Source organism: Eulemur rufifrons, chromosome 28 (assembly GCF_041146395.1).
Source record: "Eulemur rufifrons isolate Redbay chromosome 28, OSU_ERuf_1, whole genome shotgun sequence".
Lineage (NCBI taxonomy): Eukaryota > Metazoa > Chordata > Mammalia > Primates > Lemuridae > Eulemur > Eulemur rufifrons.
In genome coordinates this window covers 28,637,281-28,781,459 of record NC_091010.1, presented here as the reverse complement: position 1 = coordinate 28,781,459, position 144,179 = coordinate 28,637,281, and the positions used below count along the sequence as shown (strand labels likewise).

General features: G+C 35.6%; 1 protein-coding gene across 2 annotated transcripts; it reads left to right on the top strand.

The window, feature by feature from the left end:
• The first annotated feature begins 40,120 nt into the window (after positions 1 to 40,120).
• On the top strand, positions 40,121 to 137,906 carry CABCOCO1 (ciliary associated calcium binding coiled-coil 1). Of its 2 annotated transcripts, XM_069460752.1 has the most exons (8): positions 40,164 to 40,223; positions 47,918 to 48,009; positions 62,647 to 62,816; positions 66,941 to 67,085; positions 71,310 to 71,382; positions 131,416 to 131,538; positions 131,965 to 132,105; positions 137,082 to 137,156. In XM_069460752.1, exons 1-8 carry the CDS (start codon positions 40,164 to 40,166, stop codon positions 137,154 to 137,156), a joined length of 879 nt encoding a protein of 292 aa, XP_069316853.1. The 2 variants fall into 2 exon arrangements, with proteins under 2 accessions (XP_069316854.1, XP_069316853.1); XM_069460753.1 differs by lacking the exon at positions 47,918 to 48,009 and having other exon boundaries at positions 40,121 to 40,223; positions 137,082 to 137,906.
• The last annotated feature ends 6,273 nt before the right edge of the window (positions 137,907 to 144,179 follow it).

Below are 144,179 nucleotides of genomic sequence, written 5' to 3'. Positions count from 1 at the left end.
TCTGATTTTCATGCTATAATGGCAGAGATTTTATCGCTTACAAAACCGAAAATATTTACTATCTGGCCTTTTATAGAAAGAGTTTGCTGACTCCTGCTATATAATGGAATCCCAGAGTTTGAGGCAGAAGAGCATCCTGGCTTAAGGCATGGGCTCTGAAGTCAGTGTTCTGTGTTTAAAACCTGGCTTTGCTGCTGAGTGACTGAAACTTTGAAAAAGTATTCAACATCTCTGGGCCTTAGTGCCCTCCTCTGTAAAAGAGGACTAACAGCATCTCCCTCAGGAGAGTAGTGTGAAGATTAATTGAGATAATACATCTAAAGGGTTCAGAATATTGCCTGGCATAAAGCATCATTACTAGTATCACATTGGCAACAGCTGTATAAACTAAACTCAAAGAGAAAAGATTCAGCTGAGTTTCAAATAGCACTTAAACATTCTTGTAAGAATTTCCAAGATTCATTGCTGTGTTATACAAAGGGGATTCTCAGCTTATTTCCAGTGACAAGCAATGGGCTGACATAAATGACAGCTTAAGAACACAGCCATTTTATATCCTTCTCTCACTCTATCCCCAAACCATTGCTTTCGATTTCAATAGCTTATGTCTACATATGTCATACATTAGTCTACACACAGACATTCAGACTTCACATTATTTGATCTTCAAACTTGTCATTCTTCATGTTTTTCTTCCTCATCTCAACTCCCTTGGCTTTATTTTTTTTTCCACTCCCAGCGCTCATTCGTTAAGACTGATTTTACAGCACTCACAAATTCTAGAGGTTGTGGACAGTGCTGGAGAAGAAAACCCTTATGCTTCTCCTTAAGCCAATGATACACAAAAGCATCAATGCAATAAAATCCCTAGTGAGCATATTTAAAAACTCAGGTGCAACCCACACAGAATCTGATTTCACAGGGCTGGGATGAGCCTAGAAAACTGCTTCAGTAGGAAGCAGTACAGCTGATTCTGGTAGAGGTCAAATATGGATCACACCACCCTACTCCTCTTCTTTCCGTACTATAGAGACAGCAGCTTTCTGAAGTCAATACATGCATCTCCATGTTCCCCTACTCTGTGGAAAACTGGTTTTTATATACTGGGGTTTGGAGAGGGTGGGGGTGGGGTTAATAATTTTATGGGCTTACACTTGTCCCAACTATATAGCATGAATGGACTTACTGAAAAGAAAACAGAATTTATAGCTGCATGTAGGAAAAGCATAGATTTTCTGAGATGTGTGATGATTCATACCATGTACCAGGAGGTAAAGTTAAGCTCATAAGACTTTTCAGCTGTGTTTGAGACTTTGGGACATGAGGGTCCTTACAGATCTAGTTAAACTACCTGGTTGAACATGTTCTCACTTATAAGTGGGAGCTAAATGAGGGGTCTATATGCTCATAAAGTGGTGTATTGGACATTGAATACTAAAAAGTGGGGAAGGTGGGGGGTTGAGGTATAAAAATCTACCTATAGGGTACAATGTACACTATTCTGGCGATGGGTACACTAAAAGCCCTGACTTCAGCATTTTACAATCCATCCATGTAACAAAAAACACTTGTACCCTCTAAATCTATGGAAAAAAGAAACCTATCTGGTTGAACTATCCACTTTAGTAATTACAGGATTTTTTCCCCTACTTTGCCAGTTTTGATTTATAACTCCAAGTTTGGGAAAACCTTCTCAAGTTAAAGGCTGGTTTTGAAAATCATTCTGTTCACCACCCCCTTCTCAGCAATGTAATGAATTATTAGTAATCTGCTGAAGACATACAGCTCTGCCAAGATTTACTTCCTGTTTCTACTTGGGCTGGTTTAGTATTATTTTCCAATGTTCCAAAATTGCATGTCAGAATTTATTTGAAAACATAATAATTTGGAAATGGATATCTTGCTAATTGGAGCATCTGTCTCTAGCTATAGCTCTTTTCTTCTCTTTGTAACATCCTGATTTACAACCATCATCTCACCTTTGCAGACACTGCACAGTATTTAGGGATCATACTGAACCCCATTCTGCCTCTGGAATAACATAGAGTCATCTTAGGATACGCTATTATTCTACTATCTAAGAATTATCTCTATAGTTTAATGCCTATCAGTTTGGTTTGTTGCCAAAGTTGTGATTTATAGTTGCTTGCTTCTAGACTCTATTACTGCAATGTTTTCATATACAGACTAGCTGATTAGACTGTGCACAGAAAGAAATGAACACAGTTCACTTAATCAAGTGTGTTTCACACAGTTCCCTGTTTCCTTAGGCTTCCTCATGATGTCCCTTTCTGAGGTAGGATATGCAATTCATACCATATTCTGACAATTCCCATTGATGACTTTGAAGCTTGTAAATTCTACATTTCTAGAATTAAAAATACCCCTTACATCTGGCATAGCAAAAGAGCTGCTAATATTTTGATAACTGGAAGTTTTATCCAAACCGCCATATTAATCAGAATTGATTTTGTTTCTGCTCATAGTTTGTGTGCAGCTGTCATTTAGGTTTCACCATGATGTATACACACAAACTTATTCTTAAGGAGTTGGGCCCTTTGGACTGCCTGGCATGAAGGAAATCTGGTGGTCCTGGAGAAGGAGGAGGTTTCTCACATAGTCTAAAGTTTTTCCCCAGGCAGCAAACCCTCTTGCAGCAATCCTGACTGACAGCTACTCAGCACCTTCCAGTCACCTTCAATGAGTAGGCGGTCAGTACTTTAACACACAGACTGCCACAGTAGAAAAAAATTTTTTTTCCTTAGCGCCATGGTGTTTTATTAAGAAAATAGAATAAAAACTTCGAAAACATAATGATCCTTTCCAATTTAATGAAAAATGTGTTATTTTTTATTGTTTTCTGTGCATGAGTTATATGCAACTTGAAAAATAGTTCACATGGCTCCCAAGGTGAAGAGACATATGAGTTACATAGGCTTCATGACGCCCTGGGCTCAAAACTAGCGTGAGTTAAACACAACTCACATGGCAGTTAATGTGTTAAATGCAGCTGATACCACTGTTGAATATTTCTAATTGCTGATCCCTTCTTCCTTTTCAATAGGATCTCAAGTTGCTTCTGTGGTAATTTCTATCCTGTAGTCTACTTTCATGTTTCTTTTCTCTAGAATATTTTCTATCGACTGAAAATTTATGCCCCTCCCCGCTCCAAAATTCATATGTTGAAACTCTAATCTCCAACAGTGATGGTATTTGCTCAACCATGCTGGCACCCTAATCTGGAATTTCCAGCCTCCTGTGACCTTTATAATAGCAGTCAGAACTGACTAAGATAGCACTCATAAAGAACACCACATGGCAACTATTCAAATAAAAATACAGGTACCAAATTTCTCTTAAGCTCCTTCTCTAGACTAAACATACTTCATTTCTTTGTCTGCCCCTCACATCCATGGTTATCAAATATTTCACTTTTATGCTCAAGTTTTTAGGAATCACTTCTCTAGTCAGTTTCTCTTCCTTCTACTAGGGAGCCCATATGATTCTGGAAATATCACTTAAACATTTCCTAATTTATAACAGACGTGCATAGGCTGAACCTTCCTACTCAAAAACTCTAGATTCTAAGAAATCCACAGAAGAAACTCAATGTACAGAAAAAGACTTACCAGGCAAATCACTATGTTTGGCTCCACAGAAGAAAAAAATTAAATTTTATAAATACACACACACACACACACACCCCTCCACAATGATTAATGACTCAAGGTTCCTATTTATTTCCTAAAAGAATGGGCATGATATTATTTTTTAAAGTTTGAAAGGATAAGACTCAAGTGATAATATTAATAACTATTCTGGGGTGAAAGTATTACAGATACTTTTTGCTGTATTTGCTTATTTGAAAATTCTAATTTTTCTACATTAAGCTAGCATTATTTATGTAAATCTTTTTAAGTCAGTCATAAGCAAAATCCAATATTCTTAAATCAATTTGTCAATTAATTATTATGGGATACACAACTTCCAAACTCTAGGCATTAAAAAGCTTGGAAGTTATATTTTAAAATCTTTTAGTATAAAACAATTATAGTTTTATAATTGAGGAGGAATCATGAGAAATTATCTATGACCCCACAGTAAAGGCAAGGATTGTGAACAAAGAATTCATTTGAAACATTTAGGCAAAAGCATTACCTCTGGCTACATTGGTTTAAATTCATTTCTTCTGGAACCTTAATGCGGAAGATACACATACAATGATGTTAGCCTACGGTAATACACAACAGAAAATGTATTATTATATTAAACTTGGAATACTTATAAGCATCCTTAGACAAAAATGCCCAAAGTAGCTGTCTGAATTGAGACATCTGGAAAATGAAGGCATTATGTGTTGACCTGGGATAATTTGCTATGATGCGGGTGATTTTCTATTCATTTTCTTCTGTACTTTTCAAAAGACTATTGTATTTAAAAACCAAATTGCTGGCACCATGCAATTTGGAAAAAAAAAAATACATCAAGTATACAAATTACTGGAGAAAAATGCTGCCTGTAGTTTCCAACCAAGTTGGATCCACAGAAAATGTCATGTCAAAATCCTGCAGGGTCATCCTTTTATACATTTGTGGATGAATTTATTACCTTAGTACCCAGACCACCCCCATTATAGAGCAAAAGCTGCCTGTGTAATGGAAGCTTATGCAAACATTGATTTCTTGTGGTTAACTTCCAGACGTCTTCAGATTATTCTTGTGCACTCTTGGAGCTTATCTCTTCACCCAGTAGCAGACAAGCGAGTTATTATAATATACAGCACGTGTGTGTCCATTTCCGTTGACACAATGCACGGGCTATCAGTCGCTATTAATTCCAGGAGGGTGAGGGCAGGGCAGAGGGCAGGCAAAGAGGAATCTCAACGAAACAGTAAAAAGAATATGCGCTGTCGGATCTCCTTTTGTCAAACAGTTCAGTTGTGCACCACTGATCTTTTAAAGTCTGTGTTTGCACTACCTTCAATTACTTGCTGAAAGCAGCCCAGATTGGCTCGTACATGTCATTGTTTGTATAGCACAGAAACATGAATTAAATCTGTCAGTCTTTTGATCTGCATGCCAAGTCAACAGTGTACTCATTGTAAGGATTTATCAAAAAAATAAAAAAATAAAAACCCTCTCTGTGTTCTGCCATGAAGAAAAGACGGAAAAATTTTTGCCCTTTCACCTATTTTTTTTTATCATTCTTCCTGTAATATTCTTTTTAAAAGTGACATTTATTTGTCAGTAGGGAAAAAAACCTTGTCAGATGCAGTTCTTAATTATAGATTTTGAGGTCTGTGGAGGCTGTGTTACCTCTTTCCATTCAATGCACAACCACACGAGTAATAGAGAAAGGTAAATAGTAACACAAGGAAAAAATACTGTTTTGCATTGGTCCTGGTACGGTGCACAATTCCTTCCCTTAGAACTTTTTTGTATGATGGAATATTCTGGAAGCAGACAGAATATGAAACAATCTTTTGGGAAGAAAATGGAGGAGACACTGAGCTCCATTCAAACTGAGGTTCAACATTTAAAAAAAAATTCTATTGGACACATTAAGTTGGCACTCTCCATTTTGTTTAGTCACCAAAAATAAACATCTTTTTCATATAAAATATTTCAAGAAAGAGTAAGATTCTTTCCAAATCATGTCTTTAAAATCAAAAAATTTGAAGATCAGTACTAAAATTCCGTGATTTTTTTATTTAGCTTATACCATGGTTAATAGGAATGGAAAGAAAAAATGTGCAAAAATTTTACATTTAATAGCCACAAATAATCAGAAAAAGATGGATGGCATTGATAGTCGAATAATCCCTAAACTTCAGTTTATTGACTGTTCTTTAGGTACCTAAAAGTAAAAGATTGATCCAATTTAGCCATTTGATGTGAAAAAGGATGGGGAATGGTTCAGAAGGAAGACAGCAAAACAGAGAAAGAATCTCAATAATTTATATCATCAAACCCCGAATAACAGAGTAGGAGGTAAACCAATCAGGTTCCAGCATGGAAAGGTAAGGAATTTATCTCTGGAGCTTTTGGCTTAACATTGTTAATGAAAGCTACATTTATTTTATTTTAGGAGCCTCAAAGAACTCCCCCATATGACCAGCAATTAATCCAAACCAATGATGTGCTGAAAAATCACTGTGACCATAATTGGGAGTCACTACAGGAAGTTACTTCTTTTAGACTGATATGGGAACAAAAATGCTACTGAATGTGTTGTCTTGGGTCTTTTTGTCTGGCTGACCTTACTGTAGATGAAAAATCGGTGACAGCTGTAGCTGTGAACAGCACAAAGCTCTCTCTCAGTATTCTGTATAACACACACACTCCAGCTCGCTTTGCTTTGTTTCCAGAGGCGTTTTATTCTCGAGTTTCAAAGCTGAGAGGCAAGAAAAAGTGCCAATTGGAAGTCAAAAACAAAACAGTGAGGAGATATACTTTAATAGATTCATCTGCATCGTTTTGTTAGCAATATGTGATTCAGACTTCCATTTTTCCATCACTTGAATGAAGTACATCTGAGTCACATAAAGACATGGTCTCTGAATAGTAAATTGTTATAGGAGGGTGAATAGTTCTGGGTTCCCAATTCCAGCAAATAAAGTTTGCAAGTAGCAATGGAAGAGTTGCAGGGTTTCTTGGAGCTGGTTCTAGTGCCAGCTTCCAATGTTTGATTATGTACATAAACCAAAGACTTCATTCCTCTAAAGTGGGGCAGAAATCCCGTGAGATCAGGCTTTGAAATATATTTCCAGTATTATTTCCTGCTCTCAAACAGGCCAGAAATACCATGTGAATGCATTCTATCCATCTTTGTATGTGTGTGTGTGTTTGTCTCTCTCTCTGTCTCTCTCATGCACATGCGTGTGTGTGTGTGTTTCCATTCACCAGTTCTGGCCAGAACTTAAAGCACCATAAATCTGAAAAATAGTCTTTGTGCTTTTGTCAGTCATCAAGGCCTCCTTTTGAACTTACTTGATAAACATCACATGTCTGAATTCCCTCATATAGGGACAGGAAGTATTGTAAGTATTGAGTCTGACTGAGATTTGGGGCATGTAATATTTTATGGTTAATAATGTATTGATGATTGTATTAATGGACAGTTTTTAGTGACTAAATACCAATGGGCAAAAGGTGCACTTTTTAAAAATATACCGGTCAACATACAATCAGGGAAGTTTGAGTCCAAAAATGAAGGTGATGCTATTTTCCATGTCTTGATGAAAGGCCCAAAACATGACAGATACTTTCATATAAGTAATGAAAAACCTGGCTTTTCATTAAGGCAGCAGCCACCATGTTTGTGGTGCTATTCTTTAAGCTTCATGGTCAGCATCGCAGTAGTTGATTTAGTAAATATCCAAGAAACTAATCAGCCAAGATTCTGGGGCATCTTACCGTAGCATCCCATACTGAAAGGCTTGTATGGATTGAGGCCCTATAGCTAAGTAGTTATAAACTTGGAATCTGGAGCCAGACAGACTGGAATTGAAGTCTCCATTCTGTCACTTACTGGCTGTGTGGCCTTGGGCAAATTGCTTTACTCTCTGAGCCTATGGACTCAACTGTTAGAAGTGGAAAATAAAAGGGCTTTACAAGTTTGTACAAGAGAGCTTTTGAGTTTGCTGGAAGGATTAAGAGAGAAAATGCCTATAAAGCACTGGCAGGTAGTGTGTGTCCAAATGTGGGCAACGACTGTTTATTATTGGTTTAAAGGTTTTATTAGATGTCAGTTGTCCACTGGGGAATGTGGTTCAAGGCTTTATCGCAGAGCAGTCCTTCACATCGAGTAAAACTTCCAGTGGTTTTTCAAGAGGGGACCCAAGCAGAGGGAGGCAGGAAGAGTAACCAGTGAGGAAGGAAGCAGAGGTGTGAGGGAAAGTTCTACTCATCAACCTCTATGACATTGACTTTGAACTTCTCTACCAAAGCATCAGAATTAAGCTTCAGCCATTGAATTCTACGTTATGAAAGGAAACATAGGAGTCTCCTAGACATTTTCCCAGCTGCCACTCCAGAGATACTGGGGATGACTGGTGGAATTCTTGTTGCTTAAGAAATATACAATGAGAGAAATATATAATGAGAGAACCACAGCTGGGCAAAGTTTCAGCTCCATAAAGATTATGCAGAGTGTATGTAGGATTGTACAAACGAAGTGAGCAGGGGGCAACTTCAAGACCCCTATTGGTAAGAATTCTAGGCTCTCCCTTTGAATGTCACAATAACACATCACACACACATGCACACACATTCACATTTGCACATGCACACACACCCCCAAACAAGCACAAATGTCCTTCAATTTCAGAAATGGTTCAAGCACAACCATTTAATTACTTAATAGAGAGCTTAAGACCTAAAGCTAAGGTTTGACCCCAAACTAATATTAGCACACAACCACTCTATCAGTAGTTAGCCCAGAAACACTTTATGATATAATATTTAATAGCTCACTAAATAGCTTTTAAGTGAAAATTATTATAATATCATCAGTGAATGTCAAGCCAGTAAATAGCAACAATTTTACACCTACTTGTTCAAGCCAAAAAAACAACAAAAAACTGATTTCCCCATCCCTTACCTCATCTATACTGTTGACAATCCTATTTTCTCTACTCCAAAATACATCCCAAATCTGACCACATGTCACCATCTCTATTCCTACCACCCTAGTCTGAGCATCTACTCCAACTTGGGTTCCCTGTTGCTTCTGTCAACCCTTTAGAGTCCATACTTTACACAACAGTCGAAGAAATTTGTTTAAATGTAAATCAGATCACATGATTCCCTGCTTAATTTTCTCTATGGTCTTCCCATTGCCCTGCTGCTGGGCTTTCCAAACTCACCTCTTACTCCTCTCCCCCCAGGACTTTGGACCTTTGAACAGGGCATTGCTTCCACCTTGGGTCCTTTGCACATTCTGTTCCCTCTGCCTGGAACACTTGCCTGCAGATTTTCCCATGGTGTCTTTTTGATATTATCTGAGTCTCATTTGAAATGACATTTCCTACACAGTTACCTCTCAAGAATTATCTCATCCCTATGTTACTGGCTTCACAATCCTCACTGCTGTTCGATAGGATCTTGGTCAATTCTTTGTCTACCCGCTTATTGTCTGCCTCCCTCAGTAAAGGGCAGGAACTTTGTCTTACCTGCTACTGAGAACACTGATGCATTGTTGCTGAATAAACATGGTGAGTGCTTACTACGGACAAACATGACCATAAGCTCTTTATATGCATTATCTTGTTTAGTACTTCTTCAAAGTTTTGAGGTGGGTACAATTAGCATCCCCATGTACACAGAAGGAATATGAGACTTAGGTTAAGTAACTTGCCCAATTAGACAGCAAGTGGATTTTAAAAAATCAAGTCATTGAGGCATAATTTATCTACAGTAAAATGCTCTCATTTTGTGGGTGAAGATTAATGACAAATGTATGCACCTGTGTCATCACCACCAAAATTAAGACACAGAATGTTTCCATCACCCCAAAGTGTTCTCTTGTGCCTTTTCCAAAGTAACCCTGAACTAACTCTGGCCCCTGGCAACCAATGATCTGCTGCCTATCACTAGAGATTAGATACAGTATGTACTCCCTTGTAGCAGCTGGATTTAAACCATACCATACCAAACCATTCCATAAATCTGTACTAGAAACCATACTCAGCTACTTTGTCACTAAAGCCATTCTAAAGTAACTATTGTCTTTACTGTATAGACAGGTGACATTCATAAGTTGAGATGAAATTGCTATACATTCCAAAATTTTTATAATAAAGGCTAATTATGCAAACATCTGTAAATTAGTAAAAATACACCAACCATCACTTACAGTGGTAAAAAAAATACACTCAAAAATGAGACAAACTAGATCTAAATTCTGGTTTTTCCCCTTACTAGGTTTTTCAAACACCAAGTCTGCTCAACTACATAAAAAAATACACATTTATTATAAACACATTGCAGAGACAGTAAAAAGATCATGTGATTAACGTAAAGCACAGATGTCTGCACGTACAGACCATTGATAACTATAGTGCACTACTATTCTTGGAATCCGAAGCTAAGGCCACACTGCCTTAAATTCTTTTCTAAGTATCACAATTATCTATTGAGACTCAGGCATCTCTGTGAAATAGATAAAGAAATTGCTACTCAAATTGTTCAGTTGGAGAAACCAAAGTAAAGAATAGTCAAAGTGCCTTGCACAGGCTGCAAACAGAGCTGTTGGCACAGCGAGGTCAAGAACTCAAGATTTTTCCAAAGAATCTCAAAATAATTCATGTACATTATTCATTGTCACTATAGCCCCGCTAAGCTGGTAGGAGGCAACTGCTGTCATTGCATTTGGAAAGTGAGGAATTTAAGACATGGGTGTGTTAAATGACCTATAAGAATTATTCATGTTAAACAATGACACAGTAAGGACTAAAACTTTAGCCTGTGGATTTGCCATTTTCTTAACACTGAGCTTGCCTAGCCCACAAACTTCAAAACTGGAGCTTTACAAAAATGAATTACTGATCAACGCACTCAAGAAAAATGAAGGGAATAAAGAGACAGAAGGGAAATGGAAAGAACTCTTAGGAAATTTGACTGAATAAAGATAAACACTGAAAATGGTAGAAGTTGTGAATATGGCCCATATGTTCTTCTGGAGCCTGAAATTACCAAGACAAATAGGTGGGAATATATGGCTGCTAGACAGACAATGTACCAGAAATACCCATTTAGGGATACAGTAATCAAAGTGTTATCAAGAAATGTGTCTTCAGGATCATGGAAAGAATATGTTATTCCGATGATGACTCAGAAATTTCAAAATTCTCGGTTTGTGTCTGCATAAAATGAGTTATTGGCTTGAACCAGAACAGAGAAGACAGACTTGCAATGCAGAAAAAAACTTTACTCCTTTTTAGCCAGCTCCTTGCAAAGGAATGTTATGATAATTGGTGAAGAAGCATTTTCTAAAATAAGAATATCTGTTTTGGGTACAGAATAATTTTTAATATTTCAGTGTTTTAAAAGCAGTAGTTTCCAGCACTGTTTAAAATTTAATAGAGTATGATGTTCCAGAATTCTATGCCCCTTTTCTGAAGACAGAGTGGAGAGGAGGGTTTGGCTGATATTAAGTCATGAGCTATATAAGGCATACCCCTTGAATACTTGCTGGCACTGACTTAATTCTACTCCCTACATGCTAACCTACTTTTTTTTTTTTTTTGCCCTTTAAGATATAGCAGAGTGGAGGCTATACCTTCATCTTTTTGATGGAAATAGAGAATTTCAGTTATGAGAGAGAGATACTTTCTGAGTATTTCTAAGGAGAGCTTATTCCCAGGAGGGCTTAATGAATACCACAGGTGCTCATATGTCAAGGACAATTTAAGAACAGTCCTGCCTAGAGGCAGAATGACAAATCTTAGTGGGAGGCATTTGAATTATGGAATTCAGAACATGCGATGACGCACTGTAGTTTACTTCAGTTCATTCCTACCCCTGACTCGTAAGTAATTAAAAGAGCAAAACAACATTCCATGTTTCTACACGCCTGGGATGTGTGGGCTGTATGTGTGTAAGTCCGTTGGAGAGAGAATGACTTCACTCCTTACTGAAGCAACCCTCTCAGTGTTTGAGCTCCAGAGTTCAATTTTCACAATTGGTATAAGACAGGGCATAAAGCTGGGAAAGACAGACACTCAGCAAAGCTGAAGCAGCAGCAAAAGTAATCACCAATGTCTCCTTGTGGGACCACAGCTCCCCTTCTTCCCCAGTGTGTGACTTTGTGATGTCCTTCACATATGCTCAGGTTTCCCAATCCTGACTACCATACCCACTGACCTCGTCTACACAATATGGCACCCTACCCAAGAGCCGTACACCATACACCAGAACTTTCCTAAGCTCTTGTCAAAATACTCAACTGGACCCTTTCTCACTCAAGACACAATGCCATGTGGTTGCAAATGGATCCAGTTTGGCCTGCATAGCATCTTTTCAGATGTGATTTAATGTCAATTATTAATAACAAAGAATGCTCACATATAAATCTGAATTTCTAGAACCAGAAGATCTGAAAATCCTGGGCTCACCCTCATGAACGATGACAATCTCCAGGGGTGCAGCCAGGCCTGCCCTCTGTGGACAGGTGGCGGCGTGCACATTGGGGTTTGCCAAGTTCCCAGAGGGCTCCCTCCATGTTTTTTCCTGTTCTCTGTGAGGAGGGGTATGCAGTTAGGGACTGTCAGTCACTGCCAGCATGTGGCCCATGAGAACAGAGTGGGTAGTTTTTCATTTGGAAGCACAGACGGGAGCTGGGCATGGGGGTGCGCGCCTGTAGTCCCAGCTACTTGGGAGGCTAATGTGAGAGGATCACTAGAGCCCAGGAGTTCGAAGTCAGCCTGCCGACACAGTGAGACCCCATCTCAAAAAAAGTTATCTAGAAGCACAGAAGGGAGTTGAGAGGCCTGAGTGAGGTGCCTGTGTGGCTACAAGGTTTGTCACTGTTGGTTGAACACTACAGGTACAACTAAGTGCCCACAGACTTGAATTCTCTTTTATTTGTTTTGTTACTTTATGTTAGAGAAAAAAACTAAATTCAAGCAGCAAAAGGCATACAAGGCCAAAACTGCTCAGAGCCCCGTCACCTAAACAAATCACAGTTGTCTTTTAACCGTGTTACCTTGAGACCTTGCCGACAGGAACATTTGGTGATTACCCATTTGCCGCAGCCGTGCTCCGGCATAGGTTCTGCTTCCATCACACCAGGAAACTACTGTTTTGCCCCTACCACTTTTTTTTTTTTCTTTTCTCCCTTCAGTACTCAAGGTAACCATAAAAACATATGAGGACATCTATAAACATGAATATAGGAGCATTTTGTTAGGAGAAAACGGGGTCGAGCTACAACATTTCTCTGCAGCCACGTGCTTTTCTCACATAACAATACAACATAGATAAGAGGAGGTTTATGTCACTTAAAAACCCTGTGACAAAGTTTCACAGAGTCCCAGGAAGCCACGTGCCTCTTCTTAAATTGTTCTTTCTCCTCCCATGTGACTGTGCCTAAGGGATGGACAGGCCCCTGAGGTGAGCAGACACACAGGACTTGGCTCTCCCCGGGTATGGCTCCCTGGGAAAGCCGTGCTACTAAAAGCCACACTATTAAAAATTCAGATGGACCTAAGTTTGAGTCCTTCCTCTGCCACTCACTGGCCTTGTCACCCTAGGGTGCAGTGTCATTTTATTCAGAAAGCTAGCTAAGAGCACACAATCACGACACAGCAGAGCAAGGGCTGCTCAAACTATGCATCCACCTTCAATTAATTTTCCCAGCATTTAGTCATGAGACACTCTGAAAATAAGCTAATATTTTAATTCTAGTGTGCACGTGAATGCATTGCATTATGTATTATTTTTATTTTGAATTATATATGGGGCGGGTACCATAACCTTTTTGGTGTTTCGCTGTTCTAAGGATCTTATGCCTTTTTTTTTTTTTCTCTAATGAAACAAAGTTGGGTTTTTTTTTGTTTTTTGGTTTTTTCGGGTTTTGTTTTGTTGTGTTTTTTCTTTAATCTAAAAGAAGCTAACAGCACTTGGGCTCACAGAGCTATTGTGAAGACTGCAGGAGACAAATACTTGAAAAGTGTTCTGCTCTGTCCAGGCGTAGTGAGCGTTCCGTGATAGTTCCCTTTAATGCAGTCTCTGCTTCTGCCCATTCTCCCAGTCACAGCCCTCAAGGTTTGGCCCCTGAAAGCACCTTCCTCAGTAAAGCTTTCCAAATCCCTCTCTTTCTTTCCTCCTCTTTAACTCCTTACCAGTTTTTAGGATTTTAGGATTTTTCCCACTTTCTGATAGCCTTATCTTCACTGCAAGTTTGAAAGCTCCTTGAAGGCAGGAATCAGATGGCTCTATCCCACAAAGTGCTGTCCCCCGAGGGTTCCTTGAATTGGAGACCCCTAACTTCTACTTGCTAAGCAAAGGGCACGGGACAAAAGAAAGAGAGGCCTCCAAGTCTAAATGTGGAACGCAGTTACTATCCTAAACGGTTGACTGTGCTGGCTCTCTTGCACTCCCCTTTTTCCCTTGGCTACCTCTTGTTCTTTTCCCTGCTGGAGGCAGCCTCTTTTTTTAGCCCAATGAAGTACAAGTGGTAAATACCTCATTAGCACCCTTTTTCTAGTGACTCAGAAGAGTAGGTGCCCTCAAGTGGCTCTTAAGAGGACAGGTACATCCAGCTATGGCCATGAGGCAGGAACCTGCACTCACTGATTCTGGTCTCTCCAGAATGTGCTAAAGCATCAGTCCCCAACCTTTTTGGCCCCAGGGACTGGTTTCATGGAAAATAATTTTTCCCCCAGACCCGGAGGGTTGGGGGTTTTGGGGCGAGGGATGGTTTCTGGATGATTCAAGCTCATTACATTTATTGTGAAGTCAAACCTCTCTGTTAATGACAGTCTGTATTTGCAGCTGCTCCCCAGCACTAGCATCACCGCCTCAGCTCCACCTCAGATCATCAGGCATTAGATTCTCATAAGGAGCGTGCAACCTAGATCCCTTGCATGTGCAGTTCACAGTAGGGTTCGGGCTCCTATGAGAATCTAATGCTGCCGTTGGTCTAACAGGAGGCAGAGCTTATGTGGTGATGAGAGTGATGGGGAGCACCTATAAATACAGTTGAAGCTTTGCTCACCCACCACTCAGCGGTCTAGGGCTTGGGGACTGCAGTGCTAAAGCCAAGAATATTGCCACTTTGCTCCTGTTCTGGCTCTTCCAAGAGCCTTCATTTGAGGTTTTACCTTGCTTTCAAGTTGTATAATCTAGCTTGCTTTTATTTTTCAAGGAGGCCAAAATATATTCTTTATGCACCGTTTAAAATAAAATACAGCCTTAAACATTCAACAGAGTATTTTTATAGCATTCTAGTTGCTCAAAATAAAATTAGATAGACATGCAATGATAAAAGATATTTTAAGGAAAAAAATTACTCATTGCCATAATCTGTCACCTAAATACTGACAATAAATGAGCTATAGCATCTTTTATCTAAAATTTCGGCTGTCTTTGTTTACTCGGTGACACAGGGCCCAAGACCTACATTATTACATTAAGTTTGCAAAGCTATCGAGATGCCCTTGAGTAAGATTCATCATCTTGTCCTAAATTCTCCACACGCTCCACTAAAAGCCTAGTGGCAGGCTGAAGGGATTGTCAGAAAGCATAAAAGACAAAATAAAAATTTTATGCTCTTTTAGGCAAGTGAAGATTTACCCTGTAGCAATTTCTGATATTAACTCATTAATCCTCACAACCTATCTAGACGATAGATTTCGGGAAGGAGCAGCCCTTGTCATCCTACTCGCCTTCAAAACCTGTACCAAAGAGAGAGCTGGCTCTCCCCATGGGCTTGCTCTGAGCATTGCCTCAGAGCCGAGAGGAGTGGGAGACAGGGACAGATTCAGAAGAATCTCTACAACTCTCCTCTCCACTTGTCATCAGGATGGGCAGTCATGCGGGGCCCGGCACTGGGTCTAACACTCCATGGTCGCCATCTTGAAATTCTTTATGAATGTTGTCCAAGGGGTCCTGCATTTTTATTTTTCACTGGGCCCCACAAAGTACAATGGCCAGTCTTGCTGTCATGCGTCCCAGGAGAAAAGACATTGGTGGTATAGCACATGGGCCAATGCATATTCTCTTGATGTCCACACTGATGCTAATAAAATAATAGTGAAGTCTATATGGTCTATCACCTCATTAGTACTCTAGTTTTTCTCTACTTGTACAAAATTGAATTGGTCTATATGCTTAGAATTTTATCTAAAACATAAGACTAGATATCAATTTTCCTTCTTGAATCTATGTGTGCCACATTTTCTTCATGTTTCCTAGATTTGAAGTACTGTTTAATTTATCTTATAGTGTGTTTAATTGTTGCCATATAATCCCATACCTTCTTTACATGTGGCATCTCAACAATGTGCAATTTCTAATAGCCAGCATGAAATCATAACTTAGAAAAACATTTCTGAGCTAATTACAGGGACAATCACAATAAATCCAAATATTTTCTGGGCCACAGTCCATATCTGAATCATAGTAAGTGTGAAAATGTTTACAAATCATTACAAATTTTCCACATAGTTTTACTCAGTGTCAGGACCAATCGTTCTTTTTTAGTCATTTGAGCCGATGTTTTAGAATTCTCCAGTGAGAACACCGATTTTAGAAAACACTCAGCTTATTAGCAATTATAAAAATCAAAAGACAGAAGTGAAAAAGCCCTTAAAATACAGAATGTAAGAAATATTCTTCAAGGAACTCTTTGAATACTCCCACAAACATAATATATTATTTATTTAAAAAAACATTTCACTGAAGTTATAAAGGTAAAACATTGAAGGGAACTGGCCAGGCACTTTAACTATTTTGCATATTCTAATGAATTCACATATTAAGAAAACCCTATTTAGAAGCCTAAAAATTATATAATAATGAAGTAACTTGTTTACGACAAAATAAAGGGGGAATTATTTTAATGAGAATTTGCTCATTGTTAATTTTTGTACCATTGGAATTGAGCTGCTACCTCTGCATAATTCTAAAACTTATTTTTCATTACTTTATAAAAGACTCATTATATCTACTATGCATAAGGCATTGGAATAATCCATTAATACTCCACGTTTCTTACTCTTTCATAGGTTCTTACTCCTATTAGATTAAACTACTAGAAATATACTTCAGGAAACACTGAACTCAGTTCTTTCAAATCCCTATATATATACCAGTAAGAAACCAGGTATTAAATTTTAAAATTCAAAGAAGGAGGACTTAGTTTTGCATTCTGATAAAAATGGTTTATATATGGTTGGGTCTAAAAATGAGCTGTAGGGAGTCTATGAACTCCCAAAATTGTATGTGAAATTTGGGGTGGAGGAACAGTTTTTTTGGGGGGGAGGGCGGGGAGTGAGCATTTGTATCTTTCATCTGACTCTCAAAAAGTCCATGATTCCAAGTACTAACAGACTGTCCAAAATACTGCATTCTTCTAGGGATGCAAACTATTTTTGATCAATAATTACTTTTCACCCACTGTAGTTTATATATGTGGCACGCTCCAATGACGAGTTTTGCTGTCTGACAGGCATGGATTCAAATCATTATCATGAGACCCTTTGGTGTACCCAAAAACTGTGAGGTCCAAAACAAGTCAAACTCCTTATTCTGAAAGTTCTCTGAGATTCTATGACTGCATCATTTTGCTGTGCTTGGTATCATTTGGTTCTGTGATTATTTGTTGTCCTGTGAGTGAGGTATATATTCTTCAAGGGGATTCAAATTACTCCGGAGCCATAATTATTTTTAGTCTACTGCAGCTTAGATAAATACTGTATCCTCAGACATTCATGAAATGGGAGCCATAAATGCTTAGAGGATGTTATAATTGAGAGCATGCATTTCCTTGATGGCAACAGAAAAGAATTTCCAACTTGACTAATATTTTGTTAAATAATATGTGGGAAAATAAGCAGGATTACATGTTGATAACACTGTAATTTGCTAAAAGTAGAAACTGTGTTTTTGGCCAAAATGATTCAAGTGAATTCATGCCAATCTCATTTATATCTTGCTTAATAAGACTTTTTTCTAAAGAAGAAAATTCAGTTACATGATAATAAAAAATAATGCCAGTAATTTATCTTTGGGTTCAAATACCACCCTCCTCATTCAGAATTCTGAAATGTGTTATATTTATTATAATTAATCTAGACCTCCTATAATAGAATACTCTTATATGTCCAATAATAGTAAACTCTTCCATGGTTTACTGCTTTGGGAAGAGATTGAGAAAATTTAGCAGAAAAAGATGTAATTCTTTAAATATCTCCATGCTGATATGCTTCTGTTCATAGTGATTATTTTAATATGTGCAAAACCAAAGAATTTGATGTTATACAAAATAAAGAGCTGTAGTGACATCTAACATTTGACCTCAAATTTGGGGCATACCTGTACCTTTGGGGAGAGGTAGTGGACATTTGACTTACCCATTATCCATTGTCTTTCTCTCTTAGCAAGCATACTCTAATTTCCTTTTGAGCATCCTCCCATCTTCAACACAGTATATTTAGCTCAGGAGAAGCTGACTCTGTACCCAACACTAGAAATGGATCCTGATGGGCCAATCAGCACATTCAATCTCTGCCATGATAACCAGAGCCTAGTGAGGGTCAATGAAACACAAGAAGATCTTTGCTGAAAGCTTCTGAAGAAATAAGTTTCTATACTCTTCTTTGAGAGCTACCAGAAGAGATTTTCTTTTTCCCTGCTTAATGTGAACTGGGAAGCATTTAGTTCCCAGAAACTGAGCCTTTCTTGGAGGAAGCAGACACTTTGACAAAGAGTAGAGTTAGAAAGAAAACAAGGTCTTTGGTAACACAGTTTAATTTCTGGATCAAATCTCCCTTAAACTCTGACCTACCTCTGACTCACCAGTAAGTCAATAAATTACCTTTTGGGTTGTTTTTCTTCTGCGTCATTCAAACAAGTTCACCACACGTAGGTCATGAAGTCTATAAATCTAGAAATACTACCAATACAGAACATGGTTGAACACATTCACAAAGTTTTTTTCTAAATACTGTCACTATCACTTTTTTAATAAGAAAACAATAAGAAATATTTTTAAAGATAGTAAGAAAGCTCTGGAATTTTTTCTCCAGACTCAATTGACCAATAAGTGTTTAGTGAATAAGGACAGAAATATTTACCAACTACTCACTGTGCTCACAATTATAAATAATATTTTACTAATGAAGAAATTGAGGCTTAGGTTCAGTAACTTGTCAGATGTCACCAAGTAAGTGCCAGGATCAGGACTTGAATCCATGCCTGTCAGACAGCAAAGCTCGTCCTTGGAGCCTACCACATATATAAACTACAGTGGGTGAAAAATAATTATTGATCAAAAATAGTTTGCATCCCTTTCAAAATAGATGCCTCACTCACAAGAAGAATAATCAAAGAACCAAATGAGACCAAAGCACAACAAAATGATGAAACACAGAATCTCAAGAGAACTTTCAGAATCTCATGCTCTCATGGAAGTGGCAGACTGGTACAAAGAACAGATGTGGCCTAGTTGCAAGAAGTTGGGTAATTCAGTTACCTTCTGGGCCTCAGACTCCTCCCCTGGCAAAAGCCCTGGTGAACCAAATAATTCTTTCATTTACTAATTTATTTTTTAACTGATAAATAAAAATTGTATATATTTATGGTATACAATGTGATGTTTTGAAATATATATATATGTTGTGGAATGGCTAAATCTAATTAATACATGCATTACCTCACATACTTATTTATTTGTGGTAAAAACATTGAAAAGCTACTCTCATTGCAATTTTCAAGTATAGAACACATTGTTATTAACTACAGATGCCATATTGTACAATAAATCTCTTGAATTTATTTCTCTTATCTAACTGAAATTTTGTATCTTTGACCTAATCCCTCACCTACCCCCCAACCACCATTCTACTCTCTATTTCTATGAGTTCAACTTTTTTAGATTCCACATATAAGTGAGATCATGTGGTATTTATCTTTCCATGCCTGGCTTATTTCATTTAACATAATGTCCTCCAGGCTCATCCATGTTGTCACAAATTACCTTCTTTTTTTAGATTTCCTTCTTTTTTAATGTTGAATAGTATCTCATTGCGGACATATACACCACATTTTCTTTATCCATTCATCCACTGGTGGACACTTAGGTTGATCACATGTCTTCATATCTTGGCGATTGTGAACAAAGCTGCAATGAACGTGGGAGTGCAGATACCTCTTTGCGATACTGATTTCATTTTCTTTGGATATGTATCCAGTAGTGGGATTGCTGGATCATATGGTAGTCCTATTTTTAATTTTTTGAGGAACCTCCATACTGTTTTCCATAATATCTGTACTAGGTTTACATTCCCACCAACAGTGTGCAAGGGGTCCCTCCACCACATCCTTATTTCTCATCTTTTCGATCATAGCCATTCCAACAGGTGTGAGGTAATATCTCATTGTTGTTTTAATTGGACTAAAACATGATGGTTGGTAATGGTGAGCATTAGAACTGAACAATTCTTAACTTCCCTTCCAGCTCTTAAAGTCTGGTAAGCCTCGTTAGAGGAAGATTTCACAGGAACCCCATGTGAAGTTACATTTATAGTCTTTGAATATGAAACTAAAATCATCATTTTGAGTAATAAGTAGATATCCCTTTTGTAACTTTATTTAAAAAGATTCTGAACCATGGTTAGACAATTTGCAACCCCAAATAAGTTTGTCCATGAAATAATACACTGGGAAAAATAAGATCCTGTTCCAAGAAATGTGGCTGATGTTTCTCCACGCATGTAACACTGTTTGGTCTAGCTCTGACTTTTCTGATCAATTACTGGCTGATTCTGCTATATTACATTATGTATATCTTGAAAATATGTTATTTCTAACACTGGGAATTTGCTTGCCAATAACTTCATGATTTTGAATTTCCAGTAGGAAAATCAGGAAAATGATGATTATTCATTGTTGAATCTTAATATTCTAGTCTTAACACAACTGTTCTCCAAATAGACTAAGCAACTCTAGGTCAAATTCAGATATGAAAGACAAATGTTACCCTGATTGATTGCTGCCAAAGGATCAGTGTTGGACAAATGTGTCACACAGTTCCTCTGACAATGATATTTTAGATGAACGGCTAATATCAAGTCACTGAATTAAGATTGATTTAATGTTTTCAATCATAATAATATTCCATCTTCTTTAGACACCCCCCAGCTTGCATATAAACCAGTAAATGCATTCTGTCTACACCTTCCACCACCACTCCCCCCAAACTCTAGCACCCGCCCCTATGGCCCCTCAAAATTACTAATGGAGAATTATTCCACAAAATCTTTTTAGAGGAACATGGACTTTTAGAAGGAGGAAAAAAAAATCACAAAATATTTTGCAACATTACACAGAATGATCCAATATGACAAATCACCATATAACTATTAATGTCAATAAAATTTTGCCACAGAACAATAAGTACACTAAGTCTGCAGATGACTAGAAGCCATATGAACAATTTCAGGTCTCTTGGGTCATTTCTAGTGAACAGAAAAAGTCTTTGATTAAACGGACCTCTGGCCATGTAAAATCTGATATGTGACTTTATAAGTTACATTCTGGGAACGTTGGGATAATTGAGACTTTTAGCCCTATTCTTATCAATTTAATGAACTGTGTAATTTGAAAATGACCAAGGACCTCTAAGATCTCTGGTAATTAATAAATATGATATAATTCCTCCCTAAATTTGTCCCACAGAGTACCATATAACACAGGATTTCTTGAGATAGTTAATAATAAAAAATGGGCTAACATGAGTAGCATTCAAATATTTATTAAAATAATATCCAGAAAGCCAAGTACGCTGTATTGTATGTAGCTTCCACCATTAATATATTAAATGACAGGTGCCAGCTAATTATTTACACAGCAAATGATAGATCCCCCAAAGGCCTGGAAGAGTTAATGCAATCACCTAATTTACACTAAGGTAAGACTGACCATAATGAGAGCCCAGTTATTTAGCATTCACTCATTGATGAGAGAGTCACTTGTTATTAGTTCTAAAACAACTAAATATATTAGTCCTTATTTCCTTGCACTTTCTGGGAATATACTTATTGAATAAAATACCCATTGGGCAATACTCTTGTGTTGACTTGCACCACTATCCCATAAAAATTTTCTTTTCTACCCAGATTGTTCCTCTCTACCAAACACATTTTACCTTTTTCCATCATTCACTATATTTACATACTATCCCCTCACCTGGAACTGTATCTTCCCAACCTCGTCCCATGGGACTCAACCTTTAAACCCACCTCCGATATTTTCACCATCATTTTCCCAACCAAAGGATGTCTGTCTTTTAACCTCAGGGATCAACACCTTCATGATCCTCCCCAGCCACAGACAGTTTTGAATGTGCCTCCACATGCACTGTGGAGCCTGTTTGATTTGGTTCCGTAACATGCATTGCCTGGACACCTCACCTGACACTCTCTTTCATTCTCACTGATCTATGTATGGGGTCCTCCCCACAACTAGTTCATAAGCAGCTTGGAGACAGAAACCATGCTGTGCTTCTCTTGGCATCCCCCACAGTAGTTAAAACAATTTCTAACAATCTAGGCCCACGGTCTAAATACTAGTAGGCTGACTTAGAGAGGCAGTGCCTTCTTTTTTCTAATTAATGCTGAATTTCCAATTGATTCACTAGATGCTGTACATACCACTACATCTTTGCATTCATTCTGCCATATCACACATTGTTTTCAAGTTATTTAGGGAGTCAGGAGGTGACACTGAGTAGACAGCTCTTTTAAGTTTGGCTAGGAAGGAAAGAATAAACCTAAGTCTACTGTTTAAAGAGAACGCTGGATCAAGAAAGCATTATATTTTATGGATGGGGGTTGGAAGGAAACTTGAGAACGTTTATAGGTTGCACAGAAGAGGGTAGTGGAGCAGGAGAGACAGATACAACACTAGTTGAGATTCTAATGCGTAAAGTCTAGGGAGCAGTGAGAGAGAATGGGACCAGGGGGACGAGTTTTATAAACTTAAAAAAAAATACACATTTGTGTGCTGGGGAAAAAATGGAGCACATCCAAATTTTCAACCAAAGCAGTTTAGGTGAATGCCCATTTGGAACTGAATATATGATGTGAACATGGTTGACAGCCAGCATCACTGCTGGGTATGTAGTGTGTGTTGAGTGCTCACCATCTCCCAGGCACTGTACCAAAGTGCTCTTACATACATTATCTCATTCAATTACCACCTTAGCAATTTAGCATGCTAACACCATGAAGTTATTAAAAGCAGCCTTAAAAAAAACTTCCACTACAAGAGCTTATCAAAAGGGTTATTTTGCTTTTTAACTCAGTTGTAGCAGAATGTCCTGGTGCCATTTACAAGAATTGAAGAGATGTATTTACATAGTGACTGCCTACAGAATAACTCCCTCCACGGAAGTTCCCATGAGGCAGTTACAGTGCTCTTCTGGAGTTGTAATAAAGCAAATGATTCAGTAAGTTCAATCCTTCTATTGTGTGATTAACAAAGACACACAACATTACACAGATCACCAAACTGCAGTGTGCTCAGAGCAAAGCACCACTCAACCTCAGCCTGAGCACGAGGGACTGCATATATGTACCACTGGCGGGAGCAAAACCAGCCTTTCAGGTGAAAATGCCTAATTGGAGCAGAGTCCAGAAACAGCGTTTTGTAGTTGCTGCTCTTTTGTTTTGTTTGTTTACTACTTTTTCCTTTACTGCACAGGTACACCAAGTGCCATTTTCAGTCTTTTTTTTTTTTCTTAAACAAGGTGTACATTTCCCAGGTGTCTCTTTTATATTTTTCCGCAATATCATTGAGAAATACTCTCCACAAATATAAGAACTACCTGGATACCTTTCATTGATGAGTCTTCATCATCATAAGTATTTGTATTCTGAAATCATACATCAAAAAATATTTAACAATCATTGGGATCATTAGGATGAGTTCATATGTGGAAATTCAGAAAAGCAGAAAAAGTTAAAAAAAATCTATGGAATATTTCATAGTGTACAGAAAGGACTAGAAACAAATTAAATTAAATTGTATAAGACAGCCTAAAACCAAGAAACCTGGCCAGAGAAACACAGTTGCTTCATCAAAATCACTTTCCTCATCTACATCAATGTCCAGGAAAATACTCTGTACTCTCCCAGATTTATAAATAACAAACCCTAAACCCAGGAGGCAGTCTCACCTCACATCTCAGACCCCAGTTCACTAATCCAAGCCCCAGCATTCTTGAAACAGAGAGACTCAGCAAGACAGAGAATAAAATATTAGTCTCAACAATACCTATAGCATTCCAAAATCCAAAAGAAAAAAAATTACATTGTGATGGGCCTGACAGGAAAAGAATATATGCATATTTATTTATTGCTTTAACTCATACAGTAGAAAGATTATATTACATCCAGATTTTATTATCCTATTCAACACACATAGATTATTGAGGTACTATATCTACCTCGTATCAATAAATAACATTAAATGAAGTAGGACTGATTCATGAGCGGCATAAATTTTTTCTGTATTAGTACTTTCCATGGACATTGCTGCTTTAGTGTTCTCTCTCTGATACCAACACACACACCACAATCATAACCATAAACTAAATGACTACATACTCAGAATAGATGGCTGTTAGAAAATACTCACACTAATTGATAATGACATCATGCTGGTAGGCACATTACAATGTAAATGAGGCTTCCAGACTCATTTATGGCTCTTTTATTCAAAGTTTAGTACTTATTGCTTCTTTTTCATGGTTTAGAAGGTTCTTCTTAAGGCTGTGGGATTACTTATTTCTGCTGATTTTGCCCCTTGGAATTGGACCAAGAGTACCAATTTCTAACTGTATTTTAAAACAGATGCTTACCAGCAATGAAGTAGAATTGAAATGTATAATGGAAACACATAAGTGAAAGAAAACAAGAGAAAACTGATTAACAGTTAATCCACGTAGCCATTTGCTTTATGAAAAATTGAATTATTCTTTGCATCAAAATATAATATCACTTTTCCATGCTTTTGTCTGAGTGTGTATGAAGAGAAAGCATCTAAATGAACATATTTTGAAATTACTGAAATATTTTGAAAAGTGGCTTAAAATCCATCTGACACATCTATAAGCTTAAGTGACTTCTCACTTAAAGATCTGTAACCAGCTCCATTAACCCCTATATGTTTTTTTATAATCCTCTCCCTTAACTAACTACTTGACCCTTTGAGTTGTTTCCCAGAAGTGACGGACTCAAACTCCTGGCCTCAAGTGATCCTCCTGCTTGGGCCTCCCAAAGTGCTAGGATTACAGGTGTGAAATGATGGATTTCCTATAAGGCAAAGAAGTTGAGATTCTGAAGGCCCCAGGGCAGACTTTCTGACCCCAGAACTCACCAATCCCCCTGCACCTCCCCCAAGGCACGTGACCAGCCTCTCCTTAAAAAGTCCATGATCTCCATTAGTTGGGGAGGCAGATTTGAGGCAGCTTCTCACATTCTCCCGGCAAGACATCTGTTGTATTAAAAATTCCTTTCTTCCTTGGCAATCCTTATTGTCTCAAGAATTGGATCTTTGTGCGATGAGTAGCTCAACCTAGATGGAAACCCCCTTGTGGTTTCAACAACAGATCTAAGAATACAATGTAGAACTCTGAACTTCTCCTGAAGTGTTTGTAAAACTAAGCCAGATTTAGCAAAAACCCAGAAAGAAAACAATGCTCGATGCCATGCCCAAGTTTTCTTTGGTTCATATTTGTGATGATTCACAGCAAGACCACATGGTTTCCCCATGTCTCAACTCCTTCTTTTTCTAAGAACTCCTGTTTCTAGAAGCCTCCATAATTCTCTTCAACATTAGAGAGCATAGAGGAAAATTAGAGAAATGCAGAGTTGGGATCTTGATGGGGATGTGGGAAATATTTTTTTCTTTTTATTTATAAGTAAAGTTGCAGAAAGCTAATCAATCACTCATTTGGTAGTATTAATAAATTCTTAAGTGCAAAAGGGCTTACTTTTGCTGAGTTTAACCCACTTACAAGATTTCTCTATGTTAAAATAGTTATGCATTTCACATATACATCATCGTATGTAACACATTGCCTGGGCATTGTTCATCTATAACACTACTTATGATGAAGGAGGGAGGGAACTGCACGTGTTCTCAATCTCTAAGAGCTGAATAAGTTTTCTTAAAAATTTAATATAAGCTCTACCAAAGTGAAGGAGGAAAAAAACAATTCATTACCAAAAATAAATTACTGAGATGTAAAATTGGGATTGGAAATGATGGAAACATTAAGAGAAGTAGACTGTGATGATCTCACCAAATGATATCACTGTAGTCATTTTTCAGTGCAGTAGTAATTTGGCAGAGGAATGGTCTGACAGTAGCTTTACATTTTGCTTAGCTGAGAGCTTCCCTTGTAGCATAATACATCATGGAATTGAAAGCATTCAGCTTTGTTTTGCAATTCACAATTCAGCCCAGGTGGGCCACTATTACACAATAACTATGCAGCTGTTAGTATCATTGCCTAAATTGCCCTTCCTTTTTAAAATTTACAGTATAATCTGCTCAACCAATAGATACTAATGTCCAAAAACTCAGCTCTTATTTACCATTTACTCCTTGTAAAGGTCTAAAATAACTAACAAATCATTCTCAAAGGAATTCCAATTATGCTGCTTGTTCCCTTAAAGAGTATAAAGGAGTAAAATGTCAGCATTGTGTGTAAGAAATAAAGTACTCACAACACCTGCTAACAATACATACTGTATAAAGCACTTAGCCTATAATGCATTTCTGGAAATCATTTCAGAAATTTACCAACATAATTTTTGGCCTATCTTCCCACCATTGTAAAGACCCTACCATATGCTACAATTTTTATCTGAATTGCCTGATTCTCTATTCTTGATGTTAACGGGATGGGGAGGGGGAGAAGCTTACAGATACATAGATTTTTGTCAGAGTTAATGCTCATAAAAATTAATAGCTTCTGCTAAAACTTTCTGATCCCATTGAAATCATTCATTTATTTAACTGATAGTGTTTGTCTTCATCCAAGAGCTGTTGAGCACATTCAAAGAGCTTTGTTCAGTCTGACAAATGATAAGTAGAACATGTGTTTACTTATTTGTTTTCAAGGCTTTGAAAACATTTTTTTTTATGTTCTAAGCGCTTTCAAAGAGAATAATAAATCAAACAAATTAGTGGACTGAGAACAGAAAGATCAAACCCAGGTGCAATCTACACTTTGTTAATAGTTAGTAGTTAAAATAACAAAGAATTATATTCTATATATTTTACAGATGAGACTAACTATAGATTAAAAAGGTCCTTACCCAATATATTTTCTTATAATCAGGCCCTTTGGCAACTTATGGGGTTTTTCAGCAGGGAAACATTTTTTTCATCAAATTTCCACAATAACATGTTTAAAATTAGTTCAGAAATATGCAAACTTACTTATCCTATCACCCCCCCATACAAGCATCTTCATTGTTCACACTGTGTGCATTTAACACCTACTTTCTGACTACAGTGATGTTTCCCTGTGCCATGGGTATTTCTACATGACAAAATTTTACTAACAAGCATGTGAATATACCTGACACAGCTTTACGACTCTAATGTCTATGAGTAATTTCTCAGTATGTGTTATTAAAAAGTTATCTGATTTCTGATTCTGTTGTTTTCTGCTTCTCTGAAATAGCTTTTATTCATTAATTATTTATTTGATTTATATGAAATGTGTTCACTGCCCAAGGACTTCTGGGCTTTGCATAAAATTTAAACTAAATCCAGCAGCTAAAATCCCTCTTAAATTATAATGAAATTACCAAGTTAATGGAGTGGTGTAATCAAATCAAAGTTAATAAATATGGTGTGGCCTTAATAGATGCCATAAGAACAAATGTCAATAGATATTGACAATTTGCCATGTGAAAGCATGACATTTGTTATGTTTATACTCAAGTTGTCTTGTGTTTATTATTTTAATGGTCTAGTACTGAGTACATTGGAACCACAGTACTGGGTCTTATGGAAATAAAAGAAATAAACAATCTTCTGCTTTCCAAAAGTAAGTTATCCAGAATTTTAAAAAAAGAATAGCACACATTAAAGTTCACCAGAGGGATTAGTCCATCAAAACGCACACACTCCCACTAACACACAGTGTGAAAAATGTGCCTTTAAAGGTTGGTAGAAAAACAGGAATCTAGAGGAGAGGTTTTTAAGTTATAAATATACTGGATGGTGGTTCTTACACCTCTTTGTGTCTTTTATTCTTCAGTGGGGAAAATAAACTCACAGGAGTCTGTTTTTTGCAGGTAAGCACATAATCCTTTGAAGCACACATGGCTCTTAACTTCTTCTAGAAGCTCCTTATAAACATCTGCTTGCACAGCACAGACTGTATTTCAAATTCTGTATTCAAGAATGAAAGTGCTCCCAAAACTGACTGTAGAGCATACTGAACCCTTTTACTAAAACATGCTTTATTTACCCTGTTCTGCCCTGATCCCTAAACTACTTCCCAAATAGATGAAGGGACGTGACAAGTGCACACACAACTGGTGACATCATCTTTTGGATCTTACTGTTCATAAGCTTCTTGTTTATGTATTCAAAGAAACAATGATAAACTGCCTGAAAACAGAGATGCATTTTTTTTTACTTTGATTAGAAAAATTAAAAATCACATTATTGATTAACTATTTTCATTAAGAACACTGAAATGCTTTTAGTGACTAAAGCATTAGTCACTAAAGTTTTTGGTGACTAAGCCAATGCTTTGAAAACAGGATTTGAGCAATGGAAACAAAATGTTTTTCAAGGGAAGATATAACAAATTTTTCATAAAAAATCACAGTTAATAAGTTGCTCTAGGAGGTTTGAGCATAATTGGTTTCTGGACAATTGAACTTTTTTAAATGTTTTCTTTTTGTTTTTTTTGTAAAGGACTATAGTGGATAGTGGTTGAAATGGAGTGCTAAATAAATTATACTATTCTCTCTATTTTTGTGTAAGTTTGAAAATATCTATTAAAAAGTAAAAAATTATATTTCATATTTATTACAGAAAATTTTCAAAGTACAAATAAGCAAAAAAAATTGCCCAAAGACACTTAATATTTTAGTCAACATTCCTTTAGTTCTTTCGTTAAATAAATATATATTACTATAATTTATACAGATAGATACATAAATGAGTATTATGCTGTGTATATCTTACTTTGTACTGTCCTCTCAATTTATCATGAACAATTTCTCTAACGTGATACCACAACTACATTCCACCTAGATAAGAAAGTGAACTTTAGTTGTAGGTCTGCAAGTGAGTTGAGAGGAGAGAGGTAAAATTATGGAGGGTCTGCGGACCCAGCAGTGGCAGCCTTAAACTCAAGTGAATTTTCCTTCATCCTCACCACCCCAGAAAGAACTCTCATTCAAGTTCAGCCACCTGAAGTCTATGACTGAGTAATGAAATTGTGATGGCTTTCATACCATTCAACTTCCATTAATGGTACCATTATATAGATTAAAATAAGTGAAAGAAAACATAAATTATTTTGGTCATTGAGCTATTTATGTTCACTAAAGGAACAATATTCCCCAGTGTCATTTAAAGCAACTATGGGCACAATCTATGCTATGTTCTATTTCCTTATGTGCAATAGACCCTCCTTATTCATGGTTGATATGTTCCAAGACCCCAGTGCATGCCTGAAACCAAGAGTAGTACTGACCCCTACATATACTGCTTTTTCGTACACATACATACCTATGATGAAGTTTAATTTATAAATTAGGCACAGTATGGGAGTAACAATAATGAATAATAAAATAAAACAATCATAAAAATATACTGTAATACAAGTTATGTGAATGTGCGCATGTGCTCTCCTGCTCTCTCTCTTTCTCTCTCCCCCTAAATATCATATCGTACTTTCTTGTGGGTATAAAAAGCGAAACCGTGTATGATGGGGGACTTCTGTAGTTGCCATTTTAGAAATTCATGTTCATGTTTTTATCACTGGATTTCAACCTATGATCCTCCCTTGCTAATTGTTTTAAAATTAAGGTCCAATAAATAAAAGCATTATATTACTTATATAAATGTATTTTCCATGTTCTATTTAACATGTATTTATTATAACTATAAACATATTTACTTATTATAACATATATTTGTTTATAACTACAAAAATTAGCATAATGAGACTCCTCCAGCCACGTCAGTCTCAACGTCAAACTAATTTCAATATTCGGACTTGGTTTCATAGTATTAAAACAAACAAACAAAAAAAAACCACTTGATCTACGTAAGTAAATGCAAATGGTAGTTAAGAAAAAGAAAAACACAACTTTATCTGGTAGTCTCACGATACTCTTCAATTAGGTAATTCAGAGCTTAAAATAAAATCAAGGCTTAGTCACTAAGTACACCCCAGCTTTTTTCAAATGTAAGTCAGGCAAAAAGCACCTAAACCTAACAAACAGTACTAGAACCACCTTTAATATGGCCTTGTATAAACATGTTATGGGTTCTCTTGTTAATGAGTTGTTGGTTCCACTCTGATGCAAAAATGTAACCAGCAGACATACCTAATTCTACTCTGTACTTGAACTGTTCAATTTTATGTGAACAGGTATGCTAAGGCCTGAATTTTTTTTACATTATGAAAAATTAAAACATTCCTAGCCAATGAAACATTTATATACTGTTCAAATGCACAAAGATGGAAAAAAAGTTTCACATCTGCACAAAGTACCTAACACACAGTTTAACAGATTAAGGATCTCTAATATATTAATATTTGGATTATAGTATATTTGAGTACTTGCTTTTGAGTATTCTATTATATGAATAATAACAGATGCTTTAAAAAACTAAAAGCCCAGACTTCACTATACAATTCATCCATGTAAATAAAAACCACCTATACCCTTAAATCTATTGAAATTTAAAAAAAAAAACTTGAATCAAATCAAATTTCCATGGATCTGTAATACAGTTTGTATTTGCAAATACAAATACAGTTCGTAAACTACTGCTTTGAGACACAGTACAATATGGTGTAACTTGGGCTCTCAATCAGATAGACCTAAGTTTAAATTCTATCATTTCCACTAAATAGCTCTGTAATACTGAGTAGATAATTAACTCCTTTAAGCCTCAGTGACCACATCTGTTGTAAGGTTTAAGGAATAAATGCACCAAAAGCATTTACCCAGAATGCTGGTTATGATAATGGTGACGTTATGCTTTGCTCAATTGCCATCTTTTCTCCAAGGCCTACCCTGAATATCCTATTTAAAGCTGTAACATGCCCAGATCCCCCCAACCCCACGTTTCTGATCCTCTTCAATGTGCTTTACTTTTTTCCATAGCACTTAACACTTTCTAAACAAACTATTAACTGTTAGCCAGTAGAATATGATTTCCAGTTTTAAAAAAAGTCACATACACCATCAGGCTCTTTGTAGATCTTAACTTCTCAGACTGACATAGACATAAAGTCTTCCAAAACAATAATTAGTGAGTTCTCATACCTTAAAATAGAATCTAGGTTTATTAACTCACTAGAATGGAATTTCTGAGAAGACAGAGAGAGTTTTTGTCTCTTTTGTTGACCAAATGATTAGAACAGTGCCTGACACACAGTAGCCCTAGTACACATATTCAGTGATTTTAGACAGCCTTAAATGGTGGAGAAAATTTCTTTTAGTCCATTTTCTGTTCCTAATACTCAGTGCAATGGTATGATTAAGCACTTATCACTAGCAGTGGAGTTAGAAGCAAGGCCTTAATATGGAGTCTGTCTCTTCATATATGGATACAACCCAAGACAGATTCACTGGTACCCCTCCATGGTTTAGAGTTCCAATAGGGAAGAAAGGGACAGCTACTTAGGCAAAGGGAGAAGTCAACGTTTACTGCATCTCATCTAGCACACACTGCTGCCAGAGAATAGGTAGACTTGTTCCAACAGTTTCTGTGTCCACAAGAAAAATAAGCCATTCCTTGTCCAGTGAAGATGGGAACAGCAATTCTCCCAATGGGTTCCAGAGGATTCAACAGCAATATGAAATCAGAAGCATATCCTGCCCTGTTGTCTTAAGGTCTCCTTGGCCCCTGGATCTGTGACCACTGGGATCTACCACTTATGGAGTCCAGCTAGTAGTCCAACTCTTCTTGAGCATGGCTAAAATTTGATGAGAAGGCTGCCACATCAAGAATGGTCAGGCATTCAGGAGTGGGATGTCCAGGCAAGAGTAACCCACAGATCCTTTAATAATCTACAGTTTAAATATATCTCCACTACCTAATACAGCCGCTGAATGGCAATCAGGTGGCATCAGTCAACTTCATATCTATGGCCATGGCATCGATTATTTTAAGAGACTCTAATGATCAAAAGAAAAAAATAGTCTCATTTCAGAGTGTCATTTGTTTCAAGGATGCAGGTCCCAAAGATGGCGTTGTCCTGGTGACTCTCCTACTAATTACAAGGGTCATTCCAGAGCAAAGCAGGACCTACAGGAACACTGTGGCCTAATCTCATATGACCTCACTCCTAATGACAGGAGGGTGATCTAATGTTACAGTGGTTTCAACTTGGTTTTTCTAGTTGACTTTATTTTGTCTCTCCAAAGTCCAAATGTCACTTCATTTCTACCATTCACTTCTTCTCCCCTTCTTTTTTCCCCCCAATTTTCTACTTTTGTTTCTCTGTGCAAACATTCCAAGTTTATATGCCTTTTAGCACAAGGAACTGTTTAAAAATTTTCTCAGAAGAATCATCAATGTTACATAAAAATAAAGTCACTTTTCCCAGAGTTTCTTAGCTGGTCAAAAATCTCACTTGCCAAGGTTCACTATGCTGCCTAGCACCAAAGTTATGTCTACCTGGACACTGGTGGCCATGAGGTGGCTCCATAATGAGCATGATGGGACTCCTGTCAAAACAACAGGCTGGAAACCAACCATTAAACACTGATAGGCTATGACATCAAGTCTGAGATATATCACATATAATATTCTCATGCTCTTTACAGACCTAGCCTCCCAGCTCACATAGAAAATCAGCCTGTGCCCCTCAAAAATTAATGACTTCTATTATTATAAAATAAAATAGAAAATGACATAGTAAATCCTGAGATAGTTTGTTGCACTCTTCTGATTGCTTCATGACGACATCATGAATTTCTGCAGTGTAGATGTTTCACTCAGCTCTGAGGCACACAAAAATGCATTTCATATGAAAAGGAGGCACCTGGGCCTTTTGGTGATGTAGCAAAATAATATTTAAATTTTGCCATCTAGTGTACTAGAACCAAAAATAACCAGAGCTGCAAGAGTATTTTCTATTGATGAATTTACATCCTGCTCTACCTATTTACTGGAGGCTTTCCAAAGCACTGTAACAGATGCCATGGAGGCTAGAAGAAATCATAGCAGTAGCTTCTGACACTAGTAAGTGGAATACAGCTCTCTCTAAGGTGAGGTCTTAGAAGACACCTAAAAAGACCTGCTGTTTCGAAAATATAAGCCCTACAATTTAGCAATCCTCTATTAAAGTCTCCTTCATTTGAACTGCAAAAGAATTTTCCATCTTCTAGAGTCTAAAATACAAATACCTCCTGGTAGGTGCTAAGCCATATCATCTCATGTTCTAGTCATTACTATATACCTTGGTTGATAACCGGCCACGAGTAAAGTACTCAACCAGGTAGCAATTATTGAGAAGGGAGGGGACGAGAGGAGAGGCATTTAGTGGGGAGATAGAGAGACTCCAGAGATAGATTTCATCTACCCAGCCAGGCTCTGGAGTGCACCACACAGCTGAGGGGGTGTGACATAGCTGGGTAGCGTGAGCGTGGGCTGTGGAATCATAGGAACTAGTTCACACCTGCTCTTGCCTGCTAGATTCTTAGCCACAAGACATTATTAGGTCAGTTACCTTGGCCCTCTGAACCTCACTGTTCCTAGAAAACAAAAATAATACTTCTTGGTGTAATTCTGATGATTAAATGAAATAATGTATGTTATTTCACTTTCCTGAAATCGTAAACATGCGTATACATGAGAAATGTTTAATAACAGTAATACTGTGTATTTACCGAGAGGATGTCTCAGCAATGAATGCTTTGGGAAATTATATTGTAATAGAACTTTCAGAGATGAAGCTTCCTTAGAGATTGTCTAGTGGCTTTCAAACTTTTTAAAACTCAAATCCTTCCTTCTAACAAAATGTACAAGAAACATATGTAAAACAGATAAAATTAGAATTGTTGTATTTCAAGGTGGGGGAGGTGGTGCTGAGAGATAGAGGAGAGAAAAGGGTGATAGTTGCTCAGTCGAGGTACTTTCCAGAATCTCCCCACAGAGGATTCTTAAAAAAATGTCTTTAAAGAGGAATGGAATTGCCTTCCATTAATTAAGTGGCACCCAGTGACTTTTAGGCAGTTTTAGAAGAAAAAAAAAATCAATGAAACTATTTTATCATCCATGTTTCACAAATTTAAAGTGTAGAATGAATTTTTATTTTTTTGAAAAATTCTTTATGACTAGCTTAATTTCTCTGTTTAAAGATTCTGCTCTGTGCTTTAGGAATTTGGATCAGTCTGCCTGGGCTACCATTCTGGAAATAGGGTGTAGTGTTTTCTCAGGTGAAGTATTTTCACATAATATATATGACATTGCTTAGGTTTGTTAGCTTGTTTTTTTGCATTAAATTACCAGTTCACAAATATGGATCAATGACTTAAAAGTGGTTTGCTGAAGCATGAAAAGAATGATGAAAGTACTCACGTAAATACTACAATGAAGAACGATTTGTAGATGGAAATAATTAACAAGACTTGAGTGCAAATATAGATTATAAATCTAAATGTGCTGGGACAAGTGAATCTGTGAACAACATGCATTCTCACCAGCAGCTGCCCCTGCCAGATGTGTTCCTTGTAGTTGCCAGACAAATTCACAACATCCCATAATATGGCATGGAGTTTGATTAGGAAAGGTCAAAGCTCCAAAGCCATGATCAGCAAGAAGAGGAAGGCACTGTTCCTTTCCCCACACTCCCGATCATCCGTGGAGAGGCATGCCAGGGCCCAGGATCTGCTCTTTTGCCTTTTTATAAGGAGAGTTCTAAAGAAGTCAACAGGGGAACTTGGCATTGGAAAGTTAGGATTTGGGGAACCAGCAATCTACACAAGTTGTCTGGGACAGCCAGCTGCCCAGGACATGGATAGCACAGGTCCCATGGGTAGTTACGGTACCCCCCTCTGCCACCAGTCCTCAGGGTAGTTGAGCTTGGGTGCAGCCCCCCAGCTAGAGAACAGGGTGGGCTGGTGTGCAGCCCTACCTATATAATTATTCAGGAAATCCACAATGAGTACCCAGGGTCACTTACAGACAACACTGCTCATTGCGCAACAATTAAGTGGTGAGCAATAACAACAGTGTTGAACAAGCCAGGCATAGTCTTTCTTGTTTTGGAATTTGGCTGGGTATGCATGGCTCACACCTATAATCCCAGCCCTTTGGGAGGCCAAGGTGGAGTATCATCTGAGCCCAGGAGTTCAAGACCAGCCTGGGCAACATAGAGAGAGCCCCCTCATCTCTAAAAAAAATTAAAAAAATAAAAAATTAGCTGGACATGGTGTCATGCACTTGTAGTCCCAGCTACTCAGGAGGCTGAGCCAGGATGATCACTTGAACTCAGGAGTTCAATGTTGCAGTGAGCTATGATCAGGCTCCTGCACTCCAGCCTGGATGACAAAGCAAGACTTTGTCTCTAAAAGATAAAAATGAGAAGAAGTTTTGGAGTTCATTTTTGCAGGTATCAGTCAAAGTTCTAGCAGGAAACAGATGGCACAAATGTGGTATCTGTGGAAAACTTAGTAAAGGAGCTATTTACAAATATGTGGGCAGCCATAAGGGAAATCAACAAGGGGTGTGATGCACCCCAGGGCTAGCAACAAGAGGGAGCCAGTCCCACCCTGAGGCCTGAAGTCACAAGGGGAGAGAGAGTTACTAAAGCCCAGAGAGAGCTGTATCTGTGCAGGGGCCTTGGGACAGGCTATGGCCTTCAAGGCCTTTGGTTTTTGTATCCAGCTACTCCTATCCTGTAATCCTGCAGGGAGGGACCTGGGAGAATAAATACCCTGACCTCACTCTTCCATCCTCCAACTTCCTGCAGATGCTCCCATTGATGTGTCGGAGGCAAGGAACGTGACAAACCCAGCTATTGGAGACCATAAAGGTTAGCCTTCCAGGGTATGAGACCAAGTGGGGAAGGGTAGAGAGTAGAGATGAGAGGCAAATGGACAATGTCCAGGCACCAAGAAAGACAGGAACCAGTGGCAGCCCTTGAGAGGACAGCTTTAGCAGAGCAAAGGAGGTAAGAGACTGATTGCAGGGCATGGAGTGGGTGAGCAGAGATGATAAGTGAGAGACTACTTTTTCAATAAGCTGATCAGGAAGGAAAGGAACCAGTTACAAAACAATCTTAAAGAGGTCTCTGGAGTAGCAAATGATAGTATTTTCTGCTTTGGAAAAAAGACTTAGACTTTTTATCTGAAGAGTAGACAGTGGCCTCCACTGTCATGGGAGTGACTGGAGAAAGAGTGACTAACAGATGGACTCAAGATGGGAGAGGATATAATTTTGAAGACAGGCAGTAGTAGCACATAAATCATGTCAAAATCGTACCAACTGTTTATTGGAAATTGTAAACTGAAATAAAATCTTAACCCCCCACCACTAGCTGACTGAATGGACCTCCTCTTGGCCAAGGGAACCCAGAAATACCCTAAAGCTGAGTTGCTGGCCATGAGAAGGGAGGTCAGACGTGCCTCGTCATGTCCCCCTCCCTTCTTGGAGATATCCTTTGTAAATCATCAACAGGCCTAAGGCTATACAAGACAAAGCTTAAACCACACCTGCAGATCATTCATTTACTTAATAGATCACTTGCATCTGAATGCATGTCCAGTATATGTCCAATATCTTGTCTCTGATTAACAGACTTCCTTATCTTAAGATACTCCAAGCCTTGAGACAAACCTTCATTGCTTTAATCAATTACAAATCAAAGAATCTTTAAGCCCACCTATAACCTGTAATGCCCCACTTCAAGATGTCCTTCCTTTTCGGGCCAAACCAATGTATGCTTCCATATATTGATTTGTGAATTTATGTGTAATTCCTTTCTCCCTGAAATGTATAAAACCAAACTGTAACCCAACCACGGTAAGACCACCTGTGCAAGGCTTCTTGGGCGTGGCTCTCCAGACCATGGACACACATTTCCAGCTCAGAATAAACCTCTTTAAATTATTTACAGAGTTTGGGTTCTTTTCCATTGACAAAATCATTACCCCGCCCCACCCTATAATAATTAGTCACTCTTAGAATGTATACAACTACCGTAGGTTTACTATATCATCTCCTAAGTATGTTTTATTAAGGAAAGACTTTACAATGTTCTCACATATGACTTCAGCAGATTTCTGACTTGACATAAGACGAACAGATTTGAGTATTAGGTAAAGGTTAAGAAAACTTTAAATACCTTTCAAAATTGATTAACTATTGGAGTACTTTCTTTGCTAGAAATTAAATAGGTAACAAAGAGTGAAGGCAATTACTTACAAATTAAATTGCTTCTTATATTTTTTCATTCTACATCTAACAGTTTTAATATATTTCAAGGCTAAGACAATGTGCTGTCTAAATTCCATTTGTAAAATTATGAGGTCTCTCACTACCACTTAAAGGGCATATTGGAATTTTTCCAGACTGCCTGATAGTCTTAAGATTATCACAGGTGTCACTTCATAGATTGAAGACCTCAGCAATCACAGCGTTTGAACTCCTAACATGTCATTAATCTTATTAGTGACATTATTTCATTTATTGTTGAAGAAACTCATTCATAATTAAAATGAACCAGTGACATAGGAACCATCAAGAGAGGAGTAATATTTGGAGTAGAAATATTTACTCACCCTAAGAAGACAGCAAAACTCTCACTGTCGGTATTCATTGCCAAAAATTGCCACACCAGACCATTAATATCTATCATAAAATTATCTGGCCCTTTCCTACCTGTTTCTCTGGTATTTAAAAGTATGCTTTATTTTAAGCATCTAATACTTGAATTATGAAAATGCTCCTCTTCAAGAAAATTTGATTCCATTCATAAAATGTTGTGCTCCGCACAGGTTTATGGGTCTGCAGATTGAAGAACTTTCATTCGAAAGCAACCAATTCCAGTGATCAAATAATATCAAGCTACCCCACATTTCACTGTGATGTGGTAAAAAGTCACAGGCCTTTAAAAAAAATAACTGTTAACTACAAGACCCATGTGCTTCCTTTTCTCTTCCAGCTCTAAAACAATAAACTAAGATAACAAATGGAATTTCGCAGGCTTTGGTTAGTAGCTTTTATCTTCAAAAGAGACTGAGAAGGAAGACAGGAAGACTTAACTGACCTTTCCATGTAAGAAAATGTGTCACCTACTGAGATTTGTCTTCCTTGTTGGCACCTGCCTACAAAAGAAATGGGAGGCTAAAATCAGCTTCAACTTGTGCAAATTAAAAGTAACCTTCAGGCTAATGGGTTTTCAACACTACTCCTTACTGAGCAAAAAATTTGTGTTCCATAAAATTAAATTACCTCCTCAAAACAGACTTCTCTAATAAATTATAACATTAAATATATTGAAATAAAATTGAAATTCCTGCAAAACAATTTCCCGCCCCCTGAGGTAGCCCCCCTGTTACTGTTAGAATTGATTCCATCTTTGATGAAGTTCTCCATCTAGTTCTGGGGTCCAAAACCAAAAAGGGGCATAGAAAACCTAAAAACTGTCCAAGAAAATGGCAGAAAAAGGCCAGAAAAGTATATCAGATCTTTGTGGAAACTTAGAACTACCATTTGGAGAAATAAATGCTTTAGAAGTTTACTGAACACAAAATTTAAAGAATGTGGAAGCGTTCTTACCTCACAAAAGGTGACTAGCTATTTTCAATTTCTTTGGAGTAGTGATCAGAAGGAAGCAAAGAAAACATTAAGCATTGCAATGAGTTTCCAAGGTGATGGCTCTTGTATTAACTCTGGCAATACTAAAAATTGACTATATTTTCACTAATTAAAGAAGTTCTAATATGGTCCTTTTAAAATGGGGTTTAGAGTCATAAATGTATTATTGCATTGCATACTTTGTACTAAGAGCTAAACTAGTTCTTTTGGGGTGAAAATATCAGGAATGGGATCCATACAACCCACTTGAAATCATGAGCCATACATATACAAAACTAGAGACAACTCATACATGTGGTTGACAGTACAATTATATGCATAATTTAAACTATAATGCAATTATCATGAGGATATACAGAGCTAAGGTGCTACATTTGGTCTGAGACAATGGGTTAAATAATATAAAGGAGAAGTACATGATGAAATATTATCCTGGCAGCTGTGTACGGGATGGACTAAGTCAGGACAAGCATAATGCTAACATTATCTAACACTTACAGACCATACTAGGTGGACAGGATTGATGTAAACATGCCCATATATATTAACTTGTTAAATCCTCACAGTTATGCTTTGAGGCCCATACTGTTATTATCTCATTTAACAGATGGGGAAACGGAAGCACTTAAAAATGCATGATTTTTGTAGTAAGCACTTTGCATAGCAACCTCCATGCAGGTAAATACAAGCAAAATACATTTCATTTTCAAAGCAGGAGCTAAAAATCCAGCGAAGTGAAGAATACTCATGCTGCCACTAAATATATCTTAAGTGTTTTCAAATATTTTTATTACAGAAAATTTCAAACATATACAAAAGATTAAGAATAGTATACACTGTCCTTTCACCTACCCAAGCTTGATTCACCTACTACACCTCCACTCATTTCCCGCCCCCAGCCCCCATTATTTTGGAGTAAATCTCAGACTTTATATCATTTCATCCACCTCTAAATCCTTCGGTATCTCTAAAAGATAAGGGCATCTATTTCCCTTCCAAGCATGACCACAATACCATCACAACACCGTAAAATTAACTATAATTGCTGAATATGAAATATCAATGGTCAAAGTTCCAGTAATATGTCTCACTTTAATATTTATTGAGAACTTGCATTGCGCTAGCATTAGGCACTTTCACATACACCAGTTCATTTAAAGTGCTATTTACATTGCTCTTCTCGCCCTCGTACTAAAAGGAAGGACTCTGCCTCTACCAGATGATTCAGAGCCTCCTCAGCGGTCTCCCTCCGGGTCCCCAGCCCCTTCCCAGGCGGGCGGGGGCTGCGGGCCGGGAGCCGTTTCCGTTGGGATCTGTTCCCTGCCCGGGACGCCGGCCCCACCCTGGTTGCCTAGGCGACGAGGGGCCGCGTCTCTCGGCAAGATCACGGCGATGTCGCAGGCGACGACTCCCGGGGGGACGACCCCTGCAGGAAGCACGCCCGAGTCGGAGGTACGCCGCCCCCTTCCCATCCCGGTCCGGGTCCCCGCGACCACCGAGCTCCCATCCCACCGCCCGCGGGGTCGGCAGGCAAGGCCGAGGCCGAGGCCGGTCCCCGGGGAGGCGCCCCACACCGGGCCGGCGGCTGAGCAGCCGGACTGGCGGCGGGCCTGGGAGCCGGCCCCGGGTGGCGCGGGGACCCCAAGAGCGGCGCGGGGATCCCGGACACCCGCCCTGCCGGCCGCTCCCTAGCTCGCCCCGGCGCGCCGCGCATCGTGCAGCGCCTGTAAATTGTATAAATTCTTCCCCTAGCGGGTCCATGCCCAGACAACCTCACAACCACGCGCGTCTACCTTAATTTCTTTTTATTTAAAAATGAAAATAAGTGATCCCAGATTGTAAAACAGGCAGTCCCTTTTTCAAATTACTACTAATTCTGCAAGGATCACAGTTGCGATTGCTCAAAAGGTGTCATGGAATAGTTACTGTTTATTGGTAGTGGACTGATTAATATTAGAAGGCCAGGGTTGGTGTTATTTTGCCATTTTTTCTAAATAAATAAATATATGATAGGAGACAGGACAAAAGACAGCGGGACAGCGGCTATAAAATTAGGCTTTTGGTTAGGGCTTTAGTCGCTTAACCTTGTCTTTAGGAGGATCATTTAACCTTGAACCCCCAGGGCCTTCTGTGTAGCAAAAAGTTGTCCTTAGGCCCCACCAGACAGCAACTCAATGATAAATGGGTTTTAGAAAACTTTACTTATAAACTTAACATCCTCAGATTTCAGTTAAAAACACATCTGCCGTGCCAGATAGTACAAAAAAGCATCTTTAAATCTTCACACAGAGTTTATCATATTGTTCCTAGAAGTCTTTTCCTTCAGTTTTTTTAAGGTTCTGAAGGTGAATAATAATGTGTTAATTAACATTGCTTTGCTCAACTTTCTTATTAGTATAAACATTCTTTGTGCAGAAGATGAGTATTAGCTGCAGTTTTATAAATGAGGAAACCCAGAAAGCCAATAATTCCATCTTGTGCAGACATAAGCAAACGTCCCCCTCCAGATCCTTCCCAATCAATACTAAATGCAGACCGCTAAGGCATGCCAATTCTCGTTTGTGCCTTTTGAAATTAGTATACATTAAAAGCACATTTTAATGTGATAAACTGGTTACTATGCCAGTTACTCCCTTGTGGTCTCTAATGTAAGTAATACAATTTCAAAAGTAACACAGGAAATTTTCCAATTAAATGTGTTATTTAAATATATACAAAACCTTAGAAGACACAATTGTCAGTGTATATATACTTATACTTACCCACGTAGATAATGTTCTTTCTAAGACTCTGGTCGTTTGGGGTCTTAGCGAATCTGAAAAAAAAAAAAAAAAAGTTATTATTTTAAAGATGTAAAGACATTCCATACTTCAGGAAAAAAAATCACTTTTTACAATGGTTAAGTCAGATGAATGAGCTAGTTGAATACCTAAGATGATTATCTACCCTCTTAGGACTGTCAGTTTGCACAGTTGTTAACTTGGAGGAGCAAGTATTCCCCATGGCATACAATTCAGGCTATGCTCAGTCTCTTAGTAAGAGGCTAAAGAAATCAAACTGTAACTTGGACTCCCTTAGCAGTGCTCATTTACTGATAACTGGTTAATAGCTGCATGGTGGAAATTTCATTTTCTGTTCTAATGAAAACAGAATTCCTGTAGTTCATGGGGAAGACAATTGATCCATAGAGCTGTGTCATTCATTAGAATGACAAGTCCTGCCTTCCACACGTTGGTGCTGACTAGGATTTTCAGACATTAGATGGAAAAGATGGCAAGAGTCTCTAGCAGTTTGTTCCCAAGGCTGCCGCTTTTTAGGTAGATACTGAAAACTTCTCAAATCAGATTCTTTTGATTTGAGTTGATCACCCAAGAGCTAATCCCTCATGGTGTCATTTCTAATAAATTCTGTATCCAAATTGACTTAGCCAGTAGACCATGTAGTCAACTGAGCCAAGCAGTAGTGAAACATTTTTTTTCTTGCCAAGTCTATCAGAAATAAAGCATAAGCTTCCAACAGTCTGATGTTTCCCATTTGTTGTTTGTGGCCAATACCTAGAATAAAAACAATTATCCCAATAACATAGTAAGCACTCAATAAATTATGATAACTAATTAAAATCACCCGTGGTCTGAAATATACCAAGAAAGGTATTATTGTAGACTAAAATCTAAAATCTATTTCATAAGATACTGTAAACAAGGAGGCATGAGATGCAGATCAAGGGAAATAATTTTTTCTGTGATACTGCATAAGTCCTGCGTGCCAGCTTTTTAAATTCAGCATCCCGGGTTCTTTAGTAGTATTGGAGTAAATGCCTCCCTTTGAATGGCAACACTAAACTTTCAGCAGATATCTGTATGAATGCATAAGAACAGAGAAGAATGACAAAAATCTGAAAATAAATGTTTGCTATCTCTAAGTTAACAGTGTGAATTGAACATATTGTGATCACATAGTGTGTAGATCAACCTATGCAGGTTATGGGGACAAGGCAAAAAAGGCACTTAAAATATTGCAGAGAAGACAGTACTAATGGACTTCAAAATGTTAGCATACAGTAGTAGTATTTATCAGACACTTAGAACCTCTGGTAAACACCGGCTGTAAATGCCGGCTGTAGGCATGGAGATATTGACAAACACTTAGGCTTGTCTTTCTTCTTACTGTTGGTCTTTGGGTTTACTGTCTTATTTAAAAAGTCCTGCTCTTGCTCTCCCATCTGTCCTTCTCCTCAGGTGGCACAAATAATCGTCAATTGTTTTCTAATATTTAAAGTTTTGTTTTACTAAAGTTAGATCTTTAACAAGACTAGACTTGATTTTTGATAGAAATATTTTGTATATTTTGAAATGAGGATCTAATTTTATTATCTTCTAGAGGTGAATCACCAATTATGTAAGCTTCGTTTACTAAATAAACTAACATATCTCTTCACACTGAGAACGAATTGACTTGTTATCACATTATGCATATACTTGAGTGGGCATAGAATGGACAAAATAGAGCAAGAGAAAAGAGAATCCCAAAATTTAAATAGATGTAAAAGTTTTTATTTCTAAAATTTTATATATGTATACATACATACATATTTTTATTTATATATATACACACACTAAAATTTTGGATCCTCTATTCTTTTTCACTGACTAGTTCATCCATTGTTGTATCAATATCATACCATTTTATATTCAGCTTTTAATATCTAATTTGGAAAGTTCTCTCTCATTATTTTTCTTTTTTGCAATGCATGTATTCTTCCATAAGAACTTAATTATTTTGTAAAGTTCTATAATAATCTTATTGGGATTTGAGATTGTCATTGCATTACATTTATAATGTGGGAGGGATTTAAATATTTTGAAATTGAAGGGTTTTAATAAATCTCTTTTATCAAGTCTTGTTTTTAAACTTTTGATAGTTTTATAATGTCTTTAGGTACTATACCTTTCTTATTATATTTATAACCAGTATAATTTAATCAAGTTTTTGCCATTTTCATTTCTAATTACTTTGTTGTATAGAGAAAAACAATTGGCTTTTATGTATTTTGTCATATATTAATAGAACCATCTTACTAATTTTTTTATTATACAATGTTAGTACAATGTCAACTTTCTTAGTTATGCCACCATGTAATCTTCAAAGATTTTTAAATTTCCTCATTTGTAATATTTAAGCTACAAATTTAGTTTTCTTATTGTATTATATTAGAACCTCTACGGTGTGTTGAATTACAGTAATGTTACTAGCCAGGATCTCTTTTTAGTTCCTGATTTTCATGAGAATGACTTTAGTATTTCACCATTCAATATACTTGCTGTTGATTTTGACAAAAAGTCAAGTTAATTTTCTTTCTTATGCCTGGTCAATTTGAATAACTTACATTTTCCTAGGAAATCACCCTTTCCTTGGAATTTTCTAATGTAACACCAATTCAATGTGGCATATATTTATTTTCTTTTTTAAATCATATTTGAAAATATTTGCCTATTCATCATTTTAAAGATCCAGCTCTTGCTTTTATTTATTCTTCTTTCATTTATTTATATTTTATTTTTTTTAATATTGGCTTCGTAGCTCCATAGCAAAACTATAGTAAGGCAAATGAGGCATTCTCCTTGGGTACAGAATTTAAGGGTATGCCAAAAAAAACTCAGTAATCAAGATAAATTATATTTTAATGCAATACTGTAAAAAAATCAAAATAATGCAAAAAATCCATGATGGATTCAAATTTTAAATAAAGGCCAGATCTGTATTATGGATTTTTCCTTTTGCCTTAGGCTCCAATATGGCCAAACACAGCACTGCTCCTTAGTTCATTTATTTTCAGGCTTGAACATATCTTTCAAAGGCTGGAATTTAGTAATCTTGGTGAAATCTATTATCTCCCTTTTAATGAACGTTTATTAAGAATCTTTTTTATATAAAACACTACTAGTGATTAATACAAAGATGTCTCTGAAAGCTTACATTCTAGAAAAAAAACACACAAATGTGGAAAGTTTAGGTGACATTAGAAGGAAAAAAAATCAGAAAAAAGATTATCTGTGAAATAGTATCAGCCTTACAATTTTATTGCACTTGGAATAACTGCTAAAATCCACCAGGTGGTGGAGTAAAATGAGTTAACAGTGCCATTTAGCTTACATATTTTCCTAGTTGGAGATGTAATTTTACAGAGAGAGCCAGGATTATAAATCCACATTTTTCAGCCTATTTATGAATTTTCTATTGTATCTTTAATTTTTACAGATTGGAATGTATGTGTTGAAAAATTTAAGATTTTTAGCTATCTAATATCCTTTCTAGTGCAAGGCGGTATATAAACAAACAAAAAAGGAGTCTAGTTTAAAATAGGTCTACGAATACAATTTAAAACAAAAGAGAAAACCCAGAGGCAAACTCTCCTAAAAGATGATTATCATAAGGCTGCAAGTTTTAGAAAAAAATGAGGCACTAATATTAGGCAGCTTAACTAGAATCATTATTGTCCAAAAGATTATGATTATTGTATTCTCTTTCATATAGTTCTTGTGCGACCTGCTTTTCTTCTATCCAGAGATTTTTCAGATCAAAGAAATTGATCTGAATGTCTATATAATTCACTTTTCATGTGTATCTTTATTCATTATTAATAATGACAGCAATCTTGTGTGTATTAAAACACATAAAAATGATTTTTAATATTAAATCAAATTTAGGTTCAGTTGTCTTGCCTTAAGTCATAAAATTAATCAGTAGTCAAACCGTCATGAGATCCTGGGTTCCTAAGTCCTGCTTTTCATCGTGCTTTGCTATCTAACAATGTCATCATATGATGAAGATGAATTCAGACAGTCCGTTAGCAACCTATGTTGACATATCAAGATCTTCAGAATTCTAAAAAGAAGTGAAAGATTGAATGACTGTCCCTGAGGAATTTGCAATCTAATGGGATTGATAGTGTAGGAATAATTATACTTCACTGCTAATAAATATATATATATATAATGAAGAAACATTTAAACAAATATATAGCCATATATCATAGACCAAAATACTATCCTATATATAATCTGAGTGAATTTAATTCATTTGTAAAGTCTCTGAGTGCCTACTAGATACAAGGTATTAATATTATATTAGGTACTAAAATATTTTTTTCTTAATGAGTATATAATCTAGTAATATGACCTAGTTTAGATTAATTTGCTAGCTTACAAAAAGAAAGCTAATAATGTAGCATATTTTATTTCCAAACTAGATTTTTAAGTAAAAATATAATATGGTAACCTAATATTAAATTACAAAAACTAAGACAGTTACCATTATCATGAATAAGTGTTAGCTTTGAGATTTTAATGCCTTGAAAAAGAGTAAGAATTTAGTATGTGGTCTGTTAAACTACAGCAAAGCATTTCCTTGCTGCTCTTAATTATTGGAGCTCATTCACATGGAAGACTCCGTAACTATTTGTCAAACTGAAAAACATTTACCCTCTTCCCCCTCCACCCCCCTGCCAGAATCTCACAATTTTGGATTTTTGTGTAGCTGCTGCTGTCTTACCTCTGTTTCTTAGTCTCTTTTTCCATCTCCCATTCACAGCTCTCCTCTTCATGCTCTGGCTTTGCGCAGTCTCATACATTCTCACACTTTCAGTTGACTCCTAAACCAGTAGCTTTAAACTTGACCTTTCTGACTCTAGCATTTCTAATTAACCTCTAAACATTTCTTCTTTGCTGTAAGTATTCTATCTTAAACTCAACCACTGAAATCAAACTTATCTTGCCTTTTTAAAACTGGCATCATCTTCCAATACTCCTATTTCTATTAGCATAACAAGGGTGCCATGTACAGTTGTGCAGGTTGTACTCTGAAAAAAGCACTTGGCTGAGGGGTGAGTAGGAGCTTAAATTATACTCTATTCACATGGGATGCACTTGGGTGCAGGGCTTTATATCAGCCTTAGGAAAGGCTTTTTAGCACTTCCTCCACCCAAAGAGGATGTCTTTGGTTCACACAAAGGTGACATATGTGTTGTTGGAGGCCCTAAGTATTACCACCGTTTTCTCTAAGTCAACTAATGCAGAAACTCAGACTCCCTGTGTTTTTCTTCTTTTAGTTCCCCATAATATGATTGCATTTGTCCCTGTCTTTTCATCCATACTGCCAGGAGGCCAGAGCAGCTCCTACACTGTTTAAATGACTTCTTCATTCAACTCTTCCTCTGTGTTCTTGCTCTGCTCCTGTCTTCCCTTCCCTTTGCACAGTTTCCCTTTTCCCTTAAAGCACAGTTATATTTTGTTGTTTCACTATTCAGAACCTTCACAGATTCCCTATTGCCTGGGTTGTTAAGAACAACCTCCTCAGCCCATCATTCTTCAACCAGCCAAGGGCTAAAATATTTATGGTCCTTTGAACAGTATCTTACACCTTGTAAGCCCTCAGTAAATATTTAATATTTGTTGAATCATTAAATTTAAGATTGTCCACAATGCATTCCCAATGCCCACTTCCCACCCAAGGCCAACCAACTAGTCCTAGCACATAAGGTAGGCACCACTGAGAACTGCTGGATGTTTATAGAACCAATTCCTAACTATCCTGTCTTCATAACCCTGGTGTTGCTGATGCATTCACCTGGGGCATTATCCACGCCCAACCCCATGAAGTCCATCCCAGGAGCTCCTCTCTATCGCCTTACCCTGTCCTGTCCCTGTACTTGTCCCTTCTCTTAGACTAAATGCCGCATTTATATGGTTCATTTGTTCTTTTCTTGTTTTAGAGTCATCCTTGGTTTGTTCCTCTTGCTAGATATTAAGCTTCTTGAGGTTAGCAAGTCTTTCTTGTTTGTCTTTGCCTCCTCTGGAGCCCCAAGTTCAGTAGGGAATATACTGATATTCAGTAAATATTGGTTGAATTCAAGACCATCATCAAGTTTTACATATACTTAAAAGACAGATTGACTTTGACTTTTCAGAATAGAGATACCGTTACATAAATATGAAAAAGAAAAATGATTGTCTCGGACATTGCTGTTTTTAAATTATTTTCCTGACAATAACTAGACTATAAGAAGAACAAATTTTGATATCATTGGATTTAATATGTAAAACATGTGATTTAAATAACTTATTCTGCTTTTTTTTTTTTTTGGCTAGGGGAATGCTGAATTGCAGATTCTGTCTCCAGATTTTCTTTCAGTTGCCCAAATCACTGCTTTGTTAACAGAGGATGTAGATGGAGTTCAAGAGTAAGCACTTCAATATTACAATCAAATATAGAATAGTTCTAGTTCTGCATCTCTAAATGATTATATTTTTATATATTTAAAGGTTTTGGCAAAATATTTATTAAATTGTGCACTAAAATATATCTAGACTCTGAACACAAATATTCTCAAATAATTGACTTTTTATACTGCTTGACAGTCTTCTTTATGGGAGAAATACATTGCAAATCAGCTTGTTAATATTAACGAAGAGTAGGGATTTATTGTTAAAAGTAAACTCTAGCACATGCCATCTTCTACTTTTCTCTTTTATTCGTAAAACTGTCAATGTGTAGAAGAATCTAAAGGACCCTCTGCCTCTTATCATGGAGTAACTTGTGTTTTCTTTAAAAATAATACACTGCTGGGGGTGCTGATTCACGCCTATAATTATAGCACTTTGGGAGGCCGAGGCAGCAGGATGACTTGAGGCCAGGAGTTCAAGACCAGCCTGAGCAAGAGCAACACCCTGTCTCTACAAAAAATAGAAAAATTAGGTGGATGTGGTGGCATGTGCTTGTAGTCTCAGCTACTCAGGAGGCTGAGCCAGGAGGATCGCTTGAGCCTAGGAGTTTGAGGTTGCTGTGAGCTACAATGACACCACTGCCCTCTAGCCTGGGTGACAGCACAAGAGCCTATCTCAAAAAAAAATAAATAAATAAATAAAACAATCAATATATTTTATTATTTTGGAAAGCCTCAATATTTGCCATCTACCTGTGATTTTTTTTCACTTTATTTTTTATTGAGGTAAAACATATATATATATGTATACACACAGACATACACACATAAAATTTACCATCCTTACCGTTTTAAGTGTCTATTTCAGTGGCAATAAATACATTTATTTTCTTTTTTATTCTTCAGTCCCCCTGCTCTTCCCTCCCATTCCTGGACTGTAGTAACTTCCAATCTGCTCTTTATCTTCATGGGATCCACTTTTTTAGCTCCCACATATGAGTGAGAACATGCAGTATTTGTCTGTGTTTGGCTTTTTTCATTTAACATAATGGCCTCCAGTTCTATCCCTGTTGCTACAAATGACAAGATTTCATTCTTTATTATGGCCAAGTAATATCCATTGTGCATATGTACCACATTTATGTTATCCATTCATCCATTGATAGACACTTATGGTTGATTCTATATCTTGGCTATTGTGAATAGTGCCGCAATAAACATGGGAGTGCAGATACCTCTTTGATATATTGATTTCCTTTCTTTTGGCTGTGTACCCAGTAATGAAATTGCTGGATCATATGGCAGTTCTAATTTTAGTTTTTGAGGAACTTCCATACTGTTCTCCATAGTGACTTTACTAATTTACATTCCTACCAGCAGTGCATGATGGTTCCCCTTTCTTCACATCCTCACCGTCATCTGTTATTACCTGTCATTTTAATATAAGACATTTTAACTGAGGTAAGATGGTGTCTCATCATGGTTTTGATTTGCATTTCTCTGATGATTAGTGATATTGAGCATTTTTTTATATACCTGTTGGCCATATGTATGTCTTCTTTTGAGAAATGTCTGTTCAGATCTTTTGCTCATCTTTTAATTGGCATATTTGGGGATTTTTTTGCTGTTGAGTTGTTTGAGCTCTTTATATATTCTGGTTATTAATCCCTTGTCAGATGGAGAGTTTGCAAATATTTTGTCCCATTCTGTGAGTTGTCTCTTTCCTTTGTTGATTGTTTCCTTTGTTTCTGAGCTTGATATAATCCCAATTGCCTATTTTTGCTTTGGTTGCCTGTGTTTTTGAGGTCTTACAAAAAATTCTTTGCCCAGACCAATGTCCTTGGGCATTTCCCCCAGTGTTTTTATCCAGTAGTTTCATAGTTTTAGGTCTTAGATTTAAGTCTTTAATCATTTTTTTATTTGATTTTTGTGTATGGTGGAAGATACGAATCTAGTTTTCCCAGCACCATTTATTGAAAGACTCTCCTTTACCCGTTGTTTGTTCATGTCACCTTTGTCGAAGATGAATTGGTCATAATAAATGCATGGATTTATTTCTGGGTTCATTATTCTGTTCCATTGGTCTATGTGTCTATTTTTATGCCAGTACCATGCTGTTTGGTTACTGTAGCTTTGTAGTAAATCTGGAAGTCAGGTAGTGTGATGCCTCCAGCTATATTATTTTTGCTCAAGATTGCTTTAGCTATTTGGGGTCTTTTGTGATTTCTTATAAATATTAGGAATTTTTTTTCTATTTCTGTGAAGAACATCACTGGTATTTTCATAGAGATTGCATTGAATTTTTAAATTGCTTTGGGTAGTATTATCTTTTTTTTTCATTTTATTTCAGCATATTATGGGGGTACAAATGTTTAGGTTACCTATATTGCCCTTGCTCCACCCAAGTCAGAGCTTCAAGCGTGTCCATCCCCCAGATGGTGCGAACCGTATTCATTAGGTGTGTACATACCCATCCCCTCCTCTTCCCTCCCATCTGCCTGACACCTGATGTTAATAAAATGTGGTATATGTATACCATGGAGTTCTGTTCAGCCACAAAAAAAAAAAAAAATGATGATATAGCACCTCCTGTATTATCCTGGATAGAGCTGGAGCCCATTCTACTAAGTGAAGTATCCCAAGAATGGAAAAACAAGCACCACATGTACTCATCATCAAATTAGTTTTAACTGATCAACACTTAAGTGCACATATAGTATTATCATTTTAACATTATGAATTCTTCTAAACTTTGAGTATGGAATATCTTTCCTTTTTTGTGTCCTCTTCTACTTCTTTCATCAGAGTTTTATAGTTTTCCTTATATAAATGTTTCACTTCTTTGGTTAGATTGGTTCCTAGGTATTTTATATTTTTATAGCTATTGTAAATGGGATTGCTTTCTTGATTTCTTTTTCAGATTGTTTGCTTTAGGTGTATATGAATATTACTGATTTTTGTATGTTGATTTTGTATCCTGCAACTTCACTGAATTTGTGTATCAGTTCCGACAGTTTCTTTATGGAGCCTTTAGGTTTTTCTAGGTATAAGATCATGTCAAGTGTGAATAAGGGTAATTTGAATTCTTCCTTTACAATTTGGATGCCTTTATTTTTTTCTCTTGCCTAATTGCTCTGAACTTCCAGTATTATGCTGAATAATAGTGGTAAAAGTGGGCATCCTTGTCTTGTTCCAGTCCTTAGAGATAGGCCTTCAATTTTTCCCCATTCAGTATGATGTTAGCCATGGATTTGCCACAGATGGCTTTTATTATTTTAAGGTATGTTCCTTCTACACCCATTTTAATGTGAGTTTTTATCATAAAGGGGTGTTGAATTTTATCAGATGCTTTTCAGCATGTATTGAAATGATTATATAATTTTTGTTCTCAATTATGTTAATGTGATATATCATTATTATTGATTTGTGTATGTTGAACCATACTTGCATCCCTGAGATGAATCATGGTGAATGAGTTTTTTATTGTGTTTTTGAATTTGGGTTGCTAGTATTTTGTTTAAGATAGTTGCATATGTGTTATTTAGTAATATTGGTCTGCAATTTCCTTTTTTGTTGTATCTTGTCTGGTTTTGGTATCAGGGTAATGCTGGCCTCGTAAAACGAGTTTGAAGTATTCCCTCCTCTTTAATTTTTTTTTGAAGAGTTTGAGTAGGATTGGTATTAGTTCTCTATAAATGTTTGGTGGGATTTGGTAATGAATATATCAGATCCTGGGCTTGTCTTTGATGAGAGACTTTTTAGTACAGCTTGAATTTCATTATATGCCATTGGTTTGTTGAGGTTTTCTATTTCTTCATGGTTCAATTATGATAGCTTGTAGGTGTCCAAAAATTTATCCATTTCTTCTAGGTTTTCCAATTTGTTAGAATATAGTTGTTCATAACAGTCTCTTAATATTCTTTGTATTTCTGAGGTCTCAGTTGTTATGTCTCCTTTTTGTGATTTTATTTATTTGGGTCTTCTCTCTTAGTCTAGCTAAAGGTTTGTCAATTTTGTTTATCTTTTCAAAAAACCAAGTTTTCATTTTGTTTATTGTATTTTTTTAGTCTTATTTTCACTTATTTCTACTCTCATCTTTATTATTTCTTTTTCCTTCTACTAATTTTGGGTTTAGTTTGTTCTTGCTTTTCTAATTCTTTCAGGTACATAGTTAAGTTGTTTATTTAAAGTCTTTCTAGTTTTTTGATATAGGCATTTATTGCTATAAACTTTCCTCTTAGTACTGCTTTTTCTATATCCTATAGATTTTGGTATGTTACATTTCCATTTCTGTTTGCTTCAAACATTTTTTAAATTTCCTTCTTAATTTTTTTCTTTGACCCATTGGTCATTCATGAGTATGTTGTCTAATTTCCATGTGTTTGTATATTTTCTGAGGTTCTTCATGTTATTTTTTTCTAGTTTTATTCCATTGTGGTCAGAAAAAATACTTGATATGATTTCTGTTCTTTTGGAATTGTTCACACTTGTTTTGTGGCCTAAGATATAGCTATTCTGGAGAATGTTCCATGTGCTGATAGAAAGAATGTGTATTCTGTAGCAGTTGAGTGAAATGCTCTGTAAATGTCAATTAGGCCTATTAGATCTAGTATGTAGTTTAACTCTGCTGTTTCTTTGTTGATTTTCTGTCTGGATGATCTGTCCATTATAGATAGTGGGATGTTAGAGTCCCCTACTGTTATTGTATAGCAGTCTATCTCTCCCTTTAGATCTAGTAATATTTGCTTTCTGAACTTGAGACCTCTGGTATTAGGTGCATAGAAATTTATATTTGTTATATGTGCTTGCTGAGTGGACCCCTTTATCATTATATAGTGACAGTCTGCCCTTTTTTACAGTGTTTAATTTGTAGTCTATTTTACCTAATATAAGTATAGCTATACCTGCTCTTTTTTGTTTTCCACTTACATGGATTATCTTTTTCCACCCCTCTGCTTTCTGTCTATTGTGTCTTTATAGGTGAAATGTGTTTCTTGAAGGCAGTATATAGTTGGGTCTTGCTTCTTTATCCAGTCATCCACTCTGTGCCTTTTAATTGAAAAATTGAGAGCCTTTACATTAATTGTTATTATTGACAAAAAGGACTTACTACTGCTACTTTTTTGCTTGTTTTGTGGTTGTTTTGAGAATCCTCTCATCTTTTCTTCCTTACTTACTGTCTTCCTTCATGGTTGAGTGATACTCTCTGGTAGTATGTTTCAATTTGTTGCTTTTTATTTTTAGTGAATCTATTATAGGTTTTTGCAATGTAGTTACCATAAGGCTTATAAAAACCATGTTATAGATATGACAACTTATTTTAAAGAGAGATGACAACTTATCTTAGATCACAAATGAAATAGTAGAAACAAAGGCAAAAAACACACAGATATATTCTACACTTTAACTCCATCCCCTCCATATTTTGACTTTTAGTTGTCTCAATTCACATATTTTTATATTACCTATCTCTTAAAAGGTTGCTGTAGCTATTATTGTTTTTGATAGATTTTTTTTTTTTGGGCTTCATACTAGAGTTATGAATTGACCATACACCACAAATATAGTAATAGAGTATTCTGGGTTTTTTCACGTAATTAATTTTGCCAGTGGGTTTTATACCATGAAAAGTTTCCTTTTTGCACGTTAGTGCTTTTTTTCTTTCAGGTTGAACAACTCCTTTAGCATTTCTCGCAAGATGGGTCTGGTGATAGTGATTTCTCTCAGCTTTTGCTTGTCTGGGAAAGACTTTATCTCTCCTTCACATTTGAATGATAATTTTGCTGGATACAATATTCTTGAATACAGTTTTTTTCCTTTGAGCACTTTAAAAATGTCATTCTACTCCCTCCTGGCATGTATGGTTTTCATTGAGAAGTCTTTTGCAAGATTAATTAGAGATCCTTTATATGTTATTTGCTTCTTTTCTCTTGCTGCTTTTAGAATCCTCTCTTTGCTCTTGTCCTTTGAGAGTTTGATTATTATATATCTTGGTATAGTCTTATTTGGGTTGTATCCATTTGGTGTTCTAAGACCTTCCTATACCTGGATATTTATATCCTTCCCAAGTTTTGGAAAGTTTTCTTTGTTATTTATTTGAATAAGCTTTGTACCCCTTGCTCTTGCTTAGCTGCCTCTTGAGTACCAATAATTCTTAGATTTGGTACTTTGAGGTAATTTCCTGTATCTTGTAGGTGGTTTTCATTCCTTTTCATTCTTTTTCTTTTTTCTTCTCTGACTGTATTTTCAAATAGCTGATCTTTGAGCTTACTCATTCTTTTCTCTGCTTAGTTCATTCTGCTGTTTAGAATGTCTAAAGAGTTCTTCAGGTCAGCAAATGTATTTCTCACTTCCAAAATTTGTTTGATTTTTTGATTATTTCAATCTCTTTGTTAAATTTCTCTGATAAATTTCTGAATTGATTTTCTGTGTTATCTTAGAGATCACTGAGTTTCCTTAAAATTGCTGTTTGAATTCTTTGTCAGAGAGGTCACAAATCACTATTTCATTAGGGTCATTCACTGGATTTTTGCTTTGCCCTTTTAAAGAGGTCATAGTTCGCTGTTTGCTGTTGTTTCTTGTGAGTATACTGCTATGTCTTTGCATTAAAGGGTTAGGTATTTATTCTAGTTTTCTTTGTACAGCTTGTTTTGGTTTTTATTGAATGTATTTGCTTAGCAAACCTTTACCACTAGGTCAGTGCTTCCTTTTCAGCTCTAGGTGGCACCTTAAGCCCAGGTTCACCTCAGCTCTAGTAAATGGTCAGAGTGCTGCCTGTTCCAAATAAGAGAGATCCCAAAGAGATTATCCTGACAGTGTGGCTAGGGATTCATGCCTAAGAGACCTGCAGAATGCACCCCCTACAGTGTGGTGCTACTGAACAGCCACTCTGACTTGGCATCTCCTTAGCCCAAGTTACAAAGCGGAGTTTCCAGAGCTGGGAATGGTAGTCCTGCTTCCCCCCCCACCCCCTCAACTGTCTCTGTCTGTCCTCAGGGATATTTCACCCTTCAGGCAGTTATTAATATGATGTTTCCCATGGGTTAAGGCAAGGACAGGTCTCCTGCCAGGGAACCCAAGAAGGTAGGGAAGCAGGTTGACCATCTCAGTTTTACTTTTTCCAGTATAGAAACCATGAACTAGGGGGAGATGTCCATGTACTTGGTGCCGGGCAGAATATTGGGGGAAGGATGTTGTGGATGTGGAAGTCCGAATCTCCTTACATCTGTTTGGAGTTTTTGGCCCTGGGAACCGTCTCATCCTCATGCTTGAGCTCTGGGTTGGTGCTGTATAAATTTCAATGCTGTATATTTGTTTTTGGTTTTCTGTGGTGGGGAGTGAAGCCAGCTTGCCTTTATGCTGTCATTTTGGAACCAGAAGTCCTACCTGTGATTTTTATCAGAAATAAAACTATACTAAGTACTCTGATTACATACATGTTGCTTAAAATGTGAATATAACTTAATTTATAGGCCATAATTCTAAGATATGTATATCTCTTTAGGACATTTATTTCTACAATAGATTGTTTATTTAGAACTTTTATCAGATATATCCAATGATATAATTTCCTAAAAGGTGTTTTTAGTAATCACCCATTTAAAAAATTATTTCACTTTGGAATGGAAGCCTTGGTTGGCCATAATGTGTAAAGAGTGGGGATAATGTCATGGTCTGGACAGTAGAGTCCTGGTAGTAAGTCTTTGCAAGCCAGTCCTCAGGACACAAACAGGGTGTTGTGAACCATAACAGACGAATAGAAAATGACTCTGTCAGTGGTTATCATTTACAAATCTTACAAATACTATGGATAAAGGCGATTTACTACTGAGAAGGAAATATGACAGATGTACTGGCTGGAAGAGAAATCTGAGAAAGGAAGGCTTATCAAGAGCAGGCAAATAAAACTGACAGGCCTTTTCCCAAGATGCTCTTCACCCTCAGTGCTTGCAGCCTCTGCTAAAAATTGATGATCTGCAATTTGGCCCTACTGCTTATTAGTCAATGAATTTAAATTTTACAGATTTTCAAGAAGTATCTCCTGACAGTTTTACCATTTTTATAGAAATTAACATTCATTGGGACTTCTGATTCTTAGTATGAGAATTGATAAGTGAAATGTGTCCACTGTATTAATATTACTGATAATGTCTTTATATAAGAGATTATTTTCCATTTCCAGGTAAACCCTAATGTTATTCGTTGCAACATAAAGGAATAGGTATTTAATACTAGGGAAAATAATACAATGCAAATAACAGATATTTAATACAGCTTATAATTTAACATATTCTTAAATAATTTAAATGTTAAGTAAAAGATGTCATATTAAATACAATTAATAATAAATAAGAGGTGTTGCAAATGATGTGTTCTTACCACATTGTAAGGTATGCTGTGTATCATACTTTGTGTGACAATATTGTTTATCAATTATTGGCTCTCTTTTGTTGTTAAATATCTAAATTCTGAAAATATTTTTAATCTTTAGGTGGTGAGGCCTATGCCAAAATAAATGATACAGAAGCTAATGCAGAATGTAGCAATATAAAGGCAGCCAGATTTAATAGAAGGCTGATCATTTTAGACTGTCTCATTAATACAGAAATCACCTGCAGTAATCTCAAATTTTAGGACAGAGTCTTTGGATAAATAACATCACCATTATGTTAGGAGCTATTTCTTTGTAAAGCAATTTTCTTGAGATTCTTTATATGATTTTTGTAATAGTAATCCTAAAATATTTGCAATCAATCACTCACTTTCAATTTAAAATAGCATTATTATAAATGGGGGTTACATGCCTTTCAAAATGACAGAAATATAATTTAGGTATCCTGTCACCAAGTGACAGAAGTATGTGAAAATCATAAAGTCTACAAGGCTGTAAACCTATTTAAATAAATTATAAAAAATCAGCACATTTCCCTACCTCTTAAAATTAAAAATTGCTCTCCATGAAAGCAGCCAACCAAATGAAACATTAAAGTATCATTAAAACATATTTCTGGAATACACTTTAAGCAGATAAATGTCTGGGTACATTTCTCATGATCTCTTAGCTACTATCAATCATAAATATTTTAATGTATAACCCTGACTTTATGTATTTTTTTTTTAAAAGAATAGGAACTAACTTGAAAGTATGTAAACACAAAAATAGCATGGAGACATCTTTAATAACCTTTCTGTCACTGGGCCTCCATGAGCTGTTTAGCTCTTGCCTTAAGGCTTATTTCTGCATGTCATTGTATTTAAGAAGTAAAATGCACTCCAATTTTAAGAACATGCGAGAATAATGTCATATTTTTACTGAAATTCTTAATGAGACAAAGGAGATAGGCACATGACCTATCATCATTGTGGCAACACTTCCTGAAACACAAGGAAACATCTTTCTCTTTCCCTACATACATCTCTTCCACTGCAGCTGAGGCCATCTCTCCCCTCTCCCCTGTGCCATTTCTCCTAATCCCCAGAGAAAAAGTTTACATATTTGCCAGTAAAATGCAGGGAAGCTTTACATTCAAAATGCAACAGTACCTTGCTCCAAATGCCTCCCTGCATAATCTCATTTGGAGTGAAATGACTGAGCAAAGAATGAAAATGATACATTCTTAGCCCTGTAGTTCAAGTTAAAGGGGAAGGTTCATATAGCACTCAGGAAAGTGGGGTAGGGGTGTGGGGGAGAGCAAAGGTGAAGGAAGGTCAAAGAAATTTCACCAAAATATTCTTAGGCAAGTAGTTGCCTTTATTCAAACACAATTAAACATTGAAAAATAAAAGCAAAAAACATATGCAAATATTCAGGTCAAATATTTAATTAAAAACATATAGTGTGCAGATGGCAGAGGATAAGTACACTCAGAAGGAAAACTAACTGCTAGAAACAACAGAAAATGTTAGGCAAAAGCTGATGATTAAAGAGAGCCTCAATTCCACACAACAAGAAATTAAAGAAGAGATAACAAAATATGTAAATAGGAAGTTTTAGAACTAAGGATAAAGAATACAACCCAAAGGCTGGGTGAGGTGGGTCACACCTGTAATCCCAGAACTTTGGGAGACTGAGGCAGGAGGATCACTTGAGGCCAGGAGTTCAAGACCAGCCTAGGCAACACAGTGAGACCCTATCTCTACAAAAAATAATAAAAAAAAAAAAAATTAGCCTGGCGTGGTGGCTGACACCTGCAGTCCCAGCTACTCAAAAGGCTGAGGCAGAAGGATCCCTTGAGCCTAGTAGTTAAAGGCTGCAGTGAGCTATGATCGTGCCACTGCACTCCAGCCTAGGCGACAGAGGGAGCCCTTGTCTCTATAAAAAAATAAATAAATAAAAATAATAGTAATACAACCAATGTAGGCCTTACTAAGCTGAAAATCAAGTCAATAGTGTGGAAAGTAGTATCTAAGACAAATTTAAGAAAACTTACACAAAATGCAGATTAAAGCAACTAGAAGATGTTAGAACATACATCCAACATAATGAATTGGCAAAAATAATTTATACTTCATTAAATAAAAGCTTTGATTTTAATATTTTAGAAGAATAAAACTTTATGCATTATCTCCAGGATAAAGCAAGTCACCTAGGGAAGAAAGTAATCAAACAGGCCTCAGACTTTTCCTTAGCTACTTCAGGGAACAGAAATCAGTGGAATGACAAGTAACCAAAATTTCAGGAGTCAAGAGAATGTGATTCCAGAATAAAATTCTAATTTGGGTTGTTGTTTAGTTATATTTGCAAAAGACACTGTAATATATGGAACAGCTCAGAAAATATAGTATTCATGTGGGGTTATTGAAAAATCTACTTCATACCCCATCTAGAAGATAAATCAACTCATTGGTGAATTTAAAATAACAACAAAACTGCCAAAGAAACTGATATAAGAAGCCTGGCAGTAAGCATGGGACTCATTTAAAATTAAAATAAAATCTAATATGATAATGGACGGAATTACTCTAAATCATGTCAACAGAAATAGGTGTGCAAATGGGGGGAAAAAGTAACCTAATTTCCTTTTCTCACCAAAATAAAATTGAATGTCAGGTAACAAAATGCTTTTAAAAACTTATATCACAAATGTAAAGGGTTAGTATCCCAAGTATACAAAATCTCTTATAAATTCACAAGAAAAAAAGCAACCAATCGAGGACATTAGAAAGGAATCAATCTAATGAATAAGCAAAGAAATTCACAAGAGTAATTTTTATTAGATTAATAGATATTAAAATTATGGGCAAAATATAAACTAGATTGTAGTAGGGAGAAATGGACCTTTTTGTATGGTATTGATGAAAGACTATTTGGCACTACCTTTCTGGAGGGAAGTTTAACAATATATTTCACCATGTCAAATATAACCCAGCAATTCCAATTGATAATTAGAGTTTGAAAAGGTCTCAATCATTTCTCTTTACTGTAGGTTTTTAACCAATGGAGGACATTGAAGCCCATTTGGGAATGTGTATTCCTGATATATTATCAACTCTGTTTCGAGCTCTGTCTTACTGATAAGACTGGAGAATATGTGAAGGCTTCCTACTCCTTCCTTACTGAATACTAATGTTTTTTAGTTATATTCATTACATTCTTTTCCCCAGTCTGAAGTTTGTTTTTTCAACTTAGTTATATCATCTTTGGTCATCCAGGAGTTTTTTGTCTGTTTAATACAGGCCGATTTATTGGTCTTTTTCTTTTTCTTTTTTTTTTTATTTTTGAGACAGAGTCTCGCTTTGTTGCCTGGGCTAGAGTGAGTGCCGTGGTGTCAGCCTAGCTCACAGCAACCTCAAACTCCTGGGCTTAAGTGATCCCACTGCCTCAGCCTCTCGAGTAGCTGGGACTACAGGCATGCGCCACCATGCCTGGCTAATTTTTTCTATATATATTTTTGGTTGGCCATATAATTTCTTTCTATTTTTAGTAGAGATGGGGTCTGGCTCTTGCTGAGGCTGGTCTCCAACTCCTAACCTGGAGCGATCCACCCACCTCGGCCTCCCAGAGTGCTAGGATTACAGGCATGAGCTGCCGCGCCCAGCCTGATCTTTTTCTTTATGGTTTGTATATTTAGTGTCATGTTTAAGAAATTTTGGGCTACCCAAATTTCAGAAATATATTCTTCTATTATAAGTTTATAATGTTTTCTATTGACATTTAGGTATTCAATCCACTTGGATTTCATTTTATTGTGTTTGGTGAGATAGTATTTTATCTTATTTTCCATATGGATAGCCAGTTTTGAGGAGTTCATACTTACTCCCAGCACCATTTTTGAAGAGTTCATACTTCCTTCACTGATTTAAAACACTGCCTCTATCATATACCAAGCTCCCATACATACTGGGTCTGTTTCTGGGCTTTCTACGTGTTCCATTGGCCTACTTATTTATTTCATAACAATGCCACAAGTTTTTGTTATTATGGAAGTTTTCTTACTGACTTTCATTTAAGACTTAATGATGCTATACATTAAACATTGAAAAATAAATCTTGCCGAATGATGTCCAGCACAAATTAAAGATGCCTGGTTAGGTTTCCATTTATATTTGCATCTGCCAGTTGGGTTGTACACTTGGCAAAATGTATCAAAATGTATAGTCACGTGCAACATAAAAAATGGATCATATTGACTTAAAAAATAAAAAAGTGTATACTTACACATATATACACACATATATGTATAGCATATCACATCACAGGAAATTCAGAGATAGTTTGACTTCAGAGTTGGTTGAGTCAAGGCCTAAACAATATCATCAAGAAATGAGATGTAATCTTAGGACTGATTTTTCTTGGAGTTACAAGATGGCTGCCAGTAGCAATCAAAGCTACTTATTTACTCTTTTTTATTTTTGTTTAACAGAAAAAAGGAACCTCCTCCTCTGTTATGAATTATTTAGAAAAATTTAGGAGAGTGCCCACTATAGAACAATAATTATTATAGAGACATGCCAAATACTGAATGGCCTTATAAGGCTTTATGGGAAAGAGACAGGAATTGGCATAGAATAATCAGAACTCTCGTTTGGGTTTAACGTTTACCCTAATACCAATATAGATGAAATGCATATTGGAGAGTTAGTTAAACACACATCAACATTACCTTTATTTGTTCCCCATACTTGTTTAATCCTGTTGTATTTATTACTCTGATCATATCATTTATTTCAATATTATGAATAAGGATTTCCTTTTATGAAGATGTCAGTATAAAGTTGTCACATACATACTTCCCCCCTCTGAAATTACATAAAAGCAACAAAGAAATACCAGTTCCATCTTTGTAAAAACCAGAAAAATGTTGAAAGCCCAAAATAAAGATGATTGCCACAATTGTTATAGATCAACCAGAAGTGTAGGAGAAAATATAAGGAAGGATACACATAGCTGCAGAGCTTAGAATAAGCTAAAAATCTACTTATTCTCCCTGGAGGAGAAAACCTTAAAGTGCCATTCCAAGAACTCTTGTTTGTAATAGCAGGACCAGGATGGGAAGGCTTGAAGCAGATACTTTTTGTATCACAGGAAATAGACTGTTTATGTGATGGTAAAGAGAGCCTATGCATACTTTTCATTTCCCCCAGTAGATACCAAAAAAAAAAAAAAAAAAAAAAGGAAATGCTAGAATAATTGACACAAAGTTACTTCATACAGAAAATGCCTGCTAGTTTGTAAAATGACCAGGTTTCCACCTCCAGTGTATTTCCTGAAAGTAGCTATTCAAGGACAAAATCTCACTTCATTCAAAGATAAGTAATTAACAGAGAATATGCATACAAAGACATTGCAAGAAAAAAGATAAGAGGAATAGGAAAAAGAAATAGCATATAAAACACACCAGAAATATATAATCATAAGCAAGCAAAATATATGATCAAATATTTTATCATGAATAAAAAAAAGGTTGTGAAGCAATCACAAGAAGAGCATTTTGGCCATAGAAAAGCTCAAGGAACAGATAATGAGAAATAAAAAATAAAAGGTGATAAAACATGTAATAACAAAAAGAGAGAGAGAGAGAGAATAGAAAAGGAAAGATCTTGTAGAAATTGAGGTGAAATTTATAGCTGCCCAAGGAAGAAATGATACTTCTGAAGAAACACTTAGGGACAGAGAAGACAGTAATAAGAAAAATATCCAAATTAAAAGGAAACAGATTTGAAAAAAAAAAAAAAATTTAAGGGTTAAAGAGATAGCTCTAGTAAAAAAAAATGAATAAAACATACATAATTGGAATTCTTTAAAAAAAGAAAATAGAATATTTAAAATCTAATTCCAGAATATTTTCAGAAATAAGAGAAACTTAATTGTTTCAATGAAAAGAGACATTGAATTTCAGAGGAAAAAAATACTAGTACAGTTATTGTACGTCAAAGAGGGAAGAAGGAGGAAGAGGAGTAGGGGCAAAGGAGGAGAATTAGAAAATAAAGAGGAAGAGGAGGAAGGGGACAAAAGAGTTTGCACCCTCCTGCACTCTCACTGTTTCTCTTTTGAATGTTATTTTAGTCTTACGAATTTTGATGTAACTGAATATTTTTAGATTATGGGTATTATATAATTTTAATTCAAGAAGAATATCTGTTTTCAAAATTAAAAAAAAGGAACTATTCAATGTCTAATCTGATTTATTGTCTGGATTTTTCTTTTTGTTACAGGAAACTGGGAACATTTTTGAATTTCAAAAATCTTCAAACTTGTTTAAAGGATGCCATTCTACTAGATTATTATGTATCTGGATTTTTGTGGGCTAGAGGAATGGAATTTTCTATTATTCAGTATTCAAAATTTATGACTTTACTAAATATGTTACTTCATAATCTCAAAAGTAAGTATTTTTGCTCTCTTTTAAGAAAAGGAAATTTAGTCCTCCATCTAAATTAGGGTTCTTAAGCAAAAGTTCCTGATCTTATTATAATTCTTTCAATGAAAATTGTGGGGTTTTTCTGATTATAGCAAAGATATATTTCATATTATCATTGATGTTATAAAACCTCACATAATACTTAACAAGGCTAAAATTCTCTTAATATTCAATTTGCCAAAGATATGTTAATTTCGCTTAAAAACTTTATCAGTGCTATCCATCCTCTAAATATTTAGGAACTCTGAGATATTCTTGCAGTTTTTCTGTAAATCTCAAACTACACTGAAATTAACTGTATCAGTAGGTATTAGCCTATCCCTAGAGTGGAATACTATGCAGGTATAAAAAAGAAAGGAGGAGAAAGATTTCTATGTATTTTATGGGAGACTTTATATTGTTATTGAGTTAAGCAAGGTGCTTTTGTTTATAAAAGAGACAAAAATAAGAATTTATATATTTTTTATTGGTATATACACAAAGAAATGTTGTAAGAATACAGAGAAAACTAATAATCAAAATTACCGATGGGGAGGGCAGTGAGAACCGGGCACGTGGGCAGCAGGGACTGCAGGAAGTCTTTTCACAATATTTCTTCATATATATGTTTTGAAACACGACTATATCATCTATGCAAATATGAATTTTTAAAAGAGAATATATGACATAGACATTCCTGAGCTTTGCAACCTTTAAGCTGAATAGCCGTAAACTAGAAACAAAGTAAAGTAAAAGTTTTCATGGATCTCACATACCAAATTTGAAAACTTTTTCCATAACTTATAACTAACTCAAGAATATTTCTTCTCCATGAAAGTTTATGTGGTTGATATCAGTACAAAAATGAGTTTCTAAAACTTGAGCAGGATCTACCCAACTACTCATAAACTGGGAGAGAGTGAAAATACATACATAGAACTCAACCAGAAAAAAAGGAAGGAATCTAGTTTTTCCTTCTGGCAGGAAAAGAAACCCCAAAACCCAAACCTTTCAACTTAACAAGGTTATAGTAATCAGCAGGAAAGAATGTAATTTTAGTCAGGTGTGCCAAGGGGGGAAGTAAAGTATGTTTGCATTTAAACTAAGTGGTAGTAGAGTCCTGAGCACATACCACTCCCATTCAGCAATGTCTTAACAGAAAAGTCCCTGCAAAGTGCAGGCTGGCCCGCTAGCTGTGGTGTGGGCCGTCTAGTGTGAGAACTGCATTTCATGCTAACTTGCTGATCTGATCCTTGTCTCAAACTTCTGCTGCGTGTCTACAAGGCATTCTGCAGTCAACCCATCTAGAATCAAATTGGATCAAACTAAAAGATTATGGGGCAGAGAATCTGTAGTTATCTTAACAGTATACATTGTGAGGTCTAGTTTTTCTAGGGTCTGACCAAGGATAAACTATAGAGGATTAGACTGGTTATTTGGCCTTTATCCAGGTCCACAGGCCTAGATTGACTCCCCTGTGTATCACATGAATATTATTAATAGTAACAATGAACTATTAGGAACTACTTTTCAGTTCCTATGATGCTAAATTGTTTCCCACCCCCAAATAGGAATAATAAATACAGGTAACATTTATGTAGGATTAACTTGTGCCAGCCACAGTGAGAAATATTTTGCAAATACTTGCTTATTTAATTCACATACCACCTTATGGGAAAAATAAACGAGTCAGAGAGGTTAAATAACTTATTAAGGTCAGACAGGGTCAACCTTAGTGAGAGCCCATCCTTTTAACTACGACATCAAATGTTCCTGCCTTTGGGCTGAATTCTAGAAAACACTGCATACATGTAATATAGTAGTATATGTATCTTTTAGATTACCAAGAGTTTCACATGCATTTCTTAATTGATCTTCATAACAGCACTAAAATTTTGAAAATAGGTACTAGAATATTCTCATTTTACAGGTAAAGAAAATGAGACTAAGGTTGCCTAGCTAGTAAGTGTCAGTTATGAGGTATCAACCTAAGTTTTCCAATTAATTATAAGTCTAGTGTGTTCTTTCATTACCCTAAATTTTCAAGAATAAATTTAATTTCTAATGGCCCTTACTATTTAAGTGGTTTAATCTTTCATATTTTAATCACATCACTAAATGTGATTTTTAAAAGAGCAAATATTTCAGTTAGATAAATGCAATGATAACTTCCCTAATTTTTAAAGCAATTATCTACAGAAAGACATTAAACACTAAAAAAACAGTTTTGGAGTCAGTTATTTTTCAGCATAAGGAAATAGTCATATAAATGTATTTTTTGTATGTGATAAGTATAATTTCACCTAGAATTATAATCAATTATCTAAGAATTACTTTTTTCTCTGCATCTCTAATTAATATCATTTTACTAGTAAAATGATTCAGATGTTTAATTCATTTATGAATTGCTTTTATCCAACAGATTTTTCATTTCTGAAGTTACTTCCATTATTTTCAAAATCAGTTTATCGTGGAAAGAGAAATGTATAATAATAATTGAATTCCACTTAGAATGACATAGGAAAGCCTAGTTATCCAACAATAATTCAGTGTATCTGACAGACATAAAAGATGGTCTGGAGAGAGGCTATGAGAAATGGACCAATTGTAATTGATTAAACCAGATTTTAATTGTTACATAGTTTTATGCTTCTTTCTAATTCCTATAAGTAAAAAAAGAATCTAGTCTAAGTGAATTACAAATCAATGTGTATAGTATCTTCCTAATATTTAAGATTACTTTACCGTCATTTTATTGGTAATAGTGGTGTTTGGGGTATGGCAGTTACATCCAAGCAAGAAAGAGTAGCTGTGTAACCGGAAGTGGGTGGTCCAACAATCACCCTATGCTTTCAAAACTTCTTTTCATCTCCACCCCTGCCCCCAAATCAATCCCATTAGAAGAAGTGGAAAGTTGACCAGTGGTTTCCTAGGAGAGACAGAGATTTGGTTGGTGTAGTCCACATAGGGCAGCAAAATGCACCCCAGAACCTGCCCACATCCGGGCCCCCAGCTGACATTCACCTCCGAGCAGTCAGTCCAGCCTCATTTTCTCTAGAGCCTTTCAACCCTCCACCTCCAGGCTCCTTGGTCTTATGTTCACACACCCATCACTTGTCAGCCAACAAAGGACACTATGACACTTCAGTTACCTGAATCCATCTCCCAGGGGAGTGGCAAGGATTGTGTATGTGTATTGTTAATAATATTTTGCCTGCCACACTTAACGCAGAGTGTAATGAAACCAAACGAGAAGTAGACGGAAGTTTATATTTTTATTATAGACACTCTAAAAGTTAAGTCTAAGGTTTTTGACATTTGTCTACTTCTTTTTCCACTGGACAAATGCCACAGCAGAGAGTTGTGGATGTTTTTGTTTGTTTGTAGCTTTGTAGCTGTAAGAGCACAGACTAGAATCACTGAGTTGCTTGCTCGTGGCGACAGTGGCAAGGTTGTGTCACTCTGTGTGTGCACTTTCATCCGGCTCTCACCAGCACCCCTGGGCACACATGTGAGAAACAGCTTACACACGTTCTAAGCCTGCAGCTGTAGAAAAGAAAAAAGTATCTTCATGTTTTACATAAAAAATCCGTATTTCTGGATTCCCATTGAAAATCTTCAGACCCAGATTTCCACATGATAGCAATTGGCTAAAGCCCACCGTTGGTCGAATCCACTCACTCGGAGTTCAGCACTACTGTTTAGTGGCTCAACCTACCATCCAGGTCTTCCTCACCAGCTCAATCAACCCAACTTTTTGTAATTTTCATTTACGCTTTTATTCTAAGATTGTGAAAAAAAAAAACCCTCCATTTTAAAGTAATCTTTAGATAGATTTTGAATTTTGTCTTTTTTTATCTCAAAATGGAAACATAAACTCTGCAGACAATTTTGTAGCATTACAATAATTTACAATTGTTGGATCTGTCAGCTGCTATTCTTTCATACAAAATAATTTATTAAGAAAAACAAGTAGAGTTTTACCATTTATTTTTACAAATACTTAAAGTAAATTTTGGCACATTAAGGACATCTTGGATTATTTTGTTCTGAAAACATCTATCAAAATAATGCTTAAGATTTCCCTGGATTTTTTTTTTTTTTTTCAGCACTACACATGTCCTTAGAGGACAGCATAAAATGGCTTGGGGAGGTTATGGCTGAAATTGGACCAAGTCATTCACAAAAATATGAGGAATGTAATGTCTTTGATATAAAACAAGCAAATGCTATCATCGATTACTTAAAAATCAGGTAAGCAATTTTTTTCAGTAGCATTTAGTTTTCATTTCACACCTTTTGGAAAATGTCTATTAAATAAAAAGTAATTCAGTTTTAGCCAATTCAGATGTTTACAGAATTTATGCAGTAATTAACCTAACCAAAAATTAGATAATTAAATCTTCTTTAAATTAGGTGTTCAGATCTTTCATCCAATAAATAAAAGTCAAGATATTGAACATTTGAGCTAAATTTGCATTCTTAAAAAAAGGTTTGTATTTGATAAGTATAATTTTATCTAGAATTATAATAAATTATCTAAGAATTTCTTTTTTCTCTGCATCTTTAGTTAATACCATTTTATTAATATAATGATACAGATTAATCAGATTCAGTTACAACAGACTCTATATTTTAGGTAATTACCTAATTTTACATTTTAAGAGGCAACATTCATTTCCATTTAGATGTTTATTTTAAAAGCTTTGTTTTAGAAGTTGAAGAGATTTATGAATATATTTCCTCAAATTTATTATGTGCCCTGAAATATTTTGTAGTACTGACCAGTTAAACTCATTAAGTCTTTTCTTTCTGCTATAAAAATGATGGTAGATGGAGGGAAAGTATTTTTATTACAGTGATTCTTCATTGCTGAACTAAGAAATCTATCTTTTTATATAATCTGTTACAAGGTCTGCAATAGAGTCGTGTATCTCTCCAAAGGGACACTTTTAGAGTTTGCAAATATTCTAACAAGAGTAGGTAAAAATCTTTGGCCTAACTGAAAGCTTCTGCAAAGTATCTTTATTCCTCCTGTATTATATACTCCAGTGTTTTTCACTTTTAGAATTTAAAATTCTAACATAAAGAGTGCTGAATGATATCCTAGACACACTCATGACTTTCTTGGCAAGAATACTGGTTATATAGTCTGGAAGCTTTTTAAATATTAGCGTGTTTAATATGATAAAGTTTATATACTGGTTTCTGGCATGAATTAATAATGGCATATGATATAATGTGTTTTTTACATAATAACATTTGATATAATGTGGTTTCTTAATATTAAAACATTCCTTCTAAAGAATGTCTCTCACTAAAGCCACGGTAGTTTTCGTATCAATTAGGGGTAAGGCAAGGTCCTTGGGTGTGGGGAAAGGAGGAGATGGAAACCGGAATTGGAGGGGAACCTGCTCCTCGAGGTCCTTCTCTCCATCAGGGTTTGAGGATCATTGGGCAAGAGGAATTCTACCCGGCACATTTGTATTAGCATTCTTTTCCTTCTCTCTCTATTTGAACATGCCAGGTTTCTCTTGCAGAACACATTTTTACAGCTGAGCTCTAAGCCCAGGAGGTTTATAATGGGCCTGGGGACTGGTAGTTAACCATGGCCACAAAACCCAGGCAGGTGCCGTGACAAAGTACTTTCTAGAAGGTAAAGGACGGCAGTTCTTGTCCCCTTCATCTCATCTCTCTGGGCAAATGTTCATGGATGTATTTATTGACACTTTCTTTCAGAAAATGGTTCAGTTAGAAGGGGATGTCAGTGTTAGTCACCTTTAGATTCTAACCAGAGTAATTTCACATATCAAAAATTCCCAATTGTTCGTCACTGAAAGAAAAAACAAAAAAGTAATATTTAAGAGATTAATCAAATAAAGTAAATCAGAACTATTTTTGATGCTATTAAATCTTCATACTGTGATTTCAAAGAAATTATACATTTTAAATATCCCTATTACTGAAAAATAAAATATCAGTTAGTAGGAGATCAGAAATTGATACTGAAGTTGTGTAAATGAAAATGTGCTTTTCTACAACATCTGTTCCAAATCCCTCATAAGTCCACAAATGGAAGTTCAATGGCAATTAAATCATATAGTATTTTTCATTTTGATGACTACCAAGCAGTTTTATAAATATGAAGGTAACTCAATTATCCAATGTGTAAACATGTTTCAGTTTAACCTGATATTAAGTTTATTCACCCACTAAAAAGCTCTAGTCAGTTTAGGGAGAACAGTTTTTGAAACATAACCCATAGCACATGAAACTGAACTGACAATAAAATCAAAATTTCATTTGATGCTCTTAATACAGCCTGTCATATGTCTGTGATTTGAAAAAACTAATACCAAAATTCCTCCCCCACATTACTATAAGTACTGGCAAATCTACTTGCAAGATATATATATTTGTATATGTTGTATAATGTATTCAAATATAAATACTACTGCAGCTTTTTAATATAAAACATCATTTACATATATATCTGGTCCTAGTACACTTGTATCATTGTGGACTCTACCTATTTGTAGGAATTAGGTGACAATAATATGCACAGGTATATACCCAATATAAGAAAATCAACCCTGCCCCTCTGTGCACCACAAGGTATTGCACTTCCTTGCATAGAGGCAGACGTCTTGACCCATTGCATCTCCCTTCAGTTTTGGACTAAGACTAAATGTTTGACAATAGTCTAGGAGCTTGAGTCAGCTGGAAGTCTAAAGGAAGAGGGAGAAAATGCATCCTTGCAGCTGAAGTGTCATTTTGTTCCCTTGTGAGACCATGGGTAAGGCTGGAGGGTAGGGGGAGGTGAGGATGGCCTGCCCCTGAGTAAGTGCCTCTGTAGGTGCCCCCCACCCTGCATCTTTGACCACTGCCTCCAGTCATGCATTTTAGTTTCATTGTAAGAAGTGAATTTCCCTCTTGGCATGGGACAATCTAATTCCTATATGCAATGAAAAGAATAAGGCTGAAAGATTATGAAATTGCATGAGGGAAGATTTATGAATTATGTTCTTTGTGTGACACAAGAGAGAAAAAGGAAAATTTTACACTAGTTCACTGAGAGGAAGCCAAGATGTTTCCAAAATACTCTATAGTCTAATTTTTCTACTCAAAATTAATTATTGCTGGAGAAATACTTTTGACCTTAAGGCTTTCTCTAGGTAACCAGTGTAAGGGAGGGAGAGTTTGAATTTATTTTGCTTCATTGAATTATCAAACTTCACTAATTTTGATGTATTTTTCTAGCCAACAAATCAAAGTAATGTCAAAAGCTAAGTTACTTTTCTGAATGTTGATGAGTAATTTGAATGTACAAGGTTTTTTCTCCCCAAAAAATAATAACGTGCCTGAGTCCACACACCCATCACTTTTTAATGGATTGTGTTGTGGTGAGATCAACTGCTAATATAACTCAGAGAGACCCAGCTGCCTGAGGATTTCTTCATTGATTTCAAATGAATTGAAACTTTGATCCATTACAACATTCAGGAGAAACCATTATTATACATGCTCTGTAGCTACATTTTGCAAATGTTAATTTCTCAGTTATATTAAAATCAATTTTCTTAAATAGCAAAAGGCACCAGAGTGAAAGAGAAACCACTAAGACAATTTTTTGTTCTTGGGCATTTTGCTATATTATGAGTCTATTAATTTTCCCAACCAGCAGGAAGAGAATTAGAAAAATTCAAATATTATCACAAACAGGATATTAGAAGTCAGCCCTTCAGTAAATTTTTAACTCTTAATAATACATTGCTCTTTAAACTTACTAGAAATATTTGTTTTAAGGATCTCCTATCCTTTGGCGCTTTATAGTTTTTATACACTGATCACCTAGTCTTTAGGGTAGGAACTGAAGAAATGATCTTTCTTAAATTAAAATTCCTCCCTTTTATGTGTGGCCAAATATTCTGCAGGAAAATCAGACATCTTTTAAATGGATTTCAGTTCACGTGGTATCACTTTTCAGGTGTTACTAGAGATTAATTTAATCTTGAAACAGTTTGAGCATGTGAGAAGAAGTAATTGATATGGAAGTAGATTATGGAATTCAGAGCTAGTCAGACCAGAGGAAATTGACTCTTCTCGGGAGCAAAACATGAAAAATAATGTGAAGTTTGCTGTTATTTAGGAAGGGTGCATTATTTGGTTTTAAGCTAAGAAAAGTCAAGATGCAGTCTAATTGCTCCCTTATTCCAAACTTATCCACTCATCACAGATGGGTTTACAGATATTATTCTCGGTATTGTGTTATATTGTCAATGGCTCAAAAAAAATAAAACTTTAATTTCTTGAATTTTTGGACAATTTGTTTTGTAATAAATGAGGTGGCTAACTCTATGTTAATGTTTAATATCATTAACTTGTTCAATATGAACTTTCCTTTAATAAATGCCTTTACGTATTTTCTTTTTGTCCTGAAATAAATGTTTCAGAGTTGCATATTATTTTGTATTTCAGCTTATTTCAACACTACAAGCTGTATGAGTTTATGTTCTTCTCTGCCAGGGAAGAAATCGTGATAGGAACTGAGGTAAGTAATCTATCTAGATGGAACCAATTAAGCTGAATCACTTGCTGCATGCTGATCAGCATCTGGATCTTTAACTGCTTAAAGCAACTTCTTGTCAAGATTATTCAAGTGTTAATATAACCAACTAGTAGTTTGCAAAAAGAATAATTATATAAAGTGATCTTTGGATTAAGAAAATAAGCTGTCTTTGGCATTAAAGGCATTATTAATCATGTACACTTTATGTATTTATGGATTATTTGACAAAGCTCAATTGGATAGGGTATGTATGTCCTCATACAATTAAGTCAGAAAAAAATGAGATTAATTAATTCAGTGAATTTTCTTCTAATTTCACATTTATTTTTATTCTCATTGTTTAAGACCCCAATTCAAATCCCATTTCCTTAAGGAAGCAAACTTACCTTAATTACATCCTATCTCAAACAAAAGGTTTGGACAATCAAACTCTATGATTTTATTCCACTTGATTTCTTATTGCTGAATTTTGGCTACTGTTAAACCAATAAGTGTAAAAATATGCAGTGTTACATGGTTTCCTAATTTTTTCCTGCAGGTTGATATAGTCAACACAACTCAACAGTAATTTCTTGAAAGCAAGGACCATCTGCTGTTTTTTTACCACTGCAGATAGTATAATTCAGGACACAGTAGCCCCTCAATTAGTGCTACATAAGTGGTTCAAGGGCAGTGCATAAAACAGCAGTTTTACAATAAATGGTCCACCTGGAGACACTTCTGAACAGCCTCACTTATAATCACATATTTGTAACACTAGAAATGAATCTTGAGTAGGAAAACATTTTAAGGAAACTAAAGATGCGATAGTAAGTGCTCCTGTAGGTTCTTAATTACTTTAGGAGGCTTCGTTGCCTCCTAGAAGTATCAGGGACAAGAGTGGCCATGATAGGAAACAAACAGCGAATAAAGGGATATTTGCATTATCTTTATAATACTAAGAACCAGATAAACTGTGTCAACTATTCTGACCTCTTGAGTATTGTCCTTCTGGAATTTATAAATTGCTTGCTTCATAAACACCCCAGTCACCACTGCTCACCCTCCATTTGGGTACTGATCCTAATGCCAGCCTTGTAAAAATGAAAACATGGAGCCCTTTTTGCTTTTGACTTTCCTTAAAATTACTTCCTTGCAGTCTCTTCATACTGTAGCTTAAATTAGGTGTCACTTGACAAAGTTTCACTGAAAACGTTTCCATTTCAGAATTACATCATATCGTGTGACAAGCACTGCAATAATTGTCTGTTTAGAATATAACCCTATCTCATCTATTCAGAAAAATGTTGGGGAAATGATAGTGGTTTCAACAGCAGCATAAGTAGATATTTAAAGTCATCAAGAAAAAATTTCAGAAGGAACTCCATTTCTCTTTGTTAATTACACAATCGTGCCTTTCTTCTATATTGTAAGGATATATTTAGATGACATTTATGCTTATGGAAAGATAAAATGGAGAAAGCAGACAGGGATTGGCTCCTTTATTTTCCATTGTCTTTTGTATTTTCCTCAAGCTGACCAGAGCTATAAAAAATCCTTAAGGAAAGGATATTCAGTCTTAAGAATTAGGCCACTCATGGTATTTTAAAGGATTAACAAAAGCAGATTTTTATACTACAGCATTTTATGGTATTTTAGAAGTGTCTGATAACCCTTGGTACAAATATCTGTTTTTTAATTAACAACCTTTCATGGATGAGGCAGGGGTCTGCCCCACTAATGTGATTATTCATGCTGATCTCAGTGCTCTGGGACCAAACAAGAGCCACATGACAACCACATGAATGTTTCAGATTTAACTCTCAGGCATTCAAGTTAGATAATACTGACAAAATTTAGTTCCTTTCATAATTATGGATAGATTAGGGAAAAAAACCATATATGTCCTCTATTCATAGAAGTATCCAGTTCATAAATGAAAAAAGAATGATGAAATAGAATATCACCATTTGTCAACCCTTAATGAAATAATAGATCTTAGTAATGATCATCAGTGGCTGCTAACTTCACAAAAGCAAAGAAAATCAGGCATCACTTGCCTCCTAATAAAATTATGCAAAACCACATATAAATTGCTCTTGCAGTTTTAACTGGTTAGTCTTCTCGTCAGTCTTCTAAGACTAACTACCCATTTATTGGAAATGTGGAAGATAGCAGAACATGGTAAGGATGTCACAGGAATACAATCAGGGAACCAGGCTATGGGAGATTAGAAGATATGGAATCTTCAACAAATAATTTACAAATAAATAAAAAATAGATAAAGGGTGAACTTATAAAATAAAAATGACTTGAATCAAATTGCAACATAGGTATATTATTTAGATCCTACTTCAGATAAACAAAACAGACAAATAAACCAAAGCATAAACACAAAACAGTTATGAGATAATCAGGGGCATTTGAGCATTGGCTATATATTAGATGATGGGTACATATTATCAGTAATTTCTGGAACCTGTGAGTATGTTACCTTAAATGGCAAGAGGAACTTTGCAGATTTGATTAAGTTAGTGAATTTGAGATGAGGAAATTATTCTGGATTACCCAGGTGGCTCAATGTAATCATAGGCTTCCTTATAAGAAAAAGAGGAAGGCCTTCTTGTTGTTCTTTTCAATATTCAGTTGATTATCATTGTAAATTTTCCTTAAATATGAAAGTTAGAATTAAATTCATGCATATGTGGGTTTTTAGTATATGGCATATATGAATATTTAGTAAAAGGGCATTTAAAATCTGTTGGGATAATTGACTACATGTTTGGTAAAAAGAAGTTAGATTTCTACCCTACACCAAACTTAAAAATGAGTCCAGTTTATTAAGAGATGTGTTTCCCATAATGGCAGACATGTCACATAATGGCAAACTATAATTTGTTCAACATTTTCACTTAGAACAACTAGAAAATCTGTACATATTTTTTTTTAAGATGTAAGTGTTTGAAAGCTCATCTAGCAAAGCTCAAAAACATTATGGGTCCAAGAAGTGAGCCTAGCATTTGGAAATTCTTTCTACCTATAGGTATCTGCCAGTTTGGAAAAGGTGGCTAAAAGATGTAGAAGCTAAGAAGTGAAGCTTTGGTAGACACGTGGAGCTAGGAAAACAAAAATTGGAGGAAGAAAAGAATATAGTAAATCCCACAAGTTGCATGTTGGAACTTGAGAAGACCACATTTTAGGAGATCAGCTCTCACATGGATTGAAAGTCAGTTTCAAATTATCTCAGTGTCTGGTGGATTTAGGTTATCTGTGTGTATTGCTGTTAACCTTCTCTCCAAAATAAAACAAAGCTAAGCTACACTCCAGATTATATCAACAGTTTTTTTTTATAATCAATGTCTGTCACATAAAAAAATTCACCAGGTACACAGAAAATAAAAATTTGCCATAAGTGTTCCAGATAATGGAGTAATTAGTCATGTACTTTAAAATAATTATGCTGAAGAAATTCTTGAAAATAAAATATTAGATGTGAATTTTAACAGATAACTAGAAACTAGTAAAATACTAAGTGGAAATTCTGGAATATAAAAATACAATAATTGAAATTAAAAACAAAATGAATGTGTTTAACAACAAATTGGTCATGATTGAAAAGAAAAATTGGTAAACTGGAAGATAAGTCAAAAGAAAAAAATCTAAAATGAAGCATGGGCTGGCAAAAGCATAGTACACACAGAAAAAGATGGAAGAGAATATGAATACAGTGAAAAATATTACATAGAGATAACAAAAGTCAATTCCAAAAGTCAATTCCAGAATGAGAAGATAGAAACAATATTTGAAGAGTTAACTTTCCAGAAATAACCAACAATCTTAGGTTGTTGGTTAGGTTGTTGATTAGGTTGTTTGATTTAAGATTCATTGTGAACCACAAATATGAGTAAATCCACACCTAAGCATATCATAGTAAAATTTCTAAAAATGAAAGGTGAAGAAAATCTTAAAACCTGCCATAGGAAAAAAAGACACATTTCTTTCAAAGAAGCAACAATAAAACTGACAGCTGATTTCTCAACAGAAACAATGAGAGCCAGAAGACAATGAAGTAACTTCAAATTGTTATAGGAAAATCGCCACCAATCTAGAATTTCATACCAAGCAAAAACATCCCTTCAAGAATGAAGATTTTAATAGAGCAATTTTCAGGCAAACAAAAAATAAGAAAATTTATTACAAATAGAAACACACTAAAGGTAGTACTAATAGGTGCTCTCCAGGCATAAAGAAAATGAGTCCAAATGGAAAGTTAGAGAAATAGGAATGAAGAGGACGTAAAATAGGATAGATGATTGGATAGATAGATAGATAGATAAAATGTTGATTAGGTAGATAGATCTAAATAAATACTGAATGTGTTGCACAATGTTTTGTGAGGTTTATCAAGGAACTGCAAAGAAACATAGTTTTAATTTTAAGATTGGCTAATAGTAAAAAGATTGATTAAAATCTTATGTTAATGAAGATGCAAGAAAACATGACTCTATATTTAGTTTGTAAAGCCACTAAGGAGAGCAGGTTGGCAAAATCTATAAAGATTTTCTGAATATGAATATCCTTTGTTCCCTAAATTCTAAGAATCTTCACTGTAGATATACATACTCATATTATATAAAGCTGTTTATGTGAATATTCATCAAACCATTGTTTATAACAGCTAAAAATTGCATAAGATAAATCAGAAGGGAAATGGTTAAACAAATGAAGTATAGTCACAGAAATAATGTAGTAGATTCCTATGTATGGTTATGTTAAAATTTCTAAAACACATTCTTAATTTAAAAAGTGTAGAAGCAGAACAATATGAATAGTGTTCCAAGTTATTTATTTTTAAAAGCAGATAAACATAAAAATATGTAGACATGTATATACACGTAAGTGATAATATAAGAACTAGAAAAATGTATACCAAATGAAAGTGGCTTACCTTTGGGTAGTGGGTAAAAATGGGAATTGGATAGGGTGTGAAAAGGAGCATTTTATTCTGTATATTTCAGATTTGTGTTATTGTTTTACAATGTGAATGTCTTCCTGTATTACTTGTATAATAATAAAATTGTTCTCTAGTTCATTCCTGAGAAGTACTAAGGCACATTTTGTATTAATAAATTAGGCGTAGGCATATAAATATGCTCACATGCCACCGTATTGATAGACATTATCTGGGTTTTTACAAGATGAAATTTGAACAGGAAGAAAAATAGGTAGACTCTTTCAATCCTCAAACACTTTACAAGTGTGTTGCTACCATATTTAAATTTTCAGTATAAACTAGGTTTAGCTGAAAAGTCATTTATAGAGTAAAAATCTGGTGTTGTGCTATAACATCCCAAATTTTCCCCAAGAAAATAAAATTTGTATCATGAATTATGCGTATCTATCACATTTTAAAAGTATTTATTCAGTTTAATTTCACCAAAGTGACAACATAGCAAATCTTGGATCATTTGTACTTTCAAAAGTTATATTATATACATGTATTTAAACACACACACATACACATATACATATTTGCGTTTGGATATGAAAACCTTATAAGAGTAAGTCTGCTTTAATAATTTCCCTAATTTACAAAATGTGATAAGTAGGTATAGTTTTATTTGTAACTGTTTAAGCCAGCACACTGAATGCGTTTCAGAAATTTACTTTATAACATGGATATTTTCACACAGGCCCCCTTTGTACAACTCCAGGGGGCACCATTCATGTTGTGGTCCATGTGTTTAAAGGAGTTGTGCACTGTACGGCCTGTGCAGCTATTGGTGGAGGCTCTGTTTTCACAAGTGGTACTGTAGCAAGATCTGATTAGTATAAATATGATATACTTAGAAAGATATTTAAAGAGAATCATAAATATGCCTCAGCGGTTACCTTGACTCGAGTCATATGTTGGCAGCCTTTCATAACCCAAAATAATACCACTTAAGGTCAGCAAATATAGAAAATTCAGTCCTCTCTAAAATCAGTGAATGTCAACTGTATATAATTGCATGTTCTGAGCACTTATTCCAACAGTAAAAACAAAATAAAGAAAACACTTTTTTCTTTCTTATTTCAAAACCCACGCAGATTATGGGTGTTAATGACACTGTACTTAAAAATTGTTAGCTTTGGGGGAAAAATAACCATATAAAAACATAAATTTTATTTTCTTTCTTTAAACTATAAAGTTATCATGTCCTGAATAAACAAAATATGAGACTTATGTAAATATTCACCCTTTTAAGAAAAAAAGGCAGCAAAAACAACATTGCATTGTTGGATCATATTTTGAAAAGGAGGAAGGCAACTGAAGCATAGCTATAAAGATATCTTTTTTTCTCTTCAGTTTACCCTTGAGATGTACCTATCAAAATAATCTAAACTTATCCAGATGATGTTTTTAATCTTGAAAAAGGCTTTTTTTTCTTGTTGGATGATCCTATTAGTAAACTGCTGGAAGGGAAAATCATACAGGGCATAATTTGTAGTTTGACCTACTCACATTGGGTGTTGCTAAAGAAAATCAATCAGAAACTGTTGTGTTAGAATAACTCTATCTGCTCTACCTGGCATGTGTGACTAACTGACTTTAGAATCTATCATTTAAAGAAAATGGTTGACTCTTGGATATACAATTTATCAAACTTCACTCTAGTCCTTTTTCTCCAAAGCACAGAAAAATAATCATCCCTCCCTAAATATAAATCTTTTAAGAGAAATTCAAGGAATCTGTCTCCAGCAAAATAATTGATAAATGGCAGAAGCATAATTTAAAGATGGCTTCCATCACAGATCACATGGCACCTCAACTCTTGAGCCTGTCACTCAAGTCTTTCCATCCCCTGGCCCAGGAGCATCAATCTCAGCTCCTTTGTGACCAGTTCTCTGATTGAGCTAGGTTGGTCTTTTCACGATTACAGCTTCCTACTTCTGCCTTGCAGTATGAGGCTCTACCTACTGCCTGAAATGCTCTCCAACCTTTTTCCTGCCATCCCAGGCCTATTTTTCCCTCACAGTTCAGTTTGAGAGATACTTCTCTTAAAGAAAACAGGAAGGAAGGAAGGAAAAAAAGTACTGTCTCTAACATTACTGTTTACCTTTTATTTCCTCAGCATTAAATGCCTTGTTCAAGAATACTGTCATCAGGTACTGTCCTAGAAATTGACTCCTAATTATAGAGCTACATCTCATAGACCTAATTATGTTAATATACAGTTCCATGAGATCGGGATAACTGACCTTACTGTTTATATTGTTTTTCTCAGTATAGGAACTATATACATTCACCTAGTGTTCAATAATTGTTTACTAAATCAATTCATGTAAAACAAGGAAAGCTTTATTTTATTGACTAATTCCAAAAAGTTATATTTGAAAAATAAGTTATACTAAAAAACCTAAGTCAGTCTTTTTTAATTATCAATCATTAAGCCCATTACCGGGAAATTAAAAGCTGGTGTTAGAAGAACATGTGTTTACATTAGTCATTTTTAACTATGGAAAACCTGCCTTATATGGACCACTTTAGGAAACAACTAACTATAGCCCATTAAAAGTCAAGACTCTGAGACAGCAGTCCCCGACCTTTTTGACACCAGGGACCAGTTTCATGGAAGACAATTTTTCCATGGACAGTGGGGGATGGGTGAGCAGAGCTCAGGCAGTGATGCGTGACCCAGTTCCTAATAGGGCAAGGACCGGTACTGGGCTACTACTGGGGGTTGGGGATGGCAGCTCTAAGGTACCAGAGGCCACTAATATTTTTGACTACACCAAAATTTAAAATTTCTATTTGGGGGGAGGGAAACACCATAAACAAATTTAAAAATCAAACTCTAAAAATAAAATTTCTGCCATAAATAAAAGAACAGGTATAATAGTCTTAATATCCTTTGTATTGATATCTTACAAACCAATAAGAAAAAAGGTTATCACACTTATGGGAAAATTAAAAAAGCATCTTTATGAGAGAAAATATATAAACAGCCAATAAACTTATGCAAGGATTTTAACCCTTTTTTGTGCTCAGAGAAATGCAGATTGAACTAAAATCAAATTCTCAAAAATTAAAATAATAACACATTGTCTTGTGAGAATGTGGTGAACTGGCATTCTCATATACTGCTGGGAAGAATGTAAATTAGTAAACTTTTCAGAGAGCAGTTTGGCAAGATATATCAAATTTTTAAATGTGTTTACCTTTTCAGCCAGCAATTATAATTCATTGAGTTTATCACAAGTAGAAAATCAGACAATGGGCAGAAATGTGTGTGCATATATATGTTTATAAAGGAAAAAAAAACCTGTGAAGTACCTAAGTGTCTGTCATTACAAGGAAGTTTAAAAACTTTGTGGTGCCTCTATATAATTCTGTCATCATTAAGAGTACTCATATAGCATTGTACTTATAATGGAAAGTTATTCACACTATGTTAATTATGTGACAAAAACAAGCTACTAAATGTGTCTATTGTGATTGCAGTTTATAGTTTTACATCCATATCTCTGTATATATGCATAGAGAATAGGTCCTGAAGGACATATGTTAAATTGTCTGCAGTAGTCATTTGATGTCGCTAGTATACCAGATAACCTTTGCTTTCCCTTTACACTTGCCTGTATGTCCTGAAATTATTTTTCACAATCACCACGTATTACAGCGCATAGATGTTTTTTAAGAGGAAAGGCTTAAATTACCAAAGTTTTACTCTATTCCTTTTTATTTTCCTTATTCAGCATTATTTCCTTTTTTCTTGCTTATTTAACTTTACAAGATTGCATAACATTATGAAAATGTCTGCTTTATTTTGAAGAGATGCATTTCATGTTTATGTGATTAGGCAGTGTTCTTTTTCCCTAAAGCAAAAGGCTCCATTGCAAATGAAGATATAATTGTTACTTGAGGATACACATCTTATTATTCATGAGTTATATGAGTCACAAAAAATGTCCAAGGTGATAATGATAGCACCTGGAAAACAAGGACTTTAGCTACAGGGATTTAGTCTGTTAGCTGAAGATACTATCTGGCCAATAGATGGCAGGACTTGGGGATGATTTCAATCTAAGAACAAGCAACATGTTTCTATTCCATGATCATACACACAGAACCCATTCCTAATCCAAGCTTCTGGTTTAAAGACAAAGTGATCTTTTTCAATCTTTTCTAAAGAAATGTCCAGACATGCCTAAGGCGGTGTCAGGTTCAGCAAACCACATTTGAAAATGGATACTTTCAAATCAAGATGTGTTTTGAGGCAAGTAACCTGGATTTTCCAAGACCAGAGGACTCTAAAAAAGAAAAGATTCTGAGTAGATATAATAACTGTCTTCAAATCTAAAGGACTGGCAAGATAAAAATGAGATTTGTCTTGTCTGCCTAACTCCCAGATGGCAAACCAAAGACCATTGGATCTTCTGGGAGAGGATTTTGACTAAATAAATGCAATCACTTTCTAAATACAGAGGTAACTAGAAATGGAATAGATAAGATGTGGGGGGGGTGGGCCAGGGTCTCATGCCTTCTTTGCTTTCATACTACCAGCTCTTAACACATGGCCTGGCAAACAGAAGGCACTTAAGAAATTTTATTGAACGAATTGAGAGGTAGTAAGTTATATCTTCTTTAAATATATTTCAAGTTTAGTGATACTATTTTTGTTGAATGACATTTTCTAAAGTTGTTTAAAGTGTTGGATGGGAGATTGAGCTAGATGATCTATAGTACATGACCATCTATCCCAGATTTTTCTAGGATTTTTTAGGACAATTCCAATATAAACTATTTTGTTCTTCCCAAGTACTTTCCCAAGTATACTTCCAAATGTTCTTCTCATTAGTAAAGTCCAAAATTTAGGATGAGCTGGTCATACTCTGAGTAGTGTTAACTAATGGCATGACAAAGTGGATTTCTTTTTGCAGGCTGGAAATGATGTTGGACTGCTACAGTTGGAGTGGATAAATACAGTCATTTATAACTAAGAAGTCATTTACCGTAAATATATAGCTAACTCTATCTTGGTGAATGCAGACTTACTTGTTAATAAATGTAATCAAGTGTAATTCAACCAAGACTCTAAGGTGATATATTTTTATTGATTACTTTTCTTAAATGAAGATTTTGGTTGCATTTTTATAATATCAGGCCACGTACCAATGTTTCTATAGTATTCAAGTGTGTTTGCTAGGTCACCCTTTAGGCTTGGCAAGTGTTGGACAGATGGCTGAGAATATGCAAGTAGGTATGCATTGTGCAGGAAAGCATGCAAGTGAAGAGTCAATCAAGAGAGAATAAACATGCTTAGAAAGAGGCCACCTGATTGGTATTCCGACTACAGAATCGGGCAACTTTCTATGTAAATTATGCAGCTGCATCAGCACCATTGACACTATAGGAGTGAAGAGGAAAAAAAAGTTAAAGTTCTCTGTGGCAAAATAGCTCTGTGCTTGATCGAGGAAATATTACTAATATAAAGGTAGATGAGGTAGAGGCTTTTGTTTTTTAAGTTCCTTTTTTCTTCTGTTTGCCTGAACTGCCAATGACCATAGCAGAAGCGGCAGGTTGAACTGATGAATATGGAGTTTCATGGCTCCCAGAGCACTGCTTTTGGTCTAAGAAGAATTTAGATGGGAGCTGCAAAACTTCCCCTTCTTTCAAGATTTGCATGCCTGGTACATATAGTATCATATAAATGTGCCAGTGCTTGTGAGATATACGGACACACACACACACTCACACTCTCTTTGTCTCTCTCTCTTTTTAAACAGAGGAAGAACCAAAGAGGTAGATCATCCATTATTCAAGGAATTTTTTTCTGCCCTTATTCAATACACAGTAACTTAAAGGATTAGGGACTTTTGAATACAGAGATCAAGTATTTAGATGGGAAAAAAGACCCCTGCAAGCAAACAAATGAGCTCAGATATTTTGCTTCATTTAAAGAGTGAAAATCTGACTTGAATTATCTTTTCCTCCATAAAAAGCAAAATATATTAAATAAATATCACATACTAATATTCATGATCTGAAGCAACTCATGTTTCTTCCATGAAGGTTTTCCTGACTTCTGTAGACCATGCTCAATCCTCCCTCCTACTGTTCTGATTTGAATTAAGGCGTGGTGCTGTTCATTGTCAGTTATATGTAGTCTGACTATAGCTGGGTTGCCTCGAGGCCTGCCTCTGCCTTTTGACACACAACACACTGCCACACACACAGCTGATTCCTACAAGCTTGAGGGAAATGGTGACTCTTTACTATATATCTTTAACTTTCATTAAAACACCAGCCCAGAGTATATATAGTGCATCACACAGAGGTCTGGATATTCCCCTGTCCAAGTTTCTTGGCGGTTTTAAAAATGCATGTACAAATTCTTTAATACTTCTCCCCTCAAGAGATGGAACTTAATTTCCCTCCCCTTGAAAGTTAGCTGTCTTGCTTCTGATGAATAGACTATGGCAGAAGTGATAGAATGCCACTTCCAAGATTAGCGTATACAAAAACCTGTGGCTTAATATCTCTACATCTTGGTTGCCCTCTTGAAGCTTGCCCTCAGAAGCTTCTGGAAAGGCCCACTTGGCGAGGGCTGCCCACAGACGCAGGAGTGAGCATGGAAGTGGATCCTCCCCTAGCCGAGCCCTGAGATGAGTGCAGGCTCGACCGAGAGCTCAACTGTCCCCTCATGAGAGACTCTAAGCCACAACCACCACTCTCAGCTTCCTGACACACAGAATTGTGTATTTCTAAGTACTTGCCACTTTAAGCTGCTAAGTTTAGGGCGATTTTGTTACACAGCAATAGATGCATTTCCCATTCACAACAGCAGCCAAAATCTCTCTTTTTTGCCCTGTCTTTCAGTCACTCCCGAATGCTCACTTCTTCATATTCTTTCATATTTTCCTCCCCTGTGTCTGACTGTTCCTCTGACTGTTCTTCACTCTCAGAGAAGCTCTCTGGAATTCTGGTAAAAATCCGCTTCTCCACCATGAATGGCTCATCTCCCAAACCACTGCACATAATAGGTGCTTAATAAATATCTGTTTACAATATAAGCAAACTACAATTTCTTTTGACTTACGCAAACAAAATTCATTCATTTGAAAAATATTTTTTAACAACTCAGGCTGAAGTTATAAAGGGAAATGCTTAAGAGTTTGAAACTAAGTCTTTTATAAACAAGCCTTGCTACTGATAACTATAAACCTTTACCTGGTACCTGAGCCAGGCAGACATTGAGCTCAATGCACTCTGCCTTCTGGAACAGGACAAAGCGTACATTTCAATTTCACGTGGGCAAAGCTGCAGTTCAGTTAAAGCTCAACAGGTACTTTGCTCTCAGGAACAATTCTAGGTTCAAGGTCTCTATCTTCTAAATGCATTTCCAGTTCCAACTGTTGCCTGTAATCTCCAGGTCAGTGTCTGTTTCTACCTGATTATCAAGATATTCATTGAACAAATGCAGTATGCCTACGAGCATTCCAAGTACTCTGGTGACTTCCTGTCAGTAAGTTCATGTACAAATATTATTTCTAGGACTATCATGTGACACTGGTTAGCAAAACAAACACTGTTACTCTTAATGCTAACAGCCTAGCAAGAGAAACAGACTAATTTAGCCAACCCACGGGTATATAATTACAAACCATGTACTGTAAAAGAAAGATACAGGTTATTATAAAGAAGTATATTAGAGAGCTTCCTCTGATCTGGGCACCAGTGGATCAAGGAGGGCTCTTCTGAGTTAGTCATCTTTGGGTAGAGATCTAAGGATAACATGTTAACTAGGAAAAGGGTAGGGTAAAGGAAAGTTAGGTTAGGTGAGCATTTACCATATGCCAGGCACTGTCTGAGCACTTTAAATATTATACCCAAGTAATCTATACAACCACCGCAGGAGATAGGCACCCTTTAACCACATTTTAAAGATAAAAAACCTAGGACTAATGTCTACATGCTTAACTACTATCCCAAACTCCCTCTGCAAAGACTTTGATTTCATCCTTAGGGCACCAAAGAGAACTTGAATGAAAGAGATTGTTTAGACCCACTTAAGTTAAGCAGCATGTAATAATATTGATGACCCACAGACATTTCAACAGTTAAAATACAAACAAAACAGAACACAGTTTAACTTTATCACCTTCCAAATATGCATTCTAAAAGAATTAAACATGATATAAATAATAGTGTAACAAAGTTATTTTAAATTGTTCATCACTTTTACAGCCCTTTCAATTTCTTTATGCTTTCTACCCAAGAACCCCTTGATGTTCTTTTTTATATAATAAATACTGCTCACCAAATTATATATTTCAGTTTATATACAGTTTATGAAAATGGACAATGTACTATATATTAAATTATAGCCAAAATTGAAAAAAGAGAAGGGAAAGTAGTTCATTATTCTTTGTTAAATAATGAATGTTTTTGAAATAATATGATCATTAAATGCAAATGAGCATAACTCTGATATAAATGTAAATTTTCCAAACTCAAAATGTTCCTTAAGATAAACTCTTTGGCTGAAGTTCTGAATATTTAATTGTTCTGCTTTCACGAAATGAATGCAGTCACCTATTCAACATAATTAGTTATCTAGGGAAAAACAATTATAATTGAACATAGCTGCTTCCCAAATGCATTTTAAATAACATAAACAATCCTATGTTAAATGTTTGGCCTATTGCTTGGATGCCTTGTGTTTGCTCCTCTAGATCCATTTCTACCCTGTTCCACCCTGTTCTGTGCCCGAGGAGGCCAACATTCATGGAAACCATCAGCAGGATCCTTTGTCCTCTGGCTTCTACCTGGGCCAGCAGAGGGGCCTGGGTGGGAGAAGGGTGAAGCTGAAGTGGCTTTACTCCCAGCTCCCTCCCTGTGGGGTCACTGGGTGTTTGGAGCATCCTCTGCAGAAGGTCAGAGTTCATAACCTGTCTATGCAGCTCTTCTCTTTGTATTCTGGAAACTGTTTCTTCCCTCCTCCCCCAGTAGCCCCAGGGATAAGAACACATAGGGTGCTGCACCCTCCCCTGTTACTTTGCCCCAAACCAGTCTGCACCTTTTTAAATAGTCCCTTTATTAAACCCTCCTCAATTACCCAGCTTCAGTGTGCTGTTTGCTCTTGGGATTCTGACTGTACAGTAATTGATATCAGGAGTGGCCTCAGGAAACTTCCCCTTAAAATTGGGTTCTCAATTGTGTTGTTCACATATGTGTGTGGTGTCCAGATAATGTATCAGGTGGGGGAGTGGATTGGGGTGGGGGGGGGAGTTGGAATTCAACACTGGATAGCCAACAGAAGAGAATTAAATAGAAGGTTGAGCAGGCTAAATGTGTCGATGTGGGTGCACCCACTAGGATTTGGGACTTGAATGTGGACCGGCACCCAGGAGTGGCATTAATAGCCTGCTAGGCTGGCTAAATGAAGGCTGAATTCAGTGGTGCCCTACAGTCAATTAGGCTGATGCATCAGAAATTCCCTGGCATGTAGAGGAAGGATTCTGATGGTTCAGGGAGATGAAACAATGTACAACCTGTTTAGCCATTTCCTAACCATTACCTCTGTGAATGTCCAGAGGACACACTCTCCTCACCAAGGCAGTAAGAAATGCGTTGGAAGGCCAACATTTTTTAGGTTTATATTGTTTAGACCCCTTTTAAAGTTAAGCAGCATGTGGTAATATTGGTTACCCACAGAAGTTTCAACAGTTAAAATACAAACAAAATAGAACATAGTCTAACTTTATTACCTTCCAGACATACATTCTGAAAGAATAAAGGATGATACAGGTCCTTTATTCACACCTGTAATCCCAGCACATTGGGAGGCTGAGGTGGGAGGATTGCTTGAGGCCAGAAGTTTGAGACTATACTGGGCAACATAGCAAAACCTCATCTCTACAAAAAATAAAATAAAATAAAATAGCTCATGTGGTGGTGTGCACCTGTAGTTCTAGCTACTCAGGAGGCTGAAGCAAGAGGATTTCTTGAGCCCAGGAGTTTGAGGCTGCAGTGAGCTATGATTGCGCCACTGCACTCCAGCCTGGGCAACAGAGCAAGACCCCATCTCTGAAAAAAAAGAAGAAATGCCTTGGTGAGAGGGTTACCACCATCACTGGTCACCTCAGTGGTGGCTGTTCTCGGTAGGCTGACTTCTAAGCAGAGGAGACGCTTTGAACCATGTTTGGTACAGATACCATGCCAAAGGGAACAGTCCACACTCACCATCTCAATGACATGTTTATACATTCTTAATCACTAAACGAATTTTTAATAATATTAGTGAGAAAAGGTGCTGCAATGGAACGTTTTTTAAAGAAATCTCTAGTAAAATCTACACTGCTTGCTAATGCTTGAATGAGTGAACTCTGTATAACTGATATAAAACAGGGGAGTATTATTTCAGGTTTGGCACAAGGTAAAAACAGAAGCTGATACATGAGCTTGGTTCAAAAGTGAGCCCTCCCCACATAGTAGTTGGATTACCATTGACAGTTTTCTTAAGTTCTATGAAGCTCAATTCTTCATCTACAAAATGAGGGGAGTAATAACTGCCTCCCATCATTGCTAGGATAAACAAGATAGGGGCCTGACACAGGACAACATTTCAATGAACATGGCCAATTGTTTCAATCCCTTCTCATTGCACTTGCAACCTAGTACTACGTACTCGAATGTAAACTTGAGGTCAGGATCCATGTCTGCTTATCTCATTTTATATCCCCAATGCCCAGTACGTGTAGATAGACACAGACCACTTCCTAACTACGTGAGTGAATGAATGAATGAGCAAATGTGTTCTTGTGAAGATTCAGTGGAAGTGGTCACTTTATGATGTACCTTTATTTCCTCTATCAGTGTTTGAATTCCACCTCTTCATCTGTTGCCTTTACAATCAGGGACAAATAACCTCACTAAGCTGTAGGTTTTTCCTCTTTAAAATGGAGAAAACACCTCTCTCTTAATCCATTTGGGCTGCTGTAACAAAAATACCATACATTATAGGCACTGAAATAAACATTGTCCGTGATGGACCATGCATGAACTTCTAATTTGGAAAGCTTATACTCTATTCATTCCTTTTAAAAAAAAAAAAACCAAAAAAAAAAAAAACTTCTAAATATCAGATTACGGCCCACGGGATTGCAAAATATTTTTACTCCTTTTATGGTTAAAATGCTGTAAGAATTTGGAAGAGGTCCCAATTCTAAAAGTTATTGCAATAAATCCAAAATGAATAGATGTGGAAAATATTTAACATTCAACAGTTAATCTTGAATAGGAGAGATATGTAGTTAATTTTATCCCTTTTATTTCTACAAATCATCAGAAGAAACAGTTTGGATAGGTTACCCAAAAGAGGCTCTTTGAATCATTTCTAATGGGATACATCAACTCAAGTGTCACCCAAAGATTATTCTTAACAAATGTACATATTGTTTGACTTTACTTGGAATAAACAAAAAGCTTTAAATTAGATTATTGCTTAGACACAGAGCCGTTAAATTAAAATAAGCCCAGACATTTGGAATCAAGTCAGTTTAAGATAGTCACCTTTCATTAAATCATGGCTACAATATTTGGATTGTTTTATTAGCTTTATGCCACAACCATAAAAACTCAGTTAAAATTTCACAGTAAACACATAGTGCCTTTCCACCAATTCACAAAAATCACTGCCTTTAAACAAATTCATTTTACATACTAAAAGGTACTCCAATAACCACTAACTCACTAAAAATAAAAGGCAATATTTTTTAAGTCATTTAAATCACTATTGACCTGACTTCCTTTTTTCCTTCAAATATATATACACACACACACAAAACAACTCAATGCTGTTTCCCCTCATTTCTCTCTTTTTCTTAGGGCTCGAACACTATATCACTATTTAAAATGTAAATAATTTAAACTGATTTAGTAGAACTTTAATTATAGCCTTATTTGTATTGAGCAACTTTTCAAAAAACACATTTTTCAGATTAATGGAAATGTTTGTGGTAACATTAGCTTTACTTGTCATTCCAAAATTATAAAATGAATTAAGAGAGGGAAGGACATGAATTAAATCATGAGTGACTTCATAAAAATAAACATTTTGTGTAATTTATAAATTTAAATTTTTGTTACCTCAAAATGTAGACAGAATGATTTAACAACATAATGTATTTATTTGTCAGAGACAGGAAGAAATTTGCCTAATGATTATTTTAAATAATTTTTCCAGTGAACTTTTTTGTGTATGTAGTCAATGGAAACTTTTTTTTATGCCACAGATTCCCAATCCCAAATACAGTATAGTGATTGGAGATTTGAAATGCTGAATAAATGTTGTGTGTGTGTCTGTGTCTGTGTGTAGAGACATAGATATAGAGATAGTGATAGAAATACCATTATTATAGCTTCTTTAAGGAGCTTTTAGAGTTAACTGGAGAAACCCTAAGCTTCTGTTGAACACAGTTGGGATCCTAAAGCAGTTGTGATGCTATTTCTGTTTCCTAAATATACAGTAAACACAAAAATATTCCCATTTTTGAAAATAGCGGAAATATGTAAACAATAAAGCATAAAATTTACAAATGACTTTATATCTTTCAAATGTGAAAAATGCTTCATTCAAAAAATAATCACTGTAGTCCATCTGCTTTCAGCTCTAATGAACTATCTTGTAACAGACACTCTAATCAAGAACAAATAGAAAAGTGGATTTTTTTTTTTTTTTTTTTTTTGAGACAGAGTCTCACTCTGTTGCCCAGGCTAGAGTGAGTGCCGTGGCGTCAGCCTAGCTCACAGCAACCTCAAACTCCTGAGCTCAAGCCATCCTCCTGTCTCAGCCTCCCGAGTAGCTGGGACTACAGGCATGCGCCACCATGCCCGGCTAATTTTTTCTATATATATTTTTAGCTGTCCATATAATTTCTTTCTATTTTCAGTAGAGGTGGGGTCTCGCTCTTGCTCAGGCTGGTCTCGAACTCCTGAGCTCAAACGATCCGCCCACCTCGGCCTCCCAGAGTGCTAGGATTACAGGCGTGAGCCACCGCGCCCGGCCGAAAAGTGGATATTTTTTTAAAAAATCAGTTTGAAGACTTTAGAGATCTTCCAAGGCAGTCAGGACTTAAAAGGCCATAATCCCACAGAGAAGTGAAGATTTTTTCAAGTGAACCCAGTATTTGTGTGCTACTTTTTCTCTTAGGGCATTTGTTGGGTTTTAAGAAGTGCAAGGAAAGAAGTTGAGAAGCAGGAATAGGGCAGTTCCTATGAAGCAGAGAAGCCAACAGAACTTTCAGCAATTTCCTAAGACTGAAAAACAAAACTTAAGAGTATGGGCAAGCCACAGCAGCGAGTTATGACAGCACCACTGCACTCTAGCCTGGGCGCAGAATGAGACTCCATCTAAAAAGAAAAAAGAAAAAAAAAGAAAAGAAAAAGAGAAAAATATATGTCTAATCTTTTTGAAAAAGAAAAAAGATAGTACACCAATGACCAAGTTAAGTTCATTTCAGGAATGCAAAGTTTGTTTAATATTTGAGAATTAATTAATGCAATTTATCACACTATTAGAATAATGATGGGAAATGATACAATTTTCTCATTAGAAGCAAAACGATCATTTCATAAATCTAATACCCATTATAAAATCGGTTAGCAACCCTGGATAAAACAAAAATTCCATACTATGATTAAAAATTAAAAGTATCTGCAAACATCATAACTACTGAAAGCTTATCTTCTAAGAATGGGAATGAGGATGTGTGCTCTTATTGATTCTATTCCATATGCACTGGCAATCCTAGCCAGTGCAATAAGGCAGGAAAAAAATGGGGGCATAAAATTGGGAAAGTAAGATTTAAAATTATTTTTTACAGTTGACATGATTGTATACATAAAATGCAAAAGAATCTACAGAGCAATTATTAGAACTTATAAAAGAATTTTGCAAAATCATTGAACAAATGGCCAATACACAAAAACAATTTTGTCTATATATTAGCAAGAAGCAATTAGAATATGAAACTTAATAAAATGATAACATTTACAATAGCATAAAAATGCATAAAATATCTAATGGAAAATGTGTAAGGCATTTATATATGGAAGACTACAAAACATTAGTGAACGAAATTAGCATGCAGTTGGCCATATGATTTTGAAATATGTAAAGAATTGCAAAAGGCAAAAAATAGCTAAAACAATCTGGAAGAACAAAATTGGATAGTTTATACTACTATGTTTCAAAAGTTATAAATTTACAAATGTATAAATTTACAAATTTATAATTTAAAAACACTATGACTAAATGACAATGTTAGGCTTAAAAATAGGCATGTGACCACTGGAAGAGAATAAGAGCAATAAAAGCACAAAAATAGAACCACACTTATACAGTCACTAAGGTGTCACAAAGGTGACAGTGTTGTGCAGAGTGGAAAAAGTGATCTTTTCAATAAATGATTCCAGGTCAAGCGAATATTCTATAAGGAAAATAATGAATCTGGACCCTTAACTCACAATGTATACAAAATCAACTCCAGATGGAGTGTAGATCTAAATATGAAGGTAAATTATTTAAGCTTATAGAAGATCACATAGAAAAATATCATGATGGCCTTAAACAGGTTACAAAAATCACTGACCATAAGAGGAAAAAGCAATACTACATTAAGGATTTCTTTTCAACAAAAGACACGATTAAGATGACAAAACTTTGGGTAATTGGGAGAAAATATTTGCCAACAGATGTATGTGACAAAAAGGCACATTCACAATAGATAAAGAACTAGAATTCAGTAAGATACAACACTGATAAACCAATATTTTTAAATGGGCAGAAACTTGAATATACACTTCACAAAAGAAGAATCTAAATGAAAGGTTGTGTCCAACTTGATTAGCCATCAAAAAAAGTGAACAAAATCCGCTGGAAGCTGACCACTCTCTATGTGTTCTCTCCAGGTCATCTCTCCACGTAGCTAGCTACACTTCCTTACATGGTGCTTGTATCCCAAAAGCAGGGGCTGCAAGAGGCAGGAAGTGGAAACTGCCAGTCCTCTTAGAAGTTAGGCCCAGAACAGTATCACTGCAACCACATTGCTTTGGTTAAAGCAGTCCCAGAGCCAGCCACAATTCAACCGAAGCAGAAACAAGCTCCACCTCTCAGTGAAGGAAGTGACAGTGAATTTGCAGCCATTCATAATCCATCACATCTTCCCACCTCCCTCAAATTTATGCTTGTCCCAAACCAGCTCTATCATCAAAGTTCATTTCAAATCTCCTCTCTTTTATGAATTATTAACCCCTAAACTGAAAATAGCTCTTCCATTTCCCCCTGTGAACTCTCATTTTATCTCTACCTTTCTTGGGGCACTTTTAACTTTCAACCTTGAATTATTTATATAAGTCTTATCTCCTCTACATTTTAAATAACATTTATTTCTAGTTACTGAAATAAGAAATTCATATTGTAGAAAATTGTCAGGATTCATTTCTGAATAATAAGTGCCTACCCCACACTGCTTAGCATAGTGTTAATAAACATTTCTTAAGTGAAGATTGGAATAAAATCCAAATCTTTCTAATAGGTCAATACTAGGTACTTTTGAGGTTGTTTGGCTTATTACTTTCTTTCATGTATTCAATCAGATTATTTTAGATGTAGATAGACAAATTATACTAAATAATGTTGGTGTGTATTAATATTTTACCAGGCTTATATTGGGGAGAAAAAAATCATAATTAAAAAAAGAAAAGAAAAGAACATAATGGGTAACACTTATTGAGCTCTTCGCTATGTGTCAGGCACAGTTCTGAGCACTTCATTCTCCTAACACCCTACAAGTTTTGAAGAAAAAGAATAAATAACCAAAGAATACAAAACAAAGGAAACTAATTTAGCTAGAAAAAATGTATCTGCTGGAACCCTGAACAGCTCCAAGACATCTGAAATTTTGACATAAGTTGGCTACATGGTAACGGAAGCTAGACTTTAAGAACATATACAGAAGAGAACTTCAGAAGAAAGGGCATTTTTCCTCCAAATTAGAATCTACTCTTTCCATATTTATATGGAGCACTATCTCATGAATTCTTCATTTTGAAAACAAATACCTCAATTTTCTGCCTATTGGAACTTAGAGGGCTTTAAAATCTTTAACTGCCCACACAGGAAAAGAAAGCCTAACAATAACTTCATGTTTAAAAATTGTGCTTTAAAAATAAAAATGAGTGTAGTATGATTCCTGACATCAGAGAATTATGCATCTATTTGAAAAGATAAAATTAAATATTTAGGGGATTAACAGGAAAGCTTTAGTTCAAAAAACAAGATAGGAGGTGAGGAAAGGAAGGAATCACTATGGAATATAACAGAAAAATAAAATTTTGTTGAAGGAGTTGGGAATTGAGGTGGGGCTCAAAGAAGGGTAGAATTCAGAAAGGTTAGCAAAGAACATTCAAGATTTGAGAATGTGGAAATTAGTAACAGCACAAGAAAGGGCATGGAGGCAAGAATGAAAATAACATTTTAACCTGATAGCAGGGAAGAAACTACTCATTTTGAGCAAGGCTATATATTGGAGATTATTGGAAAATATAATCTAATGGGTAACATAGGCTAGATTATTACAAGTTCTGAATGGATACTAGTCAGTGTGATTCAGGCTTAGTACAACAAACAACCTGAAGCTGTTTTCATTCTTAACTGTGAGAGTATTTAATGTACTAAAGGGACCTTTACCAAGTTTTAACATAGGAAAGTTCTTCCCGAAGCATAGTTGGAATGAAATCTTCCTACTTGCTGGCCATAAAATCCGTATGATTTTCCATAAAGATTTTATTATTTTTGACATGAAGGAAAGGTCAGAGTTTGGGTGTATATTTGTGTCTATGAACATGATGATGTGTGTAGGTGTTTAAATTTCCAAAGTCAGGGTCAGTGGGCAGGTTAGGGCTACACAGTGTTGTGGCAACCAATCACGCTATTCATTTCAGTCCAGAAAGTAGTTCACTGGAAAATGTTCAAACAACTAAATTTAAATTAAAATAGTTATTAATTATTTGTAAAAAGCAGCCACAGTTTGTTTAATGCGAGGTATAAAAATAAGCATGATTTTCTATCAAGGTATAATTCTTTAAACATGAAGTGAAGGTCAGAGTTTGGGTGTGTATGTGTGTATCTGTGTATGTGTGTCTGTGCACGTGTGGATATGTTTTAATTTTTCATGTGGGGGTCGGGGAAGATTAAGATTACATCGAGTCAAACCAACCAGTCAAGTTGTCATTTCAGACCACAAAGTAGACAGTTCACTGGGAAGAAAGTTCAAACAACTAAGTTTAAAATAAAATATTTACCAATTCATTGTGAAAACTCACTTCAAGTTTATATAATGAAAGGTATTAATTCTAGTATTATTTTATCAAATCTTGTCACTCTATCACAGAAATAAATTTAATTAAATTGATAGGACATATTTTTCACACAAAAAAAATGTTCATTTCTACCTAATGCCTATATCTTCTAGGTGCTTGGAAATTGATTTCCAATTCATAATAAAAAGTCCAGCAAAATTGCCAAATGAAAAGCTTTCATCAATTACTTTTCATTTTATAAATATGCTTTGAAAACAGTTTGTTAATTTTACAGGAAGTCATTAGGTTAAATAAATCACCTTTTGGGTCCATTTACTAATGGAGTAAAATAATTCCAATATATAATTTACTTCTGAATGCCTCAGAGTTTCAGGAAGGCATTAATAAGGCCCTGACTTTCTGTATCTTAAACCAAGCATTAAGTTTGATCATCGCTTTCCTGAGTCTTAGAAAAAGGAATCATGAAAGTTATAATGGGCTTCTTGGAAAGGTAATAACATAAGGGTATGTTTACAAAACTACTTTCTTTGATTTCCAACTTAAACTAAGAAAGGTTAAGCCTATGCTATAAACTCCAAAGAACAACTATTAGGTACAATATTTGGACAGTATTGAGAGGGGACATTGAGAGTCAAACTCAGCCTCTCCAGTTTATGAACAGGTGACACATGATAGAAAATCTAAAGATTACCCCCCCCCCACCTTTTTTTCATTAGCTTTGAAAAAGCCAGAAAATACTCGGCATAGGGTCTGCTCTTCCACTGAACATGACTGGCAATTAGATGGGAAGTGGTTTTTCCAAACAGCACCCTGTTATTTCTGACCTGTCCTTTTAATCAAGAGTGGTGTCTTCTTGGGACAAAAATTAAGCTGTAGGACATGAGAGCCTTCCTTCTGTGTTTTTCTCGAAAGTCTTTAAAACTCTAAACTGGAGGTAAGGCTGCTTCTTGGTGTTAGAAGTCCGCCCTGTTTTGTGATGTGAACATTTAGTTTCCACTTATTGACTTTGGGGTATGTTAATGGGCACCAGAAAGAAAATTCCTCCAGAATGAAAAGGAAGGAAGGAAAGGAGAGAAGGGGGACGGAGAGAGGAACAGAGAAAGGAAGGAAGCAAGGAAGGGGGAAAGAGGAAGGAGAGGGAGGGAAGAACGGAAGGAGAAATGAAAGAAAAAAGCAAATAGACTCACTAAAGATAGATGAAGATTTACTCAAGAGAAAAAATTTTGAACTACACATGCCTTGAATTCCCAAAGAAATTAAAAAAAACACTTATGACTTATAAAGATGAAAGTAGAATAAAATGAAAAAGAAATTGATATTCTAAAGAGAGAGAAAAATGGTGACACTGAATAACTTTAAAATACTTATAAATAGTAAAGAGTAGAAATGACACTGCAGAAAAACCAACCTATACCATGGAGAATAAGTTTTAGAAAATCACACAAGAAATATTAGGGAAAGGATATAAAAACAGGATTGCCAGAGACCCAATGGAGATCCAGCATGCATAGTACTGCCATCTCTAAAGAAAACAGTAGAATGAAGGGAATTTTTAAAAAATCACTCAAAGTAATAATTGAAATAACATTTCTGAAGTGAAGGAAGACAGGATCAGAAGAACAAAAGGAGTCACTGCTCTAAAAGAAAAAGATAAAGAATGGCAAACTCTGAGACATAGTCTAGTGAAGTTATTGAATTTCAGTGTGAAAGCAGCCAAGCAATAAAAATGGATCACCAACAAAGGAAGAGGGGGAAAAAAAACAACACTGAGTTAAGAATTCTTGTTAGTAGCTTTAGATGCAAGAAAATTCTGGAACAATGTCAACAGAGTTCTGAAAGAAAAAAGATTTGAATCACATAGTCAAATTGGTATTCAAACATCCAGACGATAGGAAATGATCTCAAATGTAGAAAGTCTGAAAAAGCATATCTCCTGCATATCCAGGTAACTTTAAAAAGAAATCCAGTTGTCAACACAATCCTGCCAGTATTGAGATTATTCCAAATAAAAATTACAGGAATGAGAAAGGCACAGAATGAAAGATGATTGATGAGTATTAAATTCAGTTGAACATAAAATTAAGGCCAAATAACTAATTACCAAAATATAAAGCAATGTAGTTATTCTAATTCCTGAAAGAAAATCTACATCATGGGGGGGGTGGGGGGCAATGATAATAAACCACTCAGAGAACACCACAGGATCCATCAGGATTCTGCACATGAAACAGCATCCTCAAAAAAACTTAAAGAAGGATCTGTTTACGTAGAGGTGGAACCTCCAAGGGCTGGTGAGCACCCATGTACGAGCAACAGCAGGAAGGCATTAATACCTTTGGTTAGATTATGTTACTGATAAACCACTTCTGCTCCTTCTAGGGGAGCCTTACAGTTCTCTGCCCCTTTGAAGTTAAACTTTGCCATTTACCTATCTAGACCAATAAAATATGAGCTGAAACGTCATAAAACAGATGGGAAGAAGCTTTTGAAAGCCAGTTCAGGCTTCTCCATCACTTGGATCCCAATTTAGACATCAGGAAGAAACACCACGACCACGACAATGGACATGTACCACAAACAATAAATAACCTTTGTGGTTGTCAGTCACTGATATTTGGGAGTAATTTTTTTATGGCAGCAAATATAGCTTTCTCTCACTGGTGTACTACTCCTAAGCCTGAAGAGGAGAGGGAGAGGCAGGGGGTTACTAGAGCCTAATAAGAGAGGGAACCATGGAAGAGGAGCCACAAAAGAGAAACTGAAGTCACAGAGATGCACAGCGTAGGAAATAGTAGAGGAAATCCTTACCTTGACTTCTCTTTCCTCCTGCCTTCTTTCTTACATCATGCTTGTGACTCTATTCACCAAATCAAGCCAGAAGCAGAGGACTAAGGAGTGATGTGTTCTGTAGAATTCAGTGTCACAAACTGGATTTCCCATTATCAGATGCTAAGATGAGCTTGGGGTGCAAAAACTTTATTAGGAATCAACACCTGTGAAGGGAAAGGGAGGGAAGTGGGATTGCACAGAGAAAGATATTGAACTCAGTAATGCAGACAATGAACTGCAAAATCTCACTCAGTCCATTGGGGAGCTCTGGAGTAAGAATTATACATCAGAACATTTCACACAGGGCCAAAACGACCAGCCACGTGCCCATCATGCCAGCTTTGAGAAGGCTGATGGTAAAAGCTAGTCGATGTCAACTGGCTGAGTCATCTTGTCTACTTGTTTGTTTAGTTCTTTCACAATGAATGGCCTCTGGTAGACATTAACATGTGATATACACACACACATATACATACAAACTATGTTTATATTTCATCTGTTGCCTACAGTGAAGACATTATTTTAAGCAGCCATCAAAAATTTTTAAATGTAATATCTTAGTCCACAAAATAAACCTCAATAAATTCCTGTATTAGAAGTAGTACATAATAAACTGTCTGACAATGATGCATTAAAATTAGGAATGGAAAACATATGTATAAAGAAACAATACAATAACAGATGTTGCAAATTTTTAAATTTCCTGGAACAACTCTTTAGCCAAAGGGTAAATCTAAGCAAAAATCACTAGAAAAATAACAATCTACACACTAAGTGCCAAACCTGTGGCGTATAACAAAGCTGTCCTTGGGACCTTAAAATTGTTTTAATATGAAACAATAAAAAACTTAATAAAACATTCTTCTCAAGAGTTTATGAAAAAACAACAGTAACAGAAAAGAAATCAGAAGAAAGCCATTAAAGACAAAAGCAGAAAGTAATTTTTAAAAAGAAAAGTAGTAGAACTAATAAATTCAAGAATTGCTTCTTTAAAAAGAAAATACACTAGGTAAAATACTAGCTAACCTAAATTTAAAAAGAAAAATAAAGGATAAGCACCAATTCCAAAAAAGTACAAATTAGAAAGCAGCAATGGCCATAGGACACTGCAAAGAAATGTGGTTGAAGGGGAAGTAAAAATTGTCAAAATAGAGACAAGATTATATTGAAAGCCTAAACCAACCAATAGCAATGGGGGGAAAACTGAAAACAAAGAAGTCTTCAGAGGTGAATTTTTTAAACCTTCAAGTAAGAGATAATTGGTAAGGGTTTAAACTCTTCCAAAGCTAGAGAAAGAAGAAAAGCTGCTCTTATTTTTTATGAAGCCAAAATAATTATTTAAATCCTGTCAAAAGTAGTCTAAAGGAGAAAACTACAAAGCAGTTTGCTCCTGAATGTTGGTACAAATCACTTAAATAAAATTTTAGCAAGTAAAATTTAGTGATACTTTAATGATAGTGTTAACACCATGATCAAGTGAAGTTATTGCCAGAATGCAAGGATGGCTCAGTGACATAAGTCATCATTTAGTAAACAAGAAGAAAAACATTTTTATCTTCACAATAAACAATAAAAAACACTTAATACAATTCAATATTAACACACATTCCTGATAGGAACTCTTATTAAAATAAGAATACAAGGATATTTGACATTTTAAAATTATGTGTTCCCCAAATCAAAAGCTAAAACATTAAATACTAGGAGCATTCCTATTAAAAATGGTGACAAGAGTTCCTACTATTTTTTGGCATTTTTATGACTTAACTAGTCAATGTAATAAGAGAATGAAAAAAGAAGTATATTTGTGTGCTCAGGTTGCCATAACCGAATACCACAAACTGAATGATTTAAACACCAGAAATTTGTTTTCTCACAGTTCTGGAAGATGCAAGTCCAAGACTAGGGTGCCAGCATGGTCAATTTCTGGTGGGATATCTCTTTCTGTTTTGCAGATGGCCACCTTCTCACTGTGTCCTCACAGGGTGAAGAAGAAGAGCAAACTCTAGAGTCTCTTCTTAGAAGGACACTAATACTATCAGATCAGGACCCCATTTTTATGATCTCATTTAACCTTAATTACTTCCTTATTCCAAATGCAGTAACATTAAGGGTTAGGGCTTCAATATATGAATTGAGGGGGACACAATTCAGTACTTCCATTAAGAAGTATTAATATTGGAAAGGAGAAGGCAACATTGCAATAACCTTCAAACTGTATAGCTATTTATCTGAAAAATCCCAGAGGGTTAATTGAAAATTCCTAGAAAAAAAGCATTCAGTATGCTGGCAAAAATTAAAATACAAAAGTTAATAGCATTTTTATGTTTAAACGATATAATTAGAAAATATAGTGGGATAAAACTCTATTCACAAAAGTAAGAAAATTCTTACTAATAAATAGCTATGAAAAACCCAAAAGAATATGCTAGACCCAAATGCTTAAGCTATAAACTTTCCTGAAGAAAGTAAAGGAAGACTTAAACAAAAGAGGACGCTTACTTCCTTCACTAGAAATACTCAAAATTTTAAAGATTCAAGCTCTTTCTTAATGTTTAAATCTAATGCCATGCCAATCAAAACCCTAATAAAATTTGCGGCTAGAGTATCTTCTTTGCAGGATATGTAGACTGAAAAGAGAGAATATGGCAAAATTATTCTTTCATCTGGAAAAATAAGTATATGATGTAATAAAGCAAAACTTATCCTGCTATATGCAATAACATGGGATCTGGAAAAGACCAACAGATCAACAGCACAATAAAGAGCTTAGAAGTATGTGTGAGCCAAACTGGGCATGGTGGTGTGCATTTGTAGTCCCAGCTACTTGGGAGGCTGAGGCAGGACTCTTTGAGCCCAGGAGTTTGAGGCCAGCCTGGGCAACATCTCTTAAAAAAAGAAATTAAAAAATTAAAAAAAAAAAGAATAGCTGTGAGCCTATATAGCATATATCTTAATATATGATAAATATGACATTCAACCAATGAAATAAAGAAAATGGAAAAACACTCATTACCAGCTCACTCTTTACATTGAAGAAAATGTCAGATAAATAGAATGTATACATTTTTAAAATTAAATGCTAGAACTGGATAAAAATATCAGTGAACTCATTTATAATTTGTTTATAGTTTTGGATGGGAAGGTCTTTCTAAGCATGTCACATCAAGCATAAGGAAAAGATTCATAACTATAAAACATCAAAATTATATTTTTAATAGAAACAGGCACCAAAAACAAGCTAGAAAAACTTAAAAAGAAGAAATATTATTTGTAACACATGTTAAAGGATTAATATCCCCAGTATTTCATAAATCAGTAAGAAAAAGGAAAAACATCACAACAGTAAAATAAACAAACAACATGAACAGGCATTTCTTAAAAGAAGAAAGAAAATGTCCACTAAATATATGAGAAAGATATTCAGGCTCACTAATAATCAAAGAAATACACACAAGCTAGTGTGATACTGTTCTTCCTTTACCAGACTGGCAACCCTGAGTGTTAGCCTATGCGTGGGAAACTCTCTTGCACTGTTTGTGGAAATTTAAATTGGCACTCAAGTACAGTGCAATTTGTCTAAATGTATCAAAATTTTAGAAAGGCATACTCTTTGACATAACAATTATAATTTCAAAGCTTAATTCCAAGAAAATAATTCAGTATATGTAGCAATATGTCTGAGGATTTTTGTAAAAAAATCAGTGTTGTTTTTTACAATCATGAAAATTTGGAAAATAGTAATTTTCAATAAGAAATTAAGCACATACTGGTACATATATCCAATATAAGACAAGGTACCCTTTAAAAATAATGGGCTCATGCATTTTTGTGTGAAATTGACATGTCTAGATTATAAAATACCTGTACCATATCATTTAAGTGTAGCAATATAAAAGGTATGGGTTTATTTTTATGTGCATATTTGATTACATAAAAAAATATCTGGGAAAGTGTTTGCCTAAATGTTAACAGTGCTTGATGGGATCTGGGTGATTTTTAGTTTCTTCTCTTCTATTTTTGCTATTTCGTATTGCTTGAACTCTTTTACCATGATTCTGTTTATTTTTATAATTAAAAATCAATAAAGACTCTTTTATTGGTGAGGAAAATATTATGAGAGAGGATACTTTGCTTATTCATAAAGTTAGAAAATACTATTATTCATGGAATTATATATGATTACCCAGAACTAGATGATTTCCTTTTTACTCCCACAGCTTTCATTTATGACACTTGTATAAATTATAATAATAGGAGACAAAATGGGATATTTGAGTTATCACTTTCTATTAGATTATAAATTTCTTGAAGGTAGGACTGTTTCTTGTTTGCTAGACTCTCCTACAGATTTTAACATAGGGGAGTACTCAATAAACATTTATTGTGTTGAACCAATGATACGTCTGCAAAACACAAAATATAATCTAATAAAACACTAATAAAATGGGAATTTTCAAAGATCTTAAATTTTCAGATCATTCTAGTTACAAAGGGAAAGATTCATAAATTGCCCATTGCATAGATCTCAGGAATAATTTTTACAATAAGATCTTCACTGATATTCTCAGAATATTGAAGAGATTTATATTGTTTTAAGTTAATTAAAATGCATCTAAAAGAGCTCTAGAGTTCAAAGAATGTACAGTCAAACCTCTTACACACAGAATTTCTCTCCAATAAAGGAAAAAACTAGAAATGTCTGTTTTCATCCATAACTCTCTTCAAAAAGCAGAAGGTTGTTTTTTAAAAAAAGTGATTTTTGCATGTATCTAGGATGAAAGAAAAGCAGAAATGTTTTCCTGATAATTGTCATTCTATTCCCCTCTCTATTTTCTGTAATGTGCATCTATGTTGATCAAGAACATTTTCTAATTTTGCAAATTATCTGCATGACTCAATGAAAAATAAACTTGAATAATTTTAAACACCTAACTTGTAATATTTTTGAATATTCCTTGAGCTGGAACAATTAGATGTTTGAATTACTTACTCTGAATGCTAATGTATGAATACTTTTCTCCTGTTCCACATTCATCTCTCTATATATAAACTATTTAAGTCACAGTATAATTATGGAATATGTTAGTAGAAGGAAGGCAAAGTGTTTTATCAATGCCTGTAAGCATCATTTACATTAGCATCTGTTACAGAATTTGTTTTAAATTTTATTTCTAGAGGCTTAAAATCCATAGGTCACACACATCAGTATTTTTAGACTATAATATCATAGGACTAAACCTGTTTTTGAACCTTCCTTTGTTTCAACATGCTTTTGAAAGCATCTAAAGATGTAGATATTATATCTTCCTGATTTTTTTAATCTTTCCTCCTGATTTCTTTAGCCGCTGTTAGCCCTGTAAATCTTCTTATGTGTTGTTGGTTTTCTATCTATTTTTTTTTTGTTTGTTGGCTGTTTGTTTTTAAATACCCAAAGTTCTTACCTGTTTATGTACAGGGCCTTTAAAACTTGATTTGCCAATTCTCAGATGTTTGGCAATAAAAATATCTTTCCTGAAATATGGAAGTATGGAGACAGATCTGCCAGTATTATGATTGGCCTGTCAGTGTTTGCAAAGCAGCACCAAATATTACCAGGCAATTGCAGATCTCTGGGGAAAAACATACCAATAGGGAACTAGCCTCATAAGTAAACTCTTGGACTTTATTCCTTGTCAATTAAAAAGAAAGGATAATTGCAATATCTCTTTGCATTTTATATCTTCCTTCAAAGGTGAAAAGTGTATTGAACCCTTGCGATTATAAGGGAAAGAGACTATAATAATACTAATTTCTTTTATATGTTTATGTAGTTAATCTGATTATTTCAATTAAGATTATATAGACCCCAAAAGATTACTTCCAAATTTGGATTTTCAAAAATCTTGAGCAGGCTAAACTTCTGTCAGCACACCCCGCAGGACCCTGGAGAGGATACAGTTTATCCATGGAAGATCCAGCATCCCTCCTCTGGCAGGAGGACAGAGGACCGATGTAGCCAGAACCAGGATTCCTAAGCCTTTCTTCCTTCCCCCTGTCTTCATCCCATTCCCCTGCTCCTTCCTCAAGCCAAGGCCAGGGACAGAGGGTAGAGGGGAATTACAGCATGTGTCTAGGGTCAAGTTTTGGTTATATATGATGGGAGCTGAGCAAATAAGTAAATATATCAAGAACAATGAGCTTTGTCACTGTAGGAAAAGGGAGTTTTATATATGTGGCAAGAGGGAAGACAAGAATACACCATGTGGTGTTAGGCTTCAGTGTTAACTAATGGGTTTTAATATAGATAGATGGATAGACAGATGATAGATAGATAGGTAGATAGATAGATATAGATAGATAGAAAGAAAGTACATATTTTTTTCTAATTTTGTCTTCTGAGAGGGCCCAAGCAAAGATATCTCAGTAACGATGAGCATGAGTAAGGATTATGCTTTACTTTGATGTGGAGAAATTGGAACCCTTGCACACTGTTGGTGGGAATGCAAAATGGTGCCGCCACTATGGTAAACAATATGAAAGTTCCTCAAAAATTAAAAATGTACCTACCATATGATCCTACAATCCCACTTCTGGGTATTTATCCAAAAGAAATAAAATCAAGATCCCAAAGAGATTGCAGCACTCCTATGTTCATTGTAGCACAATAGCCAAGATGTGGAGAAACCTAAATGTCCATTGCCAGGTGAATGGATAAAGGCAATTCCATACATACAATGGAATACTATTCAGCCTTTAAAAGGAAGGAAATTCTGCAATATGGACAATGTAAATGAATATTGAGGACATTATGCTAAGTGAAATAAGCCAGTAATAATAATAATATAATCATTTTATAATATAATACAATAATAAGTAATGATGCAAATACTGTATGATTTCACTTCTATTTGGTATCTAGAATAGTCAAATTCATAGAATCAAAGAGTAGGAGGTGGCTATCAGGGCTGAGAAGAAGGGGACATGGGGAATTCCTGATCAATGTGCCTAAAGTTTCAGTCAAGCAAAATGAATAAGCTCTAGAGATCTTCTGTAGAACAGTGCACTTATAGTCAATAATAATGTATTCCACACTTAAAAATTTATTAAAAGGATAGATCTCATGTTAATTGTTCTTACCACAATAAAATAAAATGAAATAAAATAAAATAAAAAGTGCCATGCAAAACAAAATGAAACAATGAGCATTCTTAGCACCCAAATCTTTGTAAATACCATTGTCCAATAAAAGAAACTAGGACTTCCTAAGAAATGGCTAACTTTGGGTTTGAGGAAGGAAAATAATTGCATGGGTCTGGAATATGTTGTTCTGTCAGAACATAAAGAAGCATACAATGAAGGGATCTTGTCCAAAAGATACAGGATCTCGCTTGAAGGGTCTCCTACTGCCTAATTTGAACATCAAAATAAGTCATGATGGTAATGAATTATAATTATTTGAGTAAAATATATATCAATGAAGCACTACTGTTATAAACACATGACTTTAAAAAATAGATATATGGAGGGGAAGGGGAATGCATCAGAATGACAACAAATAAATACATAAGGAGTAATGGAATTAGAATATTATAATTTAGTACCCATTGCAATAATTAATTTAGGAATGAATGACCAAAGAATGTTAAATCTGGTAGGTCTAAATTTGATAAGGAACTGAATGTTTGCATAGTCCTCATGTATCTTTCCATAAAATTGTTTATTTATTGTTTATTAATTAATAATACAACAAATTGAATAATTAACTTTGCAGTGGAGAAAATTGGCAGATACCATCTTATCCAAGTATTAACAAGACACATTAATAATACAAGTAATAGTGCAAATTATCATTCCCCCCCCATATGCTGCAATGAAAAGAACACAGCTTCACTTCTGTGATTGGTATTCCTGCCAAAAATGCATAAATCGTGTGGAAACTTCAGAAAAACCCAAAGAGGAATATTCTAAAAAAAAACTCTTTTAGGCTTTTCAAAAATGTCAAGGTCACAAAAAGTAAGGAAAGACTGAGGAACTCTTGTAAATCAAAAGAAGCTAAAGGAACATGTAAATACAACGCATGCTCCTGAATTGGATCCTGGACTTAAAAATGACATTGTTGGGGTAATTGATAGATGTTATTGCAGTCTGAGGATCATATGGCAACATTAAAGTGAATTTTGATAGTTGTTCTGTGGTTATATAGGAGAGTGTCATTGCTCTTAAGAAATGCACACTGAAGTATGCATTAGTCTGCAACTTATTTTCAGTGATTATACAGGAGCACTATGTGTTATTTCTGTAACTTATATGTAGATTTGAAGTTATTTCAAAAGAAAAAAGTAAAACAAACAAAATATTTTGCCCAAAATTTGATGTCAAATCTAAAAATCCCAATGACATGGGCGTGCTGAGAATGTTCATGTGGGCCCTCTGGAGAAACTGCCTCCACACGTTCTGGCTTCTGTTTCTGCTGGTGTTTTGTTTTGGTTTGGTTTGGTTTTTTAACATAATCCTGACCCAGGAGACATGATTTTGTCATTTTCTTCACCTGAAGATAAAGCCCATATAAAACCCAGGATCTTCCTCTTACACCCATTGTATTAACATTACGGAGGTTTCTAGTATTTACCTAATCTCATTTTCACCTTCTGATATTTCTTGTATTAAGATAAAAACAACAGTTGCCCCTCAAAATACTGATGTTTTCAGAGGAGGCAAACTTGGAAATTAAATAGACTTTCACAGCAAATTTTTGATCAGTGCTTAAGAAATGGAGCATTTTGCTTACCCAAAATTTGCTTTTATTTTGACATGCTATATTTTGTGAAAAATCTATTGGTACATTTTCCTGACTTTGGAAAAAATAAAAAAGTTTCCTGAATAAAGCTTTTTTTTTTTTTTTGAGGAAGATCTTTTAGTATCTCAGACCTGATATAAAATGCAGCAGAAATTGTCCCATCCTTTATATAGATCCCAGAAGTTGCAGTATTTTGAGTTACTGATATCAAGTCATTTGATTATAACTTATCTTTTATAAAATTTCTAAACAACAGAAAATTCCATAATTTAAATGTTCTGGTTAACTAGAGTCCAGATTTAAAACCAAGAGTAAATTTTGATTATATGATTCTATTATTTAAGTATCTGATTATTATAAAATTTGCTAATTTTATGTGACAACAATATTTTAAAATAACTTCATGATGTACAAGCAATTTATTATTTTTAAATTGATTTTTTAAAATTATGTATTGGCATAAAGATCTGTAAGTATGAGCTAAAAAAAAGATATTTAAATTAAAACAGTCTGCCTTGATTCCCCAGGGGAGTGACGAACTAGCATTTTAATTACTAACAAATTTAATTATTCAACCCAGGTGTGAACCATCAAAAGTTTAGAGCCCTCCTCTGCTTTAAGCAAGTGCATTGCATTTGTATGAAAATATAATGCCATCAATTTCTAATCTAGCATTCAAGTTCAGGAAGCTGTTGAACTTGTACTGTGGTTACATTACTTTGTTTCAACTAGAAATTCCGAGAACATTAAAGTTATCAATAATAAACTGTAAAACAATCTGTACCGCCCTGTTGATACAGCCTACTTTAACTTTTTACCAGTCTTTCTCTTCCTTGTTAGGATTTCCCCAAATGGCATTTTTTTTTTTTTTTTTTTGGCAAAACTATAATGAAATGAATAGTTTCCTTACTGGAAATAGGCTTGTTATGTAAACAGTTATTAGAACCATATAATCTATATCTGTAAGCACTGCTCCTGTGACTTTTCAAATTTAATGAAACTGTCTATTCAATATAGCTTTCTTGGACTTGTATAGCTCTGTTAGTCCTCAAAATAATAAGGCAAGGCTCACAAAGACAGATGGCAACTGCCAAGATTACAATTACTTTTATATTGATTTAACTCTAGTAAAATATTAGAATATTATATCTCCTTGAGAACAACTTGAAAATATACTAATGAAATTGCAAGTTAAGAGGAGAGACATTTTTAAAATCTTAATTTGGGTCACATTTCCATCTTTATCATTCCAGTGAATGTTGTTAGAGCCTTTATTGGGATGAGGAGAACCAGTTCGGAAAATGCTTTGGTATTTATGTTTGATTCTGTTGCTACATTTACTAAGATTGATTTACCTACTGTCTGATTAGCCAGACATATCATTTTAAGTAATATATACCATTTGTTAGTAATACTATTTACATATACTTTTTATGAATACATACCACTTACAAGTAATAAATACATGTATCTGTTGTAATGTCTTTTGGCTTTGATTATCATAATAGTTCTAAAATGTTTCTGTTATTTCTAAAGCATTATACAACTTTATATTTTGTTTCATTCAGACCATGCATCCTACCAATTTTGTTGTATTTTAAGACTTTACGTTAAATATATGCCTCAAAAGAAAAATTAAATTACCTATGATCATTTTTTACCAAAGAAAAAACATTTTCCATACATGAAATCTACCTATTTTGAGTTTTGGAATCTAGAATTTTCTCATTAAGGAAAAAGATTCACTGTTCAAGATATTTACTCAAGAGCTGGATAAGGACAGAATGAGTTGCTGTAGTTGCAACTTACACCAGAGTCACACTATAGTGCCCTCCTGTGGAGGTTTGGTTAAAACTTCATTTTTGTGCCCACGAGAATGATTTTCAAACTAAGTGGCAAAGTCATCACCTTCCAAATTAAGGAAGTTCGGTACAATTTGGTCATTTTTTTGTTTGTAATTAGACATTAAATTACTTTTAAAATATAAGCATTCACAGTTCAGAAGATTTGTAGTTCAAAATACAAATTAAGGCATGTAGTATCTACATTTCTTAATTATTTTATTGAAATGGATTTTTCCTTGATTTTTACTTAAATAATCAAATCATAAAGAGGAGAGAACATAATCATATCCTTAGCTCAGAAGATAAATTCCTCAGCTGAGTCATTTTCAGGGTCATGTAATGAAAACAGAGTTTTCTCATTAAAATCATAAAGACTATAATATTGTAAAATCACAAATGAAAAAAAAGACCAAAAAAGTTTAGTTTAGACTATACACTCATTTATATTCATTAAAAAACGTGCAACAGGTGGCTTTTTTCAAACTGTTAAGCTTCCCCCACCACCCCTCCCACCCCCTGTTCAAGAGTTAACCTTTTTTCTAAGGATAAATGAATGTTACTTATTAGGTACTTAATCAAAATAATTTGGTTCATTTGTTTTTCCCTCTCAGCCCTAAACTTCCTTTTACTCTTGGTTTCAGGGGTATGGAAATGTGAACTTTATCATATGTGGCACACACACACTCATATATACTCTTTTTACTCTTGGTATACATTTATAATTATGTTTCCACATATACAAAATTCCCAGCTGGGTGGATTCAGTTGTCTGAAATTTCCCGTTGTAGTTACTCTTCCTCTGCAGCCCACTGCTTCGCTACCCAACCTTTTTTTAATTGGCTAATCCCAAGAATGCCTGTTTACTCAAAACCTGTAACCCACCCTCCTTCTTAAATGGGAAATTAAACAGGTGTTAAGAATCACTAGAACCTAATTAAGACTATCTTCAAGAAGTAGGGAGGGAGAAATAAAATAAAAAAGAGTTAAGAGAAAAACCAGAAAGCTATCTGCAGCATTTTATGTCAACAAGAAATACAATGGATTTTTGTCTGTTCACATAAATCTCTTTAAATCTGTCTCCTGCAAATGGGAAAGGAAAACACTGGGTTTTCAAAGTTTAAATGTCTGTAATTACAGACTATTAGGTAACTGGCAATGTTCATAACTAAAGAAGTAAGTGGAGCTCTTTCTGAAGGAATAGCCATGATCAAAGAGCTTATGAGTAAGCTCATCCAAACTAGAAGTGTTGGATAAAATCTTTTTTTAAATAAAATCTTAAAATAAAAACAAAAATAGGATGAGAAAATGTAGAACAGGGTGGAAGGTGGTATTAGTTTCCTTTAGTAAAAATGGCTTAATTAGTGAGACCAGATTAGATTAGAAACATAATTAAGAAACTCAACCTAACCTAAAAGTATCCTTAAAATTTTAGATAAAGCATGCTGAGTACTGAGCACTCTTGTTCTTATGTGTTCTAAAGGAATCCAAAAGAATGAGATTTTCCAAGTGCAGGAATATATAAAATTCATTGATGAGCAAAGGTGAAATCTAAGATGTCTCTGTACAACAGTCTAAAATCAATGGAAGAAAATTGGGATTCAGCTAGAAAATTTCCCTCAAAAGGGTCCAGGATGAACCCCAACAAGTCATGTACAAAGTAAGTGAGCCTCATATGGTCCATAGTCAAAGAAAACATGAAGGACTCAGAACTCACCTCTTCAGAAAGCTAATTCAGTATCAGCAAAAACTTGATCTGTCTCTTCCTAAACCTCGGGCAGGTCTGAGAGCAGTTTTCTGTTAGTAAAATCAGATAAAGTCATCAAGGTGAAATCATCTAAGCCTAGGTCATTGTAATCCTTAAATCTTGACTCCTACTTTCCCGCTGGTACCAATACAGCCTAGTTATTCCCCTACACCGCCCTTTCTCAAGCTTCTGCTGTCCCGTAGAGGTCCTCTTGAAAAAGATGAAGGCCTTGCATTCAAGGAGCTCACTGTATAGCTGTGAATATTATCATTACCTACCACCTAAATTTCTTTCAGGAAAAAAAATTTTGTTTTAACCCTAAATGACTTGTCCCTTTCTACTTCTTCCATCACATGAGCCATGGCAAAAATTGGAAGGCTTGCTGAGAGTTGGGGAAGAGAAGAATGAGCAACCAAGTAAGATAAGTGGGGGGAGGGGGGGGAAAGGAAGGTTCGAAGAGGTGCTAGCAATTCTGACTCTGTCTTTCCTATAGTCCCTATCCTTGACAGTTCTGAAATCACGTGGTTCAGAAATCCCACCAAAGCCCTCTGCTACTATCCAAAACTTGACCATGTAGCAGAATCACCTGGAGCACTTTTAGAAATAAGTTATCTACACCTCCCCCACCACAATTCTAGTTCAGTAGGTCTGGGGTAGGGCTTGGCATCTCTAATTTTTAAAAGCTTTGTGGTAATTTTGACGCACGATTGTGGCTGAAAACCACAGATTAAATTTTGTTGCAACTGGGTATAATTGGATGGTATAAGTTCCCCTACCATCTCCTCCCCCAAAGAGATGAGAATGGAGGCCAACAAGAGAAGCAGCAAGATAGCAGGAGCCTAGGTCCCAAAAGTCTTTGTGAAAAGCAGAGGCACAGTGACAGCTTTGTACTGCCTACTTCTGGATTTTTATGTGAAGGCAAGATAAAGCACTATCTGGTTAAAGCTGCTGGAATTTGGGGTTTTCTGTCACTTTAACGGCTAAATGCTATCCAAATACACTAATGTCACTACTTTATATGTTAACAAACAAATATGAGCCACCTTTAATTTTTAAATACTTAAATTAAAAACATTTTAATGATAGCTCCAGAATCAAAATATTATAGCATATTTTTCCTCTCAAAAAATATTGTCCTATAATTCTAACATAAAATTACTGTAGTATGCTTTATATTATATCTTAACAATTGTCTTGTATAGTAAATGTTGTGGCGTGAAACTTCTTGCAAATTATATACGGTAAAAACCATGTTAATTCAAACCCAACTAACTTTGAATTTCAAAGACAAGAATATGGTCCACACTAATAGTAAACTTTGGTCTATGAAAGAACAGAGACACTCATAATTTAGATAATATTAAATTACACTGGAGGCTGTTTATAAACCAACTCTTGATCTGTTAGGTAAGACAGAGTTTGAATTTGGCAGCATTTGCTGTTTATGTGCAAATGGACATTGCTAGTTATAATTCAGGGTTGTTTTTGTTTTGTTTTGCTTTTTCTGAGTCATTAAGGCATATCCAGAATCTCAACTTGTAACACATTATTAGCAGTTTCAGTTACTAAACCAGTCTTCCTTAAACAGGTTCTGCAAGAGGATTAAGTTCTACAGAAAATGATTAAGTGACTATTTTCTTAATTTTCTCAAGAATAGTACATAGCTAGTAAGATTCTAGATGCATAGGAGAGAAGTTAATTCATTACAACACTGGATACCTTGGGCATGAGGATTAAATTTTCTGGGAATCTTGCTTGAGAAGTTGAAAATCACTGCCATTCAAAAGTGAAATTCTATTTAGAACTATGCTATAATGCAGACTGCTCTCAAATTCAGACTGGCTTTCTGCCCAATTCATCCAAATTAATAATCTTTGATAGACATGGAAGTAGCCTTAATTTTTCAGAAATTTGAGCTCATTTTTTAAATTCCATCTTTGATAATAATTCTTATCTAAATATTACAAACAGCAAGTTAGGTTGCAGGTTTTAAGCATGAGACTGGTATAATAAAAGCAGTATTTTGAGCAATGTAACTTGGCAATGTTATAACAATATTTTGAAATGAAAAGTGATTAGAGACAGAGAGATTAATTAGAAAATTAGGAAATTGAGAAATTATTTTTAAAATACCAGAATATAGCCATGGTAATGGAAAAGAGGAATGGATATATATAAGAAACATTGTAAAGAAAATTTAACATAGAAGTTGGTGACTCTTTGGATATGAAAGACTAAGAAGTTAAGATAAACCAAAACTTGCATAGAATTGAGCAAGAGGATCAAAAAGAGTAATTGTGCCATTAACATAATTAGAAAAGCCAATTTTTCATGATAATAGTAAGAGTTATTAATATATTAGTAAGTTTAGTGTTAAATACATTAAGTTTAATGTGATAGTGAAATAACAAAATATAAACTTCCTACAAACAGTTGGAGAAAAAGGGCTGGACAAGTATATTAGAAAGGTCATTGGCTGACTGGGACAGGGAATTCTTGTATAATGATCTCTCTCTAGCTACCTTTGGGCAGCTATGGTTTCTCCTGCCCTCCACAGTGACATCGAGATACAAAGGTGCCAGGTCCTTGGTTATATTGCAGTGTGAGCATGTCCTTTGGGGCCAGGCCAAAGGACATGTGTGAGTAGTGGAAGAGAAACCAGGTTTGAAATGTATGGAGCTAGAAGCTAGTCTATGGGAATTCTTCTAAACATCAGCTGTGTAAAAAGCTATTCAAGTCTTGCCATGAGTTAAATGACATTTTAAGAACTCTAAAATATATTTTTGAAGACTTGGAATAAAAATCAAAGTGCAAATGAAATGCAAACATTTTATTCAGTAAATTTTGAATATACCATTTTAACTGCAATTTGGGCAGACTTTGGGAATGTTTTAGTTCAACAAGTGAGAAATTACAACTTCTGATTTGGATTTATATGCAGAGTACCTTCTTTTGTCATCTTTAAATTGATATATTAGAGAACTGAGAAAAATTCAAAATATAATGAAATATGAAACAAGAGTAATACAAATGAGCAATGAAATTGATAAAAATTATTTTGATATCAAGAAGTAAATTGCAGTTGTAACCCCTCCAAATTCAAATCGTAACAAAAGTAGTAATCCAGTGAAAGGAAGGGATACATTTAAAGTAAAAGCAACGAATAGGCTTCTAGATTGCTTGATAATCCAATTAATAAAGAAAAGTGAATCATATGACAACATTGAAAAATGGATTTAAATTCCTTTTTATAAAAAATGCTAATATCAATGAATTTAACATAAAATGTATAATATGCCTTTACAATGAGGGCATCGGTAGAGATTGGTTATGAAGTGCCATCCATCCAAGGAATAAAGAGTATTTTGAATTGTTTCCTGCAGAGGGAACTTGAAAAGAACCTTAAATCTTGCAGTTCACATATGAAGAAAGCTTGCTAAAGGTTTTCTGAAATTGGACATCAATCCTAAAATGTACATGATGTTACCAGTAATAAGTTTCAAGGCCTAAACTTTCCTAAACTGTCAATAATAAAAAAATTTTCATTCACCACCCTAGGGGAAAGACTGAATAATCCTCTGCTCTTTCTATGAAAAATAATATTACAATATAATTGTATCTGAAGAGCCAATTAGAGTATGAAGTACAAAAAAGTAGGGTAAAGTGTACTATAGATATGGGATAAGCAGTTAATTTTTTAATTTAATTTTTAATTTTGTGCTATTTGTGGAATTTGTTAGCTTTTTAATAAATGTAATTTGTTGTTAATTCTTTTATTATTCTATATACTCACTTTTGTGAATTCCGTATGTTCACATTTGTACCTAATTTTGTGTCATGATTTAGCTTCAGGCTTCACAAAATCTGTTCTGGCTGCTGTTTGCACGTGGTTCTTATTGGGTGGGGAAAAGCAAGAGACCAGGTAGAAGGTGACGGCTGTGGTCTGAGTAGCTTGGAACAGAGTGGTGACAGGGAAGGTAGAGAGCAGTCAATTTCAGATATATTTCAGAGCATATATGACAGGACTTGCTGAAGAACTGAGTGCAAAGGATAAGGGAAAGGGAATAATCAAAGATGCCTCCCAGGATTTAGTTTGAACAGCTGGAAGACTAGGGAAGACAGGTTTAAGGGAAGAAGAGTTTCTTTCTGTTGGACATGTTAAGTTTGTCATGTTTTCTCCCCTATATCACCTACCTTCCACGCTGCCTATCATATTATATCTTGTAGTCCCAACCATATTAGACTGTAAACTCAGAGGGTGAGAACTAACTGCTTTTGGCCCTCACGAACATGAGATTTCTATTCAGTTGAATTTGACATGTGTTGCACCAACTATATGCACGATGCTCCACGAGAACTAGATTCAAATCCTTTGAGTCAAACTTTAGCTACAAAAAAAAAAAAAAAAAATGCAAGTGGATAAGAGCCCAGATTTAGAATGAGATACACCAGTTAGCACCTTAGTTCTGTCACCTGCTAATTGTGGGGTTGTAGAACGGTAACATAACCTCTCAGAGCCTCTTGTTCCTCATCTAAAAATGAGAATGATTATCTTTACCTTATCGGATTATCCCCAAGTAAAAATAAAACAATGTATGCAAAGTGCTCATTACAGTGCCCAGCATACATTAGCACTCAATAAATGGTAGGATGTACTTGCATTTGGTTTTCTTGCCAATACAGGCAATATCTATAGCACAGACATCACAAAATCAGTGTACTAGAAAATGTTAAGAGAGAGAAGTTATTTTTTTTTTTTTTAGCATAAGAACATATCTTAAATAATTTCAGGAGAGGATAATAGGTTTCCACACTCTTCCAGTCTTGAAAAAGGGGAGGGGAGCTAAAAGGCACTGTGAGCAAAAATAGAATGAATTTACCCAGTTCTTTACTGCACTATTTAACCTCTGCTTTCTTAATCATATGCACAGCAGGGGAAAGGATGTGCTAAAACAATTCATGTGTCATGAACAAAGCAGCCGCAGATTTTAGCTCAAAAATCACACTAGGAAAACCACCAGTTGGAAGTAAAGTAATAAGGCCAAATTTATTTTTTTAATTGAGTCTTGAGTTATAAGCAACCTTTTAATTACATTAATCAAGCAGGCTTCCTCTCAGCAAATGATGAGGGAAATATATTGTCCTAACTTTTCCTAAACTTGTTTTTTAAATTGCTGGATATTATGTGGACATATGGAAAATAAATCTCTTGGTTTATTTTTTATTTTTTTCTTCATCTTTTCAATGTAGCCATAGCAAAAGACAAACATACACTTACTTTTAGACATGACTTACTCTAAAAGACTGTAGATCACATTTTAAATTTAAACCATTAGCACTCCTCAACTAAATTTCACTTTGTTGTTATCAGACTTTAACATCATAATTTTTATTTCCATTGTTCTGATTTTTGAATTTTTGAATTTTTGCTGTATGTTCCCAAGAAAATTGGCTCTACCAGTTGGATGGTTGTCAATCAGCAGGTTACTTGCCCCATTTCACAGGTGGAAAAGCAAAGGCTTGTAGGAGAGTAGATGATTTGCCCAGAGGTTTTATAGTTATTAAATACTACAGCTAGACTGGACCCTGACCTGTTTGACCCCAGCTCTTCACCAATGTCATGTGCATCTTTTGTTCTAGAATGTTCTCCTTACATCTGTAATTCTTTGTACATGCTACTTCCTCTGTCTCTCTGGTATTTTCTCTCTGTCTCCAACCCCATCTTCATGCTAATTCCTGTTTATCCTTCAAGGTTCAACTCAGGCACCATCTTCCCTTGAAGCTCTTGCTGAATTCCTTCATCTCTTTCCTCCTTCCTCTATATTTCTAGGACACCCTACATATATTTCTATTAATAATAATTATTTCACTCTGAAAATCACCTCCTATGTCCAAGCCTCCCGACCCAGACACTAGATTGTAACCCCCTTAAAGTCAGGGACTGTGTGTTGTTTGTCCCTGAATTCCCACAACCTAGGAGAGTCATTGGCTTATACATGCTTACTAAAGGTAAAAATGATTGTATAAATGAGAGTTTTAAAAATATAGAGTCACCCATTTTCAGAAAAAATTATGAAAGCTTTAATAAATTGCTGGGAGTTTAGCTTAACTTTTGAAGATGCATAGGATTTATAAAGGAAGGCAGGAGGAATGTTAAAATTTAAAGCAAGTAATTTGGAATAAGCTCTGAATTGAAATTTCCAAATTATAATATCATTACAGGAAATGTAAGAACCTTAATTTATATTTCTGTCATTGCCAGTCATACTTTGAGAATGCAATAAAAGAATTAATATTTTACAGTAAGGGCCCTAAGAGTATACATTAAACATTTTATGTTTCCTGGCCTTAAATGATTATCCCATGTAATTTACATTTTGTTCAAGCAAGTAAACAAACATAGCATCCTTTTAATCGGTGTCATCAAGCAGCTCAACAATTATCCATTTGATCTAATATTTCATAAATGAAATTTGTTTGAGCCAGATGGCGTTTCTCAGATAACCAAGAGCAACCTTGGTTCTGGATAAAATAGAACTAGTCCTTCAGTAGGTGGCACTCCTGTGTGGTGCTGGTATATCCACCCTCCTCACACAAGGAGGTGCTAAAGAGCCAGAGCTGTTGTCCTCAGGAGGCACCTTCAGCCCTGGCACCTAACTCACTGCTCCACTGTAATCATAAACCAGCTTAGGCCTCATCTAAGAGAAAAATATAAAAACTGTAGGGGTCTTAGTAGGAGAATGCAGTTATATAAGACCAGCAATTCAATAAAATTGAAATAAAATATGACAAACACTTTGCGAGGGAAGTGAATTAGTGGGAATTTTCATTTCCAAATGCACACCTGTATTCCGCAGACCTATATTTCAAGTCGATCGGCCATTTGCTACTTTTTTCTTGGATTAATGGCTAGTCCTTTAAAAGGGTAGCAGCATTTCAGTACTGTTCCTGTGTGCATATAGTCAGTAATGTTTGTCAAGAGCTTTGGGAGGAAAAGACTACATAAATGTCAGTAGTTATTAATATTTGGATTTTTTATATTTAGCTATCAAGTGTGTTTTCCATAATCTATGACCAGAGGTCTATTTGTAGCCTTCTAACTATAAACACTTTAAGTAAAAATAACCATTGACCACCAACAGTATTTCGTCTGTTCTTCTTTATAAACAAGTAATATTTATCAGAAATTAACAATCATGCTCAAATGCTTCAAGAGCTAAGTTTATTTTGACATGTTTTTATACTCCAAGTCATTTAATGCCACTTATTCCTCTGCCTTTGGGTAATTCTTATGAGGCATAATTGACAATGGTGTCTGCCCACATACCCCACTATGCCCCTCGCTTCTTGGCTCTTCTCTTTGTCTGGCCAGTCCCTAATTGGTGAATTATTCAGTTGTCAGCTAAATCAAGAGTGACTCACCCAGTGGTCCTCTATCCTAGCCCAGTTGTAGCCACTTTCACATAGCATTATAACGAATCTTATAAGCATTTTTATCCCTTGCCTTCTAACTCCACTTCCAGACTGTAACCCCTGTGAGGACAGAAATCCTGCCTATGACATGTCTTGCACATGCAACATGCTGAGATCAATTGAATGGAACCAAAATCTAAGTCTTACACCAAACATAAGACTCTTCTTTTAAACCTGTGATCTGGCATAGCATAAAGCTTACAAGCAAAGGGCCATAGCAAATCCAGCAAGATGGTTTTTCTTTTTTTAATGGTATTTCAACTCCATTTGCTTGAAAGATTCAAAGTGTTTTTTAAAAGGAGGAATAAAACAGTTGGGTTGGCCTCCAACTGGTTCTCTGAGACTAGAGTTCAAATCTTAGTTTAGGTTAAAAACCAAGATAAGATTTGAGGGCCTCTTACCACATGCCCTATCCACTAATGCATTTTTTAAGAATCACACAAATTCCCATGTTTGACACTGACTCATAAGAACAAGAATAGGTCAGAATATATTGGCTGAGCTACATAAAAGAGCCTACAAAATACAGGCCTGTGCTCTTTCTGGCTCAGGCCAGCAGTATTAACCCTTCACTTTTATGAGCACTAAATTTCACTCTAGTTTTAATAATAATAACAATAAATATAATAATAAAATCTTGTTTATATAAGAGGTTCATCTTGTTAAAAATGCACTGAGACTCATGGTGCTTTATAGGACCCAATTTATACTCTCTTTGGTGATTTAAAGGTGATAACTCCATGTGATTCATTGCCACCCAGTTCTGAATTTTAATAATATAATGACTCATCATGATTTTCACATTTCTTAGAGAACCAGCTTGGTTTAAAACATTGCAGTTGTTTTTACTGGGGTCATCTGAACTATGATTCCCAGAATGTTCATGAGAAAGACATGCTTCTGTGTTGTGAACGGCTGTAATCTATCATGGCTGGTGCTAGGTCGACAGATTATGAGTTTACAGTGTCAGCCCAGTGAATTAAAGCTTTGTTGCAGGCCAGCTTGCTATGCAATTATTTCCAGTTCATATCCTATAAATCTTCACTCTTCACATGACAATCAGCAATTTCCATCTAGCGTTCTAAGCATCCATGTTTTGTCTTAATTGTGCTATCTGATTCTGCACCTAGAACGATGTGACATCACTGGTGCCAATAGCTTAGAAAATAAATTTCACTGTCACTAGAACCTGTTTAAGGAATTTTCTATGCCCTCACTTTTTTGTGTGGAGCTGTTTGGTATTTATGTTGAAATAATAGGAAATGAATTTAAATAGAAACGCTTCTCATGTCTTATCTCTGCAAACAAAAAAAACACCATAATTTACAATAAATTAGCACAGCAGTTGTTAGTGTAGCTCAGCTTTATTTTGCAATTCTCACACCTAAGCTCACAAGATGACACTTTTTCTGATAAGGTAATCTTTATAAGGTAGTTCTGCAGGTGATTAAATCTGACAGATGCCAGTGAGATGGTGAAGTTCAGAGATATAACAGCAAGCACTTTTTAAAAAATTCTTGTTAAAATAATAAAACGTCTTATGATCTACCAATAGAAAAATTGATCTGATAAAAGAATATATTAGTTATAATGTTGTATTTCTGTGTCTAAAACCAAAATAAAATTATTCAACAGTAAGTACATAAACCAATTATAACAAACTAAACCATTAGGAAACTGCTATTTTTTAAAATAAAGAATCATGTAGTAATATTTTCTTCCCAGTCATTTCTTAGTATTTACATATCATTGTTGAACAGAATGAGAATAAAATACTTCTAATACAAACAGAAGCTAAAGAAATAGAATTTGTCTTTTCATAACATTTTGATAGTCTATCTGTTCTTCAAACATGCTTTGAACACCACCAGATCTTTCAAAAGTAAAACCTTCATCTTTTCCTGGGGCTATGATGATAATCAGGCAGCTGATGTTTCCAATGATACCAACAATCTGAAATATGTTAAGGTTTAATTGTAGATTGTATAATTAGATTAACCCAATTAATGCTGTGGCTTAGTTTTGCAATGTATCTTTATTATTGGAATGTTTTTAACCCTGGTTTCTTATTTCTAGCAGAAGAATTTCAAAATAGTAACTCATTGTCCTTGCTTGTTTTTGATTGCTTAAATGATGTTAGCTTTGCTAGAGTCAATTGATATTACAATCTATTGAAGAGCTATATTGCAAGATGTGCCATTTTCTGACTTTTCTATATAAATATTGGTTGCCTAATGTACAGAGTTCATTTATAAAAACCAGACATTCCCTTAATCAAGCAAATTACCATCCTGAGCCCAATTCGATGGCTTCATTAGCAACCCCTCATACCAAACTGTGTTCATACAAGTGTGAAAACCGGAACAACCCTTCAAGGGTTTTCCTGGCCTGAATAATTCCCAGGGAACAGGCTATACTCACCCTGATATTCCACGCTTATTGCCACAATCTATTCATTTTGCGTCACTTCATCCAGCATGGACACTCTTTGGAAGAATCTAACCATAAGCAGAGGACGAATATGAAGGAGGAGCAGGATGGGACACCCAGAGGAGGAGCAGCCTGAGTTAAGGTCATACCAGGGAGGTGAGATATGGGGCAAAAATCTTAAAATTTGTCACCTTGTATGTCAGGAGACTGTATAGCAGAGAGAAAATAGTGATATAGTGACTTATTGACCCCATAAGCCACAATACATTGCTACATTTAATTATTCAATATATATTTATTACTTTCTCACTGTTTCTCAGTTAGCTGCAAGGCATTGAAGTGGGGAACCAAGTCCCGACGTTCAGAAAGCTTTGTTTAGCATTGTTGTATACATCAATATGTGGCATGAAAATTAAAACAAAACAAACAAACAAAAAAAACCTCACACTTTCACCTCTTCCAACATGCCAGGCACTGTGTAAGTACTTTACTCATATTGAGAGCGTCCTCAGCAAAACCCATTGTGAGCCCCACTTTTAGATGAGGAAACCGTGGCCCTTGCTGTGGGACCATCCTCTGAGACCTGCAGTTACGCCTTTTGCTTTGACAGTGACAGTTTTGACAGAGCAGATAATGTAGCTTTTTTTTTTTGTAGCTAGAGTTTTAAAATAATATTTGTAGTAGGATCACATTCTCTGTTTTCCACCCAAGAAATAAATGACTCCAACCATGAAAATAGATGCCTCAAATCCTTAGGTCAGCAGCAGCACTAGAGTCCCTATAGGACAGCTGTTGAGACAAAGCCAGTGCCCCACTGGGTCTCTAGGAGAAGAATAACTTGGTACAGCTGTATAATTCCTTTCATAAAATGAATGGATCCAATCAGGAATTAGAGCTGTAGAATGGACAATGAAACTCATCCACAACAGAACTAATATTTTATTTACACGGGATTGACTTTAAAATGATACCAGCCATGAAAATTATTGCACTGTCTTCTGTCGTGAATAATCGAGCTAGATTTAATTTTAATCATTAATATGTAAAAATAATAAAAGCCACCAAAATAGTCTATAGTCAATTTTCTGATAAAGTAAATTTGTTTTTTCCCCATTTGTGATTTAAATGGCCTCCAGAAAGTTTTCTGGAACTAAATGTTAATTAAAAATATGGAAATGGATTTAAAGCACATTACAGCATACAGTGTGGAAGAATAATCACAAGAGATTTGTTCACACAACCATACCCATTCCTCAGTGTGTTTTTTAACTGTCTAGGTTATTGGTGGTTTTTCTGCATGCCTGTTCCTAGAGAAAACTGTGATTCCAATGAAAACAGTAATTACAATTACAACAAATAGGACAAATTGCTATTTGAGCAGGAACATGCAGTTTTCATGGCCAAAAGCAAACTGATGCTCCTAAGCTTTCTTGTTTACACAAATGAATTAAGCACGTTCTCAGATTTCTTTATAAACCCAATGCTTTTTATATCTTGTCATCCTTAACACATTGACTGCCACATCAGAAAAATTTTTTTTTTGTCTTGGGGCCATGGTGTGTTTTATTACAAAAATAGAATAAAAACTCTGAAAACAAAAGGATCCTTTCTAATTTAATGAAACATTTGTTATTTTGTATTGTTTTCCGCATGTGAGTTATATGCAATTGCATTGTCAATACTAATTGTAACAATAAGAACACCAACAAGTAAGATTTTCACAAACCAATTGCAGGGTTTTGCCCCGGGGGTCACCCATCACATAACATGTATGCTGCAGCATGGCAGTGTGAGTTGCCTGCACACCGACATGGCTCGGCACCCAAGGTAAAGAGACGTGTGAGTTACATATGCTGCAGGAGGCCCTGGGCTCAAAACTTGCATGAGTTAACTACAACTCACATGGAAGTTAACGTGTTAAAAAAAAAAATTCAATCCCCCATGCCTTATATCTATTGACTTATTTTGGAACAATGCGCTGTAACACTGGTGCTGTGAGGAGCCAGTGAACAAATTCTCTTTCTGACATTACGTGAGAACATGCGCTTTCAGATCCTTAGTGTGCATGTGTCATTCTGCTTCTCCGAACCTCTATTTCCTCACCAGAAATCAGATGTAAACATTTTTGGGGATCCATAGCAAACCAACAGGGTTCCACTTGCACCTGAGGATTAGGCACAGGGGCTTTAGAGTCAAATAGACCTGGGTTCAAGTTCAGATGGAATTCACCATTTTCTAGTTGTGTGACCTTAGCTGAGTTGCTTAATCTCTTTCAGCTCTAGGCTCTTCATCTAAAATATAAGGTCAATAAAGAAGACTATACTTTCAGGGATCATTTCTATAGTCCATTATAAGGTCAATAAAAGCTCTCCTCACAATGTAGCATGACTTCAAGAACCTAATATTCGTAAGACACTTTCTAAGTAGCCCAATGCCAAGCACAGAGTAAGTGCTCAATAAATGAGAATGGCTTTTTTATTTTTTCCATCATCACTGTTTATTTTCCCCGATGATGGCCATCACTGCCCATGAGGCTTCCCCACTGCACAACTCCAGGAGGCGCCTTTCACAGCATACTGGGGGTGGGGGCCAAGGATGGTGCATGGAAAGCAATGTGAATCATGGCCCCTAGAATCAGGCAATTTGTCAGTCCTGCCTAGAAATTTTCTGATGTTACTTTGATCAGGAACTAGGTAGGAGGCAGTGGTATCTCTCAGGAGCTCTTTACAATTTTAAACTATACTGTGTCTATAAAACAATTATCACTCAGTTTATCCAACAGTTTATCATTCAGTTAAAAATAACCATCAATACACTCAAATCAGTGAGAATCTGTTTGGTTGTTTGGCATTATGCAAAACAAACAAATACTCTAGGGCTCCATTGGCAAGATGCAACATTATGACAACTAGGTTCACTTCTCCAAGTGGTATTACTTTTCATGACAAATTTTTAAATGTCATAGCTGGTCAAGCAAATTAGACAGCTCTGAAAATTTTTATTTTTTTAATTGTATTTGTTTATTTTTATTGATACATATTAGATTTATATATTTCAGGGTACATAAGGATAATTTGAAACATTCATGTAGCCCTGAAAATTTTTAAGTGAGTGGATACTCTCATGCAATACTCAACATCTAATGAATGCCTGCTGTGCACAGAGACCTGAGCTAGGGGCCCTCAAGATGAATAAGACATGCTCCATGCCCTCAAGTTGTTTCCACCAAATGGTAGGAGATCACTCTGCGTGGCTGGTAACTCCAGGTCAGTGTGACAAGTACTGTGAAGGCAAATAAGCAAAATACTCTGAAAGCACAAGGAAGATCAGGTGAAGGAGCTGGGAGGAAGGCCAGCAGCAGTGTGGACTGGCAGGGCTGAGGGGAAAACCCTCCCAGCAGAGGGAGCAGACGGGCAAGGTGGCGCTGGGAAGGCAACTCCATCCACACCTTGCTCTGGTTTGCTTTGCGCTCTTTCTTGTTCTTGTTTCTTTCTTTCTTTCTTTCTTTCTTTTTTTTTTTTTTTTTTTTCACATAACAAATATCTATGGAGCACCCACTGTGCTCCAGGCACTGTGCATACTGGGACAGAGTGACAGTCCAGTATGGCTGGAGCTTAAGATCTCTGAAGGCAAGAACTTGGATCTGAAGGCTACAAGATGGGCATTGTCATGAAAGAGAAGGGGTTGGGGGAACAGACATCACGAAGGTGCCCCCAGAGAGTTTTGAGAGCTGATATCACGTTAGGACCAAGGGAGAGGGAGTAACTAAAGGCAACCACAAGGCTTCGAGTCTGGGAACCGAGAAGCTGATGATGCCTCTGAAAGATAAAGAAAATAGAAGAGGAGCAGGTTAGGGGAAGATAATTAAGGAGAAATAAATAGACAAGCTTCAGCCTGTCAGAGATTCCAGTAAGCAACTGTGTGCGTAATCCAAATGTTCTACCTCATGATAGAAAAACACCTAATCTGGGGATCTACACAGGCAGGCATATTTGAGTCTTGTATAAATAGAGAAAAAGCCACTTGAAATTTACTAACATAGGATGCAACATCTGTAACTGGACTAGAGATGACCTAGTCCAACCCCTAATTTTACAAACAAAGAAACCACATGTCAGACATACTTTCTACTGAATGACAGAGCCAATCCAGAACTCTGACTACACATTTAAGAGTAAAAAAAAATCCAGATTTCTAGAACATTCTAATCTGAAATATAGATACCACCTAAATTTTTCAGAGCTACTGTTATTTTAGTTTTTAACTAGACTAGTGTGATTTGCAGATTATAGCTGAAAGGTCTTTTTTGAGAACATGTATTACTATATATACCATTGTCTACAAAATCAGTTTTATAGTTAACTTCTAAGATTTCTGCTTCCATGAAAAGCCAGGAGCCCTTAGAGTACCTAGACCTGTTCCTTACAAGAGATGACATGCTTTTTTATGTCATTGAAATAATGACATCTGCCATGTGTAGAATAAAGTTCTCCTGAATAGGAGGAAGGGCTTGGGTGCTTCCTGAAAGAGCCCTGTTTCTAGAATGCCAAGCACACAAGAGTAATTGGCAGCAGTTTCCTCCAAAGCAAGAAAATCCTTCCCTGCTGACCAGAAGAGAGTGCCTAATACAGTTAAAGAATTAGTTAGTGGAGATTTTTTATAAAGGGGGTGGGGGTGGGAGCTGGAGGAGCTAAACAGAGAGAGAAATATTTATAACTGTGACAACATGTTTCCTGGTAATAATTTATGAGCCTACTGGAGAAAAAGGAAACACACAAACTATGAATAAAATATCTAAAGCGTAAGCATCATGCCTTCTGCAAATTTTCTTTAGTTAAAAATTAAGGTTGAGGTTGACTAAAGTAAATGACTACATTTTCGTGGTCTCCTATTTCCTTGATGCTAAGGGTTACCAACTGATTTACAACTTCCTGTGTTGTGTTTTAAATCTATATTTGTCAGCACATTTTTAATGTCAGATTACTTAAAATAGATATTTGGGTCTAAAAGGTCAGGAATAATAATATTACATTGGCTTCTCTAAAGATTTCATAGAACTTTACATTCTAATTTAGCCCCCAGAACTTTATATTCTAAATGAATACAGTTTTAAGAATTCCTCCTGCCCCCTTCAACTGACTACATCAGGACTGCAGTGCAGCGCAATCAGGATGCTGTGAAGTTAAATAAATTACATGCAAAGCTTTATCCAAATAGTTTTAGCCTCCTCCTATTCAGGTAGTTTAAACTGTCAAAGTAACAGGAAGTCTCTGAATATAGAAAGACTAGAATCAAGGACCTATGGTTCTTCCATTGTAGTTTCTGTTCTAACCATTTTAATTTATTGTCTCATATAATTTCTGCAAATTATAGGTACTTATTCAGAAAGAGTACTCTAAAATATGAAAGCCATGAAATAGCTTCATCTTCATATAAGCCATCATAAGATGTAATGAAAATGCAACATATGTAAAATTAAAATTTTAAATCTACATTTGATCATTCAAAACAGGCTTTTCAGAAAGATAATTGCATAACTCATCTTTATTATGCTAACTAATTGACAGATACTGATATTTCATTTCAAATCCTTCGAAAAAGATAACTTGGAATATTTCTTCAATTTTAAATATTAAAAAACTCAATTTTAAATAGAACACCCTAGATGAAACCAAACGAAAATTTATCTATGATTAGAATTGTTTGAAATATTTTATACTGAGATCAAGGTTATGGCTGTACAGTATAACTTAGTAAGCTAAACAAATACACTCTGAATGGCTTCTAAAAGATATTTTGAAAAGCATTAGATATTTTCTAACTACTTATAATGGAACTATACTTTCCATTTGTCACCCTGAGGAGGTTGCAAGATAAGGTCAATCTTAAGATTAAGAATCAAAAGTACAATGCTGAATTTAGTAGTTTCAAGAGCTCTGGTATTTCATTTTCACAAGAGAGACAGTTTGAAAGTTTGTAGTGCATGCCCTAACTCTTTACTTTCGACAAAATTTGTCAAAGGGAATCTTTTAAAAATGAATGCTATCCAGGCAACCACAGGCCATATTTAAGGCTGAAAAACAAAAGATTAAGAGTGTGATAAACTGGGGCAGGGGGAGCAGGGAGGCAGATTTTCTAGTTTGGAAAGTTAGGTGTAAAACACGTTCCCTTTCTGGGTAGGTGGTTTGCCATAGTCCGGAGCATGCCACATGACTGCCTAATTATGTCATGCTCTCTAGGTCTCAAAACAGAAATCGTTTGGATCAAGAAAACTCTTCAGATAACATGGTATCAAATATATGTTTGATATTTTAAAGACTGTCACTATAAGGAAACAGAGTGATGGCATGTCCTCATTAACAGATTCTTCTGAGTTAATTGGGCTGCGTGAGCATTGTTAACAATTACATATAAAAATAGCAGGGACAGTGTCCTCAATATGGCTACTCTGTCTTTCTGAGATGGCACTAGAAAGATGATCCTTTCAGTAATAACAGTAATTATAAATAATAATAATGATACACCTTGAGGTTTAATAATAACTTCCCTTTGAAGAACTCCCAGAATTTTCATCCACATTATCTAGTTTGTGCTTGAAACAATTCGATCAAGTAGCCAGGTAGCAATTATCATTATCCTCCTTATACGGATAAATAAACTGAGGCCTAGGGATTTTCTTAGCATCACACAAGTCGGAATAGAGCCAAGTCTAAAGCCTATAATTCAGTGATCTATCTTCCAGATTATTGTATCTTTAGAAAATATCTGCGTATCTGAAAAACAGTTCTATCCCTCAGGAAATGTTTGCACCAGAGCCAGATTAAAACATGGTTTCCTTTTAAACTGCATTCACACTACAAGAAGGGGCTCTTTTTCAGATTCATTAGAGAGGGTTTTATTGTCCGAGGTCATTAAGATAGGAGTACTCATATTTCTTTTCAAATTCTAGTATTGGCCTGAAGCAGAAGTACACTGAGAAATACTAAAGATCTCTAAAATACTCTGGAATCAGTTACTTTAATTATTTAGCTTTTAAAAAATTATTATTTCAAGCCCCAGCTAAACAAGATCAAATCAAGATATATAAATAAAAATGGGCACAAGGTGTTAACTGGAGTGTCCTCGCCAGATTGCAAATTGGTTTACTGTGGCCTGCCAACTTAAATTCCTCCTCGCAGCTTCGGCTGGAATGGGTAATCTTCATTTCCTGTCCTAACTTGTTGTACTGTGTTACCGTTCACTGTTTAGGTGATTAGCATGTGTGGATCTGATGGTCTCAAAGCTCTATTAAGTTATAAATGTTCAAACTACCAGTATGCCGTGGTTAAAAATAGAAGTTGCTATTAGATGTCTATTCATACCCTGCAGAAGCCTGGCAACATTTTGAACCTTTTCAAAATGTAAATACTGCATATTAAGCTTAGGAAAGAAAATTAATGTGCTGCATTTGCAAATTTATTTCCAAGTCAAAATGCAAAAGGGGAGGAGGACTCTTGTAGCAGAATTGATAATCTACATTTACAGAATATATTAAGAAGTTTGTAATGGCCCTAACACAAAAGAAAAATACTTTAGAAATGGATTAATTAGTTTCTCTGATAATCTTAGCTTTTGAATTTACTCTTTTCATTTTAAATTTATGGCCTCAGTATGACATTACTAGAGTTTATTGCATTTTGCAGCTGGCATTCATATGTTGTTACTTTATGTGCAGTATATTGTGGGCAATGGGTTACAATTTTTTGTTAAAAATTTCCAGAACCACACAAGTACTTCTTGATTAGACTTGCAAATGAGTAATGCCTTTCTTCGAGGGGGGAAAAATAGTTAAAACATTACAAGAATTTTTGTGCCTTTTTCCCTTAGTTAATAGCCAGGAAACTTTGCAATGAAGTTTGCTTTTTGAAACTTTGACGTTTTTCAGTTAAGTTCTGATTTGCATATGAAGTCATCATCTGACAATTCCAAACAAATGTCTTTTCAAAGCACACCAGTATTTTTGTCTGTGTGCCTGTGGCTCAAAAAGGGTTGAACAGATTTATCTTGCTTTCTGCCATTCAAAATAGTGGAAAGTTGGGGGTATAGCTCAGTGGTAGAGCATTTGACTGCAAAACAGTGGAAAGTTGCAATCTCGACAGTATTTTTAATACCTTGAATAATTTAATAATAGATTTTAATAATTTCCACTTTAATTATAGATTGTAGTGGTACAAACACTACCCACAAATCACCAACACTTTCTCCAAAGAAGCATTACTGAAGAAAAACAATAAACCAGTGTTAATACTAATGATAATGTTAACATGTAAAGGAGAAAAAGAAAGCATGAAGTAATATAACACAATTTTCACATAAAATCTTTATACTACTTCACAGACACCGTAGGATCTGGAACCAGAATCTAATTCCTATAAGTATGTTTTTAGATCCAAACTGACCTTGTACTTAGTTCCAAGAGAGTTCAAAATTCTTAGCATTTATTCCCATGGTAAATGTCCATTGCATATTGAATATGCAAATTTTAAAAGATTTCTGGTGATTCTATTTGGCTTGTAAGTAAAGATCTTAGATTTTTTTTAAAGCTACATAATGTTTGGTGATGAAATTTTGCACTTATGAGTATTAAATTATGCCAAAAAGCCATTTACTTGATATTCTTTAAATACCATGGCACAATTCAACTTAAAGCACAATTCAACTTTAAATAACATAGCACACAATTCAACTAAAGATGTAAACCATCTTAAATAACACTAATGCAATATGCACATAATGAACAATGTAACTAACTTAAGTTAATTTTCATGTAACAGATAACATCTGGGGGAAATGTATATTGGCAAGTTATGCAAAACTAATTTTCTAGCGACCACATCTGTAGATGTTATTTATTGTATGTTCACTTAACAGTCCATTATTCTGTTTAGAAATCTATTCTCTTCTTTATTAGAGCTTTTAATGTACTCACCTTAGTTCAAATGGTCTGCTCATTATCAGAAAAAATATAAATGGCATTCACATGGAACAACATGATTGTTTTTATTATATCCATTTGTGTTGAAGCATTCAAAAATGGCAAGAGAAACACATTTATTGCTTTACATTCAAAGTAATATTTAGGGGGTATTTGAAAGTCAAGCAAAACCAATCATTTGACCAAATGGATGTATGTGTATAATCAGAAACTCCTGATTTTTAATCTCAGCATTAGGCCTCAGGCAAGTCACTTAAAGTCCTTCCCTTTGTTTCCTGATCTGAAGATTATGGGTGCCATTCTCATATATAAAAAGGGAGGTTGCTAAATCAGGGTACCAAATAGGAGTGTTTTTTTAATAAACATTCTTGATCCCTTTTCTGTTTTTATTTTTCCAGATTTAAGAGGTAACATATTAGACTTTTGAGGAAAAAATATGAGACAATTACAATTCTACAGGAATGTATAAAAATAGTTATAAAACTAGCTTTATTTAATTTGCTTCAGCTTTTCATAGACTTGAGGAAATTATAACGTTCTTTCAGAAAATCTAACTTAATAAAGCTGACCATGTCTCTCTGTTTTAAATAGATTTTATTACAGAACCAGTGATGTTGTAAAACATGAGGTTTTGTTAAAAAAAAAAATACAAAGGCCTAATTGTATTTTTTTAAAGAAAGTATTGCATCAGACGGTTTCATTTAAAGATATTTGCTGGCTTGGCTCTCACCACAATTATTGATTCTAATTTTCCTTAAACTTGTTTTTTAAAAAAGGCTACCATTTTTAATAAGAAAAAAAAATCACTGTGATGCTTCTGGGCATTATGTTTATTCCAAAGTATATATTTGACAGTGTACCTTATTATTATTAATGAAAAGACGTGATAGTTATCCTCATTTGAAATTGGGACATTTTCTTCCCTTACAGTATCTCACTAACCTAGCTAAATGTAATTCCTCATGAAAGAGAAAAACATAGCTGTACTTCGGTTCATTAATAGTATGTAAAACACCCTGAAGAAAAGAAATTCTCATCCCCAGTTTTTGTGCATGAATTAAATCAAGTTAATAGTTATATGAGCTCCACTCTTAAAAAATCAAAGAAAAGAAAATCTCAACTCTCAGCCAGAACCTCGGATTCTTAGGATAAATGGGGAGTTTCACTCCATGAAAGAAATGATGTGAAGCTGGAAAGTTCCAAGTTGCCAAGTGTGTGCCCAGGAGAGAGAGAGAGAGAGAGAGAGAGAGAGAGACATACACACACTCACTGTACCAAAGACCAGGAAACTGGGTTGTTGGCAAATAATTCAGATAAGCCTTATAAAGAAATCCAAACCACAAGGGTCTGAGGAATAAAACAAGAGAGCACAAATACCTGCTCACATTTAAATATATGATCTGATGGGGGAAAGGGCATGAATGGGCAGATGACAGAATCTGCTTCTACCAGGACCAGGACGAAGAAGCAATCTACAGACAACTTCCACCAGGGAGTCAGGGCAAATTAGCAGAAAAGCCTAGCCCGTGTGTACAAAAGCATAGCAGCAGGACAAATATGATGACAACCGACCAGATAAAGTTCTGCTTCATTAAAAAAAAATACCTTTACTTTGCAGATGAGCTCATGATTATTTTCTCAGTGCCTGCAATACATTCAGTAAACTATTCTTTTCTCTGGTTCTTTTCAATATCTCACTCATCCCCCTCTCACCCCAAACTTCCTGTTTCTCACCCTATATTAAAGTTTACACCACTAAGTAAATACCTTATCATCGTCCCTTGTCTCTGATTCCCATGTGCAGCTTATTTATTTTGCCTATAATGTTTCAGAGGCCACTAAAATATGTTTAGCTGTCTCCTTTTCCTAGCTTGGTAAATAAAAAGCAATAGAAGGTGTGGGAGGATGAAAAACAAGAGTGGTGAAAAAACGTACAAATCATTTTGTAGGAGGATGAAACTACTTATATGCCCCATTTAAGAAAAAAGCAATGGCTCATGAATGTGATGAGAGAAGAGAACTGTTCTGATATGTTTTCTCAGTATTCTATTTTGATTAACATTTAGTCAACTTAAGATAAACAATCTGGAATGATGTCACCTAACAGAATAAAAATTAAGGGCTTAATAATATCAATAATTTCCAAATATGGCAACTTAATGACGTATTACAGTTTACTGAAAACTGCATAGGCCAAGAAGTCAGCACACCAGGGTTTAATTCCCAGCCCTGTCACGAAGTAATTATTTAACCTTTGGCCAATCATTTAACCTCTTGGTTTCCAAATCTCCTTGCCTATGAAGTTAAGACATGTCAGTGCCTCTATATATTTACACTTTCTATAAAATCAAGTTAAAATGAATAATATTAATTCAATGCAAAATGCATACACATTAGTAAGACCAAGAAAAATGTAGCTTCCAGTGCATTCCAAAACCTAAATGAAAAACATCAGTATTTAAATAATGCAATGTACCATGTAAGTTTATTTGAAATACTGTAGAGAAGTGAGGAATGAATATATGATTATTTCACCATTATTTTCAGACTTCACAGGATGATAATTATTTAGTGAATTTATGCATTTCCAGAGTTTTGTCTTCAAACTTGTAAGCTCAGGGTCTGACTTTGTCAGCATACAGTGGGTGACTTCATCTCAGGGCCACAATAACAAGCTCATGAGAGTTTATTACACAGACTGGAACACTTTATTTATTTGCAATGAGGAATTTAACAGGCATGAAAAGCAGAACACTCAAGTGGGCATGTCTTTACAGATCAATTTAGATGGGAAATCAAATTATGATCAAAATGTTGCTTGTCAAACATGGAATTAGAAAAAGAGGAGCTAATTAAATGATTCGGATGTTTAACACCATTAGCACTCTGATCTCCCCTCTTTGCCCCAGGTCATGGCAGGCTGGGCACTGCCAAAATTGGCTTCCTTGGCTCACCTTTTTCTTCATTCCCAATGTTGACCAGCCATCAGCCTCCTGGTTGGCACACTCTTGCTAAAGAATTGTTAAATGCTCTCAGTGAAGTCTTGCCCTGTCCTCTGTGTTTTTGGCAAATCTCCTCTGTGATCTGGCTTTATATATTAACCTTTAGAGTCCTTATTGTCCTCATCACCAAATTCTTCATGGCCACTTCACTACTGCCCCCAAGAACAGCTACATTCTGCCGAATAGTATCAATCCCACCAGGCCATTATTGAGTGTAATAAGCACCTAAGCCCCTGCCAAAACTGGAGAGGATGTACGAGGTGCCTAAAACCTGGTTCTCTACCTACAGAGAGCTTGTAGACAGGAGGAAAGGGATACTGATGCATGAAACAGTTAAAGACCAAGGAAATGAAATTCAAAACCACAGAGTATGGAAAGAGAATAAGACGGTGGGGAAACCAAATGCTTTTTGTGAGATATGGAGCTCACAAAGCGCTAGAGAGCCAAGAGGGCAATGGCATCCAGATTTCAGAGGAGATGGCACTTGGGAGATAACAGACTTGGAACTATGGTACATACAAAAGGGAACCGACTGCAATTGTGGTTTCTCTCCAGAGGCTGTGTCATAATTCAGCTCTTTTTTTCCCTCCAGCAAGTGATAGAGGTGGTCAGGCCTGCAGGTTCCCCTTTCCCGGATCCTCTGGAAGAAGGAATCTCATTTGATATTTACTCAACATTCATAGAGCCACCCCCAACACTGGATACAGAGATGAAGGTATGTTTCCTTTTGTCTTTTTGTTCACCCTACCTCAGCATTATATTCGCTTGGGGTGGGAGGAAATGAACCAAGTGTTCTTCTATTTTCTGTCTCTGATTTTTCCAACCAAACACAAAGATTTCCCTGAGTGTTGATTCAAAGATGGGCCAGCTAACAGTGGTTCAGCAGTTTTAATCTCTTCACCCCATCCTCTCTAATCTCCACCTTCACTTTTCCCAAAAGTAGACACTACCTTAGCACCATGACTTAATTGTCACAAACCTCATGAACAATAATACAAATTCAGGGTGACATCAAATCAAAATCTCCCTCCAGGCTGACATTGTTCCTGGCAGAAAAGTATCCAACAGAAGTTTGAGGTTCCATATGCATCACTGAATGCTCTAGAAATCACTTGGGTATTATTTGCTTTCAATATTCTAGGGGCTGGATCAAGAACAACAACCTGAAGAGCCCCAGCCAGAAACTGATACTTCAGACATGGATCCTTTAGTTGGTTTCACCATTGAAGATGTAAAGTCGGTGCTGGGTCAAGTCACAGAAGACATTCTAATGGGTGTTCAGGTACTCAATATTGATGGTATACTGACTTACTTTATTATTGGTTAATTGGCCAACTTCAGCTTTAATGTCTGTAAATATTAATACTACCCACATTCTGCCAGCAAAAGGGATGCTTATAATGGAGTTAATTTAACATCTTCACATAATTCTCAGTTAAGTCATCTGATATTCAGTAAGATCACAAAATAGATTTGCCAACAGCATCTAGCGTGGTGGGTGTTATCAGTTTACAAAACCGTTCAACATTGAAACCCCAAAAATAACATGGTAAAGACTTTGTGCCTTGTCAAGCTGTAAACATTGCTCATGCAAAAGTAATTGGAGTACATTTCTAAACAGTAAACACTGAAGATCAAACCATAATTCTTAGCTAAATCTTCTCACCAAATTTCTAAAGAAAGGCTTTCAAGTCTTTGAACTTCCTCTCAGACAGTTTGTTCCTTTTCACATATCACTAATAGCTAAGCAATTTACACCAATGGCTGCATGAAATGGTGATGGCAGCAGCCATCTCAGTAGCAGCTGCCAATGATTTATCAAATGGCTTAGCTTTATGCTTAATTCTTTCTCATTCTGTCCAAAAAAAACAAACAAACAAGCAACTGTTTCTACCTCAACATAAAGACTTACAGGAATTCCCATAATTTTCTAGGCCAAATGATTAAATAAGTAAATTGCATATGTTGAGTAAATTTGCAATTTCTTGTAGAAATGACCATAAATCAGTAGGACAACATAGTGCATATTCAAAATACTAATGCATCTCTGGGGAAGATTTAGTTGTCATCTGAACATGAGAACATATATTAACAGCACACTGTATTAACAACTAATTTAGAAAGAATAAAAGATTAGCTTGGCATAAGCATACCTTGTTACTTGTTTAATCATCAAATGTTATTGCACTATTTACATGAACATTTAATGATTTGATGCCAACGGAATCAGCCAAAGTCCTCAGCTTAATAAGGGGTGTTTAGTGTTTACCAGAAATAGTGGAAGAACACGTTTTACACAAAGCTTTATTGTTAACAACCCATGAATGTAATAACTGGTTACTGTGTGGAAGGGCAGAGTGCAGTTGAATTAAGCTGAGTTTGGAACATATCTCCTTTTTAGATTTGATAACATTTCATCTAAATATAGTTTATGTATAATCATGGCCCTGGGCTCCTTTGCAATCCTGTGGCTCTGAAATTATTGCTGAGGAGCTACTAGACAGTAATCGAATTGTTTTCAGGCCCCCAAAATTGAAAACATCTTTACCAAGGCTGTGTTCCATGTAGTGAGCGGTATGCTTTTAAGTATCCATTGAAAAAAAATTTTTTTTTTAATATTAGCATCTGCAGCATTTATACCCCTACTTTATAACAGAAAGAATATGGTCGTTTTTGTATGTGTGTGTTACCTTCCCACTGGCCTGAGCCAACCTGGAAGTTCATTAGCTGGCTCACCTAGATGTAATCAGGCATAGAGAAAACTTGGGCCAAAGGAGAGGGATGCAGACCCTGTAGGTGCCACAATTATTTCCATATTGAGTGGATTTGTGGACATCAACCTGGGCCTAATAACTGCCAATTTTTTGATGAAATGGCATGATGACATGGATTTACACAATGTCTCAAGATAGCAAACCCCGTTACATATTTTCTCTCAGTAATCCCAGTAAACTTCATGCAAGTTAGGCAGACACTTTCCCTGATAAATTGAAATATGAGACACAGAAAGTCATTCGTCCAGAGTTTCCAGGGTCAACAGCTAATGAAAGGCCCTGAATGGGAGCTGTGAACTGGGTTCTAGTTCTAATTCCAGCATTACCCACAAAAACCACAGAACCTCTAATATCACGACCAGACTACTTTGGATTTTAATACTCCCGTGGTGTGGCACTTTTTCAGTGTTTATCCTTGTGTCTTGGTCAAATTCCAAGTTGGGTAATTACTCTCTGCTTACCTAAATTTCTCCTCCTATTTTAGATGGCTAAGTTATTTTCCACATCTAAAACCTGCCTTCCAGCGTTTGTGGCTCTAAAAACTGCCACATCCCTTCTAAGGGGAGCTGCATGCCAGTGGTCAGTGTTTGTGTGCCGTCTGAACACACTAACCTGCTGTAGGGCCATTTAATGAATTGTTATTTGTAAGATGTTTAACCTTTGCCCATGGTTTTTTCTCCTTCTTTATTTAAAAGTCAAACGGTTATGACAATTTTTGCAGAAAAGGCAGTAGAGCATTCATGTTTTAAGTACAATTTTTTCAGAGCTCTTTCTCTAGTGTGGTTTTAGGCATATTTCACCTTGTATATTACAGAAATTTCTGAATATGTAATGTGAATTCTTAAATTTTTTATGTTAATTCACGTATTTTCCCATTGACTTACTGTATAGTTTTAGAGATTGATTAAGAATGAAGTTATCTTGGCCATGAGATGTTAATTAAAATTATACTGAATAGAGCAAACATTTTGAGTCTATATAGTTTAGGTGTTTTAATTTTAAAGATAAATTCAAAATGAAATTATTTTGGCCTGAGTTATATAATAAAAATTATACCCAAAGGAGCAAATTTTAATATATTTAAGGAATTACATTTCAGAGAACTTTGAATGCTAACACTAAATTCTTGCATTAAATGTTGGCTCTTGGCCCTAAGCAATAGGGTAAAATAACATGAAAACCTTGAGGGAAGTTTGCCATCTTGGGCCTCTAGGTATTTTTAGGTCAACTTGAATTTTCCAGGTTAGAAAAGCTGATCATGAGATCAGCTAAAGGTCGTGGTCAATGAGAGGCCATTGATCCCAGATCGTGGGTTTTCCATGGTTTCCTAAAGCAAATAAACCAGACCCAACCCTAGTGGTTGTGGGATAGCTCGTCTGTTCAGCAGTGTTCTGAGGAATAACAAGGAGACATGGCCAACTACTGACAGCCTGTTCTTCACTAAACATGGAGACTTTTGATCCAGGCTCTACTGGTCGTGCCTGAACTGAACTACCCGTTCACTAAAGTCTAGAGACCTGAAACGTGACTCTCCTCTCACTCTTTCAGGCACACCTTACCTTCATGATTTTTTTCCCCCAAGGCCCACACTTTTTTTGATAAATTCTGCCTCAGTGAAATACCAGAAACGTCTCCAGGTTAATGTGAACACCCTGGTAAGGCAGTGAAACTGAAGCTGGTAGGTGATATGTATACATCAGTCCTTATCGGAAAAGAAATGAGATCACTGGTGAGCATAGAAACGAATCGAAAGTGAGGAGAGGCAATTCTTTGGGAAGAGCAATTCTTCCCAGTCCTTTGGAACTGTGATAGAATTATTTCTCAAACCATTTCAATCCCTGTATGATCCAGTATGTTTTTATGACATAAATTTATTTTAATGAAGCAGGAGTAATAATTTTTTAAATATCTCATGACATCATGTCAATGAAAGATAACATTGGTCAAGTTTATCACAAAATTGGGAGTCAAAATTATGAATTTAAAAGCTAAAGTGTAATGTTAACATAATCCTATTCCCCTACTTAATTTTTCAGATAAGAGCTGACACCCTAGCTTGCCTAAGGCTGCACAGCTAAACTAGTACCTAGGTCTCCCCACTCCTAGGACAGTGCTCCTGTCACCTCCACCAGAATAATGTGGGGGGATCAGTGAATCCTGAAGAAAGACAGCATTTCTTTGTAACTTGGAGAACCATTCAGCCCTCCTTTCCTCCTCCACCCAACCACCAAGAAAGGAAAAGATAAGATAAGGCCAGAGCTCGATCCTAGGGCTTAATAAAACTTGAACCAGAAAAGACTAACTCTCACGTGAACTCTGAATCCAGAATTGGTGACACGAATATGAGCTTTCCAGAAATACCAGCTCTTACTCTGAGGTAAAATAAAATCTACTCACATACGGCAGCATGGACATTTCAAAACTATCCGTGATAGTTACACTCTCAAAAATAAATAAGTAAATAATAAATAAATAAATATGAAAAATTATACCTGGGCTTACAAAAGTATTTGATTTTTTAAGTTTCTTCTATCTAAATTAAAAGAACAAAAATTTCTCCAAGTACAGTTACCTACCCTGAAGACCTCAAATTATGTTATAGATATTAATAATCTAAACTTTGAATTTATGAACACATATGTGTATAAACTACTCCTCATATACTTATAGACATTTTTTAAATCACCTAAACAACAACAAAAACACCCATTTTGCCACGTCAACCACCACTGATTTCTCTGTACATAATTTTATTATCCATCGTGAAAAACGGAAGACATTTCCAGGGCTACTAATGTCCAGATAATGTGAAGGCATTTCTGGAATCGTGCAGGTAGCAATGTTAGTCCACAGACCATCACTGCCAGAGGCTAAATGCTATCACAGCCACCGCAATCACTAAAACCTGACAGCAGTCGCTTACTTTTTTCCTCCCAAAAATATACCACAAAGTGGCATTGTTTCAAGAGTTGTAATGTATGATGAATACGCTTAATTATGAGAATTGTTCTAATTGTGACATTATTTGTGTTGTTATTTGACAACAGAAGCTTTCTGGAATTTCATTTAGAATGTGTTACACAGAGACAAAAACATCTATTGCAAAGGGGTGGGGAGGGGTGGGATCGGCAACACAGCAATAACTGAGCCCAAAGCAGTTATTCTGATTCGGTGCTTATTGGGAAAGTCTGTCTGAAAATACAGATAAATTATCCTATCTTCCAACACAAGGCTATGTGAAAAATGGCTGTCCAAATACCACTTCCTGTTCATAGCAGACATGCTATACATTGGGAATGTGCAGAGAAATATGATAAAGTGTTATCACATCACTACAGGCTGAAACACAGCTATGTCTGCAAAACAGGAAGGTGTGTGAGGGATAATGTCTGTCTTTAGGCACTATAGTATGTCAAAACCACAAAGACAATGTGCAGCAAAAGATAGCTCCATCATAACCACTTTTTTATGATTGTCTTCACAGACTGAGATAAACGAAAAGCTGCAAATACAGGAAGAGGCCTTTAATGCACGAATAGAAAAATTGAAAAAGGCCTGAAGACTCAGTACAAGGAGAGTGATGCTAAACTTCACAGAAACAAACAAAACCGGCCGGAATAATAGACTCTCTAGAGCATCATATCTCCTTCCGTTAGTTGTGAAAGGAAAACCAAGCCCCACTTTTTATTATCCTAAGTAATTAGAAAAGAATTGGCCCCAATTTTGCTATCTCCTGTCCCACAACAGCCTCTGAATTTATTGCACCGAGTGTAATAAGAACATTCTGTATATAAGAGTTTGGAGAATTATATATAAAAATACAATTACTTTTACAGTAGTCCGTTGACGTTTTGACTAATAAATGCTATTCATCTTCAAGGAGAATGAAGCCAACCTTTTAAATAGCCAGAAATAAGGAAAAATAATAATAATTTTATCCATATTAACCCAAATGAACTGCCACATTACTGGAGCACTGTGAAAAGATACCAGTACCACACTGCTGAGGATAAAACTTGCTAAACAATAGCAATTCAAACGCATATACTAGGTGTTTTTTTTTTTTTAACTTAAATCATTTGGTTTTCTTGTTTAAATGTTTCAGTGTGAAACCAATTTTCTGAAATTATATAATGCAGTTTGAAGCACTTTAATTTATTCTGTACTGTATTTGTTATTTCTAATCTTGTTACTCTCCCAGGAGAATACATGACCTATATAAAAAGAAGCAATATATAAATGGTTATTAAAGACCAACCTATATATAGATTGTAAAAATCTTAAATACAAATCAGACTCACAGAGCTCCTGAAATTAACCATTATATTGCAGTAGAATGATTAAAAAAATGTCTCAAGCCTTTAAATACCTTTATTAAAGTATAATTTCAAAAGAAAAATATCCATTTACCGACTGATTGTCCCTAGTTGGACAAATTAATTAATTACTACCTAAGCCCTTTCCAAAGGCCTTAGACTTCAGAGTATTCTAGAATGGAGAACATTACCAGGAGGGGGCAGTTTCTTTGAGAATTTTCCAGGCTATATAGTACTTGCATCTAGGTAGCACTTGGGTGAATAGCAGCTATAACCTTACCTTCTCCAGCACTGTCAAAGGAACTGCCCAAACGTACTCATTTGGGGCACAGTTTTCTCACTACACTGATCACAGAGTAAGTGTATATCTGAAGATAAAACCGTGTTTATTGTTCATGCAGTTCCAAAGCTGGAAGGCCTGTGTCTTCCCTGAGCGGTCCTGCCTGCATGAAAACGTTGATGGTGACCACTAGGAGATCACCAGTGACAGGAAATCACTTGCAGGCTCACAAGTCTTCTTCAGGGAAAACAGTGAAACTGAAAACGGAATAAAGGAGTTTCTAGAAATCACCCCACACAGCTTCAAATGCAATCATTGGTACAGAGTAGACCTGTACTTCTAATAAAAAGTATTTATTTGAGCAAAGATATCAGGAGTATCAGGACTCTAAAACTAAATCAAAAATAGCACTAGGATCCCTAAACACTACAGAGAGACAATATGCTACAAACCTGCCAAAATCTGTGGCCTCTTGACTAAGACTCCTAGCGTCTGATATTGGCTTCACCATTGGCTACTGTGTGACCTTGGACAGGCCACTCATCCTCTAGATTTGCTTATCCATTAAATGGAGATAATACTTATTTTCTTACAAGGGCCCTTAGTATTAGGAGATAATACTTATTTATGAGGACTCAGTAAATTCATATTAGAGGACTTTTGTTGTAAGGTTTGGTTTCTGTTTATCACTTACGATGTGCAAAACTCTTCCTACTCTGTTGAAGTCATCCCGTGGTAGCCACCCTGCTGCCCTGCATCTTTCATATTGGAGCAACCCAGGGATCTGTGTGGCAGCCCAACTTTAAGATCTAATAATATTAGGAGAAAAAGCAACCACAGCTTTCCGTAAATCCTTAGAAATGTGTTTTTTGTCCATTCAAACAATTGTATGCTTGCATGAGTGATCTTTCTTTTTTTTTTTTACACAATTCATATTGCCCTAAATTTACATTGCTTTTTTCATCAAATAATATATCTGGGAGATAATTCACTATCAGCACGTTTTAATGACCACGTAATATTTCATTTTATCAATTCCATAACTTTTTGACCAGTCCTATTGTAGTGCTGAACCTTATTGTTCCCAATAGTTTGTTATCAGGATGCTACTTTGCCATCCTAGTGCCCTTCTTTGCGAATATGTATGATTATACCTGTAGGATGATATTGGAGAGGATGAATTTCTAGGTCAAATTGTATGTGCACTTGGAATTGTGTTAGATGTTGTCAAAGATATATTTTACCATTTTGCATGCCCACCCACAGTGTATGAGAATGCGTCTTTCTCTACAATGTTACCAACAACATGCATTAACCAATTTTTGTCTTTGGTATTCTGATAGATAGAAAATAATGTCACACTGTTATTTTATTTTGTTTTTATTGTTTTACTCCACATGGATTGAGCACCTTTTCATATGTTTATAAGCAGATATATATGTTTATTTAATATATATACAATATGTCTGTGTATATACATATATTAATTTAGTCCTCCTGATAACCCTAGGAGATAAACAGATAGATGATATTAGCCTCATTTTATAGTTATGGAGCCTGAAGCTTAAAAAGATTAACTTAAACCAAGTTGCACAATTAATAATTGGTGGATCAGGGCTTCAAACCCAGGTCTGACCTATTTTACGGATGGTGAAACTGGAATATAGAGAAAGTTTAAGCAACTTTCCATGATCCTACAGCCAGTAAGTGGTAGAATCAAGTTTGGAACTTGGGCCTATGTGATTACAAAACCCACGTACTTAACCTTTATCTTCCTCTAGCCATCTCATAGCTGACATGAAATAAAGTGAAAGCTGACCTTTCTTTTTCCTTGTTAGTTATAATAAGGGAACAAACTTGCTTATGCTAATGAGCACTTTAAGTATTTAGAAATTTTATGCAGGGAGAAAATGTATAGCTCATCTCCATTCGTTTACTCATATGCTGTATATTCATTGAGCACCTCCAGTGTGCCTGGACATGTAGTGGTGAACCAAGTAGACATTGTCTCTGCCTTAATAACCTAGTTAGGGCAGACAGTTCATACTAACTGTGATAAAGACAAACTTCAGGGAGTTATGAAAATACAGAATGAAGGAGGTTAATCTAGTCTGAGAGGTCAGGGAAGCTTCCTATAGGTATTGACAATTAGGCTGAGATCTGAGAAAGACAGGTAGAATTTAACTAGACAAAAGAAGGTGAAGGAAGATGCATTTTAGACAGAGAGAGAAGCATGTGCAAAGTCCCTGGGACACAAGTTGAAGCTGAACAATTGGCCAGACCCGGAGCTCTCGCAGGGTTGTAGACCACACTACAGAGTTTTATTTTTAACCTAAAAACAATGAGAAATTGTTGACAAGTTTTAAGCAGCAAGTGACATCAGATGTGTGTTTATAAAAAGGCCAGCTCCCTAGTACCAGGACTTCTATCCATGGAGACCTGGAAAAAAGAATATTCTCATAGAAAGATTCCCACTGCTAATAATGCATAGCACCACTTCTTAACAATTTCTGAGAGTGGGAAAAATAAATTGTGATATTTTTTAAGTCATAGGGTGAAACTACCCCTGAGTAGTTTTTGGCACAAAGGCAGCCCTCTGAAAAGCCAATTAAAAAATAATACCAACCTGGAACTTAGGAGTAGCTTTTCTCTTATCATCCACAATAAGATATGTTCCTTCCATTTGCAGGAATAATTTGGGGAGCTTTTTGCCTCGCCCCCATGATAAGCTTGAAAGAGCAAATATATTCATTATGTTATGAACAAGCCACAGACTGCCACTATTTCAGGTATTTGCAGGCACTGTTGTGCCTAAATATAACTGTGGAGTCGCTTTTCCAAAGTCCAAATATAAAGCGCTCATTTCTATCCTCCATTTGATCAGAATCATTCAACCATCCTGGTAGATAATAAGTTTGCATGTTCTTAGATTGCATTTCATTATGCTTCAGTTCCCTTACAGAATAAACGTGCTCCTTTTCCCAACAATTGTACAGGAGAAATACTTCTGACATCTCAAATTTCAGAGAGTCTCTGGAAGACGTCCCTTTTCTGGACATGAAAGTCATTTTTTTTTTCCTGGATCCTCATTTGTTAAATAAGAGAAGTCAGCACCCCTTCATGGGAGTCAAAATACCTATGATTAAGTTTCCTAAGAAAAATGAATCTAGATCAATATAATCCCATCTTGGTGAAATTCACAAATTTCAAAACAAAGAGAGAATATGAAAACCTCTCTTGCTTTCAGGCCCCTTTCTTTTTCCCAGAAGTACCCTCAGTGGAGAAGATTGGTTTATCATATTTTATTTGTCAGGGCCCAAAGAGTTTTATGTTAACTTTTAGCTTAAGACAATGTTTAGTAAAAATATCTCCAATGGTCATTGTGGTGTTTGTTTCTTTTTAATCTAGCCTGTAATTTATTCAGGGCACTTTCTAGGTACTGGGATGAAATATATAATAAGATAAGGTCCTTGACTTCAGGGAGTTCATGGAATTAATGAAGTTTATAATCGAGAGGCAGATGATAAACACGGAATGAACAGAGTGATTTTAGATAACAATAAATGATATGAATGAATGACACAAAGCCATGGCATAAAAATTTCAGGAATGTCAGGTAGCTACTTTACCTTGGGTGCTCTGAGGACTCTTCTTGAACGAAGTGACTTCTGAGTTGAGACCAGAATACAAGAAGGAGCCAGCGAAGGGCCACGCTGAGGGACATTTGTGCCAGACAGCAAGGATAGCAAGTAAAAGGCCCTCTGTGTTGCATCGTCAGCTGGAACTTATGATCACTCAAAGCAGTTCTCAGGGGAGAGGGTCACATTCCTGGTAAGTGGCCAGGCTGGTTTGCAAACTCAGATCCTCACATTCCTAATCCAATGCTCTCTTTCTACTCCACTGTATTGTCATGGCCATATTACCCTACTTTTTCAAAAGAACATGCAAACTTATAACCACAAAATGCTTATCAGAATAACCCCCAAACCCAATGAAGCCCACTTACTTAAAAGAATCTTGATCCAAATCTTCCAGAAGAATTCCAAATAAATTATGTGGATACTCCACTTCAAAGGAGGAGGAGCATAATTCCTACTTAGGTGTGGGCTGTACATAGCGACTTTCTTCTAAAGAATACAATATGGAAATGGGGGCAGGGGAAGGGAAGAGTGCCCTTATGCTTAGGAAACCTGACAAACTACTTCAGCCAGGTGATCAAGGTCAACATCAATAGCCAATAAATCGTGTTGATGGCATGCACCCTTGATACCAGGTGGAAAATGGTGCTTTATCTCTGTGATCTTCATCCCAAAAACCTGTAACTCCAGTCTAATTGTGAGGGAAATATCAGGCAAATTTTAATAGAGGAACATCCTACAATATACCTACCTGACTAGCACTCCTCAAAACTGCCAAGGTCAGCTGGTGCAGTGGCTCATGGCTGTAATCCTAGCACTCTGGGAGTCTGAGGCAGAAGGATCACTTGAGGCCAGGAGTTCAAATCCAGCCTGAGCAAGAGGGAGATCCTGTGTCTACAAAAAATAGAAAAATTAGCTGAGCTTGGTGGCATGCACCTGTAATCCCAGCTACTTGGGAGGCTGAGGCAGAAAGATTACTTGAGCCCAGGAATTTGAGGTTACAGTGAGCTATGACAGCACTGCACTCTAGCCTGGGCAACCGAGGGAGACCCTGTCTCAAAAAAAAAAAAAAAAACTTCCAAGGTCATCCGAAACAAGGAAAGTATGAGAAAATGTCATAGCCAAGGGGAGCTTAAGGAGACACAACAACTAAAGGTAATGAGATATCCCAGTTGGGATTCTGAAACAAAAAAAGGAAATATTAAGAAATATGAATAAATTATGAACCTTAATTAACAGGAATGTATAAACATTAGCTCATTAATTGTACCAAATATACTATACTAATATAAAATTAGTGATAGTAATAATTAGTAATACGGGAAACTGCAGGGGGAAAGGGAACAGCATAGAGGGACTCTGTATTATCTGCTCAATTGTTCTATAAATCTAAACTGTTCTAAAAAAATAAAATTTATTAATTTTAAAAAAAAAGCATCTTGGTCACAACAAAAACAAAATTAATTAGAAGATGCCTAAAGTCAGATTTCATCATTAACAGAATGACACTCCCTTCTGAATAACACGTGAAAAATCAGATATAGTCATCTTGCAAATTGGAGAAAAAAAATGTTCATGAAGAAGGAGGAAGTGCTAAACAAATCCCATTTTAAAGAAGTAATTGCAAATTCCATCAGTCCTGGCCTCTCCCTACCTCTTCAGTTCTGCGGTAGAATTTGAAACTTTCTAAAAATGTGCATACTTCATAAAAGCAGAGAGTGGATTGATTTCTTTTAGCACCTAATTCTCCCACAACATAACGTCATAATAAAGTCTAGCAGTTAATCTTAAATCAAGAGATCAACCATTTATAGAATGGTCCCAGGCACTCAAGCTGCTCACAATGAGTAACTCTCCTCTAGATTCTGCTAAGACTTCTCTAAATGAGCACTCCTTGTCTTATATAACAAGAAAAGCACAATAAGTCAATAAATAAATGCTCTCTGGCTACTTGAAATCAGGCTTTGTAATGATTCCATTACCTGCCATGCTATCACACACACAAAAGGTTAAAATAAACTGGATATTAATCTTTTTTATTGAATATCCATCTTAATATCAAAAGGAGAAAAAAACAGTCCCTGTTCTTACACTGGTGACAGTTTATATTAATGCACTGTCAATATACAGATTTCAAAAAACCAAAGCCCAAATTCAACCTGAATAAAAGGAACATAATACTCATCTTCCAACCCAACGCAAGAGAAGAGTCAATCCCTTATGATGATCCACAAAATCGTTGTGAATTTTCATTCCTTATTGTTTTTCATATAAAAATTGATACTATTATTTTTTATTAACTCTATCCAATCCTCTTTTCCCTTGTTATTGGACTTTATGGATTAGGA

Coding starts and splice junctions, on each gene's coding strand:
- CABCOCO1 (XM_069460752.1), top strand. CDS start 40,164: ATGTCGCAGGCGACGACTCCCGGGGGGACGACCCCTGCAGGAAGCACG. Junction 48,010..62,646: donor GATGTAGATGGAGTTCAAGA/GTAAGCACTTCA, acceptor TTTTTGTTACAG/GAAACTGGGAACATTTTTGA. Junction 62,817..66,940: donor GTTACTTCATAATCTCAAAA/GTAAGTATTTTT, acceptor TTTTTTTTTCAG/CACTACACATGTCCTTAGAG.